Raw genomic sequence first — 144,179 nt, forward strand, 5'->3', positions numbered from 1 at the left:
AACAGTCATCCCTCTGCACAAGGGGGATGATCAACTGACCCAGGGAATTATAAACACATAAGCCTGAATAGCCTCATCAGTAAGACCATGGAAATAATCATTATGGACCTTATCAAAAAGGACATAGGTAATCTCCCGACTCTAGACCCAACACAGTTTGGATTCATTAAGGGTAGTTCATGTCTGATAAATCTCGTTGACTTCAGTGAGAAGGTCACTAACACCATGGATGAGGGAAAGACTGTGCATTCCTCCTAACTTGACCTAGCCAAGGCATTTGACACAATTCCTCACTCAGGAATTATAGAAAAACTCTCTTTCACCTTGGCATAAACTCCTATGGGTAGCCAAATGACTCAACGAGAGGACAAATACTGTCAAAGTGGGTGAATTCCCCCTAGCAAGAGGCCAGTCACCAGGGTTATCTATAGATCTCTCTACTAGGCCCTTTCCTGTTCATTATTTATTTCAGAAAAGTCATTGCAAACACAGATAGTATTTGTCTGAATAAGTTTGCAGCTGACTGCAAATTGGGGTCAATCATGGAATCCATGAACAATATGATATAATGCAGAAAGGACTGACACACACAAATGAATGTTGCCAGAGCCATGGACAGAAAATGAATGCAAAAAAAAAAAAATCATAATTATTCCCTTTTGGAAAGTAAATACCCACCTAATTACAATATAGGCAGCACCCTCTAAGAGTATACTCAGTGGTACATGATGTAGTTACTCAGGTTGACACTAATCAGAACTTTAACCAACCAGTTTCGACGGTGGTGAGAAAGTCCTTCTATGTGGCACAACTCATAAGTAAGGGCATGGCATCCAGATCAAAGGATGTAATTCCATTGTACTTGTCCCTTACCACACCAATAATTGAGTACAGTGCACCCTTTTGCATGTACCTCACCAGACATCTGCAACAGCTGGAGCAAATCCAGAGTTTTCTCACCAGGAAGATACAGGTTATAAAAAACAGTTCCTACTTGGAAAAACTGAAAGCCCTATCACTGTAGTCTGTCTCCTATAAATTGCTAAGGGGTAATCTGTGTCTGGCCTACAGGGCAGTATTCAATCAGATCCTGATGGAAATGTCACACATTTGTAAAACAAACTACATGAGGGTCACTCATTCCAAGGATCTTAACTTAGCCTCTGACATAAATAAATCATGTTGGAGAGGTAGATACATCTCTCAGATGCTAACCCTTCTCTGGAACAAGCTTCCTATTCATGTAAAGCAAAGCCCTTCCCTGACCCTCTTTAAGTGCAATATAGATCAAAGGATGTGTAATTGTAAATTTACTTCTGGGGTGGCACCCATGTCCCTCATGGACAGATGCAGTCAGAATTACATACCATAGCATATGTTCATACCTCTGTGACCTTTGTTCACCTAGCTATTGAAAATTGTTAAACTTGGGTTATATCTGTTTAGGCTTGTGTGGGATCTTGGTCCCTTAACCTAGTACTCTCCTATGAACCTATAAAGTACAGGTGTAGCCTAGGTACAGCTATAGTGTGACTGTACTGTGTCACAGACATACCAGTACATCACATCAATATTACCACATGATAGCTTGCAAGAACACATATGGATGTATGTTAGGATTTCATGGCAGTATAAAATTTTGACTGGCAATATCAGGAGGGTACTGATCATGTGGCACATGTTTTCAGGTTTGACATATGCCTATTGTGAGTGCTCCGTGTATTGTTTTTTACGTGTATGATATTAAAGTGACAGTTTCTTCGATCATTGACACTGGACTATGCACTGCTGTACTTTCTGTGCACATGGCGATAGCTGATGTACTGCCATCATTCTCACATACTGCTGTACCATTCATTATAATGGATCACTTCTAATTCACATGTCAATTGCAGATGCTTCAGTCAATATCCATTGGTATTACATGTGTCAGATGCATGCAATAACCAGCTGTGTGTAGGCAATCTACTCATAATAGTGTGGTGTTTGCATGTATTGCTATCCGTATGGTTAGTACCTACATCAGCCAGGGATGCTTTAGTCAAGTGTATCACATTTGGCACAGTGAGCTCCCACACGTCTGGTAGGCCAATCAGAACTATTCATTGGGATGTATACCCATTAAGGTTTGAGAGTGCAGACTTCCTTTTAAGACGTTCTACTAGATGCTTGTGTGATACGTCTTTCTGTGTTGCACCCAATAAATACACTGTTCATAGATTTCATGGGTTTGATTCCTGCATGTAGCGATTGTGGTTTATGTGTCATGCAGTCCTATCAGCTGGCCATTACTGGCCCTGGTTTTAACTCCATTTTAACACTGTCTCTCTTAAACCCTCTAAAAATTGGTCATTTTTGGGTAAGGGGTGGTGAATTACACTCATAATATATTGTCAATCATAACAGTTGTAGATGTCTGTTCCTGAAGAATATGTATAATAAGTTACACTCTCATATTCTGTCAGTGCCACAGTTTAATGATCTTAATATTGTAAAAGTATCCATGATTGTGCCTGTTTCTGTCTACATTTGTCAAGAAGTCTGTTGCTATGTGCCCCTGATTGGTTATGAGTTATGGTAACGTCAGTCATATTCAAGCAAGTCATTCTGCAGATCTTCAGCATATACACATACCCCTAATTTATATATCATTCTTGTTAAATGTCCTTGCCAGTGAGCATGTCATTGATTTTTATATCGCAAACATTCACCTCCATTGACATGTATCCTTGTGTGACCATCACATCACATATATGCTATCATGTGTGTTTATATCATAATATACTTGTTCAGGAGGTATAAACAGCAATACGTACTGTGCTATCTACATATATGCTTAATGTTATGCTACTGACTTATGCTGGAAGTGTACATATATTTACATATCTTATTTTGGGGACATTGCCATATTTGCCATGCCCTCTTCCTCTTTATTCATTCTTATCATTCATGTCTGTGCCCATTTTCATCGGCACAATTTCTCTGCCCAGTGTACATTTCCTTGTATTTGTCCTTCCCATTTAAACTCCACCCCCCCCCCAATTATTTCATTCTTCAAATCATTTTTTTTTTTACTGTAAATTGCACTGAGAACACTTTTCTTTATTGTGTTATTGCTGCTGGTATTGCAGTATGCTCGCCCCTGGACAGTCATCGTGGCTGTCTGTACAATCTCACCCAGCAAGTATGTCAGTAAGCAAGATGAATGCATTTTCTTTCTGTGCTTGTGCTGCTCTGTACAGTTTCCTCGCCGGTGACACTGTTGCCAACCACAAAACCATTCTTGTATACACGTAAGCACAAGGAGCAGCATGAATATGCGATTAGCGCTGCTGCTCATCGTGCTAACACATCAACTCCGTGTAGGCTTCGCACAAAGTCTACATGAAGATGGAGTTTATTGAATCCCTGGGACTATTTACACCCAGTACTTGTTTCTGTCCTATGCAGTAATGGGCATCTATCAAAAATTAAATGCAGTGCAACACACAATTCATTTACTTGTACTTTGCAAAAATGCATGTTTTAGGAAGAACAGTATAACAAAATGAAATGACTATCTTAACATATTCACTCACCCCCCCCACCCCCCAAAAAAAAAACATATAATGTTTTGCCATATTGTTTTTTTTCTTTTGGAGACTGACAGTATGAATATCAGTTACATTCACTATTATCAGATAAAGCTAATTATTTTATTAAATGGGAGTAATGACTTATATGGAATTGCAAAATGAGTAATTTGCAAAGAAATTTAATTTTACTGCTTCATCTTTTCCTAATGAAAATATATGTACAAATATGTTTCTATCATTATATAAAACAATGTTTTGAGGGGAACTAACCTGCAATATTAAATACACAGTCAGATAAACTAATAAACAGAAACATAAAAGTGACAGTACACTATGGCATCAGTATATATGTAACATGCCACACAAATGCAGAGCAAAACAAGTATATGAATATGAAAGAATGATCATAATTATTTTAAACTATGGTAATACATTCCTCTTCCTTCATTTGTATAGACCACTTCTGCTCCCTACAAATAATGACATCTGCACAACTTCCTTTGCATGTAATCCTGAGAGAAACCATTACATATGTTTGTGTACTCCTGAAGCATCTGTGAAAGAGTATAGGAAGCAAATGCTTAGTTTTGAATTATTCTGTAGCTTATTGTCGAAGCACCTCAGGAGATATTTACTCCCTGAAGAGCATGAATAGAAAAATCAGTGTTTTTCAAACCCTATCAAAGAAGGGATTATTTTATCTGCCTTTATTTTTCATTCAAGTTTATAGAATTTGCATAACCAAGGCACATTAACTACTGGTATGAAATCTCGCATTACAAATTATATTCTATTATTTCTAAAAATAATGAGATCTCAAGGTAGTTGCTCAGTTTTTAGTGCACATGTTGACAAATCATGCATATTTGATTCATAACTAAACCAAATTGAAATATAGTATCTTTGCATTGTTTGCAGAGACACTTGTTCTATGAATACTCCATGTCATATACAGATATATTATTGTTGATGCTGTTATGAATTTGACGTGCAGTTGCACTGGCAGTTCCACTGACAAATCCTGTTTTCTAAAAGAAAATGTTTCTACTTTCTCCCAAGAGTTCAACACTGAAATGCAAAATAAAGAAATCTAACAAGAAGGCAAATCATTTTTTTTATTTTGCCTGTATAGTTTCATCTTCTTCTTCTAAGTACTTTTACTTTGCTTTCACTGGTATGTAAAGTGCTTATTTCAGTTTCTTTATTCTGAAGACATATTTAAACACTTCTGAAGGTAGTACAATGAACACACTGAAGTGCATTTGTCTTCAAACTGAATAGTCATGTATTTCAAATAACAGTATATATGTTTCCCCTTTGGAGACATTGTACTCCCAACTCAAACCATGAAATGCAGTGAGCTATCTTACTGTGCTCAGAAAGTAGCAATCAAATCTGAAACCACCACTGCAGTTCAGAGATAAAAGAAAACTGCACACCATAGCTGTATTTCACTGAAAATGCTGGGGGCAGAAGGAAAATTAGATGGGGTAAAAATGGAAAATAATTTTTCTGCAGAAACATTAAAACATTAACAATGCCCATGGGGGGGGGGGGGGTCAGAGAAACAAGTTATAATTTCAGACAAGCTCTGTACAGAATAGTTGGCTACTTCTAAGCTTCTTAACTTAGCTGAAGAATGGCTTTATGTTTATGTTTGGCCATGCATTTACAAATGGCAAACTTGATGGTCTTACTTTCCAGTCTTAAATCTCTTTTGCAGTGATGAAGGGAAAGAGGTATTTTTATGTATGGCCAGGAGTTTTTTCTTTGTTATAGAATTTGTTTGTGTGGGAGTGTCACAAATTTAGTTTTTATCATTTCATTATGCTTCCAGATGGGTAGACATCAGTGTAACAGGAAATCCAACTCAGAAGAGGATCAGCAGCCTCTACTGCACGACAGAAGAGGATCAGCAGCCTCTACTGCACGATCTGCTAGGGATCTATACTAGTTTTGATTATCAGTAAGATCAGTAAAATTAATAATTGTACTTGGATTGGCTCCCTATTATGCAGGTTGTCGAATGCGTCTTTTTTGAACTTAAAAGCCCAAAAAGGCAAAATAGCGAAGCGGCTTTTCAGCAAATTCTTTCCCTGGGAAAGAATTTGTTTGGCCGCTTTCTCTACTTTGCCTTTCTGGTACTGTAGTGCAATCTCGGAGTTGGAATATTTAAGTAGGGGGGGTGTGGGGGCACAGCCCATCATGTTGGGGGGCACAGCCCCCCACATTGGGGGGGCAAAGCCCCCCACATTATTTAATGTTTTACAGTTTTTTGGGGTTTTTTTTTGTTTCAGAACAGCAATTTTTTTCCCTTGGAAAAAAAAATCGCTGTTCTGAGGTTTCAACGTTGTAAGCGTGGGATCGATTATGTGTTGTTCGCTCTTCTGAGCATGTGATATAATATAGACCCCTTGGATCAATCCCTCAAAGTAGAGGAGTTACTGAGTCCATGAAGCAGACTTTCATTGAGAAAGTCACAGCAAGATGGTCACATTTCACTAGGGAAAGGTTAACAAGAGAGATGGTGAAAATGGAGAAAACATTTGTGTGGCTAGAACTCTGTCACCTCTGTGGGGAGCTGAAAATGTAATCAAATGTATTAGCTATAATATCAAATATATTTGTAAACCTATGTCTGAATAATTGAAGTTGCCCTCAAGTAAGGTATTTGGTTCTATAGTTTCTTTTCCAATTGGTTAAAATGTATTTTGCATGCTCTAAAATGGCTATAGATAAGTTTTGAGTAATGGCTATAATATGATAATTAAGCATAATGGTACTTCAACCAGTTTCAGATTTGCATTATGAGAAATCTGGTGAGAGAACACCGGGTTATGAATAAATACAGATACTCTAAACAGTGGCCACTAGATCTGAATACATGATAAACTCTTAGGAGTAACTATTGACCATAACCTTAACTATGATACTCATATCAACACCACACTAAAATCAGTTAACTGTAAACTAGGCTCCCTCTATAAAATTAAATCCTGCCTTACTCCCATTGCTAGAACTACTACTGCCCACACCCGCCTTATCTCAACTCTCTTTTATGCCTCTTCTATTTACACAAATCTATCTAAAAGCATCCTCAACAAGCTGGCAATCTCCTACAACAACATTACCTGATTTGCTACTGGCTCCCCTTTCAGAACCCACCACTGCCATAATCTGAAACAACTGGGTTGGCTGGAACTGCATAATCAAATTCTATTCCACCAACTGATTATTGCCCATAAAACCCTTCATTACCCAGGTAATACATCAATTCTCATGAATCTAATCAGCCCATATAAAGATCTCACAAACCTACGCTCAGCAAATAAACTACTGGTATCTAGACAAAAACCCAACAATAAAGCAGGAGATTCCCTTTTCTCTAACACTGTGGGAAAAAGCTGGAACCTTCTTCCTATTGAACTCACATCTCTTTCTTCAACTGCACTATTCAAAAAGAAACTCAAATTATACCTTACAACTCGCTGACTATGTCCTTGTACCAACCCTGACTAAGATTTCTTTTCCTGTTATCCTAGGTTATAGCACCAATTTACTACTCACTTTATAGCCACTTTAAGACCACTACCTTCTAAGTTAGACTTATTGTACCCAGGAAATACTGTATGGTAATTTCATTACCGTAAAGATGAGTCACTGCCCTTAACTAATTCTCCCAGCCTTGTTTATAACTATTCTATTCTCCTGTGCCGTACTTATAACTTTGTTTTGGGAATCTCCCACATCCTTCTGAACACTCTTTTCTTCTACTATTTCTTGGTCAACAAAAAAAAAAAAAAAAAAAAAGATTTTCTATTTTATTTTACTATTATCTATCATGAATGCTAAGTTACCATGTAACAACTGTTGTGTCTCACAAGTGAAATGTAACTGAAGTTGTAATGTTCTATTTGTTCTTGTTTTTTATGTGGAGCTTTTCTCCCCGGGCCTCTACTGAAAATGGGCATATATCCAGTTATACTAGCCTGGTCAACAAATGTAAAATAAATAAATAATATGCATTTGAGTCTGGAAAGGTGGAAAATGTATCAATATCATGGAAGTAGGCTTCCATTATTACATAAATTCTGATGTCAGTGAGGCTAAATAAGGCCTCAAGTTCAGATATTGTGTTATTACAGCTTCTAGCATTCAGCAATGCTACCTTGATAATATCTGGATTAGAATTTCCCACATCGGTATATCTATAAGATGAACTGTAAAATAGAAATAACAAAAGTTTTAGTCAGTATAAAAAAAGCGGAATGGGGAGAGGTGCAGGTCATCCTTTGCAAAGTATGAGACCATCCATGGCAAAGCAGAGGGTCTGTTGCTCATCACTTACCAGGCAAACACAGACTGAATCCCTCTAGGATGATAGCAATTTACAAGCCAATTAATAAAGGCAGTTATATTATCACTGAATTCAGGCTTCATTCTTGTAAAGGTAGAATACTGCTCAAGTTCTGGACCTTGACCTTCTTTGAAGACAGGAGTGAAGAGCTTACCAATGTCTCTCTACATGTCCTTCAGGGTGGAACATCTGAAATTTATCATCCCCACTTGGAAAACTACAAGCTTGTAATCATATCTGGGAAAATGCAGGGATATAAGGGCCATAGTGGCATCTATAAATCTAGCACCAGAGGAAAAGCTAAATGCTATCATTTACCATCCTGGTGAGTGTTATTTATGTGCTGCACAATGAAGTCACCAAGAATTAAGAGTTCTAGGCTTTGCAAATGTAAGGCACAACTCTCAGTACAGCTGACCTCCCAGTAGTGGTAGACATGTGTGAGTCTGGATTAGTGTTTTCGTTTTATGGCTCAACTAACCTCATAGCATGTCCAGGAAGCCTAAGAGGCTAAGGCAAGGATTTCATTACTGCATCAGTATATGTACGAGTAATGTTGTGATATTGTGGTAATATAGTGTTGTTGTGGTGCAGTTGATTGACTATGGGTAGATCAGAGAGACTAGCCTCCAGCTTTGATAAATAAAGTCAAGTTATAGCATGGATTAGAGCCAATACATCAAACGCACAGTATAATTCTGAAATCAACGCAAACAGCAGTGGTGGCTGAAGTCACAAAATGTATAACCTGATGAGTCACAATAATAAGATAGACCAACTTTTACTGAGATCTTCTCTGAGGATAATAGGCTACACCTGTAATTATCTGTGGTAATCAGTATTCAGGTTCTGTAGAACAGAACGGTGGGGTAACAATTTATTTAAGGAAAATGCCTTCACAAAATTAGTTTTTCCATTTATTAACAGCTGTCATGCAAACAGGAGTGGGAGGAAATGTTGTGTTCAAATTAATTTAAGTGACAGAAAACTCCTCAGCCACTGGGTTTAAGAACAAGTCAGAATGGGGGAGAGAGGGTTCACTACAAGTTTATTCTGTAGCTGAGGCTGTACAAGTCAGTTTTCTTAGGATAACCTTGAATGTTTTCTTTTCTCTTTAAATAAAAATATTATTGGTCCATCCCACAATTCACAGATAAGCATCATGTTCAAGTTCCTATGACTCATGAAGAGACACAAATGTTGTTTCTCTCTCTCACACTCTTAATGATATAAGGCCTAAATCATAAAAACTCTGCAGAGCATCTCAAATTCTTGTTCCTCTTCTCAGTGTCATATCGGCTACAGACGGAATGAGCTCTGCGTTGTGTACAGACCCCTAAATGACTCTATCATGTCAGACTTACTGCAGATTCGCAAGTCCAGTGGGGACATAAACACATTTTTGCAACATAAATAGAACATGCTGGAAGGGCTGATATGTATCATAGAGAATACCACTTCTTTGGAATCATCTTCCTATCCCCATAAAGCAAAGTACTTCTCTTAAACTATTCAAATGTAATCTGAACGAATGGATGGGTATCCACAAATTCACCCTGGTTTAGCACCCTTGTCCCTTATGTACAGGGGCAAAATGTAAATGCTCTACTCATCTCTGGGTTATTTGTATTTAAACAATAAGGGCTAAAACGTCATGGGAATGTATGGCTTGGCTTCTAAAGATCCTCATGGATCAGTAGGCTGGTAAGTACCTATAAGCATATGAACCTATGAACATATAAACCAGAGCTTTTGCTATTCAGGTAGAATGCAGTAATATACATGGCAATAAATAAAGAAGATAATATGAAGAATATAAAGCAATAAACCTGCTTTACCTACACAGCAGTTTATTCTATTGTACATGCTGTTTCAGTTAGCTTTCTCAGAAAAAAACATTAAATGCTTCTTTTCCCCTTAAATAAAAATATTAGTCTCTAGATCATTCCATGGCTCACAGGTAAGTAACCTCCTTTGTGTTTCTTATGACTCACCAATACATACACTGTCTTTTCTCACCAAAACAGAATTTTTAATATTTAAGGGAATTTTTTTAAGTAGGACACTGTAGTAAAAATATACTTTGTGATTCAGCAAGAAAACAATATGAGAAATACAAAGCAAGGAAAATGCTTTTCCCACTCAGCAGCCTATTCTGAGGTAGCAGATGTTAAATCAGGCGTTCACAGGAAGCCTTGAAATGCTTTCTTTTCATGATAAATAAAAGTACTAGCTTCTGTAGCCTCCATTAATTCAAAAATAATTAATCTCTACTTGTTCATATGACTCACTAAGGGACACAAGTTTTGCTTTCTCTCCTAACAGGAGCAGTTAATATTTAAGGAAAAAGTAATAAAAATACACAGTGCGATAAAATAACAAACCAATGTGAGATACAGTTGCTTCTCTTGGAGAAGCCAAAAACCTGACAAAATCCCAGTCCTTTGCCCCAAAAATTGTCTCATCCATTAAATGTACCCCAGCCTGATAGCTCAGAGGTTAAGGCACACAGTTTCCAAGTAATACACCTGGATTTGAAACCTGGTTGGGGCACTACTGGACAGCAGGTATCTGATGAAAATAAAAAAACTAATAATCTACTTCCATGTTATGCCAGGAGAATTCTCTTTTAAATGTAATAATCACGCAAATAACAGTCTTGAAAATAATGTGCTGAATCCAGCAAATATATACACATCCTGCACATGGTACAAGATATTTTATAATATCAATAGTATGTTTTCATTACTATACTAGATAAACATGAGGTCTAAAATCATACTTAAGATATTTGGGGAAAAAAATAAAGAAGAAATAATATCTATATACTGTTTCCTGCAAATCTGTACTTTACAATTTTCTGGAATCCAGTTTTAGTTTATACATATTAGTTATAGTGAAGACAAAACATATATGTGCCTTTATCATTGAGAACAAAAGGTATAATTGGAGAAAAGCTCACTTATTTTATTTTTATAAAAAAGAAGGCTTAGACTTTGTTGGCATTGTGTACTACTGTTCAAATGTAACATAAAATTCTTTTAATCACTTCACACTTCCCAGAATGTCAGTTAAGACAAGCAAAAATATTTGAGCAATATAGTTTAAAGGCAAAGAAGAAATCCAAGGAGAACAGTAATTAGTCTGGGAAAATATACTTCATAAAAATCTTGGCAATCAGGATGATTCAAATACCATACATGCACTCAAAAAAATTGATTCTCTGACTTTGACCCCAATTTCATAACTTTCAGGGAATATTTCTTGAGAGATGGCAATCCTAATAGCAGGCATATAAACTAAGATATTTGTTTTTTCCATGTAGCAGTCTGTTATATGGCAGTAGATGCTCAATTAAGCTTTACTGATAAATGTCTCCTCTCTCTCTTTTCTCTGCTTCCTGTTTACTGAAAGTCATCTTCCACAATTGGGAAGGATATTTCACTAAATGTGAAATGCTGTATACTTTTAATTAATAATATATAAATATGGGCATTGTGGGAAGATTTGTATCAAGGTCAAATGCGGCCCTAAGGAGGTTAATGGATCAGGCCACCCACAGCCCCAGAGCCATTCCAGTATCCTAATCTATTAAATGGCACAATTCCCTATTCCCCCCACTCCCAGTCAAATGTGGCATACCACAAGGTTCCATACTTGGCCCCCTCTTGTTCAATATCTTTACAAACCACTCAACCTAGCAACCACAAAAGCCAACATTATCCAATACGCAGATGGCACGACTCTCATCTGCTCTGCACCCAACATCCAACTGCTTCAAAGCCAAGCCCAAGAATCCTTCTCTGAAATTGTAAACTGGCTAAACAATTCTCAGCTAATACTCAACCCCCAAAAAACACAGCTAATACTATTCATCCCAGCAAAGACGATAGACACCACCTTCTCCATCCTCCCAGCCAATAACACCCACAAAACTTCTGTCCCCAAAGCCAAACTTCTAGGAATTACAATTCACACCAACTTAAGTACAACAAACACATCACCCTAACCATCTCCAAAGTCCATAAAAAGCTAGGCTGTCTTTATCACAGTAACAAATTTCTAAGCCCAGAATCCAGAACTACCATAGCAAGAACTCACCTCCTATCAAGCTTACTTTATGCATCCTCACTATTAATAAACCTCAATAAGACTGACCTTAACAAACTATCTACATGTTACAACAAAATAGCTAGGTTCGCAACCAATGCTAAATCACGCTTACACCACCGTCAATCCTTCCACAAGCTACACTGGTTAGAATTTCCAAACCTACTTCACTACTACCAACTCAACCTAGCCCATCAGATATCGTGTCATCCAGAAAAAACCCCTGCCCTAACAGGCCTACTAAACTTCCACAGCACCAATAGATAACTTCAATCCAGTAACAAATCCCTAGTAGGTCATTATATGTAAAAACAGCTCAGGGCAATCTCTATTCCCTTATGTAGTTGCAAAATTATAGAACACCATACCCCCACAATTCAGGCTACAGACTCACACTGCTACATTCAAAAAACTCCTCAAATCAAACTTTCAAGAATACCCTCTGTGTAATTGCAATGATCCTCCCTGAACCCACCTCCTAACCCAGCCTACTACCCCAGTCCCCCTCACTAGACATATTTCCACTGTCTTATACTACACTTCTAAACAGATAGAACACAGTGTAAATGCCTAGTACAATCTCATTTCAATTAAGTTGATTGTATATATACTATACCTATACTTAACTATTATGTTTTTGAAAACAATTTTCTGCTAACAACTTGTCAGACTCTTTTGGCATTGTTAATTCTTGAAGGTATTTTTAAGCAGTGTTAAACCTTGTTTTTTACTTTGAATCCTCTGATAACTTCTCAAACGCTCTAAACTATTGCTATTTCTTTAACTATTGTTAGCATTCTCAAACTTTTTTAACTACTGTTACTTTTTAACTATTGTTAATTAATTACTCTGTAATCTGTGAAGCTTTTCTCCCCAGGACTCTGCTGAAAAAGGACACCTGGTGTCCAGTCGGACAATCCTGGTAAATAAATGTCAAATAAAATAAATAAAAATAAATCCCATTACTTGGTTATTTATCTACAGTTGCCATAAACACTGTTCAAAACTGTCAGTGTGCATACTGTTTTTGGTTTACTTCTACAATGATTACAGATATTTGGATTTAATTTAAAACTTTTATTTCAAATTTTATACCACAAACACTGACAGAAATTTGCTAAACAAAGCAATACAGTCTCACAATGAAAACAGACAGCATTAAAACGTCTCTGTCCTTCGAACTCACATTCACTGAAATAGCACTGAAACCTACATTCAAAAAAAATGCATTTGGCCAGTGGCAGATTGTTTACCTTTGGGCTGTTTTCAAATCATAGGCACCCTGCACAAATTTTTAGGACCTTTCAAACATGCAAGAGATCTTTGATTCACCTTCCTAGTAATATTAAATTATATCCCTTGTATAATACAGCGCCACTTGCTAGCACATCTTTTAACTTTATAGTTTTGAAAATTTTTCCAGTAAGCAAGGAAACAAAACATATGATCCAATAATGACAAAATTGCTAAATTCAGAACATTTCAACCATAAAAGGCCATTCAAACGTCTGTCATTACAATACACCAATATCAGTTAATATGCGCAATCTATATAGAAGTAAAAATCACCTGAATAATTCCACATTAAAGAGATCTGTAACTAATGAAGAGGTTGCTCCTAACAAATAACTTTATATTTCAATGTTTCATCTACACATTCAGTGCCTGTTGCCCTTGAAGAATAAATGATTTACCTTTGAATGCCTGAATGGTATTTATCCGATTGGCCATTTCCGTGAACCATAATGCCTGAAACACAGACAACTTTGAAGGATCAAATGTCAAAAATGGTTTGCTGGAAACCATTTCCGACATTTGATCCATGTGTTTGAATGGCAAAAAAGCATTTGCTTATCTGTCATTCAAACACATGGTGAATCGGCATTGTGGTTCTTTGCAGCTGTACTTCTGACGTTTTGCACGTCGCACATACGGCGTTCAACAATATAAAGGTAAACCGAATAAACTGCCTATGTTATATTAAAAAAATGTAAGCTGGTAATATTGCAAATGGATGGCAAACTGAAAACAGGTTCATAATTACTAGGCATCTCATCCAAATGAGAACATATTCAGGACTGAACCCCCCCCCCCCAAAATACAACACAGTATTAGCAATCCATCTACAGGCTGTATGAGTAGAACCTATATCCTTTTGCCTCAAGAGTAAGCATGCTACCTGTTGTTTTGCCAATACTGCTTTTAAATTCTGTACCACAATAGTGATACCATTTGCTAAACAAAACACTTGCACATTATAAGACAGCATGAGCAGCAGTTAACTTCTCTTCTCTTGAAGCTCACCATTCCTTGAAAATGCATTTGAACTCAATTCCTTGAAAAATGCAGTTGAAACTCAGTTCCCTGAAAAATGCAGCTTAGTAGATGGGGTAGAGGATTCATGCTCTTCTTTCCTGAAACTAAGACACACAATTTGAGCCTAAGCAAATTACTAACCACCTGCTATCCCTAACTAGGGCATTTCACTCTCACACACAGACATCTCAACCTCTTAGTGCAAGAAATCTGGACAAAGCTTAAAATAAATAGGGACAGAGTATAAATATTGCTGTCATGAGCTTAGAAAATTGCTAGAATAAGAGGATTTGTTTTAGTATGCATTTGTCTAAAGGATATGAAGCCTGAAACTCAAATGTCTGTCATTATTTAGTAACTTCAGTCTTTTAATAAGGAACAGACCAAAAATATGGACAGTTGAGAGGTATTCTACCTGCCTCCCTCCTACACACACACACACACACACACACACACACACACACACACACACACACACACACATTTGACCAATAGCTCTCAAATATTCAGGGACAAATCTCAACAGAATCATGGACAAATCCAGAAATAACCAGGGACAATCAGACACATACTTCATACATTAGCATTATTAACTTGGGACATTGACAAAATAACAGCATGTGAGTAAATATACATTTTCTAAAGTAAAAGAAATCTGCAACTCTAATTATTGTCATTATTTATTAAGTGTAATTCATTACCTTTTTTTTCCCAAGGTCACCACTTTTAGCCGGGATTAAGAGGGACAGAGCTAAAATTTCACTCAAAATCAGGGATGTCCCTGAAAATCAGGGACAGTTGAGAGGTATGCAACCTACCTACCCCCCTCCCTCCCTCTTACACACACGCACACACACACACACACACACACACACACACACACACACACACACACACACACACACACACACACACACACACACACACACACCTACCTACCTCCATCTTGCACACACACACACACACACTAACACACACACACACACACCTCACTCATACACACACCATACCTCTCAATCTCTTAGCACAAAAAGTCTGGGCAAAGCCAAAAATAATGGGGGAACAAAACCCCGAAATAGGGGTACACTTTAAATATTGCTCTCACAAACTTATAAAATTGTTGGAATAAAAAGGTGTGTTATCATGGATGAAGCACATGAAGTCTGAAACTCAAATGCCTGCCATTACTTAGTGAATTCTGTCCCCAATGATTTGCCACAATAAACCCAGAAAACCACAAATGTTATGAGGAAAAGGCTAAAAATATGAGACAAAAATCTGGACAGTCCATGAATATCTGGACAGTTGAGCAACACCTCCCTCCCTCTGTTGTGCACACACACACACACACACACACACACACACACACACACACACACACACACACACACACACATACACACCTACATCTCACTTGTCCGTTCATGGTCTACATTTTAAACATCTTCTGGAATTCAAATTCAATGCATGTAGAAGATGAAGATGTAAACAACAGATCACATAGACACAGAAGAAGAAGAAAACAGGTCGCACACAGCTGCCGCATCTATGAGATTGGATGCAAAGAAGAATGCCCTTAAAAAAAGTATTATTTTTATTTTAAATTAAATAATAAATCTAGTATTTTTGATAAATCTAACTTGTCCCATCAAATGCCTGTCATTATTTAGTGAATTCTGTCCTCACTGATATGCCACAATAAACCCAGAAAACCAGAACTTTTATGAGGAACAGACTAAAAATTTTGTTTGTGTCTTTTGGCTTTTTCCCAGTCAGGGGTCGCCACAGCGGAACTCCGGTCCGCTAATGATTGGCAGTTGATTTTTACATACCGGCTTGCCAGGCCTGATGCACAACCTTCGACAAAGGTACGCCCATTCATGCATGTCTCCATGCAGAAGACGCTCTAGCTGAGAATCGAACCGGACAGCGTCTTACTGTGAGGTGACAACGCTACTGCAGCACCACCAACGCGGTATAGGAACAGACTAAAAATATGAGGCAAAAATCTGGATATTCTGTGAAAATTTGGACAGTTGAGACACACCTCCCTCCCTCATTTACATACACACACATGCACACACACACAAAACCCTACCTACCTCTTACGACCCCCCCCCCACACATACACACACACACACACACCCCTATCTACCTACCACTTAAACAAACACACACACACACACACACACACACACACACACACCTACATCCCACTTGTCATTTCACAGTCCACATTTCAAATGTCTTCTAGCATTCAAGTTCAGCACATGTGGAAGACTAAGACATAAGGTCGCACAGACACAGATCAAGAAAACAGGTCGCACACAGGTGTCACATCTGTGAGACTGGACACAAAGTGTATTCTTGTTTAAGAAGAATGCCCTTAAAAATAGGTATTATTTTTATTTTAAATTAAAAAATGAATCTCCCAGCCAGCGCTCCCCCTCCCAGACAGCGAGGGCCCTCTTCCAACCAGTGGGTTTTTGGGTCACCTAGTGCTGCTTCCGCCTCTGATTGTAGGTAAACTTATCCTACATAGGGCTGCAGGGAGCTTGCTCAAACAGTAAAAATAAATTGTTGCAACTATTTGTTTCAATCACTGTTTTTTTTTTTTGATGTTTCACCTATGAACAAGAAAGATTAAGTTTATGATTGCAAGTTTGACAATATGAGGTTCAGTTATTTGCTATTTCATTTGCACTTATTAGCTTTCATTTACTTTTTTCTTTTATTTACATTTATTCACACATATACTTGTTTATTTACTTATTTATGTATTTGTTATTGATGAGGCTTGGCCCACCAGGAGAAAATTAGGTGGTATGGGTATAAGCTGGACAATACATGATGGAAATTCCTCTATTTGTAAGTGGCACATATTATTTAACATCCATCTGGGCTATCTTCATCTTATATAGACGGGACCTGAGTATAACATCTCCCGCAAAGGGCAACACTTCAGGGATGATGGACCACACTTATATTGCTCAGCATTATTAGTATTTGAGCATAAATCTAATGACCTGGTGTGAGAACTGCATCCATAGGCTTTGTTGTTGCTAATATCAAAAGCAAATGTTCTGTCTGATGAACCACTAACAATAAGTGGTTTGTTTCAGATGCAGATGTGAATTTTTCCAGAATAAGCCAGCAACATAATATAACTGCAGTCTCTAGAATGAGTGTAGTATAAATGACACCAAAAACAGTTTTCAGAGAATATAGATGTCTGTAATGAGCAGAAACCCTTGTCCTGTGAGTTTATCATACATTTTCTGTAAATAATCAGAAAAGGGAATATACAGTGTGGAGAATATAAGGGGCATTATAAAATACCCATCAGTCAGGCATATTACAGAAACTAGCTTCAGCCAGGTGAAAATGAAGGCACTAACATGCTTGGTGCAGGCATCAGTTTTGTGAACATCTGCATGGAGATAAAGTCATAACCTCCACACTGAAGAAGAACAAAAACCAGTTCCACAGACGTGATAACAATACATACAATGCTCTGTAATTAAACTTCAGATACATGTAGAGCATTTCATAACATACATGCTAGTGATGCAGAAAATGCTCCACAAATAGAGTTTAGGGCATATTAGATACAAAGCACCTAATTAAACACATGATAATGATGTAGTCACTGCACGTTAAACAGAGCTCAAGGCAGGACTGATGTAGAACACGCCACTTCAGGTATGATAATGATTTAGATTATGCACCTTACACAGACGTGAGGGCTGGATAAATGCAGAGCATGTCACTGCAGTACAGCTCTCTGCTGTACAGATTTTCTCAGAATGTCTAGATTTTTGCCTCAGATTGTTGGTCTATTCCTCATAAATTTGTGGCTTTCTGGCAAATAACTGAGGACTGTGGTCACTAAATAATGGCATACATTTGAGTTTTAGACTTCATATCCTTCAGAAAATGCATGCTAACACAAACCTGTTATTCTAGCAACTTTCTATGTTTATAAGAGCAATATTTAAAATCTGTCCCTATTTTGGGGCCATTGCAGCCTTGTTATTTTAGGTTTTGTTCTGATTTTTTGTGCTAAGAGGTTAAGAGGTATGCATTACAGGCATGATAATAATTTATGAAATGAAGTGTTTTTATTAAGCAGACCTCCATGCAGACTACAGATAAAACACCTCATCAGAGACATTATAATGATGCTGACAATGTTCTGTATACAGACCTCAGGGCACATAGGGGTAGAACACCTTATTTTCTACAAGATAACTATGTAGACAGTGCTTCATAAACTGACCCCCATACAGGCTAGAGGTAAAACACCTCATCAGAGAAATGATAACGATACAGATAATGCCCTGCAAACAGAACTCAGTGCAGGTTCAACAGAGAATACCTTATTACAGAAATGATAGTAATGCAGAAAATTCTGTATAAATAGACCTTAGGAGATGGAAGACACAGAATACCTCATTAGAGACAAGATAATGATGCAGGCAATGCTTATTTACAGACTAGAGGCAGATCACCTCACTGCAAGGATGATAATGATACAGACAATGCTACAGAAACAGACCTCCATGCAGGCTAAAGGTAAAACATTTAATCAGAGACATGACTGTGATACAGACAATGATCCGTAAACAGACCTCACTGCAGGTTAGGGGTAGAACACCTCATTCCAGATATGATAATGACGCTGACAGATATTTTTCAACAAACCACACTGCTGGTTAGGGGTAGAACACCTCATTACATGCATGGTAAAGATGCAGACAATACTCCATAAACAGACCTCAGTGCAGGTTACATGTAGAATAGCTTAATAAAGACATAATGTTGATGATGATGATGATGATGATGATGATGGTGCAGACAATGCTCTCTAAACACACCTCAGTAGTGTTTAGAGGAAGAGCACCTCATTATTAGATCACAGTGAACATGACTATTGCCTGACTTAAACTGCCAGCAGCCTCTGGAACTGACCTGAGAAACCTATTGAGACCGGGTATATAAAGCCATCTCCTCTGTTCCAACATAATATTACTTCAGCGTAAGGCAGCTGTACAGATATATATCCCAGCACTAAGCAGAAAATAACACCAGCCTGCTTGTTCATATTAGTAAGGCTTTTACTCCAAAGTAGCCGATGAAGATTACAGAATTTAATTAACTCAGCTTTTGAATTTAATGTAATAACTAAAGCTTTTCAAACAAATCAACAAAATAGTATTTTTGCTAAGTCCAAGTTGTTCGATCTGAATATTATTAATCAAATAAATTCTATGGACTTGAATTCCTCCAAGGTAAATATTGTGAATACCAATATAACAAACGATTCACTGAAAAGTAAAATAAACCACAGAATGAAGTAGATGAAACACCAGGTAAAATTTAATCCTGGTACCTCGGCCTTTCACCTTCAAAGGATAATTCTTTACAAAAAAATAATGCCTTAAATAGCATGTGTAATAAAGTAATTAAATCTTAATCACATCAATAATTCAATTAATTAATTACCATAGCAGTGAATACAATTAATACAACAGAAATCAACATTTAAAATGACAGTATAAATGGAAATACATCATAGGTATGTCAGCAGTAATTAGCAAAATGAACAATGTACATGGTCAAAACAACATTCTGAATGTTAAAAATTCATAGAAACTTCCTGATTTAACCCCCTTAGATATAAAGTACCATAATTGAAAATAAATGTAGTTTCCAGATGATTTAACCTTAAATGAAAATCACCTCTTGACCCTTCAATATTAACCAAAACACTGAAAAATAAAGAAGACCCATCCTCATCATGGACAGATGAAAAGTGTGTAGCAACAGGACTTTCCCTCTTGTATTTCTTATGTCCAAAAGATGCTCCATAACTCTTATTTTAGCCATCCTCTTTGTTGGCCGAGGTACCAGGATTAAATTTTACCTGGTGTTTCACCTACTTTGTTCTGTGTGTTTTATTTTAAATATTGTGAATACTTGGCAGGACTTTGAAAACATTTGTGAAATTCTTTTGCCTGGATGTAAGAAAATAATAATTAACAGATTACTGAGGACTATCCCTCCGTGGTGGAATTTATTTAGTTATTTCTGTTTTTTTTTTCCAGGGTAGAGCAGAGATCTCCATAGACTTTTTCACACTCAGCCAGGAGCAGTGTCTGGTTAAGTAACTTGCTCAGAATCACAGTTAGGCAACGGAGGCTGAGGAAATACTGGTCATACTAAACTTCTGAGAAAAAAAAAAGAGGAAGAAATTTAGACCCTGGAAGAGGTTCAAGAGAAATTATTTAAAACTAGCCTGTAACTTAGTCTCCAGAAGATTAAATGCCTTTTTGACATTAGCAAAAAGCAGCAAAATGTAAATTTGAAGATAATTTAGTGGTAGCCATTTGAAATTTTGGGACCAACTAGTTAGAGTCCAAAAACATGGAGGCTGAATGGCTGAAAGATCACAATGAGTCCAAGAAGCTACTTCTGAGAATATTCCCTTTTCTCTAAGGTATGGTAATCTTTGAGTTGATATATATAAGTTTTGGGGGTTGTGGGGGGGTGAAAAAGTTTAAAAGAAAAGAGTGATGTTTAAGATTTGCTCTTCTTCTGTGTTTCTGTCTTTTTTTTAGTTTTGTTTTTTGGCTTATCGGCACCTGACATTTCAAGTGGCAACATTTCAAATGGGAGCCTAATTTAGTTGGTAGCTTTTTTCAGTACTTATGTATTATTGCAACCAGATTTTTCACGGCAATACCACTTGATTCCCGATCATGAAATATGTTTGTTAATGATTTATAACTGTTATATAGTGTGTTTCCTTTAACAATATAGTTTTTTTTTTCTGGAGTATTTTCAATAAAATATAAAAAAAAAAAACATGCTGTTGTTGCTTTATGCACTTTACTGCCAGCATGTCGCTTATTGAAAGTCCAACCGCTGAATGTTCCTTTTTTTCATAGCAGCAAATGCTGTCGAATAATGCTTATAATTGTATTTGGGTTTCAAGTATCACAGCTGTGTCACTGCTTTCATGAGACTTGTACAACATAGTATTTTGCTTCATTTAAGATGTGTTTCTGGGACTAAAACACACAGAGGGGGATACCTCCTCACCATTTGGAGTCATATTGAATGGAAAACATGTAGCGTGACATGCAGTTTGACAAGGAAAAAACAATGAGCAATCAGCATCGTCACAGCGGTAATGAAATCAATAATCAGTTAACTGCTATCTGGTTTTGTCCGAACATGTCACCACCATCACAAAGCAAAACAAGCTCACTACTGTCAAACTTCATCCTTGAAAAATGAACCCCCCACAGTCAGCTGTCAACATCAACCACCCTCACTTTTTACAAGCATTAGTGTATGGCAACTTTGCATTGCAATGGTTATTTTCAAGTGTGTTTATGCATTCTTAAGAAATATTACTTTACCAATAACATATTTTCTGTGTCTGTGTTTTCCTTCTCTGAAGGCTTCATTCCTCACTGTTCAAATATTCCATTCACCAGTAAGACAGCATCCATGACAATTCTAGTGTGCGTCTGTAATGCACGCAAAACAGGAAGATGATTTTTTTTACATTTTTGTCTGTTTCTGAATGTAGTCCAGACTTTTTCACCAGCAATAAGGAGTTTGAACAACACTTTACAGAGTTTCATGTGCTCGTCTGTAGTCACCCATGCAAATTTCGCAACCGCGAAAATCTGGTTGCGATAATACGTAAGTACCCTTTTTTCTAAAAAAATGTATTCTTATGTTAGATTTATCAGTAATAAGTTTAAATCCATCAGACCAATTTCTGTTGAAGGTGAAGCACTGAACACTGGAGTGTTATTGGTGAACTTCCCAATATGCACTTTCTGGCAGAAGATGCTACACTATTGGACAACATTTCTGATGTTAAAATTTTAATAGAAGACAATTGCATGTGTCCATTTTTCAATCTGGCCCTTGTGCAACTGTCTTTAAGCTATAGTAAACAGGGTACTGGTATGGGGACCTGATTATATTCCAGGCATTTTCTGGGCATATTGCAATAAATATATTTTAGCTACTGTCATTCAATTTTTTAATAACCTGTTGTATTCTGGCATCATTTCTGCTAGTCAGAAGCTTGCAGAAATAATTCTAATTCATAAGAGGAGCACAACGAACAATATAAGCAATTTAAAAACTATCAATCTTAATATCACTGGTGGAGAAGTGTTTAAGAAGTATCTACTTTGCTTTCTTAATCACGACTGTCAGTGATATTTAATAGATCTCACTCAACATAGTTTCATAAAAAAAACTTCTACATTCATTAATTTAATTGAATTTTATGACCCAGTGACAATTTCATTAGATATGGGCATGTCTGTAGTGGTGATTTATTTGGATTTGTCTAAGGCTTTTGACAGTGTCCATCATTCTCCTATCATTGATGCCATGCTCAAATACAAAGTTAATTAATTTATTGTTCCCTGGGTGGCTAACTTGTTTTGTGGTAGATTGCAGAGAGTAAGGATAGGAAATGTCACATCTATCTAGCTTGAAGTGAACAAAGGGGGTCCCCCAGGACTCTGTTCTTGGTCCAGTAGATATATATATATATATATATATATATATATATATATATATATATATATATATATATATAGTTCCCCTTCACAATCTCGAATTACTGAATGCTCGAAAATTCAGTAACTCGAAACTGTAAAGTCGAACCAACAAAAATCCCGAAACCCACAAGCACGAAAACAAAAAACCCCGAACATGCAGAACACATACACCACACAACACGCACACCATACAACCCACATCACGTAAACTACAAGCCCTACACTACATGCACGCAGGGGGGCAAGCCCTCCTGTGACCCCCACACCCCCACTTATATATTCTAACTCCGAGAACGCACTAATACACAAAATAAAAAACACCACACAGACATTTTAAACTGCCTTGCACACACACAGAAATACAGAAACATCCATCACTCACACTCATACTCCCACCTACCCTAACCCAGACACACACAACTTACAAAACACACACATGCACTCACTTACCTTCACTTCCATAAAACATCCCGACTCACACACTTCTCATCCCGTAGCTGCCATGCATAAGCGCGAATTCAATATTTGAATTTGCGCTTATGCAGATTCGGGCTTATGGGTTTTCGACTTTACATTCTCGAGTTACTGAATTTCGAGCATTCAGTAATTTGAGATTGTGAAGGGGAACTATATATATATATATATATATATATATATATATATATATATATATATATATATACATACATAAATATATATATATATATATATATATATATATATATATATATATATGTTTATTTCTAAGATATCTAGTGTTTGGATGGCCAAGTATGCAGATAATATTACCCTATGTTCTGAAATTACATTGACAGAAAATATTGACCCCTTTAACACGTGCATGTGTTTGGTGGTGGAATGGCTAGACTTTATTGGACTAAAAGTGAATAAGGATAAATGTGTTACTTTGCATTTTTTTAAGCCAATGGTTGAATATAAGATAAACTTAGCTCCCTATGAGTTACACAAGTTGACTGAATAAAAGGATTTAGGTTTTATTATATGTAGTCATTTTATTTATTTATTTGTCTAAAATATTTTATAGTGTCATCACATTTACAGCACATATTTTACTCATTACAAATATTTTATAAGGCTGTACAATTAAAATAACAATAACCCAGATTTTGAAAGAAAAAAGAAGCTATTTTCAATATGTACACATTGCCTAAGTCTAGACTAGAAATAAATAACACAAGGTAAGACTAATAAAGTATGTAAAAAATTGACTGTTTTGAAATATAATTTTATAATAAAAAAAATTCAATGAGGGATAAAACTTTCAATCAAGGATTGTTAGTAATCTTTTTAGGAAAAATTCTAACCTTCTTTATCATTATTTCTGTATTAGCAATGTCTTTCAAGGTATTAAGAAAGCCTTCAAACTGCAGTATCGACAATTTCTTCCATGTTTCTTTATATGATTAATTTCTAAATTATAAAATAATACTAACTCCTTTGTTATAGTGAATGGGTCAGACCATGAAGCTGTAAGAAAATCTTCAATCTTTTCCCAGTAGCTATGTAAAAATGGACAATCATCAAAAGCATGTGACCAGTTAGCATGGCAACATTGCTTGCATCTCCAACATTCAATTTTATTTTATTTTTTTTTAATTTAGCAAGTCTATTAGGAGTCATAAAAGCTCTATGTGTAAATTACCATGTAAACATATGCCAATAAAGATACCAAGCTTTGCTTTTTATAGATTTAAGCACTTGTGTTTTATTTTGTTCAGTAGGAGATACTTGGTATTCTTTTGGGATAAAGTTCCATTATTTGGTGTTCAGTTTACTATTATTTTTACTAATATTATATGTGATTTAGAAATCAGATTATTTATTCCTTGATCTTTACTGGCAGTTTCGTTAAAGATTTTAATTAAATCTGGTATTTCTTTATATATTGACTGAGAAAAATGAGAAAGCTTATTATAGTATATAGAATGATTGTAAATGAGTCAAGTCTCTGATATCTAAATTATATTCTAAATTTAAGATTCTGGAGATTTAATATTTATGCCCTCAAAACAGTGACACCAGCAAAATAATTTCATTTTCCCCATACATTGATATCTGAATAGATGTTTTTCAATAAAAATGTTTGTTAGAGTAAATGGAATAAGACAAAAATCAAATTAAAAAAATAAATTACTTTAAAATATTTTGTGGTATCCAAACAGGCCTACACTAAGCTTAAATGCCATTACTTTTAACATGTTTTCATCTTTTTCTGGCACTAACTTACTTATTCTCCATGAAAGTAATTATTTTTAACAAGTATATCAAATGTGTTTGACAAGTTAACAACACCAAAACCTGAGATGCAATTACATATAATATAGTGAAATAGCAGACCATATGTTTTGGGCACACATTTGAACAAAAGAAAGTAGGATATCTATATATGAATCTACAAAATGTGGGCTACATTAATCACTAAGTGCTTTACTACTATAAAAATGGATATACTGCTGCTTAAAGCAGCAACAGAGGAAAATTAATAACACTGTAGAATATGAGTAAAGATAGTACTCAAAATAGTGTGCAACGTAACCTGCTGAATTAAGCAATGAATATATGAAAGTAACCAAGCCAGCTGGAGATGCAAAACTATTAATATTTACAGCTAAAATCCTTTTGTTTGTTATAGAGATTTTCTCCCCGAGCCTGTGTTGAAAAGATGTCTTCTGTGGCCTAGTTGGACAATCCTGATTAAAAAATGCAATAGATAAATGAATGAATGAATGAATGAATAAATAAATAAATAAATATAAATATACACCCATGTATCTTCCCTGTTGTGAACACATAGTCTGTGATTATATGCCACCATGGGCCTTAATTTTCCTTTTGCATTTTTTTACCTCTGCCTGTACCTCCTCCATTTTTCTTCTCAAAACTACAAGATAAAAGCACCTCTTAGTGCTTTGAAAGTATCAGACTACATCATAATCATTGCTTGCTGTCCTTTTTTCTAAAAAGAAGTATGGAATCCCTAATACAGATATCATTGTCCTGTACCTTATCCCAATGTGTGTTGTCCTGTTGATATAAAAGTACAGATATTGTGGCTAGACTGCTACATTTGTAGAGTGCATCTATTAAAAAATCAAAAGGATTAGACTGGACTAACCACAAACTCCCTGACCATTACAGCAGCTAATCTTAAATTCTAAGCCTATACTAGTTAGCCCCAGTGAAAGGCCAATAAGAATCCATACTTAACATGTCTCTTGGGTTCTTTAGGTTTCTCCATACTTGCTGTAATCACAGACTATTCCCAGTGTGTAACTTCAAATCTCAGAACTTCAGTAAATGTCATTTATCTCTTTTGTACTATTACTGTTATTATTATTATTATTATTATTATTATTATTATTATTATGTACAATCATGAGTTTCAGCAAACGTTATTGTGGTTGGAATGGAAATCTCTAAATGTGTGAAGTTAAGTAACATAGAGAATAGTTCTGTGAGTCATACAAAATTGTGTGGTCCACTTCAGCAATAACCACTGTCATCTTCATTCATTCTCTCAGCAAACTAGGTCAGTGAAATTTGCATTCTCCTCTGCCTGTTGACTGAATTAAATAAAGCATTACTAGAAAGAGCTTCAAAATGCACATGCTTTAAGGCTAATGTGAAAATAATGGCTAGACATCATGAATGCCTAACCTTCTTGCTATGAGCACAATGCACAGTGGTGAGCGCACTAATTAGCATTCATTAAATAGCTCTGCATGCTGTGCCCACCTTCAAAACAATGGTAAGTGGCAGAATAAGCTAATGAAGGCATAAGTAAGGGAAATACATGCTAGTGAAGCCATTCAACATGGCAGAGTGTTTCAGGAATGTAGAAAAATTCTGTGTGTACACTGCATACTCCTTCCTGTAAAATTAATTCCAATACCCTTTGGAATACAGCCATGAATGCACACTTAGAAGAAAAATGTAAGGAGTTGCTGCTGCTATTATTAACCTGTATGTGCAACAGCTTTAAAGACAAGGTGCTGCTGCTTCTGCCACAAGACCTCTTCCTAGAAGGAGAACACTCTTCAGACCTCATTTAACATATCATGAACTTTATGATACATAAATTGTGATGTGCTACAGGGTGGACAGGGATACCTTACAGGAGATATGTATCTTCTGCAACCCTCACCTGAGGCCCTGGAAAAATTGAGGAGCACCTACTCCAGTGGAATTGAAAGATATGTATAGCATTATGCATACTGGCTACAGGCACTTTCAGAGACACAAAGGGAATATTTTAGGGGTGTTACAAGCCTCAACCTCCAGAATATAACATCAATTTCTAAATGCAATGCTATATCATGTAAGTGATCACATCTGATTTCCATGTAACCCAGAGGAGAGAGTTACCACCATAAATAAATCTGTAGCACACTTCCTTGAGGTTCTAGGGCCATAGATTATACACATATTTAAATAAAAGTCCCACCTGGGCAACAGGGAAGGAGGTACATCAGTAGGAAAGGATACCACTCTAGCAACTGGGGATCATCTACAGTGCATGTGCAGGTAATCCTGGCAGCTTTTGCAACTCACACATAAGTCAGTCCTATAACCTGTACATAAGGTTTGCTAAGGGTTACTTTACAAAAGGGCATATGGGAGATGCAAGTCAGGTACTGGAACCTTGGCTCAGGATGCTCATAATAAACCCACAGAACCCCACTTAGCAAGGCTACAATGATACCCATGCGAAACCAGGAATATTATCGAGCATGTATTTGGCTTGAGCAAATCAAGGTTCCAATATCTAGACATTTCTGGTGGTGCCCTGCAGTATGACTCAGCCACCTCAGCCAAAATGCTCACAATCTGTTCCATGTTGCACAATGCAATTGTCAGGAAACAGCTGGAAATGCTACTAAAAGGACAAGGAATGCAGTTCCCAGCACCACAGGCAGGACCACCAAAAAACAATGAGGAGTCTGAGAAAGAGCCAGCATCCATGAATGATACTGGCAGACTTCAGCATGTACAATATGCTATGACCATGGCTAAGATGCAGAGGATAGAAAAAGCACTCAATACATAAGTGAAAAGTTAGGAAGCTAAGTATATACAAACAGTAACATTAATGCATTAAAATTAGCAACCTTTACTTACCCATGTAATGGTTGTATTCTATGAGCATCAGACAGAGTCATCTCCAGAAGACATAACTTGTGGCATCAGCATTAACCAAAGTAAGTGATGAACTTGTAATGAAGAGATAGAAATGATTACCCTCATAAGTAAGTATTGTATGTCAGTAAGATAAAACATATCTCAAATGAACAGGGATGTTAGCAGTGACTCATGAGTGATACATGCACAAAAAATACTAATTTGACCAATACTGTTTATCATGCATTGGAGATACCCTCTGCAAGGAGTTGCACTGCAAGTTCCTGCTCTATATGAATACATACATATAATGTATAAGTATAACCCCACCACCACCACAAAACAAAAAAAATGCAATTACAAACCCGGTAAGGCTAAAAAATGTGTAACCTTTTAATAGATAATAGCATTAACAATGAATCAAGTGTAGGAAATGAAAATGTTACCATTTGAGATAAGCTTTGTTGATGTCAGGCATATACACTAGGCTTAGCACGGTTGTTCTAAAATGTAACTTTCACATTGGTACTAGTTATATAAAAATGTTGCCACATGTGTCCACATTCTTAGCAAAGTTTTGCTATAAAGACATGTAACACCAGCTATGGATACCGCACATGAAAACTGTTATATATTCTATACCAACACAAAAGGAAAAACTTTAAACATCACACAATAGTATCTGCAATATAAGCCATTACAAATTTAAAATAATTTATTTGTGCGGAAACATCACATACCTTGACATGACTTGTATGAAAGTTCCAAAAAGTTAATGCAGTTGCATCAGTCAAACAGCACTATCCTAAGCTGGAGAATTTAACAGTCTCCCCTATTACTATACAAGTGCCTTAGCACCAGATTAAGCTTATATTGTGCAGATTAACCCATCTGGACAATGTGAATATGTATATCAGGTGTCAGTGCATTATTATTCATGAATCACACAATCTGCACAAAGTGCAGATCAGGTAAACATGGTTTAAGGACCGACACAATGCTGCGCATATGCCCTAGCAGTACAAGAGTGAGTACTGAAAAGTGGAGCTTGCTAAGAGCTTGCAAGTGACAGTCATTAGCAGTAGTACATAAATAATTGAGTGTTTAACACCCCTGCTGTGTTGATGTTCACTTACAGAAGGTGTGTCAGGGAGAATAAACTTACAAAAGAACTATAAGATTACTTTGAGTTACTTAGAAGAGAAAACATTATAACACATTTCTGAATATGTGCTTAAGAGATAAACCTGCCATATCTAAATACATGCAAAGCATAATGCCATCACTTTGCAAATGTATCAAAATAGAGTCACTGTTCGCAAAATAAAAGGGAGTACACACTCTTGTATTTCATACATTTGTCATCACTGTACCATGACTTGTTATGTTAACTTTTGCAAATATCAAAAGCATGCAGATATCAACTCTGAAATGACAAAGGCAACTTTATAACATGAATCCACGAAAAAAGTAACTCAAGACTGGAACCAGATGAGGTGCTTTAGTTGTTGTTGTGTCTTTCGGCTTTTCCCGGTTAGAGTTTGCCACAGTGGAACTCAGGTCCGCTAATGATTGGCAGTAGATTTTTACGTGCCGAGTTGCCAGCCCTGATGAACAACCTTCAACGAAGGTACGCCCATTCACGCATGTCTCCACACAGAAGACACTCTAGCTAAGAATCGAACAGGACAATGTCTTACTGTGAGGCAACAACACTACCGCAGCACCACCACCGCAGAACAAATTTATTCCAATAATTCACAAATTAAAATCACTGCACACAGACCACATAAATGCAATTCTATACACCAGCGTTTTAGTCTCTCCCATAAAGACTTCATCAGATAACCATTTTAAATCTAGGTAACCCATTTATACTCTCATTAGTAAAGTAAAACCAATCAAATAAAATTAATGCATAACGCAATAATTAACCCCTTCATTTCAATTAATTCTGTCATGAAGCTGCATAATAAAAATGTAAACCATGACATTCTCTGTGTTACACTCATTCAACAAATAAACCATTAAAATAATAAATAAATTATTAAGAAAGCATGATTAGAACATAATGTTTCTTGAATAAATATGAAATTTAAAATACTTATTTAAAATTTATATATGTTTTCATTGCAATCCTTAAAACAGTATTATTGCTTGGTATATATCCAAAAACAAAGTATTATTGCACCATCTAGTGACCATAATAAAAATTACATTACAAGTAATTTTAATTTGGCAGATCTCAATTTAAGTAGTGGTAGGATGGATATATGGTCATTTAGGCCAGGGGGATTCTCTGCATCCAGGGTAACTTGCCACCAAAGTTCCCTGAACTCAATTTTCTCCTCCCATGGCCCCTATCTTATTTCATATTTACCTGTTCCAAAATGAAAAAGGCAAAATCTGCTTTCAGAGAAGTCTTTGTATGTTTATATAAAGCATTAGTTTCCTTTTTAGTAGTAATATCATACTTGTGCTCATAAATCCTTCTCTTTAGCCTACGTTTGGTCTTACCCATGTAGAAGGATCTACACTCTACACACACAGCAAGATATACTACCCTTTAGCTTCACAATTTAAGTAGCCTGAATTGAGCTCTACCAAATTATAATTATTTGCAATGTAATATTTATTATGGTCACTAGATGGTGAGATAATACATTGTTTTGGGATATATATACCAAGCAATAATACTGTTTTAAGGATTATAATGAACAAAAATATAAATTTTAAATAAGTATTTTAAATTTCATATTTATTCATGAAACAATATGTTCAATCATGTGCAGGTTTATTCACATATATGAGAAGGGGCCTTTATTATCTGAAATCAAGGGATGAAGAAGTAAAAGGCATTTTAATTGCAATACTGCTGAGTTATTAATCTTGCCAGCTGGGATGCATGAAATGTATTTTATATTGGCAAGACCGATAAATCTCTTTAGTAAAAGAATTTACCAACATACGTATAGTATAAATCAAAAAGATGACAGAAGTGCAATTGCAAGACACTCATGTGCATGTACTAGATGAAAAAGGTTTTTATTTCTGCTACTTGAGCAGGTAGAAATTCCTGATTGTGAGGATTGGAAAATGTGGATGGAGAAGAAAGAAATTATATGACAGGTATAAATCAACATCACAAACTCACCTGGTTTGAATGATAGCAGTCTATTTCTAATTTATTACAAATAAGAGCATCTAAGCTCTAAGATATAGTTTTAAAACAAATAAGTGCTTTTTAGTTCATATTTAATATGATTACATTATATGTACATGCATTTAGTTTTTATACAAGCAGTTACAAGCTATTAATAAAAGAAGCAATGAATGTAATTATAATTTCAGCCACTCTGAAAGTGAAATATTAAAACTACTTTGTCAGGACAAAAGCATTCGAGTTATGAAACCCAACAAAAGTGGGGGTAGTGGTTATGCAGAACCGGGGGTAGTGGTTATGCAGAACCATAATTATCTTAACAAAATGTTTATTTTTTTAAACAATGAGGATGTGTATGAGGAAACAACTCATAACTACATCCATGTTGCTTATAGAAAAATTGATTTTTTTTCTCCAGAATATATTTAATCAAGTGCAAATTGATGGTAAATTGTTAAGTTATTTAAAAGTGAAATTTCATGTTGTGCCAACTATATTTGGCATTCTGAAGCTTCACATAGATTTAAAAGATCGCCCAGTGGGCACCATTGTTAAGGCTAGTACTTCTAAGGTGCATGCAATGGCGAAATATGAGATTTAAAACTAAATAATTGTCTTAATAGTTACCATCACTTATGCAAAGATTCTGGGATTTTTTTTAAAAATTAAAAAATGTTAAATATTCAGAGAATCTATGCTTTGTAACAATTGACATGGTTAATCTTTTTAATGTTATACCCCACCTGCAAGGTTTAGATTGGTTTAGGGAATTTTTAATTGATATAGGGACATTGTCGCATGATGAAATTAATGTACTGGTGACATTGATGGAAATAATTTTGGATTGCAATTTTGTTTACATCAAGGGCCAATACTTCAAACCAAAAAGAGGAGATGTACTCCCATTTTTAGATGACATTTAATTTAATTGAGCATTTTAATTCTACTACATCTTTTTTAAAATGCACTTATTCCCATAATATAGAGTGTATTAGTTATTGGGATGTGATTATAGCTAAAGACCATACAAAAAAGAACTTAACTACAAATATTTATAGGAAACTGCACTACTCAAATGCAGTCTTGCATTACAAAAGTTGTCATCCTTGGCATGTGAAGAAGGGAGTGATGAAGGGACAGTTTATTCATTTGGCAAAACTGATACCTGAAGATGACATGTTTATGGTCGAAGGTGAAAAATTAACTATGATGTTTTCTGCGAGAGGTTATCCTGCACACTCGGTAGATAGCATAAGAAGGGAAGTTAGTTTAAAAAGAACACAAGGTTTGATTACACCTTTATTTGGAAGTAACATTAACGTGTTTAGATGCTACCTTGGAGACTATGCCCAGTGATAATAACAGCAACAATAACAGCAACAAAACTTTTAAACATGCTTTTATATCAATTTATACTGTGGATAGTGATATTACTGGCAGTTTACTTTTGAAGAACTGGAAGTTTCTTGCTATGCAAGGGGCTTGAGTCCCTAGGTGAAAAACCCTGTATAGGACAGGTAGGACTTTAAAAAAATGTTTAGAAGGGGATGAAATCCCTGTGCAACCCTCCAGTAAGAAATGGGGCACATACAGCTGTAGAACCTGTAACCAAAGTAAGTTCATTTTTGTAAACAATATGATGAATATAGGTACTTGTAAGTTGTTTACCCCATTTCATTGTACTTGTAACTCAAAAGGGTTGATTTAAGTGGCCAAGTGTGTGCAATGCCTTTGTTTTTACATAGGAAAGACCAAACAAAGATTTAAAGAACTAATTTATGAACACAATTTGGACATTAAATATAAGAATGAAAATAATTCTCTATTTAAACATGTTCAGTCCAACCCTAACCATTACTTCATGTTTTTTGGATTAGATTATGTACCTCAAAGTTTTAGAGGGGGGCCATGAGAAGATTTAATTGAATATTGAGAGATGATATGGCAAATAAAGCTAAATGCCAGTGTCTTCCCTGGCCTAAATGAATGTATTTCTTTAAGTAGTGCATTACACTTGAAGTCTTAGAAAGTTTAAGCATTTTATTTTATTGGTTTGTGTTATACATGGGGTTTATAAACATTTTTATAAGAAGGGGTTAAAAGTGTTTTATCGATGGTTAATTAGCCGATTGATATGCTATAATGTGATGTGTATTTTTATTTAAATATTGTAGTTTGTGGTGTGAGAACAGATTCTGATGAAGTCTTAGTTATAAACCAATGAAAGCGCTTAATGAATCTGTTTAGTAAATTATAAAACTTTTTCTGGCTCGCTGGTGTCTTTAGTGTTTTTTGGTTTTGGAAATTGTCTTGTGACATACAGCCACATAAACCATGTCTCTAGTGCTACAATTCCCTTCCTTAAGGTAAACTTTAACTGAGGGGCATCCAACTTCTTTCAGTTTACTCTCTAAGATAAAGCCACATTGGTTACATATCTCACAATGTGTTGTCCCTTACCCATAAATACCAAATGTCATTTTAAGATGTTCAAATAAGAATTTCAGTTTTTTTCCTCTTTTGTAAGTATAGGCTGGGGCCTCACCTTACATATCAATAAAATGTGTAAGTTGCTGCCATAAATCCTCTTTTTCCAAAATGAATAGTATTATTAAAATAATTTCACAGGTGTCTGTGATTCTTATTATTATATCTCCATTGTTACAGGAATGTACATTGCCATTATGACTTCATTATTATTTCCTTCATACACATAAAGCAATAAAATGGTTATAATTCTTTAAAGTATATGTATGTTCTAATACCAGTCATGTATATATAAATTATTTTCTTTGATTATTCACACGGTATATGTCACAATGTCAGTTTAGGTCCATACATCTGTACCACCAGTGTAGCTAGGCATTTTCAATATACTTCTGTGAGTACATATTTTTCTGAACATGTCTCTGAAAATGGATAGTGGAAACAGTACATAATTATTTATAACTGTCTAAACTATTGTATAATGCAACACATGGTTTGCTAAAACAATTTTACCTATAAAATAGCCCTTTTATTGTTACAAATGGCAACAAGTGATAATAAAAAGTAGCTTTTTGAAGTGCAAAGGGCAACAGTTTGAGAGTTGAATACCTTTTTTAAATGATAGGCGGGTGGTGGAGGCAACAGCATAGGTTTGTCACAACGTATAACTTTCTGGGTACACATCTGATATGCAATAACTCCATATTCAATATCCCCTAATGTATCTACTTTCCTTGCTAACTGTTATCTCAGCTCTGAACATTAAATACATTTCTCATGTATCATAATTACTTTTTTTTACACTGTAGCTGTGTCCCTCTCACATCCTTTGATATAATTTCCTTTTATTATGAACATGTCCCTAAGTGGGCAGGATTACTTGCATAGATTAAAATAAATGTAATTACTGTTGTTTGTACGTTAATCTACTTACAGCAAACTACACTTTCCTTGTTTATAGGTTCATAGACTCATAGGAGGTTACTAGGCTAATGGCCCTAGGGCCTTTACAAGCCTAGCCATGTAAAAACCCCAAGTACCCTAGTTGACCATAGTTAGATGGTCATTGTTTGCAGCAAAATACTATGATCAGCACCTAGTGTCCCTGTTTATGAAGGCCATAAGTGCCACCCCCATGGTGAATTTGCAGTTTCCTATCCAATTGTCAAGGCTGGGCTTAAATAACAAGGTCATTAAGGAGCTCTGCTTCAGATAAAGTGGGAGCTTATTCCAAAGGAGAGGCAATCTCTGGGAGACATATCTGTCTCTTGGCCAAATTCTATTAATGTCGCAAGCCAGGCTGAGATCTCTGGAGTGGGTGACTGTTGTCCCATTTGATTTGCAAATGTGCAGCATTTCCATTAGGGCAGGGTCAGAGGCTGCTCTGTAGGCCAGGCACAGGTCGCCTCTCAGCAGCTTGTACAATACAGAGTACAGTGATAGGGCTTTCAGTTTTTCCATGTAGGCCATGTCTTAAAGGACCTAAATTATCTTAGTTAGAAACCTCTGTGGTCTCTCCAGCTGCTGCAGGTGTCTAGTGAGGTACATACAAAAGGGAGCATTGTACTCAATCAGTGGTCCGATAAGGGCCGAGAACAGTGGAGAAATTACCTCCTTGGTCTGATGCTATACCCTTATTTATGAGATGCGCAGCATAGAAGGCTTTTCTTGCTACTGTGGACACATGGTGATCAAGGTTTAGATTATTATCACCCTGCATTCCCAAGTCATGCACCAATGTGTTTGAACTTAGATGGGTTCTGCCTATACCGTAACTAGCAGCGGCTACTTCTCTGCCAAAGAGGATAATGAGACATATTTTACATCTAGTTAGATTTCCTTTGCCTGTTAATTATGCCTTTCAAGTTTCCCTTGCCTTGTATTGTGCTGTCCACATATGCTCACTTACTGGGGTTGCGTGTATATGAAACTTGTTGTTTATATTGTGTGCTCAAGCCTCCATGCACCAGTTTATGGTCACTAGCAGGTGTTCTGGCCACAAATGGTTGGTGCTAAAAGTGTAGGCTAACATGCACAAAGTGTGTAGGCTTAGTGCAAGGTATACATGCATATCAGTGAATCTCCAGGAATGTTTTGCCAAATCACCTTACTATTGTTTTTCCTAATCACCGATTGTAACTGTGGATTTGTACTGTAACATCGCTCTAGTTCTTATAATATACTCTCTATTTTCTGAGCACTGTCATGATTCAATGGGTATTTTAAGGATCAGGCCACATATTTGCTTAAAGAGATAAAAATATATCAGCAAGTAGATTAAAAACTGTCAGGTGCAGTTATGCAAATCCATAACTGCTTAAAAGGATTTGTGAGACACATGCCTCACACAATAAAATAAGTAGCAGAACATGGTTCATGCATCTGATACTGCAGTTAAAGAGGGCATATGCTCTGCCAAAAGATGAGTGCACAACAACGTTTGAATATAAATCACTTACCTCTAATTGTTTGTGTTTGCCTTATATACGCATATTAAGGCACACAGGATGAGCTTTACAAGTCATCTTAGTTTGAAACCATTGCTCATCAATAACCTAATGCCTATACCAACAACTAATTAAATTAAATATTTTAAACCTTTACACATCGACATTTAGCTTTGCAACTAAACATATTATATTTTCTTGTGTAATATATAAACAACAATCTGGTACAGCATTATAATTATAACAAAATTAAAATACGCATAATTTTAAAATATTCAAAAATACAAGTTATGACTGGTATTATGTCTCAGAAAAGGCACCTAATGTATTCTCCTAGCATTATGTAGGTGGGCATCTGGAAGGAGAGGCCAGTGAAGAGCACTTGCTCACCCTGTGAGGCAGGAGAGTTTTAATTTTTTTTCTCCCTGCCATGATGAACATCAGGCTCCCCTCCCTCAGCCTGCTGAACACAGCCCACTCATTCCCATTAGAGGCAAGAGACTGAGGCTCATTTTTTTCTCCAATGGGTGAGAGGTAAACTGCAGAGAGTAAAGGTACCACACATATAAGATCAGGGATTTTTAAGGCCCTAACTCCCTCATGCCTGTCCCAACAGGTGCCCCAGGCACTATTTAAAAATTAATCACATGGGTGAGAATCAGAGCTTTTTTTCCTTCTATGTAATTGAAACTGACATGGACAATGCTTGTACTGCATTCCAGTTGCAGAAAGCATTAAAGACTACTGGAAGATATCTCAACTGCACTGCTTTTGTCAAAATATTTCTTTTTGGTGGTGGGACAGTTAGCAGCATTACTCCTGGAAAAACATCATCATGACAGGTGATGTGACTCAAGCTCCTATGTCGGTTGACTATGAAGCTGAGGACCCAGAAGCAGTGAAAAGGAAAACTCATGAGTGAAAGTGACATTGTCCTGTTCAAGTAAAGTTAAAAAATAGAGTACTTGTGTCTCATTAGACGACACACAGTGACAGAGAGACAGTGCATGAGACAGCTATCCAAGAGAGTTAACTGAGTGGTGCTTATTAAATTGCTACATTCTTCACCATGGATATAGCAGTGTTTAAGGCTACTCCTACTTTGCTTAGCCTGTACTGTGTAACAACAGCTCAAAGTGCATGTGTCAGTTCCCATCCCATTTATGGATTTATTTTATTCTTTAAAATTCCTATCTCAACTTCTTGTTTACAGATAGCACACATAACAATGCACTCATATGTCTTAATTTTTTATTCACTTTTATAGAGATAGGGATGGGGTCAAGTGGCCATAGCAGCAAATAAAAAAACATCACAGTGGTCATTTATTTACTCCACTTTTGGTGATCACACATCATAGATGATCATCAGCAGTGGCTTTATATTTGTGGGCAGCCTATGGATGAAACAATTGGAGAATAAGTTGATCACAACAAGGTAATCATTGCTGTGGCTTCATGGAGAAATAGTGGCAGTGGATAGAGTCTGAGAGCTGCAAGACAAAATATTTTTCTATGATCCTTTATTCTTTCATTTTTTGCACCACCTAACATCAAGGGGCTGTGAAGAACATGGCTACCTTTTCAGAGAGCAGGGAGAGAGAGAAAGGATATGTGAAAACACAGGGCAGTTAAGTGATCTGGAATTTCTACAGGCAATGCATGTGCACATGAACAACAAGTTAAATTTCATTGCTGAGGCTACCATGCCTTTCACATTCTTTACAATCACACAGAAATGTGGGAGAAAAGTGTCTCTTTTTTGGGAGGAGGGGAGATAACTACATATGATAGGACAATATGCAAAGCAAACATTGTTATAACTAGTTCAGTGGAGGGGCTGTGTATACATGTGTATTAAGAAAACATTAAAATAAATTGCTATGGACATGAGGTTAAAATATAACTCTGAAAACTGAAATGAACTGGACAGACAAATTAAACACAGAGTACAACATGAACATGTTTGAAGAAAATATAAATAAAGACATTAAGCATATTAGGAAACAATGTTATAGATACATTAGATGTGATAAGAGCTGAAACATACAAATCAATAAACTGTGTGAACATTTTAAAATTTATTTTCAAACATAACAAATTGTATTTATATATATATATACAAAATCTTAAGCAAAAGGAGGATGATAAATTGAGGTATTAACATCCAAGTTAAATTAGGTTGCATTGAAAAAGAAGTATGCAGACTGGATACACAGAAGTACAGGGAAGAGATGGAATTAGTAATAATGACCTGAAAACACTTCAGCATGAATTTAAATATTGTGGGAATTCCTCAAGATTGATGCACTCACTTCTTAGACTCATCTTTAAGGAAAAGGTAAATAAGGCAAACCCAGGAGTCATATAGATCCATAAGTTTACTTTTTTTGCTGTGGAAAATACTGGACAAGGTTATTTTGTATCAATTATTGTCAGAAGTGTAAAGGTTGGGACTTGAAACCATATATATCAGCATGCAAGTTTTAAAAATAGGTCTATTACTACCTGTATCATAATGTTCCATAATAATATAAAAAACATTATAAATGAAAACGTATGCTGTGATGTAATTTGTATACATTAAATTTCAGTCTTTGATAGGGTCATATACAAAACACTAATTAATAAATTAGATCAACTAGGCATTGATATAATCTTGATAAGATGGATATCTGCATGGCTTACAAATAGGACATGACAAGTATCATACAGCAAATGGACAGATAAATGTGCAGTATAATCAGGGTACTATACAGGGCTCTGTTCTGGGCCCATAATTGTTTAGATTGCCTCTTTCAGATTTATCTTTTTCACTTGAGGTATTCTATAGTCTGTATGCAAATGACTTGAAAATTTGTAAACTGATTACATCTGTTACAAACAGGCCACGCCCACAAAAACTTGACTAAATTGACCATTTGGGCAATGGAGTATAATATGTTGATAAATCTATCAAAAACTAAGCATATTATATTTGGGAGAAAAAGACTGATGGGTGAATGCTTAAAACAGTACACAGTGATTGAAACTGTAGATGCCTTTAAGAACTTGGGCACATTGGATCCAAATTTGAGTTTTTATGATCATAGTTGAAAGTTGTGCATCAGGGCCAGCAACCCAGCACATAAAAATGTACCGCCAATCATTAGCGGACCAGAGTTTCGCTGTGGCGACCCCTCACCGGGAAAAGCTGAAAGACACAACATGATCATATCAACCAATTGGCTAATGATAGTTATAAAACTGTAGGGTGCAGAAAAAGATTTATAAAGTCTAGGAAATCAGAAATCATGAAATAATTGTTTGTAGGTTACATCAGATCCAAATGAGAATATGGAAAATAACTCAAGTGAAACATTAGAAGAAAACTAGCACAAGTAAATTGAGTAAAGGGGAAATATACCAAGGCATCCATGGATGTGAAAATTTAAGTTATTATGAATGATTAAAATATCTGAACTTGTATTGTGCTTAATATACATATTTAACAGGAGATCTTATTCAGTTATATAGGGCATTTAGAGACAACTACCTCTAGGAATGTTTGGCATTATCAAAGACTAGTAGGGAAACATCAGGTGACCTGTGTAAGAGATTATATATACATGAGACATGTACTAATTGGTTCTCTGAGACAGTTCTGATGTACAGAATATACTACCTCATTATAGTAAAGGAAGTGCTAGTTTAGATATTTTAAGAACTACTTAGACACTTATTATGGGGATGATTATTTTGGCATTTTGGCAAGTTATATGGGCATTATTGCCTGTGTTTGAATTATTTGTATGCATGTATGTATGTATGTATGTATCTATGTATAGTCGTTTCTTTCACAGACCTTGCAAACACACATCAGGGTGTATGCTGTAGATAATCATCTTTTTGAAACAAGGTGAGGAGGCACGTAGTTTAAGAGACACAGTGTAGTTGCACGATTACTGATAAATAAAATGATATGGCTTCCTGGAGACAATGCATGTATCTAATAGCAGTAAGAAGACGTACGTTATTGGTTGCTTTTTGTATTTATTCTTCTCAAGCAGATGTCAGAATGTGTCTATCATTTTGGCAGGTAGGCAATGTATGAAAGCAAATGCAGTTATGGAGTAACATCTTAAAGATTATTGATATGTGTTGTTGAGAGGTAGTATCTTTCAAAGAGCAAGATGGCAGTTATATTTATGTCAAGCCTTTTCCCTCAGAAAAGGTGTATCCTCTCAGAAGGGGTATATACCACTGTGTCAGTATAATTGCAAAATGAACTGAAATTAGTAGCAGTATTTTTAGAAACACAGTAAAGACACTACTCCTGTTTTGAGTTTTCTGTCATTACTTAATTTCACAGCCTGAGCAACACAGATGCCTTTAAATCATTTTAAAACAAAAATGGACATTTTTGCTTTTAATACAGGATTCAAATACATAGTATATAAAAGCATAAATACATTTTGCCTTTGTAATATAAGAATGAAAAAAATTTCTTTGTCCATGATACTGATAATTTCTAACATTTCAAATATAACTTCAGAAAAAAGAAAGGGAATACATCATCAATAATTGTGGTGTGGCACTTGGAAATTGAATGTGCAACAGTTATGTTGCTGTTGCAATTAAAAGCACAACTTAACTACAGGATAAATGAATATCCGGATTTGTTGTCCAATGCATTTGTATAGGAAATGTCAAAGTGGTCAGATATATAACTATGATTTTATAGTCTCAACCAGTAGTACTATTTTGCTATTAGACTATGTCATGCTGCAAAGCTGTGTTATATTTAGTAAACATTAGGCACAAGTATTTAGGTGGAAAATGCAGTCTTTATCCAGAAATTGACTTTATTGTTTTCTATAACAAATCATGTAAGAAGAACAATTTACTACATGCTTGGAGTATGCACCCTAAACACTTGAAAAAGAATGTCATGAAGAGCCAGTTCTTTAGGAATGCAAGATTACTTAACAGGGACAGTGAAATACACTCCCATTTTGATGTTCTATCTGATGTGTTTCATCGAGGGGCTATTGTGACTGAAATAATTCAGGCATAAAATGAGGTGTCATCTTCTCAGCAAACAAGAGCTAGACCATTTTTCTGCAATGAAGTCAGTGATTATACTGTTGATAGTGCTGCTAATATTGATCGCATAAGGATGTGTTTGACCTATTCCAACAATGTCCACTATCTATGTGACATTATTAAAAACACTGGAGGATACTTATGTCTGATGCCAAATGAAGAGAAGTCCTTGGTGATGAACCTCGGTTGTCTTATAGAAATTTTATGAGAAAGCTCTGTTATAAACCTCTTGTAGTAGGTATGTATAATGAACCTAGATCAGATCTGAAAGGAACTTTTATGTGGAGAGGATGCAATGTATGTGAATATATTAGAGAAGGTGATTGTTTTATGCATCCAGTTACTGGTCAGAACTATAAATTTTACTTTTATGCCGATTGTGTCACTCAGAACATTGTTTATTTTGCAAGTTGTGAACTCTACCACAGTTATTATGTGGGTATGATGAATTGTTGCCTTAGGGACAGAATTAAGGAGCACCTCCATAGTATGAGTAGAAGTAATATTAAAAATGCATTTGGCAAACACATTGTTAAAGGGGGATGTACACATACTTTAAAATTTTGTGTGCTGAAAGTATACTTATGTAATATAAGAGGTGGTGATGTTAAAACTTACACTGAGAAACTCGAGATTAAATGGATAATGCTGCTTCAAGCAACAAGAGGTAAAGGGTTAAATGAGTATCTCCCTTTAAGACCTGCCCTAAGGTCACCAGGTCTTAGGCAGTAGTTTTTGAAACAGTTAAATTCTGACCTATTAATGTGCCTTTACATCTGATGAATCAAAAGAGCTTGGTGCGAAAGTGCTCATCTTTATTTTTTTTATCGTTTTTATGGTTGTATTTTATTAAATAAGCAATTTTTTACACTTCTCCACATTGCTGGCTCTTCGTTTTGGTTTTGTAGTTACGTTTTCTCCACTGAGGTGGCTGCTTGCACCTCTTCTTGGTTTGTGTTCTAGAATATCTCCTGGAGTTCAGTACTCCTCTGTAAAAATATTTTTGGAACAAATTTGCTTTTGTGAAGTCCTGCAAACATGTAGCAATTGTCCTCACCATCAGTTTGGCTAGCTATATATTTGTCTTTTTATAATGGAGTAGATTATTAATGGATTGCATCTGTGTTAGCCTGTGTTTCAGAGATGCTAATTACAGCATAAGCAGCTGTACTGCATACTAATTAACCAATCTGCTAGAGCTTTTCAACAAGTTATAAAGCAACCATGTAGACTCCATGCTGTTTTTTTTCCTGTGGATTTCAAAAGTAGTGGAGTATAGACACAGAAAGTCTACACAGAAAGTCTACACAGACAGAATGTTAGGAGTTGCTGCTGCTGTTTAACTCGATTTGCATGTGCTACAGGCTACAGACAATGCTGCTGCCAATAGGCCTAGGCCAAGATGGAGAAGAGTTTTCAGGCCACATTTAACTTATCACAACATACAAGACATGGACATTGCAGAGTGCTACAGGGTGGAAAGGGACACAATACAGGAACCCTAAGACCTCTGCCAGCTTCATTTCAGAGCCAGAGTCTCTACCTTCCCATCTATTAGCTGTGTACTGCACTGTGCTGCATCACAGTCATCCCTAAACTAACACTGTGACAACTGCTCCATTTACAAGGTAAGTCATGAACATGTACTGTATTGTATAATAATATTATGTTATGTCCTTGTATTTCATCACTTGGTACAGTAAGCAAGTAAACGGTGGGAGATCTGTACTCAAATTAATGTAACATGTGACAGCAGAGAGATATTTGACTTGTATTTGTCCACCAGCAAGTAGTAGGCCTCAAGCCTCAAGGATTCACACAATCATAACTCTCCAAAGTTGTATGCCCTCAGTTTAGCATTATACATTTGTAATGGGAAATCAGAAGGTGGGTCATCTACAGACCCTGGAAACTACAGACCCATAAAGTCTCACTAGTCTTACATGTAAAGCCATGGAAAGAATTATTATAGAGATGATCAATAGAGATATAGTAAACCATCAGACACTGGACCCAACCCAGTTTGTTTTTTTCAAGGACAGGTCATGCCTACTCAACCTGGTGAACTTCATTGAGAAGGTCACCAAAGTAATAGATGAGGGCAAAATCATTCACACTGCCTACCTTGACCTGTCCAAGGCATCTGAAACGTAAGCATTGTTGACAAACTCAAGAGGTTAGGTACAAACTCATATGTCACCCAGTGGATAGCCAACTGGTTCACAGACAGGACCCAGGAAGTTAAAATTGGGAGTCCACCTCTGCAATGAGGCCAATCAGAAGTGGTGTCCCTCAGGGATCAGTCCTTGGATCACTCCTTTTTGGCACTTACTTCTCAGAAGTCAAGTCCAATGTCACTGGTCTCTGGCTGACTAAATTTGCATATGATTGTAAATTAGAAGCTGTCATTGAATCTCACACTGATACAAATGTTTTCCAGGAGGTACTGACAGAGACAAACAACTGGAGCCATGGACTAAAACTAAATGCCAAAAAATTCATAATAGTATCTTCTGGGAAGTCATCTATCCCTGATAACTATCATATTGACAACACACCCCTTAGAGCTGACCCACTAGTCAGGAATTTAGGGACACACATAGATAGTAATCTAGCATTTGACCATCACATGTCTACAGTGGTGAGGAAATCATTCTATGTTGCGCAACTTATAAACAAAGGTATGGCATCTAAGTCCAAGGAAGTCTTAGTTCCACTGCATTTGGCATTCATCAGACCTATCATTGAGTACAGTGCCCCCTTTGGTATGTACCTAATCAGGCATATTCAACAATTGCAACATCCAGACAGGTTCCTTACTAAAAGAATACAGGGCATAAGTAAAATGTCCTATGCAGACCACCTCAAGGCCCTAGCCCTGTATTCTGTCTCCTACAGGCTTTTGAGTGAAGATCTATGCCTGGCATACAGGGCATTGTCAGACCCCACTCTGATGGACCTCCTGCAGGGCCTATATTACCTTATCCAAAAATGTCTTCACAGAATGCCTCTTCATTGACCAATAAACAAAGAAATCCCAAATCTCTGAACGGCCACTTCAGCAATTTTTTCCAAGGGGAAAAAATGCTTGGCCATTGTCAGGAATTTGCCCTTTTCCCCACTGTAGTGCAATCAGTCACTTCAGCTACTTTAGCTGATGTTTCAGTGAATGTGAGGTCCCCAAGATCACAGGTGGGTGGTGGTATTAACCTTGGGTTTATCACTACTTTTTCATTGAATGCACCCTAATAAGATCCATTTTAATTAAGAAATGGTGCTTCTTACAAGAGGACACGACCATTAGAGACAGAGTGGGGGATGAGCCCAAGGTAGACTTTAGGAAGGGCTGGAATTTGAAAGCAATAGTGGAAGGCTGTATGTCCCTCCACCATTCCCCTCATCCTGGTATGTTTAAATGTGGATGTTGCCATTTTTGTAAACATATTAAAACTGCTAATACCTTTATGGTCCATAACCAACATTATTCTGTGAAAGAAAGGTTTAATTGTGATTCAAAGAGGGTTGTTTACTTGGGTACTTGCCAAAATTGTCCAGCATTTTATATTGGTAGAACAGAGAGACCCCTGAAAAATAGGATCTATGAACATGTGTATAGTATTGGGAAATTGAAATTTAAATAATGCCCTGGCTAGGCATGTGAAAATCAACCCTACCCATGAATTTTTGTTTATGGCTATAGATAAGGTTGGTTTGGATTTTAGGGGGGGGGGACCATATTCATTGAGACTTGATGAGAAAGAATTAGCCTGGCAGCTTAGACTTAACACACATGCCCCCCCCCCCGGGACTCAATGATAGTCTATCCATTAAATGTATTCTCAAGCTGAAATCTTTAGCTAGGTAATATGGGGCCCCCGTTTAATTGGGCCAATCAGTTTACAATTCGGGTTCCCTATTGGATTGATTATAACTTTGTATATTGTTTATTTTATTGTATCGTACTGTGTGAATGTATGTATATTTGTATGGATGGAGTGTGATACACACACACACACACACATATATATATATATATATATATATATATATATATATATATATATATAATTTTGTGCACATATGTGTAAATGTGTGATTATATATTTATTTTTATTTATATATATATATATATATATATATATATAATATATATATATATATATATATATATATATATATATATATATATTTATATATATGTTTACATTATTTAATATACATATATATTTTTCCTATGTTGTTTTTTCAGAGAAATCTTTCATATATGATGGTGCTTTGGCAATGTATTTTGTGTTTTTTTGCATATTATGTTTTTATATATAAATGTATTTACCTTTTTATACAATAGTGGGTATTTAGCTTTAAATGTGGATGGATTGCAGACTCATATTTGATGATGTCATTGATGGTTGCCTATTTAAGTGATTTGTTGTTTTAACTTGTTTGTCTGAAGAAGTTTGCTAAATTAAGTAAATGAAAGCGCTAACTTTACCTCACTTGTGGCTTGGAGTTATTTGTTTTATGCATTTGGAGATTTGTAGACAAGACAAGCGACAGAGACTGTGAAGCACACAAGAGGTGTATGAACCTCATGGGTGAGGAGAGGGTGGTAAATCGAGGTCCCATGCACATGAAGCTGGTTGACAGTGAGAATCTAGTCCTCACCAGTGGAGTGTCATCACTGTCACCTCACTGCACCACTGGCTGCAGTGCTTGATGTCTGCATCTCCTATAGGTATTCTGAACCAGGATGGAGAACAGGCTCTGCATCTGGTGTAGGTGTGCACACACAGTGTGGTGCACAATACTACTCATCATTCCTGGCAGTTCTTCAATGGTGATAAAGTCACCACCACTGCCAATGCTCCCAAGGGGAGCCATAGGCCTGTCCTCTGTTGCAGAACTACCTGAAGGGCCAGGTAGCACAGAGGCAGCAGAGGGAGTGCTGCCAGGTCATGCACCAGATGTGCTGGGCAGCGGTGCTGTAGCTGGTTGAGTGGGAGCAGGAGGATCCTGTGGGACAGGCCTACCCCACTGTGCTGTGAGAAAAAGACAAAACTAAAAAATTAAAAAAGAGAAAGAAAATAAGGGTCAGGGTGAGGAAAAAAAGGGAGAACATTAGTAACTTCATATGTGACATGCAAAGCATTGATACAATTATTTGACTCTATTCTGTTAACTTTACTTTTAACACTAGAGTTTGGAAGTCTAAAAGTCTTAGGTGCTACTACACTTTCCAACACAGTTATTGTCCATTGCACAAAATTCAAACTAAACCTAGAACAGCTACATAGGCAGGCAAATAATGGTACCCAACACAGGCAGAAAAAGAAAATGGTGTCCAATCCATAGTAAAAATTAAATATCTAAAATGTGTATTTGTTGATTCCAAGGCAAGATGGTTAAAATGTAAATGCTTCAATGTTGAGCTCTGCAGTGTCAGCCAAAGAAAACAGGAAAAAGAGATAGAAGTATATCTAAAATGTCCCATTTATCAGAAGAACTTCAATTCAACATAAAAAGAGAATTTTAAACTGTATAAAAAATTTTCCTGACAAGTATTTCCCTCAAAGAGCGACTTGAATTACTTCATAAATTAATTCATCAAAAGCTTAACAAGGAAGAATGTCAGTAAAAAGGACTTTCAGTAGGTATTATCTTAATTATTTCTAGAATGCCAGCATTTTTAATTAAACATGAGGCTTTTACAATTGGGTTTATAAAGAAATAATGGAATATAAGTATTGGTCTGGAATGCCTTAAAAACTTATATATTTGGGAAAGTAATGTAGTGCTTAAAAAAGAAAGTTAAACAATGTAAAAATTAATTGCTAGATGTTCAAAATAAAATACAAAAAGTTAAAAATATTCAGAAAAGAAGTAAAATCTTGCTAGAACAAATAATGTAAATAAATACTAAACTATATTAACATATAAAACGGAACTAGCCTTTGAAAGTATAAAAGTAATTCTTACATGATGCCCACTATGGAGAAGTTATAGCTTAGCAAAAAAAAGAGTTAAAATATAATCAAGAGCTAATCATATTAAGGAAGTAAAGCGTGCTAAAGATGAAAAAAAAAACACGGACATTTGAGAAATATTAACAGAATTTAAGGATTGCTATAATAAACTAAATGAAAATGCAGAAAATATATTCTTCCACTTTCCACCTTATTACTCTCCACTCACCTTTCACTTCACTTTCCCTTTTCTTTTCTCACTAATTCTTCTTCTTCTCTACCAAAATAGCTTCTCATCTATATCCCAAATGATCTCTAAGCCTTCCTATAAAATAGCCATCTTATGTAGATGCTTACCTATGCAGTCTTCTTAAAAATCATTCCTCTCTTCCATTACTATACTCTGTCAGCTGAACTGCAAATAAGTACAACTGTCCTGCTGTATCATCTGACTTCACCGAGAAAGCATCTTGGAAATATAATATGATTCTATTGAACCATGTATCAGGCTGTACTGACACTGCATTTGCAAAAATGTACCAACTGTACGCAATACTACATATAATATCAGCTGTATATATTGTTATATTTAATTGCTACCTATAATAATGCTATACACCATTACTTTTATACATTTCTGAACAACTAGTCTACTATAAGTAATTATTTTCATTAATTATTTTGAACTACTAGTCTGTAAACTATTAAATGATCTTTTTTAAAACTTTTCAGTTACTACTCAACAAGTGTATATATATATATATATATATATATATATATATATATATATATATATATATATATATATCTAGAGTAATGAGAGGGGAAGCATATAGGAACTCAAAATAATAATAATAATTATAATAGACAAATAGTAAAAAGTGAATAAAAGGATTTATACTTGGTGTCAAAATATATATTTTTTTCTTGTAAACTGGAGGATATAGTTAAATATTATTGTTTGTTTTTTTTATGAAGTTGATTTCTTGGAAAATGTACAGCTGAACTTTTCCTATAATAAAGGAAAAAGTTTGAAGGATTTTTTGGTGCATGGAGGGTTTAAAAGTCCAGATGTTACAAGAGATAAAATTCCTATTAGTGGTAGTTGACCATGTGGAAACTGTACAACATGTCAATATGTTGTTAATAATTTTTCAAAAATCAATGGTAAAAAGTTTGATATAAAAGGCACCTATAGTTGGGGTAGTAAAATAATTATATATGGACTTAAATGTCCATGTGAGTTATTTTATATTGGAGAAAGCAAGAGAAGCTTTGCAGCTAGATTAAAAGAACATGTCAGGGATATCAAGAAAAATAAAAACAGTTCAGCCCTGTGGCAGAACATTTTAATAAGTACCATAAACGAGACCCAAATTGATTGCATGCTGCAATTCTGCAACAGATAGATGGTGAATGTAATACTTCTGAGGGTATCAAAGATTGTTTAAGAAGGAAAGAATCTGTTTTAATTTTGAAGTATAATGCATTATATCCCAGGGGACTCAATAGAGAGTTTACCTGGCAATATTTTCTGTAAAATGTATTTAAGAATAGTTGGTTTTAATTAAGTGTTTTATTGGTTAATTGTTTAATGAATACTGTTAGTATATAAGCATGAACAGTAAACAGTATACTCTGTAAAGGCTTTTGTAAGCCGAGGTACTAGAGAAGACTGAATTGTTCTTGGTTTAATAAAAGTATCTGATTCTACTATCCATTGGACTGAATTTCTGTCCTAAGCCGTGTGGTACAACAGGTTTTCTCTTCATTTTTGTGGTTCAGGATTTATGGTCAGTGATTCATTTGTGAGACTGCCAAGGTTATTCTGAGAGGTGGACATTAATACCGCTCAAATGGTCTATATTAGAATGCCAAAACCTCACTTATGTGAATCTCAAAAGGCCAACACATCCACAGCGAACCGCAAGAATACCGAACGTCCTTAAGGGTGAAATTCAAAATATAGAATTGCCATAGTTGGCCAACTCCACCTCCCATTACGTACTGCCTACCCAAACAAAATAAATATGAATGTATTACTATATATGCACTTACCTTAGCCCGCACCCTAACCCTAAGGTCATAACTATTGCACATTTACGTTAGGGAGCTATACTGGATAAGGGAATCTGCTACTGACGTTTCACCTCACTAAACATGGTGTGGACAACTGTGGAGATTCAGTATTTTCAATTTTGTGCTTAAGGATGTTTGGTGTTCATGTGGTTCACTGTTTATGTGTCGGCCTTTCGGGATCCGCGTAAGTGAGGTTATCTTCATTCTAATATAGACCCCTCTCAAAGGACTATTGATTTTTTTGTGTTCCTCTCAATTGAGACAGGGTGAAGGTCTGAATGCCACAGCTAATTCCAATAAAGTTCCTGTTTCTGGCAATGATTTGGTAACCAATCTGTTTGTGCAATGGGAAAAGAACAGACAAAACATTTTTCAAACCCATTTTCATCAGTGGGCAAAGGGACTGGTTTGACTATGACTCCGGAGCTGCAAGATTTCCTTGACCAGGTAGAAAAATTAATATTTAAAGAAACTTCTGTTTTCTTTAACCTACAGAGTCTTCTGAGATATCAGGAGTTCAATATAACACCCAGAGGGTTATGGGCAGTCAAAAATCGCTCTGCTCCTTTCACTCTGCTCCTTTTGATATGAACTGTGACAGTGATAAAATATTTTATGAATGCTGGGTAGCAGCAGTGCATAAGTGTAGTACTCAATGGGTGAATAATCTTGTGGAGAGGGATATGGTTAAAAGGGCAAGATTGAAAGAGGAAATTAAAAAAGACTTGCTCTAATAGTGTTGATAAAGTGAGCCACGAGGATTTTGATAGTTACCTACAGGACATAAATAAAAAATTGGTAACTTATGTAAAAGAACTTGTAGGAAGGGAAAAAAAGGAGCTTATCAGAGATTTGCATGACTATGAGCATAAGCAAGCTTTCATTCTCTCTTCAAGCACCAATAAAAGGTCACGAGTGAGGTTCCAGGAGGTGACTGGGATGTCAGAACAATGTTCATGTTCATATTTGTCAGCAGAGAGTGGGGCATCGTCGACAGAAGAAAAAGGAGAGGATAGGGAAGAATTTCCATGACTCTCTCGAGGTCACAATCCAGAGTACCTCAGCAGAAATTTTCATGAACAACAGCAACAACCACAGGGGAATAAGAAAAGGACATGGCTTGAGCCACAGTTTGGGTTTATCCATAATGCTCAAGCAAACAAACGAGGTAAATGGACATAATGTATTGGGACTTCAAAGTGCTAAAGACTTTGAATATGTTGTTAACTTGTCAGGACATGTTATTAATGATTTAGAAAAGTCAATTTTAGAGAAAGGTTTGAAATTTATCCCCACAGTTCTACTGAGGGTATATGAAATTAAAGGGGAAATTTTCAAACTTATTCGTAAATTGCATTTAATGGGCTTTTATAATGACAAAAAAGTTACAGAAAGTATAACAATGGAAAATGTTGTAAGTAGTGAGGAAAGCTTTATTTCATGCTGCTCTGATATGGAAACAAATGCTTATTGTAATTTTGATAAGGCTGATGTTTTATATAAAAGCAAGTTCATTCCACATTTTAGGTACCAAAAAATAGAACAATTTCATAGTATGTTGAAAGAATGTCATGCATTTTATACTAATAACATTTTGTATAATATGACAAAAAGAATGGTTAGCATTGAAAGTTTTAAGCAAAACAAGGGAGCTTGTGTTTAAGCCAGCTGACAAAGGAGGCAAATTAGTGATACTGCATTATACACAGTACCTAGACATGTGCAACCAACATTTAAGTAATGAAAAGGTATATAGAAAAATAGAATTTAATGATTATCAAAAGGCTATAAGAGATTATGATGATTTGATACATAAGGTGGTTAGGCAGAATTCTTTTACTCAGGAGGATGTCAAATATAAATTTCAAAGTAAGAATAGTACAATGTCGAAATTCTTCTGTATTCCAAAAACATACAAACGTTTGACCACACCTCCCTGCCGCCCTATTTTGTCTGCTTGCAATTATTTTGCTCATAACACTGTTTGTTTTTTACATCATTATTTAATAAAGTCAGTAGTGCAATTACCTTCATATATCAAGGATACCTTTGACCTTTTAGAAAAGGTTAAAACAGTACAATAGGAACAAGGAATGTATTTTATAGTAATCAATGTTGTCAGCTTTATATTATTATTCAGCATAGAGATGGCCTTGAAGCTATGTAATTTTTCTTAGGAGACAATCCTAGTATTCAGTACATTGTAGAGTTGATACTATTTTGTCTTGAAAATAACATGTTTGAATTTGATGGATACTTATTTCAATAGAAATGTGGAAGAGCAATGGGAGCAGCATTTGCCCCCACATATGTTAACTTGCTCGTGGTTTTTTTTGAGAATCTGTATATTTATAGACACATTTTTTTAGTGAATATGTAGTCAACCTCTTTAGATTTCATTGATGATTTAATTTTTATATGTAGGGGAGGTTATAATGAGGTAGAAAAGTTTATTCAAGACCTGCATGCAAACAGATTTGGAATACAATTTGATGGGTTGTAGAAGGGCAATAGTGTAAATTATCTAGATATAACAACAGAGAGGCAAAAGAATGGCAAACTTAAAACCAAAATATTTAGGAAATTAGGACAGAAGCACATGTTGTATGGCACCAGTTGTCATTCCCCCATACTATAACCTCAGTGCCTTATGGGGAGTTGCTCCGAATTAAGTGGTTATGCAGTGATATTCAGCAGTGTGAAAAGGAAATGAATAAAAGTATCCAGATGTTTATACAGTGAGGTTATGGAGAGGAGAATGTATGCAGAGGATATTCTAGAGTAATGAGAGGGGAAGCATATAGAAACTCAAAAAATAATAATATTTATAATAGACAAATAGTAAAAAGTGAAGAAAAGCATTTATACTTTGTGTCAAAATATAAATTTTATTCTAGTAAACTGGAGGATATAGTTAAATATTATTCGTATTTTATCAAGAATGAAGTTGATTTCTTGAAAAATGTACAGCTGAATTTTTCCTATAAGAGAGGAAGAAGTTTGAATGATTTTTTGGTGCATGGAGGGTTTAAAAGTCCAGATGTTACAAGGGATAAAATTCCTATTAGTGGTAGTTGACCATGTGGAAACTGTACAACATGTCAATATGTTGTTAATAATTTTTCAAAAATCAATGGTAAAAAGTTTGATATAAAAGGCACCTATAGTTGTGGTAGTGAAATAATTATATATGGACTTAAATGTCCATGTGAGTTATTTTATATTGGAGAAAGCAAGAGAAGTTTTGCAGCTAGATTAAAAGAACATGTCAGGGATATCAAGAAAAATAAACAGTTCAGCCCTGTGGCAGAACATTTTAATAAGTACAGTAAATGAGATCCAAATGGATTGCAGGCTGCAATTCTGCAACAGACAAATGCTGAATTCAGTACTTCTAAAGGTATCAAAGATTGTTTAAGAAGGAAAGAATATTTTTAATTTTGAAGTATAACACAGTATATCCCAGGGGACTCAGTAGAGAATATACCTGGAGATATTTTGTGAAAAATGTCTTTAAGAATAGTTGGTTTTAATGAAATGTTTTATTGGTTAATTGTTTAATGAATACTGTTAGTATATAATCATGAACAGATTAAGAAAACAGTATACTCTGTAAAAGCTTTTGTAAGCCGAGGTGCTAGAAAAATTGAATTGTTCTTGTTTTAATAAAAGTATCTGATTCTACTATCCATTGGACTGAATTTCTGGCCTAAGGTGTGTGATACAACAGGTTTTGCAGAATGTTATGCCTTTAAATTGTTACGGAAGAACAAGACTGCTCTAACAACATATTTAAGAATAAATTAGATCAACAATATTTCACTAGCAAACATGTTTACTGTTCCATCTCAATGAACACGGATGTGTACTTTATCTCTGATTGGTGGATGATGGCTTCATCTAACCTATATGATTCCTTCCATATCTCTAATTTTTGATTAGTTCTTCAAGCACAGAGAATGACTTGGATTGGTTCATAATCATCCACTTGATGAATCAATTGTTTGACTATGTACAGCTGGTATACACAAAATTGTTTACCTCTGAATTTGTACAGCAAGGGGGTGAGGTGTCTTACATGACATTGTCAGGTTGTAAACTATCCATTTATTGTATATTGGGCTGAGAGCAAGCATGCTTAATCAACTTACAGCATTCATTAAATCAAATGCAGTCAGAGAAAGGGATGCACACCTTGAATTTATTTAGATTAAATGAATCAATTTTTTGACTTTGTGTAGCTGGTATACACAACATTGTTTACCTCTGAATTTATACAGCAAGGATGCAAGGTGTTTCGCATTACACAGTCAGGTTGTAAACTATCCATTTACTGTATATCAAGCATTGAGAGTAAACACGTTGAATCAGCTTATAAACCTATGAACCTATGAACCTATGAACAACATTCATTAAATTGAATGCAGTCTGGGAAAGGGAAGCATATTTTGAACTATTTTATGTTTTCAAAATGCTGTTTTTAAAGGCACTTGGAAATTCATTTTAATTATATTTGCTCTGTCTGCAATGAATATGGACAGATATATTTTTCTTGATTGGTAAACGATAATCCATTTTGATCTGTAAGATTTCACTTGGATTACATCTTCCATTGGCCATTTGACCTTGTAGAGTTATTTGGATTGGTTTAGAATCATCCAAAGAATATTAGATTGATAGCATAACATTTTAGAGGATTACAAAGGAACACGGACTGATTTCTATTACTGATTGGACAGTTGTTGGTTACCTTTTATTTTATTGGTCCTGTTCTATTTCACTATGAACATTCACATTCTGCTTATGTTATACCCCTAATTGGGTACAACATGCTAGAGACTATTTTTGATTTATTTTTTAACATTTTAATCGACCAGTGAAACTCTAGGATACATTGACTGTTTAACATTTTTCCGAATGGTATTAATTAATTCTTCCCACTGATTGGTTGTATTTAGATATGAGTGAGATTTTACATTTTTAATAGATCTGAAGAAGGGTTTTCACCCAAAAGCACTCATCTGTATTGCATTTTGGATTTTTTGTTGTTTGTTTTATTAAAGTATATGCCTTGGAACATGGTAGTTGGACTTATTTTTGTATCGATCAATATTAAAAATAGACACTTGTAGTTGTGAATATGTATTGGTAATTATATTTCAATGCCTTTTTGTTAGCATCTGGGCTAGAATAAATACAGCACAGTACAAAAAAGCAGCACAATGGAGCTACAAAATGGGGCCATGAAAATGTTACTCAGTTATAATGAAACATATACATACTTATAACTTCATGGCAGATCTGTAAAGAATATTGAGACAAACTTCAATGAAGAATGTGTGAAACAACCTTAATTATAATAACCATTGGTGCCAGCATTACTTTTGATTAGTTTAAAAATGTGCTTGCCAACTCTCATTTCATTACTGTCTCTAGAATAAATCCATACATCCATAATGGCATCAGTATATTGCCTGCAGACCTGCTTTACTAAAAGAGATGTATGTCTGAGAAAGCATGTCGTGGGTGACCAAAGTCCATTTAAGGGTATTGGGAGTGAAATAGAAAGAAAATTGAAAAGTCAAAATCAAAGTAGCACAATCAACAATACGGCAGCAAAACTGGAGAAACAATGCCCTTTCAAAACATGCAGACAATAAATGTAACAGGATAATGCAGTATACGTAAATAAACTGAGTGTATGAAATAACACAATGAGGAGGTAGCACCAAATCATGAAGTGGTTGTAGACAGAGTTGGCAAATATTGTACTATTTACAATATGTACAATTAAGCTAAGAGAAAAGGCATGAGAAAAAAAAGAAAGCACCAGAAACTGGGAACATCAGCAGATAGAGATAACTGAAAGAACAGAGGTAGGTTAAAAGGAGGTAGGAGCAGTAAAGATGAGGAAGAGAGATCAGATTTACAGATAGCTAGAAGTTGGCTGGCAAGCTACTAGAAGGGTCCATAGTAGGAGAAATCAGCCATAGGTTTCATGTAACTCATGCCTGGGGATTTTCCCTAAAGGGTGTAATACAAACCATATGGCTCACAATAAAAAGGTTCTGTTCCCACAATACTGTATCTTGTGATTCACAGACATGTTAGCCACGCTGAGGAAAGACCACATTATCAGCTAATTTGCATGTCTCTGAATCAGTTATTGTTGAAATGTGCAGATCATTGCTGTCCTACACTTCAAAGTACTTATCTGCTTTGGCTGCATCATGTAGACATAGGAATCCCCCCTCGGACAGTCTCCCACACACACAAGTACAAATTCAAACACACACACACACACACACACACACACACACACACACACACACACACACACACACACACACACACACACACACACACACACACACACACACACACACACACACACACACACACACACACACACACTCACACACACACATACACACACACACACAGCAGTCAACGTACCTGTCCCTGACTTGCATGCCCTTCCCTTATCTAGTGGTTCCTACAACCCCCAATCCCCTTACTAGTTGAGGTGCCATTAATATACAAGACTTTAGAGTACTCCTTGGTGTCTGGGCTTTTCCCTTTCCCTGATCTCCATAATAGTCTAAGTGCTATTATGGCACAGGTGTAGTATATCTGGTAGTTAGTGTTTCTCCCAGCCCCAAATCCATGTAATCTTTTAAGTGCCTTTACAACATAAGTGCAGTATGCCTAGTTGATAGTGTTTCCCTCTAACCCCCCCAAAACTTCATACTGATGTTGGTGCTGTTAAAGCAAAGGTGTATTGTATTATCTCTGGTGGCTAGTTCCCCTCACCACCACCACCACCAATCCTCAAACTGATGATGGTGCCTTTATGGCACTCATGATTACAGTAATCCTTGGTGGCTAGTGGTTCCCCCTCCCTCCAGTTCCTGTACCATATTCACTTTAGGTAGATGAACATGGCTGAATACAGTGAAGTGGTAGGGTTGGCTGTGCTGATCTACATGTCTGAGTGATTTCCTGAATAGCTCTGCATGCAGATACCTTCCTGGAGACTGTTCCAGGAGAGGAAGGATAAATTAATGTATGCCACTCTCTCTCAGACTGCCTCATTAATCATTTACATACAGCACAGTCACAGAATCAGTCCTATGCAGTATTGCATGTCTTTGGGATAGAGCACAGTGCAGCACCAAGTTATTGCTGTTCCAAAATTCAAAAAAGTTATAGCAATGTGTCTCCCTTGTCTTGAAAAGCAATTTACAGGTTTTTATGAAGTTTATTAATGTGTATAGCAAAAATTGATATAGACATTTATCTAAATATGTATAGATTGTATTATATTAATATGTTTGTTCCTGCAGATAAAAGTTCAATAAATATATTTAAAAACAAAAGAGGCATTTAAGGATAGTTGGCTAAAAGAGTAATTTTTGAAGGTAGAATCAGAATTTTTGTTTTTAGATTTGGTGGTATTGTTTTCCATGGTGTAGCACAAGTACAGAGAAGCAGTGATCCATTTGTGAAGTCTGTTATAAGGGGTCTTCAGTGAGGCAGAGGATTATGAACACAGGTTATAAGTAGTTGTTCTTATGATTTGTGCTATTCATTTATCTGAGATGTACTATAGGCTTTTTCATTACACTTCAGCCTAGGGGGCTGAGTTGATATCATTAAATGGATTACAGCTGCCATCTCCTCCATCTTAAGTAAAGGTTGATTGGGTTGCTTTTAGCATCATTTGTTTTACAGTAATTTAAAAGTGTGAAATGAACAACCCACTTACCTGGTTATTGAACAGTTATAGATAAATGGAGTTAATCTACACATTTACATTTAATAATAAATAAATGGAGTTGTTATCCATTTACATTCAACACTACGTATCTTTTATGATTGTGCAGTTTCATCAGACACTGTAATCCCTTTAAAAAGAGATTGAGCACTAAAATATCTAAAAAGGGTGGCAACTAATAATTACTTATTCCAAAAAGTGCATTTATCTCCATTCAGAACATGTTAAATTTTCTAGTTGGGGTTTCACATGTACTGTCTTCTCATCATATAAAGGCAAAAAGGAGAAAGTAGTGGCAGTATTAGCCTGGAGATGACAAGGAGTCCTTCATAAAATCATAACTTTTCAAGATGACACCAGCACATTAGATGGGCTATCTGGTTCATTTTACACCAAGCTCCAAACTTATTACTTCATTTTTCAGTCCCCTGGCGTGGGGGGGGGGGGTGGTTAGAGAAGTTCATATAGAGTTATCTGTCACTTACTTCATAAGTCTCTTGGTTAAATAAAATAGAGTGCAGGACAGTTTAAAATTAATTTTACCCATTAGACAGTAGTGTTCCGGAGCCTTCCTTAATGTCAGCTTCCACAACTTACATAGATAGCTCCTTTGGATGACACTGGTTGAATAAACTTAGGAAGATGCCCTCACTGAGTTTGCTCATTATTCAGGTAGATATAATACCTCCAGCTGTATTGACAGACATTTTGAAGCACAGCAGCTTTATAATATTCTGTGCTCCTTTAATCCACACTTTACTTTTTTTACACTGGTTCTAGACTCCCAAAATCACTGATGACTACCAACATATTTTATAAGACGGTTTTGACTTTCAAGAAGAAAAGCTAGATACACTCACCAGAGACTTTCTTGGCTATCATGAGGAGAGTAATATTCTACAACAAATGTATGTTATGGGAGATATGAATGTCTTCACTTAAATTTCATGTCTTGAGCAGCAGGACTTTGGAAGGCATAACCTCAGAAGAAGCACCATGTTTAAGACACCCTAATGATTGTCTCCAAGATCTATGTGTTTCGTAGCGCTCAAAAAATGTGATATTCAAATTAGAACTGAAATTTCCCATACATAACATCAGAGATACAATGACTGAGTGGGATTTGCTATTAGATAATGTATGCAGTAGCACTCAATTTCACCTCAAGCTTGCAGGTGTCTTGCAGGACATTATAAGCTCTACACCCAATGTGAGATATCCATATGCTTACCTGACCTTTGGTTTCATCAGCATAGACATAGCAGAGCAGGTATTCTGAAGGCATTTCATGATGATTGCTGAGACTCTCTGCTATCCATTGTGGGATCAGTTGATCCTTTCCCCAGTATTTAATCCACGTAAACATAATGATTGCCCTGGGAAATATAGACTAATTTCTTTACTGACATGTTCTCTACCGTTAACAGACCTTTGTCTATTCTGGGGTACTGTGGCTAGCAAAAATCTTTGGATGGGAAAGAGGGAAAGAGGGAGTGTTATGTTTTGATATACATAAATACCCCCCTGCAATCGATGCTAATTCACAAGGGGAATGAGTTTGAATTTTTGACTATTAAAGCTGTATGGAATTCTTCATCTATAAGGACTGGTCTGTTTTATTGCAGGCACATTCTATCTAAATGGTATTTTTGCATATAAATTTGACTTTATAGCTGGGGATCTTAATGACCTCAGTATAGGATGGAATGACCTCCCCCTCAAACCAGAATCTTGAATGAGTTGGTGTGTCTAAGTAGAACAGACAGATATTCCCAAATAGTTAGAAATCCAATGAGGCTTAACAGTAGTTTAGATGCAGTTTGGGTTAAGGAAAATATCAGGGCTTCTTATTGTTCTGTTGGACCTGGTCTTATTGGTTCAGATAACCTAAGCCTTACTTAGTTAATGTATGTTTTTTTAACCCACTATAATTGCAACTCAAGATATAAGTACATGTGAGCTTATTACAAAGAAGACTTCTCAGAAATTAATGGCTTCTTAAAGGACTGGAAATAGGAAAACTATACGAAACATTTACAGATTTTCAAAAGTTTTAAACTTTTCAATAGGTTCTTAATTGATCTTATATAAAACTTTCCTTGCTACATAATTATAAAGGTATATTAGGGCTTCTATAGTGGTCGACAGGTTTAGACAAACTTGAGAACAGGAAAAACACTTGCTGGCAGAAGTATAAGCACAGTCCTAGTATGTCTAACCATAACATGTATCAAATAGCTATAGCAGTGTTTAAGAAGTGCCAACATCTATCCCACAGAAAGTGTGAGAATGAACTATAAGTTCACACTAGGGATAATAAGAAAGCCTTCTTTAAGCACCTAAGGCAGCAAAAGAGAAACAAAATGGTTACAATATAGTAAATAACAACTGCCTAATTACAGAGTTGAAGCAACTATTCAAACCATTTCAGGAAAAATGTTTGGCCACTATGTCTCTTAACAGAGTTTCTAATATGGAATTTGATTTTGAAGTGAACAAACTCTGTTTGATAATTACACTAAGTAATCTTGAGAGAGCATTGGAATTTATTAAACCCTTCACAGCTGTGAGATAAAGTGGTCTGAATGGTGATTTATTTGACAGACACTGCTGACACAATATCAGGGTGTTTGTTGTATTTATATCAGCAATCTTTAAACAAGTCTTTTGTCTCCAAGAGGTAGAGGGATACAATAATTGTCCCTATTCCAAAGGGTGTTGATCACACCTCCCTTGATAATTACTTGTAAATGCTGTGAGATAGTAGTAAAAGATTTACTGATGGAGAAAAATATCTTCTTATTTAGATCTGTGCCAGTATGGACTTACACCAAATAGGTCTTATATATTAGATCTCTTAAATGTTTGCTAGTATATCTGGAAGACAGTGGATTCAGGTCTTCCCATGGATGTGGTCTACCTGGATTTTGCCAAGCCATTTGATACTGTTCCACATAATGGGATTCTAAGCATTTTGGACAAGTATAAGGTCTATCACCATATCGGGAGGTGGAAAGACAATTAGAATAGCAATTTTTTAATTTCTCTAAGTCTTTTGGGCTTCTAATACCATGACAGGAATTGACCCCATTCCTAATTCAAAGTATGATTAAAGTAAATTAGAATAGCTATAAGAAGTGCATAATTAGAGTGGAGGACACCTGTTCTGATAATGTTGCCATTAATTTGGGTGCTCCCCGGGATCATTATTGAACCCAGTCCCTGTTTTCTGTCTTTATGTCAGATTCTCCTCTTGTTGATAAATATCAGCAAATTTGCTGATGATATTAACATTGGGGTTGCAGTCACTAATGTGGATGATCAATATATTATACAGAATTTGTTGGACATGCTTGATTCATGGACAAGTCTTGTATTATGAATTTTAATACTAATAAATCCAAAGGAGGTTACTTTGGTAAGAAGAAAATTGTGTTATCCATATGCCATTAATGACATCATTTTATCAAGTCCCAGGCCTCAGCTGAAAATGGGTTCTGTTGACCCAGTTGGACTAACCAAGTAAATAAATGTCAAATAAATTACAAGTGTGGAAAAAGTTACAGATCTGGGACTTATTTTCGATAAGTATTTCTCTTTCTGCCCTCAGCTTATTGAGATTATCAGAAAATTTTATGAATTAACATTTATGTGAAGAACTTTCAGTAGTATGGAAGTTGTTGCTTTATTACCAATTAAAAAACTCTAATAAGATCCATTATTGAATATGGAGCCTCCACATGCATTTTTGGCCATTACTCAATTAATAAATTTGAATGAATAAAAAGATCTTTCACAAGTCAAATTCGTTTAGTAAAACACATGGAGTATATGGAAATATTAAAAAGGCTCTGTTTATTTGGTATTAATTATAAGTTGGTGAGGGGGACTTGATCCTCATTTATAAGAGATTGAAAAACATTATGTTTTTTTAATGTGGCTCTGCGGAGGTTTTATTTAGATGTTCTTCTAGGGACACTAGGAACATAAAATGGTTGAAGTAACCAAAGAAAACTCAACTTTTCTTAGTAAGCAATTTCACAACAAAGCTGGAAAATGGTTGAACCTTATTCTCTCTCGATCAATAGGTTTGGGTACTTTAGTGGCTTTTAAATGTGAATTGAATGATCAGTTGGGTGACATGTCATTTGATCCATGAATGAAAGCAGACAGTCTTTAAGAAAGCTTAAATCAGGCTAAGCAACTCTTTTGACCATGCATAATTTAATTGTTGCTCTTATAACCTTAAAACATTGCTAGAATAACAGCTTTCGCATTGGCATGCATTTTCTGAGACATATTAAGTCTGAAATGCAAATGTCTATCATTATTTAATGACTTCATTCCTTGACAATTTACCATCAAACCACAAATGTTATGAGGCACGACTTGAAAACACACAAACCCAGTAAACAACAGAAAAGCGAGCTGGAACACAATGAGAGCAGGCTAAAAACTGAAAATATTTAATAAAATCCAAGTAAAAGTAAGCGCTTTCGGCAGAAACAGTGTTCTGCCTTCATCAGACAAACATGAATCATTCAAATGGCACCTATTTTAAATAAGTTACAAATGATTTAACAAATCAAGAGCAAGTGCATTTTTCAATTAAGAAAAAAACATGGAAACCTTAAAACAGCAATATACTTTACATTGTTAAATACTAGTCATTGTTTTGTAGTAAACATAAAAAACACAGCAAATGAAGTTCGCTAAATGTAATAACCTTCATGCAGTATGTGCAAATAAATTGTGCTGTGCTTAGAAATTAATATCAATGTGTTACCAGCAGCCTAGTTAAAAGAAAAAAATATGTATATATATATATATGTATATATACAAATAAAATATTTATCTCATTGAACAAAATTAAATTGAATAAATCAAGAAATAAAATTACTCTCTATACAAAATTAGGACAATTCATTATTGTACTAATAAATAAATAAATAAATAAATAGTTACATCAGTGAAGCTTAAGCTAATAAAAAACTCCAGTAGATAATTCAACTGCACACAGGGACAGGGAATAACTGGAATGTCACCACATGTGCTGTACCCAAAATTAAGGGACAATACAAACAACTCTAATAGTCACAAGGCAAGAGGTAATAGTAAATGTAGACATAAGCACCAGCGATAGTTAAAAGGAGTTACCTATTATAAGAGAGCCATCTCAAAACACACTTAATGGAAAGGGAGTCATTAATACCAGGGGTAATTTGTGCTCTTGTACGAATCTGCCATAATAGTTCGTCATGAGGAACAGACCAAAAACATGAGTCAAAAATGTAGACATTCTGCAAAATTATGTACAGTTAAAAATTCTGATTATAATTTGTACATATTAGTACACTCACCATTTTGTATGCCTTTATGATCTAAGATAAGATGGTCTTATTGTCTCTAGTTAATAAATAATTTTGACTTTATACTATTGATCATGCCTTAATATAGAATGATACTAAAAAGAACATTTAAAAAACAAGTTTCACAGTACAGTGATTCAAATATACAATGGGTTAATGTTTTAAAATTAAATTACTATATGGAATATGAACTGTCTGAGATTACCTCATTTGTCACACAGAGCACCTGATTTAGTATAGTGAGCATAAAAATCTCCAATAGTTGGGACTGATATGTCATTTATGACTGCAGTGTTCATCTGAGTGTGCCTACATGCATGGCTTCCTTATGGTCTATTAGACATTAGCATTGCTGATATATGTTCCTATAGGAAATAAATAATTGTGTATCCATAACTCAGTGATATGCAAGCAAATAATGTCTGATAGGGTGGGCATAACAGGGGAATATATAAGGATCAAAAGATCATAGGAGATTACTAGGCTATTGACCCTCAGGCCATTTCAAGCCTGGCCATTTCATCCCAATATAATACCATAGATGCTCTAGCCAATACCCAGGATACCCAGGGCTAAAGTTATTAATGACTGCCCATGTCCAGGAGGGTTTTGGATGCTATCCCTGGTAAGAAATTATGGCGCCTCATCCACAAAGAGTGTCATAGAGGTGCTCTGCTTCACATGAATTGTCAGCCTATTCCAAAGACACAGCAGTAACTGGGAGACAAATCTGTCCTTATAGCACATCTATTTATTATTACTCTATACATTACATTATATACATTATATTATACATTATTACTCTATTTTTGTTTTACTTGGCTCACTTGTCTGTGTACTTAATAAAGGATTTTACTTTTTGACTTGAGTTTACGTTCGCTACTTCTACTACTATTTTCTGATCTGATTAATATACAGTGATTAACTAGAAATATATGGACTGAAAATCTTCCACACAGAGAAGTTTATTACACTGTTTTGTCCTTATAGCACATCCTATTCAAGTCACAGGCCATATTTAGGTCCCTGAAATGGGTAGTCCCATTTGACTTATGGATGTGCAGTAAATTCATAAGGTTTGGTTCTGAGATTGCTCTGTAAGCCAGGCATAAGTCTCCCCTAAGAAAACCTTCCTTACTACAGTAGACACATGGTGGTCAAACTTAAGGTTGCAGTCTACTTGTGATCCCATATATCTTACCACTTCATAGCTACATAGGGTACTGTTGTTATAGCGTGAACGGACATTGTTTTTATGAAAGGGAATGATAATGCATTTTTTGCATTCAGTTTGAGACCATGATTAAGACACCAGTCATTGCTCTGCATAAGATCCTCCTGAGGTATGCTGACATCATTTGGAGATTCAATAATTGCACTCAGTTGCAGTCATCAGCAAACTTGGTCAGCCACAACCCCTTAGTTTTGGCCTGAACTTCTAAGAAGTATATACCAAGCAGTAGGGAGCCCAGCACTGACACTTGTGACACCCCACTGGTGACAGGTCTGCTGGTTGATATGGAGTTGCCTACTTTGATAGTGTGTGACTGGTTTGTGAGCCAGTTGGCAACCTATCTTACAACAGAGGGGCTTACATTCAGTTTGCTAAGTTTATCGGTAATGCCTGAGTGTGGGATTGTGTCAAAGGACTTTGCCAAGTGGAGGTATGCTGTGTGCACAGATTTGCTTCGTCAATGGCCCTGGTCACATTTTCAAAGAAATCCACCAGGTTTAACCAGCAGGATCTGCCCTTGGCGAAGCTAAATTGGGTCAAATCCAGGGTTTGGAGGTCACCTATATCTTTATTTATGAGGTCCATGATGATACTTTCTACGGCTTTACAGATTAGGCTGGCCAGACTTGTGTGCCTATAATTCGGTAGGTCTGTTGCTAAGCCACCTTTGTGAAGGGGAACAATTGTTGCTGTTCACCATTCCACAGGAACATAGTCTGTGGTTAGGCTGTGAATGAATAGGGTACTTAATGGTGATGCTAGTTCATGTTTTAGTATGTTTAGAAGACAGCCTGGGATTCTGTCTGGTCCCATAGAGGCTGTGTTTTTTGCCTTAGACAATGCTTTAATGACCTTCTCTTTGGATATGTAGGATAGGGGGAAGTTGGGGGCAAGGTTTGTGATAAGTTTGGAGGGGCTAAGGAGTGAAATTTTTGCCAAATCTATCCACTATCAGGTTTGCCATCTCTACAAGATCAGTGTGTGTGATACCATTAGTCACTAGTTTGGCACATGCTTGGGTCCTACCATTTAAGCTACGTGCATAGCTGTACAAGGCCTTATGATTATCCTTGGCTGTGATTGCTAAGCTTTTCTCAAAGTACCCTTAGAGGATTTGACATGTTGTCTTATTTGCCTATTGAGGCTGAGGAGGGTGCTTATCCATTGCTGCATCCTCACCTTAATTTTCTTAGACAGCAACTTTTTGCATTTGTTGTAAAGTTTGTTGATGCTGGATATCCATCAGAGTGGCTTTTTTTTACTTGAGGCTCTGGCTTTGATTCTGTCTGGAACAGCTGGGTCTATACACTTATATAAGTGATTGTACAGGGCTTTAGTGTAGTTACCACTTCCAGCTAGGAATGGGGCCTGGAATGCATTTATACCTTCTCCTAGGACAGTATAGTTTGCTTTGGTGAAGTTTTTAAGTCTGACTTTGCCCTTTGTGAGTTCTGGCATTAGTGCCAGTTCAAAGCCATCTAATTTGTGGTCAGATTTAACTAATGAGACTCCGACAGTTGCAGTGATGCATCTGTTTGTCATGTCAGTCAGGACCAGATATAGAATGTTTGTTCCTTTGGTTGGGATTTGAACAATTTGTTACAGGGAATTTGTGAACTTTTGCGCTAGTGAGTTAAGCCTAGAATACATTTCCCAGTTGATGGTGAGATAACTGAAATCCCCATGGCCAGAGTGTTTGGCAATATTTGGATTGACTCCAGTTTGGTAAAGTAGGCCTCATGAGCATCATGATTAATGGAGGGGGATCTATAACTAGTTATGACTTGAATGGGGTACTTACGTACAGTAATCTGAGCATGGAGTAACTCCACGGAGTTGTCCAGTCTAAATAGTTGGGAGGTGAACTTATCTCTAATATAGATAGAAACACTCCTGTCTTTGGTTCTTACACAATCATTTTGCAGTCTGAAGGTGAGGAAGGCATTGTAGCAGGTCTCTGTCACTGCACAGACATCTACACCCTCCAATGATAGAAGTGCTTCCAGGGTGTGAAGTTTGTGGTTTAAGCTCCTAGCATTTAGCAGTATAACCCTTGGTTGGCAATTTTCACATCAGCAATTTTGTTTTTTGAGACCTTGCTTAAAAAGGCACTATGGGAGAGGCAAGAGCCTTTGCCAGCAGCCGAAAGCCTAGAGGTGCCAGGTGCAAACCGTCTCTGGCAAAGCAGTGAGGTTTGTCGACCATGTAATTCCAGGTAACAGAAACTGTTTTTGAATGACACCAAAAACTAAGCCAATTATTGAAATCAATCATTTTTTGTTTATATTGTGGCATCATTCTAGGTGAGGGTAATATGCTGATCAAAGCTAGGGACATACCTGCCTGGGACACATACTTGGAGAGCTCAGTCAGGTTTCTCTTCATATAGTCCAGTGAGGTATGTCTCAGGTCATTCACTCCAAAATGAGCTATGATGGAGTCATAATGGTACTTGTTGCCAAAAGACCTGAGTGCATGCTTGATCTGACAAATCCTGGCACTGGACAGACAGCTGACTGTGACTTTCTATTTATCTAGCCTGGTGAGTGGGATATCCATGAGGGAGTCTCCAATGACAAGAAAATTTGTTTTTTGAGTGTTACGTCTTAAGGGCTTTGGAAATAAGACACTGGTGTTGCTATGTGTCTTAGGTGCTGTGGAAACTGTGTAAGTTGTAGAAGTCTTTTGTTTTGGAGGTCTCTGGTGTTTAAGTAAGTTTTTTGAGAGAACCTCTGCATATGTGGATTTATGTGTTGGATGCTTATTATGTGTATGAGTAGTGGTATTATGTGCATGATTAGTGGTGGGTGAGTTATCAACCTTTTCAGTGTTACAATTTTGAGTGCAAGAGAGTAGGGATTCAAGATTCTTGGTGTAGATACATCTCTCCCACTCTGTACTAGAGTGAGTTATCAGTAGAATTGTCAGTGTACAGGAGGCAGTTGCTATACTGCCTCAGGAGACCCAAGTCAGCAAGGCAGGCAGGAGAAACAAGGGTAGTCCAACTGTCCATAATGCTAGGTTTAAAGAACTGTTTTCACAAAGTGGGTACTTTCAGGACTGATTTAGGAGGAGTTCTGCAGATGGGTATTTCTGACTGGGATTTTGGCTGGTGGTTTAATAGGTCACAGCTCACTAGCAATACTTCTTAGACCAGAGATGTACTAAATATGAGGACTGTACTAATGTACTAGAGCTGTAGCTAAGGGAAAAAATTGTCAAAATTATCTGTCCGGCTATGCTGCACAGTTGCACAGTGCTGCACAATATGCAAACAAGCAAAAACCCGCTCAAATGCGGGGCTTAAGTTCCAGAAGCTAAAAACTTAAAAAGCTTTTAAAAAATCAAAAGAACCAATGAGGGTGCTTACTCCAATCCCTAGACCAATCACGCTTCACCAGGCAGGTTCCAGTCAACACACTTCTCTCACAAGGGTGCAGAATGGCCCCTTCCAATCAACAATGGCTTGGAAAATGTGCTCAGAATACAACAGCCACTACAACCCAGATACAGCAAACCTGTATCTGGACTATGCTACAGCTACTAGCTACAATAATTTAGGTGGGAAATGCAAAAAATGTTTTAAACAGCAGAAAAACAGCAGTGAGATACTAAAAAAATGTTTTAAACAGCAGAAAAATGGTAAGGAGGTACTAAAGAATGCTTTAAACAGCAAACAAATTAGTTATTTAAAATGGGAAAACAAAGCAACCTGAACAGGTGCTTTGCAAACACTGAAAAGTAGCAACAATTATTTTGCATATAGTGAAAATAGCAAAAAAAAAAGTTTGCAACAGTGAAAACAGCAACAAAATATGATTTAACAGGCACAGTAAGGCAGACAAATGCATTACAAATAGTGCATTTATGTTTACAGTATTTAAATACAGTATTAAATAAGCAGAACACAAAGTGCAGTAAATAGTATAATCGGGCAAAAAAAAAAACAGGCAACTTATGGTTACTGGGAAGCTCAGAAGCTTCTAGTCATCTGGTATCTCAGCTCAGAGTTGTGGCAGGTAGCCTACCTCAGTTCAGCTTGGCTCAAACAAGCAGAAACCAGCCTAAACACAGGTCTTAAATACCAGAAGCTAAAAGCTTAAAGAAAAAATTTAAAAATCTCAAAAGAACCAATGAGGGTGCTTACTCAAAGCCCTAGACCAATCACCCTTCATCAAACAGGGTCCAATCAGCAAGCCCACTTCTTCCACAAGGGTGGAAAGGGCCCCTTCCAATCAAAGATGGCTTGGAAAATGTGCTCAGAATACAACAGCCACTACAAACAGACCCATTATGCTAGAGCTACTAACTATTAGGTGGGAAATACTAAAATATGATTTAAACAGCTGAAAAACAGCAGTGAGACACTAAAAATGTTTTAAACAGCAGAAAAAAATCAAGGAGATGCTAAAGAATGCTTTAAACAGCAAACAAATCCATTAAGCCTTACCACCGCTGGAAGGACATCATTTCCTTGAAAAGTCCACGCAGAAAGGTATTGTTGCACTTACAGAATGGGATATCTGGTATTTTTTGGCTTATTACTATATACTGTTTTTTTTTTTTACATTTTGATGGCACATAGTTCCTCTGCCTAATGTTTCAGACTTGCTATAACATATGCAGATGTTGTGGGAGGAAGTATTGTACATCCAAAATATAAATTATGTAAAAAATTTAATTTCTCCACACACATATACACACACATACACACACGCACACACACACACACACCCACACACACACATATATATATGCATGCATGCACGCACATACATACACACATACAGAGGCACATGAGTTACAGCCACTTTGTTGAGTGAATATTCCTCAGACGTCTTATGGTAATCACATGAATGAAAAAAAAAATCAGGCAGTGCAAGACATTTCAACCATTATCCCCCTACGCCTCTTAACTCTTCCTGATTTTGCCACGCATTCTGCTCTGTCAGGTTTTATTTCATAGTTTCATCGGTATTTAGTAGGCTAACAACCACAAGGGCCTTTTTAAGTCCAGCCATGCATCCCAAATCTCTGACAAATTCCAATACCTTTGATAAGTGTAAGCATGGGCCTGGGAGATGAACAATTTACAGGTTACCTGTGTCCATTAAAAACATAGGTGCAAAACTAGGGATGAATTTCTAGTTTCCCATCCAATTGTCCAAGTTGTACTTGAATTGGGTCAGGGAGGAACTCTGCTTCACATAGATGGGGAGCCTGTTCCATAGATGGGGTAGTCTCTGGGATACATAGGCTCATAGGTAGGTTCATAGGTAGGTACTAGGCTATCGGCCCTAGAGCCTATACAAGCCTAGCCAAAAAGGTACCCTGGCTTTCGCCACACAAGAAAATTATTTTTCTGTGCCCCTGTCAAGCAGAACCACAGAGGTGATCCGCAGGGTGAATTTCCTATTTCCCATCCAATTATCAAGATTGGTTTTGAAGAGTATTAATGAGGAGCTCTGTTTGTTATAGATAGGTACTTCAAATCACAAAATTGACAAACAACTGCTAAATCCACAAAGCAGGACCTGAAGGAGCCGAAAGGAAATCCAACAAGCTACACCCAATATGATAAAAGTTTAATGTAGTACTTTTGAAGCGCTTTTCATCTGCACAATGTGCAGACTTCTTCAGAAACACAGTTAAAAACTTTAACCACTCTTATAAATGAGAATTCAAATATATTCAATTAACTAATTAGTGAAAGTAGTCAATTTAACAAACAATAAGATGTTTAAACGATAGGTGTCCGAGGATACCACTACCATTAAACATAAATTAACTCCACCTTCTTCCTAAAGTGAGAGTAAATTTCAAGTTTCAAATCCATGAATTTATAAACTTGCAAACTCTCACTTACAACCCCACAAAGTAACGTATTATTCTGTAACTTACTTGATGTTAAATATATAATCAATAAAACTACTCGCAAAATATAATATCACACATTGTCCTAAAAACCGTACATTGCATGTAGAAAACTAATGCATAAATAGCACTAACAAGGAAGTACACAAATAATAAATACATAATTGGTTAGTAAGTACTGATACTACTCAATACACTATAAATATGTATTAAATTCTGATAAAAATTGCATGACTACAGTCAGTACCAAGTGTAATACTGTAGTTTTACTATATTAAAAGTTTTTTTACTATGTTAAACTGTGTTGAACTTTTAGACTCACATCAAGCTCATCTCTGCAAGCTTTTGAGTTTAAGAATACTGCTTATTGAACATGATTCATTTAAACCTGGTAATGTGTACGCGTTTAACCTAATCTGCCATTTAAGTTCTAATTCTTCTAACAACAAGGGTAATGGAGCACCCCTCTTGCTTTCTTGTATTTGATCAATAACTAAGAACTTAAAACAATGTTCCGTGCAACTAGAAATATGCTTGGCCAGTGCATTATCCTGTTTTTTTTCTTAATAATGGCATACTGGTGCTCATAAATTCTTTCTCGTAGTCCCCGCTCTGTCTTACCCATGTAAAACGCGGGGCATCTGTGGCACTTGGCCAAGTATACCACCATTTCTGAGTTGCAACTGGCTCTACATCTCAATTTATATTCCATACTTTGCACTACAAATCTATTATTTTCCACTATGTGCTTGCACTGGTTACAATTTTGACATTTAAACATCCCGGGTATTCTCGAAAAGGTGGCACAAGATTTTTCTAAAATCGCTTTTAGATTTTTACCTTTCCTAAAGGTTACCTCTGGACGCTCACCTACCCTAATGTAAACCATGGGGCTACTTTTAAATAAACCCCAATTTTTACAAATGATGTCAATACAGTATTAACTGTGCATGTTATACATCATAATGAGCCTAGGCCCCAAGTTCTTTATATTGGTTGATATACTAGGTAAACAAGTCAAGCCAGACGTATTTGTAGCATCTGTATTGACTCCACATTCTGGAACAACTGATTTAATATTTATTATAAGTTTGTATACACCATTCAACCTTTTGTTCTTTACTTCATTAATCAAGTTATCTATTAAAATTAACGGATAACCTCTGTCTAGAAACATACTCTTTAATAGTTCACACTCTTGATGAAAATCCTCTTCCTGGCTCACTATATGGGCCGCTCTGACTAGCTGACCTTTGATTACTGAACGTTTTTGATAATTAGGATGGCAGCTAGTGAAATGTAAAAAAGAATTAGAGCATGCATTTTTCCTGTGAACGCAAGCCACATAACTTTTGACCTCAATGTTTTTAGCCAACCATATATCAAGGTAAGCTATAGCTTCATTACTGTAAGTTGAAGTAAAACGTAAAAAGTCAGTAGAAGCGTTAAACAGATCCAATAACATTTTACCCACCATATCGTCAGCTTTAAGTAAAATAAAAATATCGTCCAAATAGCGTGTATAGAACACGATAAAAGACATCAGGGTAGGATTTGTGAAGATGTACTCTCTCTCCCAGTGGGCCATAACCAAATTGGCTATACTGGCCCCACAAGGGGAACCCATGGCGACCCCAACCTTCTGTAAGTAAAAGTTGTCGCCTAACATAAAGTAGTTGTTATCTAATATTATTTCAAGGAGTTCAATCACAAGAGATATTTCTCTGACAGTAGCTCCATTTCTCTTTAACATAAGGCTCACCCATTCTATTCCTGTATCCTGGGGGATACATGTATACAAATCTTTCACGTCTACCATAAGAAAGTTGTAACTAGTATCAAAATCTAACTTGTCTATCCTCTCTAAGAACGACCATGAGTCTTTGCAAATTTGCTGTTCAAATGATAAATATTTTTGCAGAATAGAGTCCACAATTTTAGCACAAGCATAAGTGGGAGAACCCCGTCCATCCACTAATGGTCGCATAGGGGGACACACCAAATCCTTATGGATTTTGGGAATACCAAACAAGTATGGAAACCTAGGGTATGAAGTAGTCATAAAGTTGTAAAATTCTTGGTATATTCTACCCTCAATGAACATGTCCTCTATACTGTTTCTAATGATAGTATATGCCCTATTAACTTCAGATCTCTAACTCAATTCATATGAGGTATTGTCCAAAAGTTTCAACATACGTTCATAGTAATCAGTATTGTCAAATACTACCATGCCCGCACCTTTATCTGGTCTACAAATCCGGATGTTGTGTGTCTTAATATACTCAAGGTGTTCATGCTCTATTCTGCAAGTATGATCGTTACTGTAACTATTATGAGGATGTTCAAATCTCTGTCTTATATCTAGTTCGCACATCTGTTTGAAAATTTGTACTAATGGATGCAAAAGAGGATTAAAAGTACTAGAAACTCTAAATGGGTTAGTATGTGTAGTGTCTAAGCTTCCTCCCAACATCAAGTTAAAGTAAAAAATTTCCATGTATAAACATCTATAATAGCTTTTACAATATCAAACTTTTGTTTAGGAACATATGTATGACCTTTGGATAAAAAATCAGCTATGTCGGTAGAGATTAACACAGAGGAAAAATTATATACTTTAAAGTCACCTATAGAGTTGGTAATAATAACAGGTTTCACGTCCGTACTTGTTGGTAAAACATCATTTTCTCTATTGCTTACATCTGGTTTAGCAATAGAGTCGACGTTAATTTGATTCAGACTCCCGATCAAAAAATTAGTGTCATGTTCAAGGCAGTGTTCAGTCAAACCCACAGCTATGCTACTAAATTCACCAGGAAAATTTATCATGTCCTGCATTTCTTGGACTTTTGCTTGCTCATTTTGTTTGAATAAAAATTGTTCCGTTGTTTGGGGATTGCCCCAGATCGACTGCTGTCCCGAAAATTCTGGAACCTTTAGTTATAATTCTGTTGCCCCTCATTACTGTAGTGTTGGTTATGATTCTGGAATCTTTCGCTCCTCCTAACTTCTGGCTCAGTTTGGACATTGTTATTATCCAAACCTCCATTAGTACTCTGTGCCATATCGCCAGGATTAAGTTGACGCTTAGCATGTGGGTGTAAATTATTAGACAAGGAAGTTCCATTGCTTCCTAAAGACCCTTTCTGGGAAACAAATGGTCCTTGCCAAATTTGTGCTGACGATGGGCTATTTCCACGAAAGTTTGGCACGGAAAGTTGTGCCAAAAGGCTTAAGGCATTATCAGTTTCCTACAGGACTGGTACCCAACTCTGAGTTTCATGCTGAGTTAATTACACTATTTGACCGGCAAGGTTTTGAACTACTGGAAGTAATGGTAAAACATTATTCTGTGTGGGTGAATGACCTTAGTAAACAGGTGTCAGACTTGGATTTGAGCATTAAATTGCATAACGAATTTACTAGATACAGGTACGAATACAGTCGTACTTTTACCAGCATAGACCAATACTTAGAGAAGCTTAAATGCAATAAAGTAAAGAAGCTCGACTGAGACTGTAAAGCTTATGGGGAGGGTACTGCTTACCCTACCCCATTGTCAGCACAAATTTGGCAAGGCTACAAGAAAGAATTTACGAGCACCAGTATGCCATTATTAAGAAAAAACAGGATAACGCACTGGCCAAGCATATTTCTAGTTACACGGAACATTGTTTTAAGTTCTTAGTTATTGATCAAATAAAAGAAAGCAAGAGGGGTGCACCATTACCCTTGTTGTTAGAAGAATTAGAACTTAAATGGAAGATTAGGTTAAATGCGTACACATTACCAGGTTTAAATGAATCATGTTCAATAAGCAGTATTCTTAAACTCAAAAGCTTGCAGAGATGAGCTTGATGTGAGTCTAAAAGTTCAACACAGTTTAACATAGTAAAAAAACTTTTAATATAGTAAAACTACAGTATTGCACTTGGTACTGACTGTAGTCATGCAATTTTTATCAGAATTTAATACATATTTATAGTGTATTGAGTAGTATCAGTACTTACTAACCAATTATGTATTTATTATTTGTGTACTTCCTTGTTAGTAGTACTATTTATGCATTAGTTTTCTATATGCAATGTACGTTTTTTAGGACAATGTGTGATATTATATTTTGCGAGTAGTTTTATTGCTTATATATTTAACATCAAGTAAGTTACAGAATAATATGTTACTTTGTGGGGTTGTAAGTGAGAGTTTACAAGTTTATAAATTCATGGATTTGAAACTTGAAATTTACTCTCACTTTAGGAAGAAGGTGGAGTTAATTTATGTTTAATGGTAGTGGTATCCCCGGATACCTATTGTTTAAACATCTAATTGTTTGTTAAACTGACTACTTTTACTAATTAGTTAATTGAATATGTTTGAATTCTCATTTATAAGAGTGGTTAAAGTTTTTAACTGTGTTTCTGAAGAGGTCTGCACATTATGCAGACGAAAAGTGCTTCAAAAGTACTACATTAAACTTTTATCATATTGGGTGTAGCTTGTTGGATTTCCTTTTGGCTCCTTCAGGTCCTGCTTTGATGATATAGATAGGTAGTTTGTTCCACAGTATGGGAAGTCTCTGGGACAGGAATCTATCCCACCAACATGTTCTGTTTATTGTGGTGACAAGGTTTACATCCCTAGAGCATGTAGCTCGGAGGGATTGGGATTTTTTTAAGTGGAGCATGTCCAACAGCTCTGGGTTTGACATAGCTTTGTATGTTAGGCAGAGATCGCCTCTGAGTAGGCGATATGTGATGGAGTAAAGCTGGAGTTTTTTGAGATGGTCTGCATAGGACATCTGTTTGAGGCCAGTAATTCTCTTTGTGAGGTATTTTATGTGACCTTTCCAGTTGTTGTAGATGTCTTGTGAGGTACATACCAAAAGGGGCATTGTACTCTATAATAGGTCTAATGAGTGATGAGTAGAGAAGAACAATGACCTCTTTTTTCCTGGATGAAAAATCTTTTGTGATGAGGTGTGCCACGTAGAAGGATTTCCGCACTACTGTGGTGATGTGATTGTCAAATGAGAGACTACTGTCAACCTGTGTCCCAAGGTCTCTTATCACACTTTTAGTGTTAAGTAGAATACCACCTATGTGGTAGCTCATGGGTACAGAGTTTTTACCAAAGGGGATGACAATACACTTTTTGGCATTGAGCTTGAAACCATGACTTTGACACCAGACATCTGTCTCAGTGAGGCCATTTTATAGGATGTCCACCTCATTGGGAGTTTCAGTTATGGCTCCTAGTTTGCAGTCATCTGCGAGCTTCATTAGCCAAAGACCTTCTGTGTTAGCCTGTACTTCAGAAAAGTAGATACCAAAGAGGAGAGGACCCAGGACTGAACCCTGTGGTACACCACTTGTCACTGGTCTGAAGTCGGATTTAGAGTCTGCTACTTTCACAGTGTGGGTTCTGTCAGTGAGCCAGCTGGCAACACATCTTGTGATATAGGGATTTATACCTAGTGTAGTGAGTTTATCTATAATTCCAGAGTGGGGGATGGTGTCAAAAGCCTTGGCAAGATCTAGATAGGCTGTGTGAACCACCTTACCCTCATCTACGGCTTTGCTGACTGCTTCAAAGTAGTTAATCAGGTTTAGGAGGCATGATCAGCCTTTTACAAACCTGAACTGAGTGGGGTCCAGAGTCTGGAGATTACCAATGTCTTTGTTTATAATTTCCATGATAATACATTCCATGGCCTTGCAGACCAGGCTTGTTAGGCTAATGGGGAACTAGGTCCCGGGGTCCATGGTGGCTCCCCTTTTGTGGAGTGGGATAACCATTGCTGTGCACCATTCAGTGGGCACAAAGCCTGAGGTGAGGCTATGATTGAACATGGTGCTTAGGTGGGGTGCCATTTCATTCTGTAGTTCATGTAGAATGCAGCCTGGGATGTTACCAGGTCTCATGGATGCTGTGTTCTTGGCTATAGAGAGTATGTTTTTTACCTGTGCAGCCGTGATTACAGGAACTTTGCATTCTTCTGGTATAGGGATGGGCCCTTTATGGGGTGATGGGTGGTAAAGTTAGCAATGAACCTATCTGCCAGGATGTTGGCAATATCAGTTGGTTCTGTATATTTAGTGCCATTGTGCTGTAACTCAGAGATGATCTGAGTGTTGCCATAGAGATTCTTGACATAGCTATAGAATGCTTTGTGGCTGTCTTTAGAATCAGTGGCGATTTTGTTTTCATAACTAGCTTTGGGGGATTTTATGAGGGATCTCAGCTTCTTAATGAGGCTGACCAGGGAGTTCTTCCAATAATGGGATTTTACTCTTTTTTTGCAACAGTTTCTTTCTTCAGTTGTAGAGTTTGTTTATGACAGGGGACCACCAGACTGGCTTCCTTTTTTTGGAGGATAGCATCTTGGTTCTGTTAGGGATAGCATGATCCATGCACTCATGTAAGTGCTTATAAAATGCATTTGTGTAGGATTTAGCAGTTGTACCTCTATTGTCCGTCTGCATGGGTGTTGTGAAGTTTGCCACTTCTGTCTTAAGAAGCGTAAAGTTGGCTTTGGAGACTTTAAATTTGATCTGGGACACCCCTCCCAGTCTGGTGTTCATTCTACTTAATACAGAGAGAACATTTGAGAAGGCCAGCCCACTTAGGTTCCTAACCCCTGCTCCTCCTTCCTCTCTTCCTCTCTCCTTGGACTTCACAAAAAAAAAATTGCACTTTATTTTGCTTTTGCCTCTTCTTAAAAGTACTCAAATGTATTTTTTATTTTGCTGTATTTATTACTGCTTGGTAGTAGCCTGATTAAATTGTAACTTTTATCTAAGCCTTTCAGTTTAAGATCTTGGGCTTCAGACCAGTTGTTTTACATTGAGAAGGTTTGTGATCTACACTGTTGTGGCAAGACAGGTAGATTACATCCTTCAAAATTTTGAATTGCTGATTGAAGGCTCAGTGTTTGTTATTCTAAAAGTGTATTAGTTCTGGTTTAAGCACTTGGACTTCAGGCCAGTTATTTTACATTAAGAAGGTTTGTGGTCTGCACACTTGTGGGAGGAAAGGTTAGATTCTGCCCTTCTGAGCTGGAAATTTCTGGTTAAAGGATTATTGTGGCTGCTTATTTGAACTGTTTCTTTATGAAATTGGTGCACCTTGGTTGTTGTAGCATAGACTAGATTCAGGCATGCTGAATGTAGCTTTGTTTGTATAACTTGAGCACTAATCCAGGCCATCTTTTTTGGAGAAGGTTCCCCTGCACCCTAGTGGCAGGAATGTGCAGTTCGAATTTGTCTGATTAAAGACTGCTGGAACAGGGCTCCATTTTGAACTTTTTTACTGGTCAATTGGGTAATTTGTTTAAATCAGTCTCTTTTTCTGTTGTTATATAAAAATTGCACTTTATTCATCTGCTTTTACTGTATTTGTGTTTCTTCCAACTTTATTGCATTTATTCTGCTGCATTTATTGCTGCTTGTTAGTAGCCTGATTAAATTGTAACTGTTATTCTAAGCCTTTGGTTGAATCACTTAGGCTTCAGACCAGTTGTTTTACATTAAGAAGGTTTGTGGTCTGTCCTGTTGTGGCAGGACAGGTAGCTTACATCCTTCTAAGTTGGGAGTTGCTGATTGAAGGCTTAGTGTCTGTTATTCTAAGAGTGTATTAGTTCTGGTTTAAGTACTTGGGCTTCGGGCTAGTTATTTTACATTAAGAAGGTGTGGTCTGCACTCTTGTGGGAGGAGAGGGTAGATTTGCCCTACTGAGCTGGGAGTTTCTGGTTAAAGACTTAGTGTGCCTGCTTATTTGAACTGTTTCTTTCTGAAATTGATATGCCTTGTTTGCTGTAGCATAAACTAAATTCAGACCTGCTGATTCTAGCTTTGTTTGTATAACTTGAGCAGTAATCCAGACCATCTTTTTTGGAGAAGGTTCCCCTGCACCCTAGTGGCAGGAGTGCGCAGTTAGAACTTGTCTGATTGAAGACTGCTGGAACGAGGCTCAGTTTTTAGCTTTTTATTGGTTAATTTGTTTAAATCAGTTTGCTCATTTGCTACTGTTATATAAAAAATTAAAATAAAAAATACACTTTATGCATCGCCGCTTAGCTAGGGTTAAACTATTCCTGGCACCATAAAGTCTGCTCTTCAAAATTTCCCTTACAACTAGCCAGTTTTTTTTATTTTAGCACTCAAATCTGTTTCTTTGAGCTCAGCACTTGTTCAGAACTCATTGTAAGCACTAAATAAGCTACAAATAACTACAGCACTCAACTTTCCTCACTTGTCTAGAGGAAAACAGTTTTTAGTACTTAATAAATAAGCACCTATCCAGGCATGTCCAAGGGTCAGCTCCCGGTGTTTTCTCCTGTCTACCTGATGAATCTGGACATCCTGGGGCAATGCAGCAATTGCCTCATGTACACAAGACAACCATCTCCTCCTACCACCCAACACTACAGCTTGTGAGAGAGGCACTTATATAGCCAAACTGTAAGCAAAGCTCTCTTCACCCAAGACTGGACTAGACAGTCAAGAGGAGAAGGTAAACACTTGCACCACACCACACTTATCACATAGTCCCTCAAAACGTACACCACCAAAACACACACATAGCAACACAAAGTACACACCTATATTCACGGAGGCTCTCAATACAAATCTGCTCAAGCAACAGAGACCTCCAAAGCAGAAACGCATGCAACCTCCAGCCCCCAACACAACCCAAATGACACATAGCCCACAAACTCAGTGTGCCACTCAACCACAGCCCATAAGGCATAACAACGTACCCAACACTCTAGTCATAGGAGACTCTATAGTTAGGCACAATGATATTCCACTCACCAGGCTAAACAAGGAGAAAGTTACTGTTAGCTGCCTGTCGGGTGCCAGGATCCACCACATAATACATGCACTCAGGTCACTCCACAGCAAGTACAAATATGACTCTGTCATTGTCCATGTTGGTGTGAATGACCTGAGACGTACCTCCCTGGACTACATGAAAAGAGACATGGAGGTGTTCTCTGATCTTGTAGCCCAGGCAGGTATGACCCTAGCCCTGAGTAGCATCCTGCCATCACCCAGAATGATACCACAGTACAAGGACAAAATGATTGACATCAACAATTGGCTAAGCTTCTGGTGTCATTCTAAGGGGATCCAGTATCTGTCTGCCTGGGATGACATGATTGACAGACCATGATACTTTGCCAGAGATGGCCTGCACCTGTCACCCTTGGGATTCCGGATACTTGCTAAGGCTCTTGCCGCCCCTATAGTGCCTTTTTTTAGGCAAGGTTCAAATGACAAATTCACCACTGTAACAGGTACAAGCAAGCAAAATCTGAGGGTAATGCTACTCAGTGCTAGAAGTCTAAACCTTAAAATGCATTCACTCGAGGCACTCCTTAAAATGGAGAACATTGACATCTGTGCATTTGTGATTTAAGGAACTTTGCATTCTTCCAGTATAGAGATGGGCCCTTTAGGGGGTGAGAGGCGGGTAAAGGTAGCACTGAACCTATCTGCCAGGATGTTAGCAATATCAGTTAGTTCTGTATATTTAGTGCCATTGTGCTGTAACTCAGAGCAGATCTGAGTGGTGCCATTGAGATTCTTGACATAGCTATAGAACGCTTTGTGGTTGTCTTTAGAATCAGTGGCAATTTTGTTTTCGTAACTAGCTTTGGAGGATTTTATGAGGGATCTCAGCTTTTTACTGAGGCTGACCAGGGAGTTCCTCCAATCATGGGATTTTACTTTTTTTTGGCAACAGTTTCTTTCTTCTGTTGTAGAGTTTGTTTATGGCAGGGGACCACCAGATTGGCTTCCTTGCTTTGGAGGATAGCATCTTGGCTCTGTTAGGGATTGCATGATCCATGAACTTGTGTAAGTGCTTACAAAGTGCATTTGTGTAGAATTCAGCAGTCATACCTCCATTGTCCGTCTGCATGGGTGTCGTGAAGTTTGCCACTTCTGTCTTAAGAAGCGTGAAGTTGGCTTTGGAGAAATTTTTTACGGTGGTTTCCCTAATGGGGGGTGGGGGCAGGATGTGGATGTCTAGGATTATTAGCTTGTGGACAGATCTGACCAATGAGGAATTGACCTCTGGTGTGGAACACTAGTTGCCCGTGTTGGTAATGACCAGGTCTGGGATATTGCTGCCCCTGGTGGGGGTGTGGATAAGTTGATCCAAGGCGTTGGAATTTATGAATTCTAGAAAACATTGAGCAAAAGAGTTGGTACGTGAGTAGTTTTCCCAGTTAATGGTGGGGTAGTTGAAATCGCCCATTATTAGGGTGTTAGGTTGTACCCTAATATTTTCAAGTGTATCAAGAAATGAAGACTGGGAATCCTGGGGCATGGTGGGGGATCTGTAGCAAGCTACAATTTGGATTGCAATCTTGCTCAGAGTAAGTTGCACTTGGATAATCTTGGATGCATTATGCTGAGCAACTAGCCTGGTGGTGTGGATATCCTTAATGAATATGGACACGCCTCCGCCTTTAGTGTTTCGGTCCAGGTTAGGTGGCCAAAAGGTGTGGTATGAATTATAGCCTGGTAATGCAGGGGTGCTCTCTGGAGCCTTGAACCAGGTCTCTGTCACTGCACAGATGCTGTTGTTCTCCATTTTAAGGAGTGCCTCGAGTGAGTGCATTTTGAGGTTTAGAATTTTAGCACTGAGTAGCATTACCCTCAGATTTTCTTGCTTGTACCTGTTATGGTGGTGAGGTTGTCATTTGAACCTTGCCTAAAAAAGGCACTATGGGGTGGCAAAAGCCTTAGTCACTATCTGGAATCCCAAGGGCAACAGGTGCAGGCCATCTCTGGCAAAGCATCGTGGTCTGTCGATCATGTCATCCCAGGCAGACAGATACAGGATCCCCTTAGAATGACACCAGTAGTTTAGCCAATTGTTGAATTCAAACATTTTGTCCTTGTACTGTGGTATAATTCTGGGTCATGGCAGGATGCTACTCAGGGCTAGGGTCATACCTGACTGGGCTACAAGATCGGACAGCTCCTTCATGTAGTCCAGGGAGATACATCTCAGGTCATTCACACCAACATGGACAATGACAGAGTCATATTTGTACTTGTTGTGGAGTGACCTGAGTGCATGCATTATGTGGTGGATCCTGGCACCCAACTGGCAGCTGACAGTAACTTTCTCCTTGTTTAGTCTGGTGAGTGGAACATCAGTGTGCCTGACTATAGAGTCACCTATGACTAGAGTGCTGGGTACATTGTTATGCCTTATGGGCTGTGGTTGAGTGGCACACTGAGTTTGTGGGCTATGTGTCATTTGGGTTGTGTTGGGGGGTGGAGGTTGCTTGCATTTCTGCTTTGGAGGTCCCTGTTGCTTGGGCAGATTTGTATTGAGAACCTCCATGAATGTAGATGTGGGTTTTGTGTTTCTATGTGTGTGTTTTGGTGGTGTAGGTTTTGAGGGACGATGTGATGAGGGTGGTGTGGTGCAAGTGTTTACCCTCTCCTCCAGACTGTATAGTCCAGTCTTGGGTGAAGAGAGCTTTGCTTCCAGTTTGGCTATATAAGTGCATCTCTCACAGGTTGTAGTGCTGGGTGATAGGAGGAGAAGGTTGTCTGTGTACATGAGGCAATTGCTGCATTGCCCCAAGATGCCCAGATTCATCAGGTAGACAGGAAAAAAACACCGGGAGCTGACCCTTAGACATGCCTGGATAGGTGCTTATTTATTAAGTACTAAAACATGTTTTCCTCTAGACAAGTGAGGAAAGTTGAGTGCTGTAGTAATTTGTAGCTTATTTAGTGCTTACAATGAGTTCTGAAAAAGTGCTGAGCTCAAAGAAACAGATTTGAGTGTTAAAACTAAAAAACTGTCTAGTTCTAAGGGAAAATTTTAAGCGTTTCCTCCCACATCCCCAAAGACATGCTGCAAGTGGATTGGACATGCTAAAATTGGCCCTAGGTGTGTGTGTGTGTGTGTGTGTGTGTGTGTGTGTGTGTGTGTGTGTGTGTGTGTGTGTGTGTGTGTGTGTGTGTGTGTGTGTGCCTTCCATGGAAGGCTGGGCACCGGGCTGGCAACTCAACACCGTAAAACTCCACTGCCAATCATGAGCGGACAAGGTGATCCGCTGTGATGACCTCTAACCGGGAAAAGCCGACAGAGAGAGAGAGAGAGACTTTATAGTGCTGGGAATAGTTTAACCCTAGCTAAGCGGCGGGGGCTGAGAAGCTTACAAACAGTCCTGGATACAGCAAATCTGTATCTAGACTACACTACTTACAGGAAAGGCAGGAAACAAGCTTAGAAAAAAATGTTTTTGTAAAGTGGAAAGGGAGTAAGGAGGAGCAGAAGATAACTCAAGGTTAAGAACTAAGTGGGTTGACCTTCTCAGATGTTCTCCCTGTATTAGGTAGAATGAGGTAAAGAGACTAAACTGGGAGGAGTGTCCCAGATCAATTTTATAGTAGGGGAGGGCAACTGCAAAGCCACCAAGTATAAGAACAGGATACCAATAATGAGGGAAGGTGGGACACAAAAATCAGAACAAACAAACCCAAACAGGTGCTTAACAAATGTAGAAAATTTCCAGTTAATACCTCACACACAGTGAAACTAGCTAGAAAAGTGTTCAGCAGACAATAAAAGTGCTATAAATAACTCGTAAAAATAAGCAAAAAACAGGATACTTAATGTTATATATCACAGATTAGGGTTTGCTCCGTGCCCTTCCTCTGATTAGCTCATTGTGAAATGGCAGAAACACTCACAAGTTAACTTCTTAAGTAACAGAAAGTTGAAACCTGAAACAACTTTAAAAAAAGCTTGAAAGAACCAATGAGGTGCTTACTCCAAGCCATAGTCCAGGTAACCCCAATCAGCCATTGACCATAAAAACTCTCCTCTCACTGAAATACAAGAATGTCTTTGGCTAAACTAAGATGGCCTGGAACATGTGCCCAGACACAGAGCCTCTACAAACAAACAACTAGGCCCAAAACACAAGCCTGAATATGGAGAATGCTACAACTACCCACACTACATTAGATAGAAAAAAAACTGCAGAAATGTTTATCACAGCAGAAAAGCAGCAGTGAGCCTTTAAATGAATGGTGCCTGTTAACCTTAATTTGTAATATCATGCATGACATAAGACAACTGCCAGAGATGTGGCAATATATGCAACTTTTATTTGTAATGTAGTGAAGTGTGAGTGCACAATAAGTGCAGTTTGGCCACATTGAAGACATATGCAAATGTATGCTATGTAAACCGGGCTGATTTTTGGCATATATTAACATATACCAGTAACTTGGGTTCCACATCTACTTAATCAGCCCCTGTAGGATTTCTATATAGCAAGACGTGTAGCCAAGTGAAACACAAAACACAGTATTCATTAATATGCCCATAAATGAAAACTATAGAATAACTGTACTGAGATTATTAATGCTTTTTTTTTTGGGGGGGGGGGTTTACAGCTTTTTTTTTTAAATACAAAATGTGTTTTTACTAAGAATTCTCAGATAATGTACCAGCATAGTCTTAGTATCAATTGATTATTTACATTCACAAAAGAAATACAATAGATCTACTTATAGCTAAAAATGTTTGCCAAAACTATCCAAACAGTAGAGACAATAAGTAACTTAAACAACTTAGATTCAATTCAACTTCAAATATTTATTCTGTAGCAGAACAAGTATATTTGTTACCCTTATCATTTTATCAAAGCTGTGCCTCAGACATTAGAAAAGTTCCAAAAAGATTACTCTATTGCTTCCACTTTATGCTTGCCTGTGCATGGGTCTTAAAGTGACCTGGAGAGTACCTCACAGTCCTTTATCCATAATGGTAATGATTTTTATTATATCTGGTGGGGAGTGTTTCTTCCGGGCACTTGTCATAGCTTTCTTGCTACCAAAAACAGATTATGTAATAACACACATATTTTAGAATGCATAATTTCTCAGGGTCTATAACCTATCAAAATAGCATCAATGTGATCTGTTCAACATTTAGGTATAGTCTTGTGCACAAATTGCTAAAGTTTTTCCAGTATTGTGTGAATGCTGGACAGTTCAAAAAATATGTACCCAGTCCCCAATAGCATCACCACCACATCTCCAATATATAGGGGCATACCAGAAAATACTCAAGAGAGCCCTGCAGGGGAGTAAAAAGTATCTAAACAAACATTGTCATGCAAAAACAAAACCATCTAGATTTCATGGCATAGTGTGGTAGCAAAAATAATCTCTCCCAGTGTGTCTGTGAGATCTGAACACCTTGATCCAGCAAAATATCCAAAAAACAACGTACCAAAAAATCCAAAGGAACAAAAGATTACTGGCCCAGATCTGAACACCTAGACTAGGCCCAGATCTGAACACCTAGACTAGTTCCCAATAATATCCTGTATTTATCTGTAACAATCGGAATATAGGTTAGCAGTAACTTGTAGCATCTGAAAATATGCCCTCTAATACCTTCCTGTCCTCCCTGACTCTTAAGCTAGTAAGCAAAGAAAACCCAAGTGCCAAAAAAACTGAGCAGATATCCTATAGTTTATTCACAGAGAAAACCTCAGTGCTGGTCCTGTTTGGTGTTTTTACCTCCCTGACTCTTATCAGCCTACTAAACCACAATGGTCAATATTTTCTTTTTGTTGCCCCACTTTACACTGTTTCATCCAGTTAACCATTAGATTATACTCTTTCTTTGTTAAGGTTGTTATACCAATGGTCTGTTTAATTTCATCGTAGGTGATGCAAAAAATTACCATCTCTTAAGTGATCCCAAAATAATTGTGTGGTAGGAGATTTAAGCTGTCATAACACACTAAAATGCTTTGGGCCCCAGCAGCTTATCAGTCTTACTGGCTAAATGTCTTCTAGCCATAGCCTTGATATTGTAAAGTCAAAACTTCACTGTACCAATGTAGGAACTCTTGTGCTCTTGTGTATTCCACCTTTAGATCTAAACCTAGGGTGGGACTGTCCTGATATTAATTTCTTAAAACGGGTTAGTTTTCCTATAATCATTTTCTTGAGCAGGAGGCACCATACTGCAGGGGAGGTTGAATCAAATAATCCCTATAATAACTTCAATCATAGCATCACAGGATCATAGAACATTGCTAGGCTATCGACCTAGAGGTCATTTTAAGCCTAGCCACTTCAACCCAATGTAATCCCGTAGAGGTACTAGTCAATGAAAATTGGGTGGCACAGTGGTGCAACAGTTAACATTGTTGCCTCACAGCAAGAGGTTCGCTGGTTTGATTCTTGGATCTGAGTACTCCGGTTTCCTCCCACAGTCCAAAGATATGCGTCTGCAGTATTTCTCATTGGACTTCCACTGAAAATAGGCTCTGTCCTAGTCAGACTTTCCCAGTCACTAAATGTTAAAAAAATAAAAATACCCAAGATTGCATTTAGTGATGCCTCAAAATGTCCAGGAGGGTTGTGGGTGCTATCCCCAGTAAGAATTTATGGTGCCCTATCCACTCATCCAGGTTCCTCTTGAACAGTGTCATAGAGGTGCTCTGTTTCACATGAATTGGTAACCTGTTCCAAAGATGCAGCAGTTTCTGGGAGATAAACCTGTCCATCCAGCATGTCCTACTTAAGTCACAGGCCATATTTAAGTCCCTGGAATGGGTAGCCTTGACCCATTTGATTTACAGATATGCAGTAAGTTTATTAGGTTTTGGTCCAGTTTAATTTTGTTTTTTCCTCTTCCCAGAGAAAATTTGTAGTATTTTTTTACAGCCACCAAAAATCCCTCAGAAGAAGGAAGAAGGAGGATCTGAGAAATGTATAAAACCAGGGATAGAACAAACCAATTTATTCTCTGTACCTACTGTGGAGTATCTAGACTAGTTCCTTTCCAGTTACTTCAGAATCACTTCACCTTTTCTAAATTTTTATCTTGTATAAGGTTTAAACATTTGACTAGTGTGTATGCCATTAATACCCATGGATATCTCATCCTAACCAAACCATTTAAAAATGGAAATCTTTCCCAGAGAGCCCTTGAGGGTGAATAATTAGTATTAAACACATGTTTTTTTTCAGAGTTAGCTGCATATCCAGATAATTCTCCAAAAGAAGACAAAATCTGGAAGACCAATTAGAGGTCCCTCTCAGGATTAGTAAGAGTTAAAAGCAGGTCATCTGCGTATAGTATACCAGGTAGTTCCTACCCTGAAATACTCAGTCAGTGATAGTGAACTGCTGAGCCTAGCTGCCAGAGGTTCAATGTAAATAATGATTAACAATAGAGACAAAGGGCAGCCCTGCAGAGTGCCTCTTGTCAAGTGAAAAATTATTGACAACCATGACCCTATTTTTATTGTAGCTTTTGTGGAACTATACAGGGTCTAGATAAAATAAACTGGCTGAGGAACTGCATGACTTGCAAAACTTCAAATAAAAAAGGCAAGCTACCATTGAAGGCCTTTTCCACATCAAACCTCAACGTTACCTACCTTAAGCCAACCCATTGATTCCTGGACCTCATCATCTGTGATAGGTTTGACCAGCCCCTGATCTTGTTCCTGGGTTAGCTTCAGTAGTTCCAAAGTAGTGATTTTTTTTTATTATGCATAAAATTCTTTGGGGAATGAACCAGTTCCTTATATAAGCATTTATAATAAGCAACAGCATTTTCAAAAATCTCAGTAGCATTTATGATGACCTGCTCTGAAAATGAATCTTTAATTTCAGCTATACAGATCTTTCAAATTGCTGATGTCTCAGTCTTAGGGCTAAGTATTTTTGAGATATGGGAGTAACCTCCAAGTGAGTTTATTTTAAATTATTTAATATCATATCATATCAATTTTACATTGTAGATACTCTAGTAGGTCTCATCTAGCCTGCTTCAACTCATCTACCAAACTTAAACAACTAGATTCTCCTCTTGACTGTGCTAGTACTAGTCTGCACTGTACAGTCCAAAATTCCTACCTCTAGGATTCCAGCTTTAGTTATTGGAATTCCCTTAACTAAGCTATCAACCCTATTTAAGTTCAGTCCACTATAGGGGAAAACTATTAAGGTTATCGTTCTTAATAGATTCTCATAACCCAGCCACTGGGGATGCACAAGCCAGTGCATTTCTTTGTGCCGGTCCCAAGCTCGGATAAATGGAGAGGGTTGCATCAGGAAGGGCATCCGGCATAAAAGTGTTTCACATCACACATGCAGAAAACTGTACAGAAACTCATACCGGATCAATCGAGGCCCAGGTTAACAACGACGCCACCAGTACTGTTGGCCACAGGGTGCTGGCGGAAACTGGGCTACTGTTGGCTGAAGGAGGAGGAGAAGAGGCGGAAGGCATGCCTGAAGGCAGGTAAGGGCTAGGACTGTGATAGTGAGGGTTGGAACTTTGAATGTTGGCAGTATGCCTGGTATAGGGAGGGAGCTAGCTGATATGATGAACTGAAGGACGGTTGGTATATTGTGTGTGCAAGAGACCAGATGGAAGGGGAGCAAGGCAAGGTGTATCGGAGGCGGTTTCAAATTGTTTCATCATGGTGTGGATGGGAGGAGAAATGGCATAGGCATTATCCTGAAGGAAGAGTATGCTAAGAGTGTTTTGGAGGTGAAAAGAGTGTCAGATAGAGTGATTTTATGAAGCTGGAAATTGATGGTGTAATGATGAATGTTGTTAGTGCATATGCTCCACATGTTGGGTGTGCGATATGAGAAAGAAAAATTTTGGAGTGAGTTGGATGAAGTGGTGATGACTGTACCCAAGGGTGAGAGACTGGTAATTGGAGCAGATTTCAATGGGCATGTTGGTGAAGGGAACAGAGGGGACGAGGAAGTGATGGGTAGGTATGGTATTAAGCAAAGGAATGCAGAAGGTCAGATGGTAGTGGATTTTGCAAAAAGGATGGACAAGGCTGTGATGAATACGTATTTTAAAAAGAGGGAGGAGCATAGGGTGACATACAAGAGTGGAGGAAGATGCACACAGGTGGATTATATCTTATGTAGAAGGGCCAAACTGAAGGACATTGGAGACTGTAAAGTGGTGGCAGGGGAAAGTGTAGCTAGGCAGCATAGGATGGTGGTTTGTAGGATGACATTGGTGATCAAGAAGAGGAGGATGAGTGTGAGGGCAGCACCAAGGATCAAATGGCAGAAATTGAAAAAGGGTAATTGTGAGGTGATGTTCAGGGAAGAGTTAAGACAGGCACTGGGTGGCAGTGAAGAGTTACCAAATAGCTGGGTAACTACAGCAGAGCTAGTAAGAGAGATGGCTAGAAGGGTGCTTGGTGTGACATCTGGAAAGTGGAAGGAGGACAAGGAGACCTGGTGGTGGAATGAAGAAGTACAGGAGAGTATACAAAGAAAGAGGTTGGCGAAGAAGAAGTGGGATTGTCAAAGAGATGAAGAAAGTAGACAAGAGTATAAGGAGATGAGGTGCATGGCAAAGAAAGAGGTGGTGAAAGCTAAGGATAAGGTGTATGAAGAGTTGTATAAAAAGTTGGACACTAAGGAGGGAGAAAAGGACCTGTACCAATTGGCTAGTCAGAGGGACCGAGCTAGTAAAGATGTGTAGCAGGTAAGGGTGATAAAGGATAATGAGGAAAATGTACTCACAAGCGAGGGGAGTGTGTTGAGCAGATGGAAAGAGTACTTTGAGGGGTTGATGAATGAAGAGAATGAGAGGGAGAGAAGGTTGGATGATGTGGGGATAGTAAATCATGAAGTGGAGTGGATTAGCAAGGAGGAAGTAAGGATAGCTATGAAGAGGATGAAGAATGGAAAGGCTGTTGGTCCAGATGACATACCTGTGGAAGCATGGAGGTGTTTAGGTGAAATGGCAGTGGAGGTTTTAACTAGATTGTTTAATGAAATCTTGGAATGTGAGAGGATGCCTGAGGAATGGAGAAAAAGTGTTTTGGTACCAATTTTTAAGAATAAGGGTGATGTGCAGATCTATAGTAACTACAGAGGGATTAAACTGATCAGTCACAGCATGTAGTTATGGGAAAGAGTAGTGGAAGCTAGGTTAAGAAGGGAGGTGATGATTAGTGATCAGCAGTGTGGTTTCATGCCAGGAAAGAGCACTACAGATGCAATGTTTGCTCTGAGAGTGTTGATGGAGAAGTACAGAGAAGGTCAGAAGGAGTTGCATTGTGTCTTTGTGGATTTAGAGAAAGCATATGACAGGGTGCCTAGAGAGGAGTTGTGGTATTGTATGAGGAAGTTGGAAGTGTCAGAGAAGTATGTAAGAGTGGTACAAGATATGTACGAGGGTAGTGTGACAGCGGTGAGGTCTGCGGCGGGAGTGACAGATGCATTTAAGGTGGAGGTGGGATTACATCAAGGATTAGCTCTGAGCCCTTCCTTATTTGCAATGGTGATGGACAGGTTGACAGATGAGATCAGACAGGAGTCCCCGTGGACTATGATGTTTGCAGATGACATTGTGATCTGTAGTGAGAGTAGGGAACAAGTGGAGGAGACCCTGGAGAGGTGGAGATATGCTCTAGATAGAAGAGGAATGAAGGTCAGCAGGACTAAGACAGAATATATGTGTGTGAATGAGAGGAAGGATAGAGGAATGGTGAGGATGCAGGGAGTAGAGGTGGCGAAGGTGAATGAGTTTAAGTACTTGGGATCAACAGTTCAGAGTAATGGTGAGTGTGAAAGAGAGGTGAAGAAGAGAGTACAGGCAGGATGGAGTGGGTGGAGAAGAGTGTCAGGAGTAATTTGTGACAGACGTGTACCAGTAAGAGTGAAAGGGAAGGTCTACAAGAGGGTAGTGAGACCAGCTATGTTATACGGGTTGGAGACAGTGGCATTGACAAAAAGGCAGGAGTCAGAGCTTGACATGGCAGAGCTGAAGATGTTAAGATTTGCACTGGGTGTGACGAGGATGGACAGGATTAGGAATAAGTATGTTAGAGGGTCAGCCCAGGTTGGAAGGTTTGGAGACAAAGCCAGAGAGGCAAAATTACGTTGATTTGGACATGTGCTGAAGAGGGATGCAGAGTATATTGGGAAAAAGATGCTAAGGATGAAGCTGCCAGGTAACAGGAAAAGAGGAAGGCCTAAGATAAGGTTTATGGATGTGGTGAGGGAGGATATGCAGGTGATTGGTGTGACAGAGCAAGATGCAGAGGACAGGAGGAAATGGAAACAGTTGATCTGCTGTGGCGACCCCTAATGGGAGCAGCCAAAAGAAGAAGAAGTTCTTAACAGATTCTCATCCTGTACAAAACTGCCCCATCAATTGCTCATAAAGCTACTCCACTGCATATAAAAAGGTTAGCCTTCCAAGGGAGGAAGTCTGTAAACTCCTGTCTCCATTTCAGCAGTATCAAGCCATGATCAGACAAATAACAGGCTGAATTTCCATAAGCTCAATCAAATGACTATGCTAGTGTGTAATCAGCACCTCGTCAATATGTGAAAAAGATGCATAAAGTAGAGAGCAGCAGGTAAAAGCTTCAGGGCTACTTCATCCCTTCTGCTGTAGGATCAAATAGACATCAATAATTCCTACATAGTCTAAGCCACTTTTTACATTTAAGCATATCAATGGGCAAGGAAATAGTCTGGAGCCTGCCTGCGCCTCTGAGTTGGTAAATACCAAATTCCAGACCCCACCCCAGGTCATAACCCCTTCACAAAGACTAATGATTTCCCTCAATAGGTAAAACATTTCAGACTTCCAAGATGACTGCACATTGAGTAATAGCTTAATTCTGGTTCTCCCAGTGTGAAAAGAGAAACTTAGCAGAGTAATCCAGTGGACCTGGATTTCTGAGTAAGTATCATTAACTAAATAGAAAGCGCACTGCCTGGATGCCAGGAAAAAAGAAATACAGAGGACCTGAAAGAAAATCAGCTACAAAAGGTGATGAAAAAACACTGTCTGGGAAAAGTACTGTAGCTGTTCAGCAAAAAGAAGTTCAAGCTCCAAACATAACTTCCGGTACCCTTGAGGAAATTATAAGCAATTGCATACAGACCTCACTAAAATAAATGAAACACTGATGGAGTATATCAACTCAGACAATAAACGTCTGGAAAAAATGGAAGAAGCTTTAAACAAATACTTGGATGAAATGATAAAACTGCATAACTCAGAGGTCAAAATGAAGAAAAGGCTTGCTGATTATGAGACTACACAAGAAGAAATGTTTCAAAAAATAGTAGAATTAGAGGACAGAGCATATAGAGAAAACCTGAGATTTTTTGCTGTACCTGAGAAGTTGGAAGAAACAGACAATATTAATTTCTTGAAAGCACAAATAAGCAATTGGACTGGTATTCCACAACAGTAATTGTTAATTGAAAGGGCACATTGTGTGTATGCTCCAAACATGGCTATGAGAAAACAACCTAGACCTTTAATAGTCAAAATGCAATTTTACCAGCAGAATGAGATGATTTTGACAAAACTGTGGCAGAAGAACAAATTACTAAAAGTGGGAGACAGTTGAGTATTTGTGGAAAATGACTACTCATTGTACACCAGGTAGAAGAGGAATAGATGTATTCCATTATATAGGGAATGCTGAAAAGCAGTCATGAGATTCAAACTGTTGTACCCAGCTATCTTCAAAATATTTTTTCCAGGAGGAACAAAAACATTTTTGGTGAAGTACATGCTAAGGAAGAAATACAAAAGTTTGTCCAACAAAAGGTGAGCTGTGAAAGAGAAGGAGATTCTGCTTTTTGTTCTTCTGGTAATAAAGACCACTCAGAGACTGTGCCAGTGAAACATTCCCCAGTGTTTTAATGGAAAATGCTTGAGAGAGGGAAAAAAGGACAGGAGTTGACTACAATAATTGAGACTGCAGTGGAGATGACGTAAATATGGGATTTGGGAGAAGGAGATAAAGAGGAACAAAAAAAGAAAGTCTGGAAATATTGGACTTTCTTGGACTTTGATAAACTTGTAGGGGACTCTAAAGCATATCCCCTACTTCATGTCATTAATGTTTGAAGACTAAAATCAGTAACATGTAAATTGACAAATGTAGGTTTACAAAGAAATAATTATATTTGTGAAACAGGATAGAAAAGAAAATCTGGAAATATTGTACTTGTTTGGACTTTGTTAAAGTTGTAGGGGACTGCATAATATATGCCCTACTTCATGTCATTAATGTTTGGAAAAATACTCAGGAAAGGAGAAGAACAGGGAGAGAGTTAACTGTAAGTAAACATTTTTTTCTTAACAGTATTACTTTAGTGGTGCATGATTTTCTCTGCATGTTATAAAGTAATTTTTTTTCATTTATTTCTAAGTGTAATATGGATACTAATGCAAACAGGTGCTTCTGTTTATTCTTTTTTGGGTTTTTTCTCCCTTCTTATCTCTTTTTCCTTGTTCAGTTTTAAGAAATGTAGGCACTGCGATATAAAAAAAGGATCTGGTTAAAAGAGCATGATAAAAGGAAAATTAGTGTACTTTTACTCATTCTTGCATAAGGGAATGACTGAGTTAAGGCCATTAGCTTATACCTGCAATACCAGGCTACAACTCTTGCCACACTTTTCAGCCACCAAACCAGGACCGAAGCACTAAAAGTGGAGGAGAGTCCATATTCATCAAGGATATTCACACTTCCAGGCTAGTTGCCTAACACAATGCATCTGAAATTCTACAAGTGTAACTAACACTAGGTAAGACTGCAATCCAAACTGTTGCTTGCTACAGATACCCCACTATGCCCCAATATTCTCACTACACCTTTTTGAACATATTAGATAATATTAAGATACAACCAAACACCCTAATACTTTGTGATTTCAACTACCCTGCCATTAATTGGGAAAAATACTCGGGTAACAACACCTTTGCCCAACGGTTCTTGGAATTCATAAATTCCAATGCCCTGGACCAACTAATCCATAGTCCCACCAGGGGCTCAAATATCCTAGGTCTGGTCACTACCACCATGAGAGATTGATGCTCCACACCAATGGTCACCCCCTCTGTCAAGTCTGACCATAAGCTAATCACTTTTGACATCCACATCCCACCCCCACCCCCAATAGGGAAACCTCTTTAAAAAACTTCTCCAAAGCCAACTTCATGCTACTCAAGTCAGAAGTGACAAACTTCATGACACCCATGCAGATGGGAACTGGAAGGTCAATCGCTGCATCCTACACTAAGGCAATGTATGAGCACATCCACTCGTGCATGAATCATGCCATTCCAAACAGAACCAAGATGGTCTCCTTCAAAAAAAGGAACCCAATCTGGTGGTCCCTTACTATAAACAAACTATACAACAGAAGGAAGAAACTGTTGCAGAAAAGAGGAAAATCCCAGGATGCAAAAAAACTCCCTTACCAGCCTTAGTAAGAAGCTGAGATCCCTCATAAAATCCTCCAAAGCTAGTTATGAAAATAAAATTGCCAAAGATTCCAAAGAGAACCACAAGGCATTCTATAGTTATGTCAAGAATCTAAATGGCAATGCTCAGATCTGCTCTGAGCTACAACAGAATGGCATTAAATATACTTATCCCAATGATATTGCCAATATCCTGGCAGATCAATTCAGTGCAAACTTCACCCCCCTCTCACCCCCTAAAGGGCCCATCTCAATACCAAAAGATTGCCAAATTCTGGTACTCAAGCCCACACTGTTCTTGGTTGTAGTTTAAATTTGGTGGCTTTTGCAGTGTCCGCCCCACTATAGATTTGATCTAGGACACTCCCCCAGTCCCATCTCTTTACCGCATTCTACCTAATAAACTCTTTCTGCACTTGCTTTTAGTCCTTTTTAATTTAATTACATTTTTTCAAACTGTGTGTGGACTAATATTGCTCCATACTCAAGTGTGCCAGCTTGCACTGCATGTGAATTGTTTTTACTACTGTTTTTGCTACTTTTCTGAAAAAAAAAAATATCTGCTTCTACTGTATTTGTGTTTCTTCCTACCTTATTTTGCTTTTGCGTCATCTTAAAAGTACTCAGTTGTATTTATTACTTCTTGGTGTAACTCATTCTAAGCCTTTTAGTTTAAGCACTTGGGCTTCAGACCAGTTGTTTTACATTAAGAAGGTTTGTGGTCTGCACTGTAGTGGCAGGACAGGTAGCTTACATCCTTCTAAGTTGGGAACTGCTGATTGAGGGCTCAGTGTCAGTTATTCTAAAAGTGTATTAATTCTGGTTTAAGCACTTGGGCTTCAGGCCAGTTATTTTACATTAAAAGGGTTCATGGTCTGCACTCTTGTGGGAGGAGAGGCTGGACTCTGCCCTTCTGAGCTGGGAATTTCTGGTTAAAGGCTTATAGTGCCTGCATATTTGAACTTCTTCTTACTGAAATTAGTACACCTTGTTTGGTGTAGCGTAGACTAGATCCAGGCCTGCTGAATCTAGCTTTGTTTGTATAACTTGAGCACTAATCCAGGCATTCTTCAAAGTATTCAATTGTATTTATTACTGCTTGGTAGTAACTTGATTAAAGTGTAGCTATCATTCTAAGTGTTTTGGATTAAGCACTTGGGCTTCAGACCAGTTGTTTTACATTAGGAAGGTTTGTGGCCTGCACTGTGGTGGCAGGACAGGTAGCTTACATCCTTCTAAGTTAGGAACTGCTGATTGAGGGCTCAGTGTCTGTTATTCTAAAAGTGTATTAGTTCTGGTTTAAGCACTTGGGCTTCAGGCCAGTTATTTTACATTAAGAAGGTTCGTGCTCTGCACTCTTGTGGGAGGAGAGGCTGGACTCTGCCCTTCTGAGCTGGGAATTTCTGGTTAAAGGCTTATAGTGCCTGTATATTTCAACTGTTTCTTACTGAAATTGGTACACCTGCTGAATCTAGCTTTGTTTGTATGCTTGTTGTTTATTTGCTTGTTATTTCCCTGAAATGCTAATACCACCTAAAACGCGGCTTTTCAGCACTTCTGTGGATCCCTAGTGATATCTGCATTGCTTACTGTACTTATTTCCTTGTTTCACTTAAAAGAAAGTTACTGTTTGTCATTTTTGCATTTAAGTTACCTGTAACACATTGCATTTAAGTTACCTGGCTCTTGCTCACTAAAGCAATTATATAACTCAGCACTAAAAAATTAAAAGCACTACACCCTCACAAACTCCCATTGAGTACCTTGTTCCCCATTGGCCCTTTTTTCAATTATAAAGGAATTCCCAATACTATTCTAGCATGTCCAAACGTCAGTTGTCAATCTCCTCTCCGGTCCAGCTGGTGAATCTGGGAATCTTGAGGCAATGTTACAACTGCCTCATGTACACAGACAACCCTCTTCTCCTCTCAACAAATTCCAACACATGTGAGAGATGCATCCATATAGCCAAACTGGAGGCTAAGCTCTCTCAACTCAGTACTGGCATAACCAGTGAGGAGGAGAAGGAAACCACACTCACTACAATTCCAGTCTCACATAGACCTACCACGACAACAAACCAAACACATAAACACACAAAAACATACTCGGAGGCTTTAAATAAAAATCTGCCTAAGCAGCAGAGACCTCCAAAGCAGACACCCAAGCAACCGCTACCCCAAAACAAAACACGTGCAACACATAGCTCACAAAGCCAGTGTGACGAACAGTCACAGCCCTTAAGGCTAAACAACACACCTGATACACTTGTAATAGGTGACTCTATTGTCAGGCACACTGACGTCCCGCTCACCAAGCTGAACAAGGAGAAGGTCATGGTGAGCTGCCTGTCGGGCACTAGGATCCGCCACATAACACAAGCACTCAGGTCACGCCAAGGCAAGTACAAATATGACTCAGTCATTGTCCATGCTGGTGTGAATGACCTGAGACGTACCTCCCATGGACTACATGAAAAGAGACATAGAGGAGCTCTCTGAGCATGTGGCCCAGGCTGGTATGACCCTGACCTTGAGTAGCATCTTACCCTCACCAAGAATGATGCCACAATATGAAGACAAGATGATCAATTTCAACAATTGGCTTAAGTATTGGTGTCATTCAAAGGGGATCCAATGCCTGTCAGCCTGGGATGACATGCTCGACAAGCCACGATGCTTCGCTAGGGACGGCTTGCACCTGTCACCCCTGGGCTTTCGGATATTGGCAAAGGCTCTTGCTACCCCCATAGTGCCTTTTTTAGGCAAGGCTCAAAGACAAACCCACCTCCATAGGTATCACAAGGGATAAGAAACTAAGAGTAATGCTACTCAACGCCAGAAGTCTAAACCTCAAGATGCACACACTTGAAACTCTCTTTAGCATGGAGAACATCGATATCTGTGCAGTAACAGAAACCTGGTTCAAGGCTCCCGAGAGCACCCCAGCACTACCAGGTTATACCTCATACCATGCTTTTCGGCCCCAAAACTTGGACCGACCCACAAAAGGAGGGGGAGTATCAATATTCGTCAAAGATACCCACACCTCCAGGTTGGTGGCACAGCACGAAGCATCAGAGTCTACCCATGTGCAACTAACAGTGGGTAAAACTGCCTTCCAGTTTATAGCCTGCTACAGACCACCCTCCCAAACCCAGGAACCTCACACGGCCTTCCTGAGAACACTGGAAAATATGAAGGTCTCTCCAAACATCATTATATTGGGTGACTTCAACTACCCAAACATAGACTTGGAGCATTACTCTAGCTCCAACACCCTAGCCCAAAGGTTCCTAGAATTTATAAACTCAAATGCTATGGAACAACTTGTTACCACTCCCACAAGAGGGCAAAACATACTGGACCTGATCATCACCAACATGGGGACTCTATGCTCCAGACCAGAAGTGTATCCCTCACTGGTAAGATCAGACCATAAACTAATCTCACTGGATATTCACATCCCGACCACACCCCCTGCCCAGAAAACCACAGTGAAAAACTTCTCTAAAGCAAATTTCACACTCCTCAAAACTGAGGTGGAATCCTTCAAAGCCCCCGGGCCTGTGGAAAATACGGCACAGACCACAGAATCCTTTATAAACACATTCTATGAACACCTTCAGGAATGCATGGATCATGTGATCCCAAATAAAACCAAGACCCAATCCTCCAAAGGCAGACGTCCTGTCTGGTGGACCCCAACCATAAACAAACTATACAATAGAAGGAGGAAGCTGCTAAATGATAGAGCAAAATCCCAAAAAGGGAAGGCATCTCTGATCAGTATTAGCAAAAAACTACGGGCACTCATAAAATCATCTAAGGCCAGCTTCGAGAGAAAAATTGCACAGGATATTAAGGATAATCACAAGGCTTTCTTTAGTTATGTTAGGAACCTGGGTGGTAATTCCCAGATATGCTCAGAATTAGTCCAAAATGACAAAAAATACACCAAACCCACAGACATTGCCAACATCCTAGATGACAGGTTCAGCGCAAACTCCCCCCCCCTCCCCACCAAAAGGGCAAATATCTATCCCAGCAGAGTGCTGCCTCCCTGACATCTCAGATGCTCAGGTAAGAGCCGCCCTCTCCAAAGCAAAAAGCACAGCATCAATGGGACCATACGGTGTCCTGGGCTGCGTCCTACATGAACTCCAAGAAGAGCTAAACCCAAATATAAAACTACTGTTCAATCTCAGCCATACTACAGGATATGTACCCAAAGAGTGGTGTACAGCAACAGTGGTCCCTCTCCACAAAGGTGGTGCCTCAATGGATCCTGGAAACTATCGCCCCATAAGCCTGACTAGCTTGGTCTGCAAAGCTATGGAAAGGATCATCATGGACCTCATAAATAAAGATATTGGGGACCTACAGACACTGGATCCTACCCAGTTCGGCTTTGTTAAGGGCAGATCCTGCCTCTTAAACCTGGTTGATTTCTTTGAAACAGTCACCAAGGCCATTGACGAGGGGAAGGTGGTCCACACAGCCTACCTGGACCTCGCAAAAGCCTTTGATACAATACCCCACTCGGGCATTATAGATAAGCTCACCAGCGTAAATATAAACCCCTATGTCACTAGATGGGTTGCAAACTGGCTCAAGGACAGAACCCACATGGTTAGAATTGCTGGAGCCATGTCAGACTCCAAACCAGTTACAAGTGGCGTCCCACAAGGCTCAGTCCTGGGACCTCTCTTGTTCGGTATATATTTCTCGGAGGTACAGGCCAACATGGAAGGACTGTGGCTGACCAAGTTGGCAGATGACTGCAAACTGGGCTCCATAATTGACTCTCCAGCCAACACAAGCATCCTCCAAAAGGGCCTCATAGAAACAGACAACTGGTGCCAGAACCATGGCCTCAAACTAAACGCCAAAAAGTGTATAGTCATCCCCTTTGGCAAAAACAGTGCCCACAAATTACCACATAGGTGGTAATCCATTAAGTACACAAGAAGTAATTAGGGACCTGGGGACTCAAGTTGATAGCAATCTCTCATTTGACAACCACGTGGCCAAAGTAGTTAGAAAAACATTTTATATAGCCCACCTAATCATGAAGGGATTCACATCTAGATCAGGGGAGGTCATCATGCCTCTTTACTCATCCCTCATCAGGCCCATAATTGACTACAATGCCCCTTTTGAGATGTACCTTACCAGACACCTGCAGCAACTGGAAAGACCCCAAAAGTACCTCACCAAGAGGATCAAAGGGCTCAAACATGCCATATGCTGCCCGGTTAAAGAAACTCCAGCTCTACTCAGTGGCATACCGCCTGTTCAGAGGCGATCTTTGCCTGACGTATAAAGCCATGTACAACCCGGAATTAATGGACATGCTGTACCTCAGAAAATCCAAATCCCATCGAGCTACGTGCTCGAGAGACTTGAACCTCAGCACTGAAATAAATAGGACATGCTCGAGGGACAGATTCATAACCCAGAGGCTCCCTTCGCTCTGGAATAAAATCCCAGTCCAGGTTAGGCAGAGTCTTGATGAGTGGATGGGAGTTCGTAGGTTTACCCCTGGTATCACTTCTGTGTCACTATTAGACAGAGGCACAGTATACTAACCTCAAAAAAGGGCATAGCAAAATTAATTTAAAATGGGTGGCGAAAGCCAAACACATTCTGGCTAGGCTTATAAATGCCCTAGGGAAGATAGCCTAGTATGAACCTATGAACCTAAATGCACTCTCCAAAGCTAAGAATACAGCATCTATGGGACCAGATGACATCCCGGGCTGTGTACTACATGAACTACAAAATGAACTGGTACCTCACCTAAGTGTCATGTTTAATCATAGCCTCACCTCAGGCTTTGTGCCCAGTGAGTGGGGCACAGCTACAGTTATCCCACTCCACAAAGGGGATCCACCTTGGATCCTGGGAGCTATCATCCCATCAGTCTGATGAGCCTAATCTGCAAAGCTATGGAATGCATTATCATGGAACTTATAAACAAATACATTGGCAACCTTCAAATACTGGACCCCACACAGTTTGGTTTTGTACAGGGCCGATCTTGTCTCCTCAACCTGAGTGACTTCTTCAAATCAGTCTCCAGAGCCATGAGCGAGGGTAAGGTGGTCCACAAAGCCTATCTGGATCTCACCAAGGCCTTCAACACCATCCCCGACTCTGGAATCATAGATACACTTACTAAGCTGGGCATTAATCCCTATGTCACTCAATGGGTTGCCAACTGGCTTACTGACAGAACCCACACTGTAAAAATAGCTGATTCAAAATCCAGCTCCAGACAAGTGACAAGCGGAGTACCTCAGGGTTTAGTCCTGGGATTACTCTTGTTTGGCATCTACTTCTCTGAAGTATAGGCCAGCACTAAGGTACTCTGGCTAACAAAGTTTGTAGATGACTGCAAACTGGGAGCCATTATTGAATCCCCAAATGATGAGGATATTCTACAAAAGGCCCTTACAGAAACAGATGCTTGGTGCCAGAGCCATGGGCTCAAGCTCAATGCCAAAAAATGTATAGTTATCCCCTTTGGGAAAAACATGTATCCATGAATTACCACATAAGTGGCAGTACACTAAACACTGAAAGTGTGATAAGGGACTTAGGGATACAGGTGGACAGTGGTCTCACTCTTGATAACCACATAGCCACAACAGTTAGGAAATCTTTCTATGTGGCACACCTCATCACTAAGGGCTTTTCATCCAGAAAAAAGGAGGTCATTGTCCCACTGTACTCATCCCTCATTAGACCCATTATAGAGTGCAACTCCCCATTTGGTATGTACCTCACAAGACATCTGCAACAACTGGAAAGTCCACAGAAATACCTCACTAAAAGAATCACAGGCCTAAAGCAGATGCCCTATGCTGACCATCTAAAAAAACTCCAGCTATACTCTGTCGCATATCACCTACTCAGAGATGATTTATGCTTAACATACAAGGCCATGGTCAAACCCAGTGCTGTTGGACATGCTACACTTAAAGAAATCCCAATGCCTCAGAGCTACACGCTCCAGGGATCTAAACCTGGTCATCACAATGAACAAAACATGCTGGAGGGATAGGTTCCTAACCCAGAGACTCCTCATACCCTGGAATAGACTGCCCATACATCTCAAGCTGAGTGTCTCTTTGGCCGTCTTCAAAAGGAGCCTTGATGACTGGATGGGAGATAGGAAATTCACCCTGGGGATCATGTCCCTCACCCTGCTAGACAGGGGACCAGGGAAGTAAATATTATGGGAAGAAATAGCCAGGGAATTGTTATGGCTAGGCTTGTATAGGCCCTAGGGCCAATAGCCTAGTACCAACCTATGAACCTATGAACCTATATAGTAACAAGTGTTAACAGAAAGCAAGTAAATGAAGAAGAATATTGAATATTATAAGGTCTTTTTTTCTAGTAAACAGTCAAATATTTGGTTCTCATGTCAATAGCAGACAATCTGATAGAGAGAAATGGCTTTGAGAAAATGTTTTCAGAAAGCATTCAAGTGTTTTCCCAGCTGAGAGAGCTATAATGGTAAGGCAAAACCAGACATCACTTAATAGAATCACAGGCTCTACCATTCATCTTAGAAAGGATAAGCTTTTTTTCTGTTTAGCTTTAGTCTGTGTATATGGCTGTCAGTTTGGAACTATTAAGGTGTAAAACTTCAGTATTTGAAGATGAACAAAGTTTTGTGCGTTATTTTAAATTTAGTAGGTTTTAGGTGGGTATGGTGTGTGTGTGTGTGTGTGTGTGTGTGTGTGTGTGTGTGTGTGTGTGTGTGTGTGTGTGTGTGTGTTTATTTGAGGGTTTTCAATAAAACAAAAAGCTCTGCAAGATGTGACATAGACTCAAATCGAGATGACAAGGAACAATTGTATAAAAAAATTACCTGCCAAACAGTGCATACATGTAACACAAAAGCTGGAACTATACATTTAACAAAAAAACTGTTATACATAAAAGGTGGGAATAATACTTCCTTAAAATTATGATTCTTTCTATAATGTCGTTAAACACTAATGGTCTCACAGATAAATACAAAAAAGAAAGATTAGTGAATTATATTAAAAAATGTATGGTGCAAATAGCTATGCTACAGGAGGCACACTTGGAAAGAACTGAACATGTTTCAGGATGGTAGTTCAGCAGAATACTGGGGGGAAGAAAGAAAGTAGTACTTATAGTAATTGCAAGAGGAGCTTCAATAATAATAGAAGAGGAAAAAAAAGACAATAAATGTAGATTTGTAGTACTAAGGTACTACTGGCAAAGGAGGAGGATTACACTGACATTTATTTATATTCCACCGAAAACTGGTATAATGGAGTTTAAGAAAATTCTAGGAAAAATAATCAGCTTTCACCAAGGAATATTACTCATAGGTGGGGACTGGAATTTGATTTGTAACAGTGCAGATATGTCTGGGGGGCCCAAAAAGGGAACTATAACAGAGGAGGGTATATTTTTAAAGAAAATTCTGAAAATATTTGTATTGGAAGATGTGAATTCAGTACTAGGAATTTGGAGTGAATTTACTTGCATATTCCCCAAGATACAAAAACTGGGCTAGGCTAGACAGAATTTACATTTCACAGGAACATGTGCATTTAATTGAAGGTCTCGATATGCATCCAATAAATATTTCAGAGCATGCGCCAATAATAACTAAAATAAAACACAGGGTAATGAAATAAAAATGAGACATTGGCACTTTCACACCTATCTGTTGAAAAGAGAGGAATTTAAGGAATGGGTAGCGGAAATTATTCAGGAGCTATTAGAGAAGATAGAAACTTCTTCTAAAAATATAGCTAAGAAGTGGGATAAAATTAAAGTTGAATTTAAAAATAAGGTGGAAATAAAAGAAAGGGAGGGATAGTTAAGAAGTAATAAGAATTATTTAGAGGGACTGACAAATATTAAAGTATTGCAAAATAGAGGGAATCTCATAGAACAAGAACAGGAGCAAATTTAGAATGCTAAACAGAAAATATGGGATTGTATCAATAATATGCATGAGTTTAGAAAGATTGCCATTGAGCAACTGTTTCTTGATAATAATTCTAGAGCACAAAACTTTTAGCACAATGACTCGGCCAACAGAAAGTAGAAAGGGCTGTCACCAAGGAAGATAGCAAGGGATCTGTATAAACCAGAGAAATATGGAAATTAAGAAAAGATAGAAATGAAAATGTTTATGGAAACATTAAATATATAATGTTAGAGGTAGATGAGACTCAATTGCTAACAGTTAGGATAGGAGGAGATGAGATTAAAATGGTGATGTATAACCAATCTATAGGAAGGTTCCCAGGAACAGTTGGTATTCCTGTGGAAGTTTAGAAGCTAGGAGGAAAAGGACTGATACAGATCTGGAAGGTTTTATTTAACACTATTTTAAGAGGAGGAGAAGTACCAACATCCTGGAAGAAATTGGTAGTAGCTGTAGAACCTAAAGAGGGTAAAGATCCATCAGATCCAGGTTCATACTGACCCATCTCAATTCTAAATAATGATTATAAAGTGTTTAATTCTGTAATGGCTAAAAGAATGGCAAAAGTGATGCCAGAATTGATAGATATGGGTCAATGTGGTTTTGTGAAGGAGAGCCAAACATTTGACAACATAAACAGAGCAGTGATGATCTGGAGGGAAGCAGAATATAAGAAAATACCATTGTTGCCAGTGGGTCTTAATCCAGAGAAAGCATTTGACAGATTAAGCTGACATTTTATGAGCAGAGCAATTGAAGCATTTGCATTCTCTGATAAAATTATAAGGCTGATTAGGAGGATATGTGAAGGATTGGAGGTGAAAATTTAAGTGGGTGGGGTCCTCTCTGATCATCTCTGCTTGAGCAGAGGAACCAGGCAGGGGTGTCCTGTCTTCCCTTTTTTATGTGCATTACATTTAGAACCATTGGCAAAGAAAATAAGGGACTCAGAAATTCAAGGATATAATTGGTATGTTAACCAAGAAAAGCTGGCATCATTTGCAGATGACGTTATTTTATACCTGGCAAAACCAGAAAGGGACATTACAGTGCTGTGGAACATACTGAAACAGTTTCAAACCCTTTTGGGATACAAAATTAATGAAGTTAAAACAAAAGCTACAGTGGTAAATAATGCACCCACATACAATTGATTCAGCTATATTCATATTTATGGGGGCATGATAAAATTAAGTATTTAGGAGTATGGATTAAAAATTATTCCAGTGTGGCAGCTAAGGATATGTGGGAAGAGACTACACAAAAGATAATACAAAAACTGAGAAAATGGAAGCTCTGTTATATGGATATCGACAGTAAGATACAAGCAGTTAAAATGTTTTTAGTCCCTTTAGTCTTTTACGCTGGTCAGACATATTTTTTTATCAACCAGAGGAGAAGCTGTGGATAGCAATTAATAAAGAGCTGAAAGGTTTTATTTGGGAGGGGAAGAGAGCTAGTCAGATAAGCTTATTCTTCCAACAGAACAGGGTAGATTTGGATTACCTGAGTTGAAGGGGTACCTCACAGCAACACTGTTAAGGCTCCTATATATAGAACAAGCTGAAAACTAAAATTCATAGTGGAAAGATGAAGGGAGGAAGCTCAGGTAACAGTGTGACTGGGATTTTGGATGCAGACCTTTAAGGAGAACAACAATAATCATACAGAATATTATATTCATAAAGTAGCAAAAGGTCTTCTAAGAAATAAGCCAATGCGGGAATGGTGAAAAGAGATTCTGCCAGTAGGGATGACTGCAATTTAGGGATACAGAAAATAGGCAAGGGGGGATATACTGGAGAAAATTGGCAAAGGAATCAAGGTATTAGGAGCAAATAACTATTGAGGGAAAGCTAAGAGAATGGGAAGTCTCCAAGAACGTATTTGGACTGCAGGCTAGAGATTGCCTTCCATGTCAAGGATTAATATCAGAGTATAGGCAAAGAGAAAGAAATTGGGGGTCCTATACGAAAGACCAGCACTTGTACAGTTTTTATTAGAATCTGGAACAGAAGTGGCCATTAAGAAAGGAATAATTAGTAGAGCATATAAAATGTTGCATGATAACAATAAGAATCAATCAGATTAAGTTAGGAAGGATTGGGAAGAGAGATTAGATAAGCAATTCACAAAGAAACAATGGGGGGTATATGTACGTCTCCCAAACATGCAACAAAATCCAGAGGATTTAGGATCTTTGCCTGGAAGTGTTTACATAGGTATTTTTATATCCCAAGCAGACTTCAAAGAATTTTTCCTCAGGTAGACAGCAAATGTTGGATGTGCGATGGGGAAGAAAGGGGTAACTGGGAATATATTTTCCAGGAGTGTAACAAGTTGGCAGACTTTAAAGATTCCCTGCAAACTGCTCTGTTGGAGATGCTGGGTGAGCAAATTGGAGTAACTAGGGAAATGATTTTTTGAGCTACAATATAGAATTGGAATTGCCTAAACATAGTAAGGCCTTGCCGAGTCTAATTATGATGGCTGCCAAAAAAGTAATTACTAGAAAATGGAATTTAGTCTAAACCAATTTTACTAGAAACAGTGAACATAGTAACAGAGATAACTGGGATTTATAGAAAAGGGTAGGAGCAAATTACATAGGAAAAAAAGGGAAATGTGGGATCAATACATGCAGAGGAGGAATGAGGTTTAAAAGAAGGCAGGATATGTAGTGGTTGACTAACAATGGCTGGATATGTTAAAAGTGATGTATAATGTTTGCAGTTATAGTTATGTCAGCATAGATTGGAATGTACATTGTTTGCAAATTAGATTGTGTCACTTTGGTTTATTTTCATTTTTACAAATGCTACATGGCCTATGTCATACATGATAATTTAATAAAGATGTTTCTTGTTAAAAAAAAAAAACTTGCTACTATAACTTCCCTGTTTAAAATCCCTGACTGAACAACTTTGATAAAGAAAAACAGATGCTAAGACTCTGCTTTTCAAAGGTGAAAAGAGTGATTGAATAAACTAAAGAACAAATAAACTAAAGAACTCTGCACATCATGACTGAAAGACTCACTTTTGTATGTCCAATTTGCAAATGGCAGATCGCATGCTTGAAACCAAATGTATCAAATCAGGGTAAAATTTTCATCAAGGTCAGAATGGAAAGTCAGTATGGATACTGTTGTCTTCACATGAACTTCTCATGGAAAACAAATGTAGTCACAATAATGCCAACTTAGCTGCAAAGCCAGCAGCGGCCTTAGGTCAACTGGTGCCCTAGGCAAAAGGGCTCCATGGCACCCCCCCCCACCACACTACCTGGTGCCCCCATCCTGGTCTAACTACATCAGATAAATATTAGAAAAGTGCCCCTGCTAGACCAGCACCCTAGGCAGCCACCTAGTTGGCCTATACCTAAGGCTGGCTATGTGCAAAGCTACAAGCTACTACATCACATTCTCCTGACGAAGGAGATCTGTGGGTGTACTCTTCAAAAGGTGGGTTTACTGGAGAATTGCACTGCTAGTGCATGTCTGGAGTGCATAGTAAGTGGGCTGTTTCCATAAGAAAAGGCAAGAAAATGCCATAGATATGTGAGATGTAATACTTCACATTGTGCCTTGTACTGCAGTTGCATTATGAATCTGATGACAGCATAAAGTGACACTACAGGCAGTCAGACTGTGTGCTGCAGTGACAAGCAGTGTTAGTAATTCAAATGTTATTATACAGTGCAGACACAACTTCATTCCTGTTATGTTGGCATTTGACCAGTGGGCATGCATAATTTTGTTTCATTGCTTCTAGTGTACTGAGATACAGTTCTGACTCTATATAGCAGATTGTATTGTGAAGTACATAAGTCCAGACATGCAATTTTTACTAACTTATGTTTCATTAATGTAACAACAAAAAACAGTGAGACCTGACAAATATTCATATTCACATATTTAAAAACAGCAGTCACTCTGATCCTGCTATACCTCCTAATTATTTCATGTAGTAGTAATAACACCATATTTCATTAAATTCAAATATCTACACAAGTGGGAAGCATGCTAGTTATTTTCATAGGTTCATAGATTCATAGGGTTGTGCTAGGCTAATGGCCCTGGAGTCTTAACAAGCATAGCCCATAAGAATACCCTGGTATTGTGCCACCCGACCTTAGATCCCAATTGCCTCTGTCGAGTAGAGCCACTAGAGTGATCTCGGGGTGAATTTTCTGTTTACCATCCATTCATCAAGATTTCTCTTGAAGAGGGCCAGTGAGGTACTCTGTTTGATGTGTACTGGAAGTCTATTCCATAATATGGGCAGTCTTTGGGTTATGAATCTGTGCCTCTAGCTTGTTCTGTTGATTGTGGTAATGAGGTTGAGGTCTCTGGAGCATGTGGTGCGGAGGGATTGGGATTTCTTTAGATGTAGTATTTCTATCAGAGCTGGGTCAGACATGGCTTTGTAAGTCAAGCAGAGATCACCTCTAAGTAGGCGATATGAGACAGAGAATAGTTGGAGTTTTTTTTAGTCTGTCCATACAGGACAAGTGTTTAAGGCCTAGGATCCTCTTTGTGAGATACTGTTGTGGCCTTTCCAGTTGTTGCAGGTGTCTAGTGAGGTACATGCCAAATGGGGCATTGTACTCGATGATTGGCATAATGAGGGAAGAGTAGAGGGAGACAATGACCTCTTTCTGCCTGGATGAAAAACCTTTAGTAATGAGATGTGCCACATAGAAGGGCTTTCTGACCACAGTGGCAATGTGGTGGTCAAAACAGAGGTTGCCATCAACCTGTGTTCCCAGATCTCTTTTATAGGTTCATAGGTTCACCTTCTGTGTTCAGTGGACTACTATCAATGTGGTAATTCATGGGAACCAGGTTTTTCCCAGAGGGGATGACGACACATTTTTTGGCATTGAGCTTAAGGCCATGGTTCTGACATCAGTCGTTGGTCTCAGTGATGCCTTTCTGTAGGATGTCAACATTATTTGGGGAGTTAATAATAGCTCCCAACTTGCAATTATCTGTGAACTTTGTCAGCCAGAGTCCCTTCATGTTGGCCTGGACTTCAGAGAAGTAGATACCAAACAGGAGAGGACCCAGGACCGAACCCTGTGGGACTCCACTCATGACTGGTCGGCAGTCTGACTTGGAGTCAGCTACTTTCACACTGTGGGTTCTGTCTGTGAGCCAGTTTGCAATCCACCTAGTGATATAGCGGTTGATGCCTAGCATAGTGAGTTTTTCTAAGATTCATGATAGGGAAATGGTACCAAAGGCTTTGGCCAGATCAAGGTAGGCTGTATGAACCACCTTTGCCATCATACACAGCTCTGGTGACTGATTCACAGAAGTTGACCAGGTTGAGCAGGCATGATCTACCCTTCACAAAGCCAAACTGTGTGGGATCCAGAGTTTGGAGATTCCCTATATCCTTGTTTATTAGGTTCATGATGATGCATTCCATAGATTTGCATATCAGACTCATCAGACTAATGGAGCGATAGTTCCCAGGGTCTGTAGTTGCTCCTTCTTTGTGGAGAGGGATGACTGTAGCAGTGTGACATTCGGTAGGGACAAAACCTGAGGTGCAGCTGTGATTAAACAGAGCCCACAGGTGAGGTGCCAGTTCACTCTGTAGTTCATGTAGAACGCATCCAGGAATATTGTCAGGTCTCATAGAAGCTGTATTCTTGGCCTTGGACAGTGCTGTTTTAGCCTGTACAGTACTAATATTTAGTGCCTGGCAATCTACTGGTATTGTGATTAGTCCTTTGGAGGGGGCGAGAGGGGTAAAGTTGGCACTGAATCTGTCGGCCAGTATATTGGCAATATCTGTTGGCACGGTATAGGAGGTACTATTGTGCAGTAGCTCAGAGCAAATCTGGGTATTGCCATGGTGATTCTTTACATAGCTGTAGAAGGCCTTGTGGCTGTCTTTACTATCTGCTGCAATTCTGTTTTCATAGCCAGCTTTAGAGGATTTGATGAGGGATCTCAACTTTTTGTTAAGGCTGATAAGGGAGTTTTTCCAGTCTTGGGACTTCACCTTATTCTGCATCAGTTTCCTCCTTCTGTTGTAGAGTTTGTTTATGGCAGGGGACCACCATATTGGCTTCCTTTTTTTGGAGGAGAGCGTCTTGGTTCTATTAGGTATGGCGAGATCCATGCATTGTGTATGTGTTCGTACAGTGCACTGGTGTATAATTCGGTGGTCATGCAATTATTCTTCATTTGCATGGGTGCCATGAAGTTATCCACCTCTAGTTTCAGGAGCTCAAAGTTAACTTTGGAGTAGTTTTTCATGGTGGTTATCTTTGCGAGGTGGGTAGAAGGGATGTGGATTTCCAAGGTGATTAGTTTGTGGTCAGTTCTAACCAGGAAGAAGTTTACTAATGGTGTAGAGCAACAGTCGCCCATGTTAGTAATGACCAGGTCAAGGATCTTGCTACCTCTAGTGGGGGTAAGAAAAAGATGGTCCAGGGCACTGTAATTAATGAATTCCAGGAAATGTTGGGCAAGTGTATTGGTACATGAGTAGTTTTCCCAGTTAATGGAGGAGTAGTTAAAGTCGCCCAGTAGGAGAGTGTAAGGTTGGACCCTAATATTCTCCAGGGTGCTTAGGAACATGTAGTGTGAGTCTTGGGACATGGTTGAGGACCTATAGCAAGCTATGACCTGAATTGCTGTCTTACCCAATGTTAGCTGCACCTGAAGTATCTCTGATGCGTTATGTTGTGCTACCAGTCTGGAGGTGTGCGCATCCTTTATGAATATGGAAACACCACCGCCATTGGAGCTTCGGTACAAGTTCTGGGGCCAAAAGATGTGGAATGCGTTATAGCCTGGTAGTGCAGGGGTGCTTTCTGCTGCTTTGAACCAGGTCTCTGTTACAACACAAATGTTGATGTTCTCCATTTTAAGGAGTACTTCGAGCAAGTGCATTTTGAGATTTAGACTTCTAGCGTTGAGCAACATGACCCTCAGATTGCATTTGTTTGTAGCTGTTACAGTGGTAATCTGGTCACTATACGGTAGCAAGAGCCTTGGCCAGTATCTGGAAGCCCAGGAGTGACAGATGCAGGCCATCTCTGGCAAAGCATCGAGGTCTGTCATTCATGCATTCCATGCAGATACTGGATCCCCTTAGAATGACACCAGAAACTTAGCCATTTGTTGAAATCAATCATTTTCTGCTTGTATTGTGGTATCATTCTGGGTGATGGTAGGAGATTGCTCAGGGCTAGGGTCTTACCCACCTGGGCTACATAATCTGAGAACTCCTCCATGTCTCTTTTCATGTAGTCCAGGGAGGTATGTCTCAGGTCATTCACACCTACACGTACAATGATAGAGTCATATTTGTACCTGTTGTTGAGGGACCTGAGTGCATGCATTATGTGGCAGATGCTGGCACCTGACAGGCAGCTGACTGTTACTTTTTCCTTATTCAACCTAGTGAGTGGGCCATCAGTGTGCCTCATTATCGAGTCACCTATGACTCCTGAGTTGGAAATGCTGTTTTGCCTTAGGGGCTTTGGTTGAGTGGCATACTGTTTAGGAGAGTTATGTGTCTCGTGATTAGTGTGTGTTGTGGTGGTTGAGTGCATTTCTGCCTTAGAGGTCTCTGCAGTTTGGGTAGATTTTTATTAAGAACCTCCGCAAAGGTGGGTGTGTGGTTTGTGTTTTTATGTGAAGGCAGTGCTGGTGTATGTTCTGGAGGGCTATGTGTTCCATGTGGTGTGGTGCAAGTGTTGACCTTCTCCTCTTGACCAGCTATCCTGGTTTTGGCTGGAGAATGCGTGGCTACCAATTTGGATATATAAGTGCATCTCTAGCAAGTCTGAGTGTTGGGAGGTAAGTGGAGAGGGTTGTCAGCGTACATGAGGCAGTTGCTACATTGCCTCAGGATGCCCAAGTTCACCAGGTTAATAGAAGAAAGCACAGGGAACTGACATTTAGACATGCCTGGAGGGGTGGGCATTAATAATAAGTATGGGAGCTGTTTCCTTATAGAACATTTAGTGCTGGTAGCACTTTTGTGTGCTACAATAATTGCTACAAGAAGTCTGGTAAAGTGCTAGACTAATAAGCTAGTAAAAGTGCAGGAGAGGAGAGAACTAGCAGATCTAATGGAAAAATTGAAGAGCAAACTTTTTGGCACCACTCAGAAGCTTACAAACAGTCCTGGATGCAGTAAATCTGTATCTGGACTAGACTAGTTACAGGAAAGGCGGGAAACTAGCGCAAATGCGGGCTTTTAAACCAAAAAGTTGAAAGAGATGGAAAAAACTGCCCAAACGGCCAATAACCTACAATTATTGGGCCAAAAACCACTCCTCTTGTGGTAGATAGGCTACCTATTTTCTTCCATCTATGCCTTCTCTCTGATGATAGGACTAGTACAGTGAAACTCCGTTCCTTATAATCTTTTTCATCTCACTGCACTATCCACTCAAGTATTTATCCAGTACCTCATGTACTCACCACTCCCTATATATCATTTTTATACTTTTTTGTAAGCTCCCTCCCCTCCAGAAAATTCGCAAAACACCTTCAGTTGTTCCTACACCCCATGTATCTTACCACCGCCATTGCATATGCATGTTAACACATTCTGTGTAGACCTCATGTAGGGAAAACAGACAAAGATACATCCTCCATTAGGCATCTCCTGACATTCCTTCATTTCCTCAGTTTTTATCAAGATAACATACCGAAAGGAAATGTGTACATTACAGTCTGTCTTCTTTGTTGTTGCAGTTCTTACATTCTTTGTCTCCAACATCTGTCATTTAACAGTTTCCACTACAGCTAATTGACCTATTTGTTCTCTATCAGCAGGACAAGGACTGCCTGGGGGGAAGTTTTCTTCTGTTTCCCCCACTCTGTCTGGCAAAGCATGGGGGTAATGCAGTGGGATGACAGCTGAGGATATACCCTCACTTCTACAAGGGGCATGTCTTCCAGACATCCCTGCCCCACCACCAGGGGATGAGCAGTGAGTTTATTGTTTTCCACCAGGAAGTTAATACTGTTCAGTGTGCCCCTGAGTGTGCACAATTGCTCCACCTCACTCCTAGTGGGCCATGACTCTTCAATCCTTGCCCTTGTCTGGCTTCTACAGTGCCTGGGCTGTTAGTCAAACCCTAGTCACATGGGATGCAGTCTAGAATCCAGCCCCTAAGCCACAGAGCTAGGCTTAATTGGTATGTGTGCAGTCTGCTAACACATGCAAATAGCGCAGAATTATGTACTTTGAGTCATAGATGGGCCCTTAGTGGATCCTTGGCAGTTTTCCAACCATGCCTGATTGTGGTAAAAATAAATAATAATTACAGACAAAATAATGCATTCCAAGTTTGTTTTACACAAACACACAGTAACATAAATATTCAAACTCATTCCACACAAATGCACTCTAGTCTTACAAAGTCAGACAATTTAAACTGATCAAACAAGACACTAAACTACTTCCATTCAGTCAGCTCCCACCTCCTCACTGTTCAGTTATAGCTACTTTACTATAATACCGCTCAACCTCTTAGTGCAAGTATTTAAGCCAACCTCAATAATAATGAGCGGCAAATGCATAAAAATAGGGACAACGTTTAAATATTACTCTTATATATTTAAAAAATTGCTAAAATATCTGGTTTGCTTTAGCATTTATTTTATGAAAGATATGAAATCATCTGAAATTCAAATGTCTGCCATTATTTAATGACAGCAATCCTCAATGATTTATCGTGAAAAAACACCAATGTTATAAGGAACAGATTAAAAATATATATGAGGCAAAATCAGTGGCATTTTGCAAAATTAGAGTTGGTTAAGAAATATGTAATTTTAGCTTTGTTTCATATAAACAAAATCCACAAGCATTCCAACTTATTTTCTACAAGTGTACACTTGTCCTGCAAGACTGGACTTTTTAAATTAAGCAAACCACAAGAGGATATGTTACTTTCATCAATGATAATTACTTATACCACACATCTCTACCTTGCTTGAATATCTTACTTCCTGGAATACAGACATGATTTACACCCGCTCACTGTAAGTAAATGATGCCATTTCCAGTGTACTAACTATAATATTAAAATCCCTCTCTAACCATAAAACTCCATGCCTAACACTAATCCTAAACCTCATTTAATCTAAAAACTATATCCTTAACCCTAAAATTTCTGTCCCCAACCTTAATCCTAAAAACTCCATCCCTAAACCTAACCCTAAACCTACCAACCTTAAATCTCCATTACCATGAAAACTCCCTCCTTAACTGGTATCCTAAAAATCTCTATCAATTTCCCTAATCCTCAACTCCCTACCCTAAAAACTCTACCACTATCCCTAATCAACTGTAACCATAATCCTAAAATTTCCTCCATAACTCTTAAAATTCCTTCCACAACCATAATCCTAAAGCCACTTCCTAATCCTAATACTAAAATAACCTCCCTAAAATGAATTACAGATCCTTATCACTAAATCTAAAAGCATAATCCAACCCCCCAATAAAAAAAAACTTCAACCCATATCACAGTAAAGTGAATCATCTGCTTATAGTATGTATGCATCTACTGTTGATTATGCTATTTCCACTCAGCCTCTGACTGCATACTAAGATAAACATAACCTCCCTGAGGCAATATTCATTGACTAAACTGAGCTGCTTAACTAATCAATCCTATTATCCCCCTTACTATATATATAGGTTCAAGTTCTGAGTCTCCTCAAGCATTGAAAGATTTCCTGACCAACCAAACTTTCACATTTAAAACTGGACCTGCCTTATCAGCTACATCTTTCACTCTTTCACAGGTTCCTCAGGGATCTGTTCTTGCACCAATATAATTCTCTACTTTTAAAAATAAACTGTCTCTTGACCTATCTCATCTTCAGTTCCTCCTTTACATTGATGACGATGTTATATATAAATCCAATCCATCTAACTATATCATATAAAATCAACTTCACACTGACCTTCTACAACTAAACAATTGCATTTTTCTTAAAAAACCTCATGCTGTTTTGTGTAAAGAAAAGGCTCATTAAAGCCGCAAACCCTCTCCATATCAAATATTTAGACAAAGTACAGTTGTGTAAGTTAAACTTACCATAATACTAGATGTTCACATGATCACTGCTGCAGTATAATTAGATATATGGGTTATATCCTACAATGGATATAACAGTCAGCCATCTTCCAAAGTTTTAGAGCACCTTCCAGACACCCAAACTGTCAGGCAGCAGGAGCTAAGCTGACTAAAACACAAGTATGGGCACAAAGATCTTTAGAGATTTCCTGCCAGCAGAGAGAGGGAGGCTGAGCCCCTGGAAGGGCAATATTAGGAACAAAACAATGTACACAGCCTGGCATAAAAAAGCACACCCAAAAACAAAGCTGATGGAAAGTGAAGAAACAGCTACTGCAGCAGTGATCACTCAAAGATCTACTGTTATGGTAAGTTTAATTTATACAACTGTATTATGTTCATCCTACTGATCAATACTGAAATAGCCTTAGCTATATGGGTAGATTGCCTTGGCTAACTACATTTTGAAGATGGAAGGAAAACAGTCCAAGAGCCCTTGGAGGATGGTCCTAGCAGAACTTGATCTGGACCTAGATATGGAATTAAGCTTATAGTGCTTTGTAAAAAATATGAGCAGAGGACCATGAAGCAATTTCTAGAATACTTCTAGAATCCGGACCTTCCTGAAAAGCCATAGACGAAGCCAAGGTCCTGCTAGGGTGAGTCTAGACCCTGCTTGGAATAGCTTTGTTATGGTGAATATAACAAAATGTAATAGCCTTAGACAGCCATTTTTAAATAGTCTGTTTTGACACAGTTTGTGCCTTCTTATTACCTTCACAATACATGAACAATTGATCCAACGATCTGATAGATTTAGTTCTGTCAAGATAGTACCTGAGTTGTCTGTAGACATTCAGGGTTTGGAGTATCTTTTTTCCCATATTTAAAGGCACAGGAAAGAAAGCAGTGAGATGGATAGTTTGGCTTAAAGTAAAGTTAGATAGTACTTTAAGCATAAAAGAAGGATTAGTTCTCAAAAAACCCTGTCTCTATGGGAAAAGATATAGTGTTGACACACCATAAGAGCTTGTAAATCGGATACCCTTCTTGCAGAGGTCAGAGCAATCAGCAAAACTGTTTTACATGTTAAGAACCCCAAGTGAGGGGAAAAAGTGTTAGCTTGTCTAACACAAATTTAAGATAACAAGGAGGGGTCACTGGTTTTCTTGGATGCGTGTTATGCAAAACTCCTTTCAAGAACATTTTGACATGAGAATGCATTGAAAGAGGATCCATGGGCAGGCATGCTAAAATGGCCAATAAATAAACTTTGATAGAGGAATAAGAAAGGCCACAGGTTAGTAAGTCACACAAATATTGTAGAACCAGAGAACAAATAGCTCTGAATAGGTGATGGTTATATTGTTGGCACCAACTAGAAAACATTTTCCACATTGCCAATATATGATTTTCTAGTAGCAGGCTTTCTTGCCTCCATTAATTACCTGGTGAACATTCACAGTAAACAGGTGCCTAAAAGGAAGTAAGACCTTATCATCCAGGCAATTAACTGAAGGTAATTTATGTCAGGATTTATCAAACACACGCTGTTCTTGTGTGAGGAGATCATGTCTGTGACGGAGTTTGGATTAATTATAATGGCCATTTCCAAAATGAGAGAAAACACCTGTTGCCTAGGCCAGAAGGGAGTCACCACAATGATCCTGGGGGATTCCTTCTGAATATTTAGAAGTACCCTGGATAAGCAGAATCTTGCCAGTTGATTGTTCAGAGAGGAGACAAAGAGGTCTGCATGATGAACTCCCCACAGATGGATCAGATCTTGGAAGATCTCGAGATCTAGTTTCCATTCATGGGAGTCTTCCTTTGTACTGCTCAGCTTGACTACCACACAGTTTTGCTATCATGGAATGCAGGATGCCTATAGAGTGAGATTGTGCTATGTAGCTATATCCAAGCTTACTTGGCTGATTCGTAAGGGGATATGACCTGGCTGCCTCTTGCTTGTTGGTGTAGCAGATGATTCAGAGAGTGGAGTGCCTTGATCAAGGAAAACATCTCCTTGATATTTACATTCTTGCATCTGTCCTTGCTGTTCCACAAACCCTGCACTTTTATCCCTCCTGAAACTGTTCCCCAAGCAAAGTTATCTGTGTTTACTGACTGATTTGGAGCAGGGAGTTAGTTGGAGATACCTGGATTTAAGAATATATTTTGTCCCCACCAAAAGATTTCTCTTCTGACAAACACCAGCAATGGGATTTGAAAAGATAAAGGGTGTTGATACTGGGATAAAAAAGATTTCAGATACCACTGTATCTTTCTCATGTGGACTATTGCCAGAGGTATCACGAGAATGATAGATGCCATGAGACCCAAAATCCTGATGTATTCCTTAGCAGTGACTAAAATCTGGGTGGAAAACCTTAGAAGTAGATATACATAAAGAGCTGTTTTTTTTCTGTATAAAAAAAACTCTTTGAATTGAGGTGTCTAGTTGGCATCCCAGGAAGACAATCCTGTGTGAAGGAGTTGAAATAAACTTTTGAATGTTCTCTTGGAATCTCAGCTTGTGTAAAAGATCTCTCACCCAAGACAGAGATTCTTGACACTTTGAAAAAGACTGCAAAGATAAGCAAGTCATCTAAATATGGAAAAATGTGAATATCTTATAGCATGCAATGAGCTATAATTGGTGCTTCACACATTGTGAACATTCTTGGTGTAGTGGATAATCATAGGGGTAAGACAGAGAACTGATAATGAGATACAGACATGCAAAACCTTAAAAAAAATCTGAATTCTGGATAAATAGGGATGTAATTACAAGCATATGGTAAGTCTAGTGTTGCCAGAAAAATTGAAAGAGGAAGAAGAGGTAAGGAATTGTGAAGTGGCATAATCTTGAATTTGGTGATTATCACAAACTGGTTTAGGAAAGAAAGACCCATAACTGGTCTTCAAGCATTTCCTGTTTTGGCACTAGGAACATCCTTGAATAAACCCCCTAGCCCACCTGGGAAGGAAGAAATGGTTCTATCACTTCTTGGGACAGCATGTGATGAAGAACCAGAGGAAATGAAAGAGTGTAATCTGGAGAACGAGGACTGACCCCTTGGAAAGGAGGAATTTCCTCCCACTGTCATCTGTAACCCTGATGAATTATTTTCAGATTCCTTCTGTCTGAAACAATCTGCTGTCAAAAAGAAAAATGGAAATTCAACATTTCTTGAAGAAAAAAGCACCGGTGTGGGAGGAGGTCACAAGATCTCTTGAGTAATCATTCAGAGTTGTTGGACTGTATTAGGTTTTGGGAGATTCAAGACTTCTTTTTGGACTCCCCTTGCCATTTCTTCTTAAACATCTGTTTACCTGTATTCTGTTCAGACTGGTTATTCTGTTTTTGCCAAAATTGGGTGAGGAGATAGAAAATCCCTTGGAAAATTAGAAAAAGGAGGGCTGAAAAACAGCAATTCCCTGGATCACTTCCCCTTTCATCACACTTTTTGATCACCTTTGCAGCACGGGGGGGGGGGGGTCAAATACTAAATCTCTATCCAATATTTAGAACTGGATTAGTAAAATTTAAAATCTCATTTTTACATTATCTGGGAATTTCTGAAAATGTTGCCATGCAAACCTCCTCAAATCAGTACAAGTGGCCATAGCTCTGAAAGAAGTATCAACAGAGTCATGCACACACTGTAAATTAATAAATGAGTATTGACTTGTGCAAAAGAAGGAACTAAGTTATTTAAAGCAGATTTTTCCTCACAAGAAGAAACCACAGATAAAACATTCCTGATATATTTTCATAATTTATCAGAACAAATTTTAGAATGTGAGCCTGACGATTCAAAATTCTGAAAATCAAAGTTGCAGAAGTATTTATAATGAAGCTGGCATTTCAATGATGCGTACACTTGTATCACATTATGAAAAAGAAATCAAGGACATAATGGATAAGATCAGGACTGTAGACTGTGAAATTAAAAATCACAGTAATTTTCCACAACTGACATCCTTGTACAATGGTATCGAGGCTAAGACTAACAGGCTTCGAGCTACCATTATAGCAAGGAAACAAAACAAACTAAGAAGGGATCTATTGGCTTACGAAGTAAAGGAGGCCTACATTTGTTCTTACAACGACGATAAGGGAATGGACAATAATCCTAATAGAGAGACAGTAACTGTTAATAGGTCAGTAACCACAGATTTAGTGACAAACAACAATCAAGGTGTATCTATAAGCATCATGAATACAGACATTCCATCTGAAATTGGGAATAACAAAAATAAAAATGCAAACACTGATAGACAGGTCACAAACAACAATGAGGTTCAAGTTAACAACGAAGTGTTTGCTTCGACCAGCTTTGCTGAGGTGGTAAACTCTACAAATAACAACAGTAGGGGTGTCCCTTTTCACCAACTAAGGACACAACCAAAGAGGACTACGAAGTGGTTCAACACCACCCAGTACAAAGCAAAAGGGAAAAACAAAAAGAAGTGGTGAATGTACCACCTCAGGTCAATGACTTTTGCATCAATGTGGTCAATTTGAGTGATCACACTTTGACTGAAGCTCACATAAATGTTTTAAAGAAAGGTTGTAATTTCATTCCAGCTAACAAGATCAAGATAGGAAGTCTGTTGGTGGACTTTAGATTATACATGCGTAAATTAAATTTAAAGTATATTCTGCATGATGTGGCTGTCAATAATATAGAAAATGACAACAAGTTAAGGAGACCTAGTACCTTCAATCCTGCCTTGGTAAATACGTTACAGGTTTTTCAAAAAACTTGTGAAAGGGAGTTCAGGAGAATGGGCAACAATGACACTGTAGACAACCTTAGTTATTCAGAACGTGAAGCTCTGTATAGTTTATCTTTGGCTTCTGACATCAGAGTTATGAGAGCAGACAAGGGGGGTAAATTAGTGGTGATGAATAGCACAGACTATGTGGAGCACATCATGACTTTGTTGAATGATAGAACAAATTATCAGAGTGTAAACATAGATGTTGTTTTAAACAGTTACAGAAAGATAGACACCTACCTGTTCGATATGTTGTGTCAAGAAGAACTTGACAATTTAGATTATGATTTCTTGTCGGTAGAACATCCAAAATTAGGTAGTTTCTTTGGAATTCCCAAACTACATACTGACAAAGATAAATTAAGCTTCAGACCAATAGTGTCAGCAAAACATTCGAAAACAGAAAGAATTTCAGTGTGGTTAGACAACATTTTAAATAAGGTTGCACAGAAAGCTGAGTTCTATATCAGGGACTCTTGGCACTTATTGGAGAGTCTTGGATGATCTAATTTAGATTGGAATGTGTTAAATTTCGCAAGTTTGGATGTGAAAAGCTTGTATACTTGTATAGACCAGGAGTTAGGATTAGATCACTTGAGAAATTATTTGACACTAAATACTGAATTGAGTAGTACTAAGATCAATACGATCTGTGCACTCATGGAAATAGTGTTAGACAACAATTTTTTCGAATTTAATAAAAATATATACAAACAAATTTCCGGTGTAGCGATGGGGGCCAGGGTCGCTCCGGCCTTTGCCAACATCGTTATGGCGGATTGGGAACAAGAACATCTAAAGAAACATCCCCATTTCAACAAAGCTAAATTTTATGGTAGATACATTGATGATTTGGTTTTTGTATGGGATGGAGAGAAAGTTGAATTTGATAACATGGTAGAAGAATTGAACAAAACTACCAGTTTTTTGGTGTTCAAGCATAGTGGATACGGCAAGCTGATTAATTATTTGGATATCTGCTTGTACATAAATTCTACAAAGAAAGAATTGGAGAGTAAGGTATATAGGAAGCCGTGCTTCACCAATCAATATCTACACAGGGATAGTCTGCATCCCATTCACATGAAAAGAAATGTGATTAAGGGGCAGATGATAAGGCTTAGTCGTTTAACATCTGACGACATCATTTTCAATGAAGAAATTCTACAGTTAAGGAATCTCTTCATGGATAGAGGATATAAGAAAAACATGCTAAAAAAGTTAGAGAATGAAGTAAAAATGCTTCGTCAAGGGGTAGCTGAACCAATTTTGACAATAAAAAGGAATGGTAACACTGATGAAGTAATAATAGGGGTCAATAGAAAGGTTTATAACACGACGGATAACTTTCACAGTGCATTTCCCCTTGCAATTTCTAATGAATTGTGGGATATAAGAAAAATCATAGAAAGGAATTGGTGTATCATAATAGGAAATAGAGAATTAATGTCATGTATAGGTTCAAAACCAAGTTTCACATTCAAAAATGTAACAAACATAAAAAGCATTTTAGAAATGGAACATGACACTAATACAGAATCTATCAGGGCGATTGGTAGAAAAAAGGGAACATTCGCATGTCAAAACTGTAGACAGTGTCGACATATAAGCAACACTTCTTTCGTGACACTTAAACACATTAATAAAACTTTCTGGGCAAATAAGTATTACAATTGTAATAGTGAATACGTAGTCTATTTGGCTACGTGTTCAACTTGTGAAAATTACTATGTAGGGAAGACCAAAAGGATGTTAAAACGCAGGATTTATGAGCACACTCTAGCCATAAGAAACAAAGACAAGAACAATTCACTAGCTAGACACTCATTAGAATGTCCAGATTTCAAAAAATTTGAGTTCTTTGTCTTAGACTATGTAGAGAAAAGTCTACTTAAGGGAGATTTGAACAACAGGTTAGAGCAAAAAGAGTCTTTGTGGCAGTTGTGTCTAGGAGCAGATGTACCACCAGGTCTAAATGACTCCATTAACATGAAGTGTTTTCTGTTATACAAATAGATTCATTCTACAATTTATTCCATCAGTTTAACATCAAGATGGAAATGCACAGCCATAAAAGATTAGTTTTGTGATCATGTGTTTATATGTTTGAAAGGTGTTTTTTCAAATTGGGCCTGTTTCAGGTCTAGATGGAACTTGAACATCTAACTAGGGCACGCACACACACACACATTTGGGATGTCAAAGGAGAGTATCCATAAGCTAAAGACGATCCTTGTCAGGACACACACATGTGGGTGGGTGTGTGTGTGTATGCACATGCATGGGAGTGTATGTATGTGTGTGTATACACACGGACACGCACACACATGCGCACACTTATACATGCATGTGTATGTGTGTGTGTGTATGTGTACTGTAGTGTTCAAACAAAGATTTAGGTACGAGTACATCTACACATTAAGGACACTATGGTCAAAAAACACTACACAATCTCATTAGTTTTTTCCAAGTAACCAGATTTAATTATTTGGATTAGTAGACATCTTTGTATCATTCAAAGACACATCTTTAGCCTGCGTCTGTTAAATCCAGTTGGTTTTTCTGTATTCACAACTATGATCATTTTCATTGAGTGGAACACACACATACACCAATGCTTTTTGGTGACATCTCAAAAGCATAATTGTGATTGTGTCTAACAAGTTTAAACAGTGTCAGTAATAGATGTCCTAAGGGAATGATCAACTCACTATGAGAGGTATCATGTGATTTCTGTTCTGTATTTGGATATTGTTGCAGGAATGTTTACATGATCATAATCCTTATGGTTTAGATCGTGGCAATAATAATTTTTTCATTGTATATAATAGCTAATCATGGTTTCACACACTAGAAATAACAACAAGTGTAGTTTTTATTTTCAATCAGTCCATATGTACATCACAGATACGAGCCAGTTAGGGTAAATTTTAAAAGTTTTGATATCAGGTCACTGAATTTCAGTTTTCATTCCAGGAGTCATTATTTTAACAACGATGTATAATTACATCAAAATATGTATTCAAAACATTTTTTAAGATGTGTGGTTATATATTTGTTTTTAAATATAACATATTATTTAAATACGTCAACATTGTTATCGGGATTTACATCATTTCCTGTATATGTCTTTAAAACCAGGATGTTGGGAGGCATCCTGGTTTTCTGAGGAAGTTCACGTTGATAAATAAAGTGAAAGAAAGCGCTTAAATCCATTTGGCTTCGCAGCATCTTTCTTATTCCAACAGTCGCTAACTTTACAGTGTTTTCAGTGGTTTCAGTATACACTTTTTACACATACCTATCAATAATTTTCCCACCATTAACAGAAAGAGTAGGATTGGAATTAACTAATTGCTTAGCACTGTGGGATCAACTGAAGCTATAGGTGCTGGGTCAGGTGTGGGAGTACTCTATAAAAATTTAAAAGACCGAGGAACTTCATACATCCAATCTACCTTTCTGAGGCCAACTGGCTGACTATCAAGTAAACTGAAGGCAGAAACATACCCATCCTCTAAAGCAGACAGTACAGGAGGAATGGGTGTAGATACTGAAAACTCTTCATTAACAACTTAAGTCTGAGAAACCTCAGTGTTCTCCCACTGAAAACACTGGGACATTCTAGCAATAGTCTCAGAGAAAGAGAACCACCCACAGGAAGAGTGAGAAACTGAGGTCTCCTCTGAGTTTGAATCTAAGGTTTAAGGAAAAATTGCATCTGCCTCTGCATCTTCCTGTTCAGATTCAGAATCTTGAATCTCTTCAGGAAAAGACGAATCCCACTTTCATTTACTAGAAACTATTTTGCAAGAAGGATCAACAGCCTAAATTAAACTCTGAGTCAGATCCTTCTTCTAGTAATCAAAGACAATTGAGGAGTAGTAGATGCATTCTTGGTTTTCTGTTTCTTTTTGACTGGAAAAATGGGGCCAGTCATGTTACTAATGGCAAAAGTAGCTTCTCCAGGGATGGGCACATCATTCTGATACAACAAGGCATCTTTCCCTATTCCCTCTCTCAGGACCAACAGGAGTAGATCTCTCTTGCCCACTGATGGGACCCCAACAGCCAAAGAAGATATGGCTAACCCAATGTCCATAGTGGCTATAGGTTGCCACACCAGAGGGATCCAAGGTAAAAGGTGAATGGCTAGAGGCACAACAAATGGCCACAGCAAGTCATCCACCTACTGCTGAGGCAAAGTGCTAACTTCTGTGGTGGCAAAAGCTGTTTTTGTTTCTTTTTTTTTTTTTTGTCTATGGAAATGACCACCCATGGGACTGGTAGCCTGTTGCATGATCAAGCCAAAAATGTTGCCTTCTAACCTGGAAAGACAAGCAGCAATTGCTGGTAAACATTACTAGTTTATAAAAGTTACTTTTTTGACAGAAAACACAGTAGAAACCATTTAAAACAACTATGCCAAGCCCATAAAATTAAAATAAACACTACTTTTAAAATGACATGTAGCTCCCACTGTATTTCATGTAGAAGTAATAGACTGTAGTTTTCCATTACACCACATGGTTGATCTGGTTTTCAGGCATATAAAAGGCAATTTCGAAAGTGAGAGAGGATTCTGGAAGACTAACTGAAGGATGGAAGACTAAAACACATAGCTGAAGGGAAAAGGGCCTTGCAGCATGACTGGATTTTCTTTTCCAGTGTTTTGGGACAGGGAGTAGCAGATTGTGTCTGTCTCTTGCTGAAATCCTGGATGTGGTATTTTGTGGAATCAGGAGAGAAGACTGAAACTAGTAGTTCCACACCTGCTATGATTCAGCAAGGAAAGGAGCTCCCTTGAGCCTAGTACCAAGAAGCCATCGATGATTACTAGAGTTCTGGTAGGTGATTTTCTACTTTTCTCATCAGAAGAACCATGGTGCCTGGTCACTAGGATATTCTTGACAGAGTGGTGAGAGGCTCTGGCCGTCATTTTATATTTTTATAAGATTGTGGTTCCACCCCTTTAATGCGTTGTGGATTACAAATAACTGGGATCCATATGAGCTCCAACTTGGGCCCCATCATGCCAGCAGCAAGACTGCAAGTAGTCACTGGCCAGTGAACAAGGTATAATAGAGTGTTTCATAGTTGGTCTGTTTAGAATTGATCAAGGGGGTAGAGGGTGTTAGTACTGCTGAATGACATTGCATTCTGTCATATTTGTATTGTGGCACTATAAATCTTTATTGTTCAATGATAATGCATTTTGCCATGTTAGTACTGCTGCCTTAAAGAATCTTTACTGCTCAATGACATTGCATTTTCTCATATTTGTATTGTTGCATTATAAATCCTCACTGTTCAATGACATTGTATTTTTCTCGTGTTAGTACTGCTGCCTTCAAGAATTTTGCTCCTCAATGACATTGCATTTTCTCATATCTGTATTGTTGTATTATGACTCTTTTATTGCTTAATGACATTGCATTTTTTTCCTGTGTTTGTATTGCTGCATTATAAAGCTTTACTGTTCATTGACATTGCCTTCTTTGTGCATGTTTGAATGTCAAGACCCTCTTATCTTCAGTTCTGGGGAAGAGGGTGAATGTATGTTTTCATTGCATGCATATTCTCACCTTGCCTTATTGCTAACTGGTGCACTGTTGAAATAATTTGTTTATGGTTGTGCTATTGTCTTTTTAAACTAGATGTGTCACCTAGAATAAAATCTGTCCCTCTTGCCACCTTGGTGTGTTGGGCCTAATAGGGGTGTCACCAGAGTCAGGTAGGAAGGAATCCATATCTCTTCAGCTACACATGAGGATGCACTACATTTGGGGCTTGTCCAGGATTCCCTGTACTGCCTTGGACTCCACCCTATTCCCCTGTACATGTAGAAAGCAAATCCAGCAGAAACATGAACCCAGAAGTAGCCACTAAGTGGTGCAAAGAGCATTATGCTCAGTCAGAGCATTGCTTAGTTCTGGTGTTGTCAGGGTTCACATGGACTAATATGCAAATACATAAAGTCACAGGATCCTTGCCTGTTGTGGGGCATGGATTTTTGTTAGACACCACTGTGGACCCTACCAAGCAGAGCACATTGGCCTTATTAGAATGGAAAAGTCATTTAGTGTATGAGCACATACCTTTGAGTGTACAAATTTCAGGTGAGAGTGCAGTTCGTGTGGTAATCCCTGAGAAGTGCACTACCTCAGCGAAAGAGAAAATACCTGTGGAAGCTATCCAAGTAGGTCAGAACCTTACACCAGAAGCTGCAGCTTCACTGCCCATAAATACTATAGGGCCTGAAATTTTGAATGCTTTGAGAAGTACTGTAGAAAAATGCTTAAAGCCTACACAGCCATTCACTGGGTTTGGCTACTGCAAATTGCATTTCTTTTCTGGCAAACAACCCACACCTCAGGGAGAGGAAGATTTTGAATTCTGGATGGATCAGGCTTCACAAGCCCTAGAGGAGTGGGATATCCCAGAATCTCAGAAGAAGCAGCGGATAGCTAAAAGTCTAAAGGGATTAGCTGCAGATATCATTTGTAACCTAAGGATGGGTAAGCAAGATTGCATGGCCAAGGACTATTTAGGAGTACTGCAGGATGTGTTTGAAAGGACCAAGAGGGCTGCTAACCTACTGTATCAGTTTGAACATACATACCAAGAAGTTGGTGAGAAACTATCTGATTATATTAAGCGATTAGATAAAATGCTCCACCAGATCATCCTAAAGAAGGGGGTGGATCTGAAAGTAGCTGACCAAGTACGGATCGGACAAATTTTACAGGGAGCTCAAGCTATGGACCCCACCATGTGGAAAATGAGGATAAGAAATAGAGAAGAGACTCTAACTTATTCTCAGTTGGTTAAAGAGGTGAGGGAAGAGGAAGCCCTGTTGGAAGCCAAATCTCAGTGTTCAACAGCAACTAAAGCAGTGAGTGAACACCAGCAGGAGCCTATAGCCATGCTCACTACTCAAACAGGAGTCGTGGCCCAGAGTGCCCACAATATGGAGGTGTCACAGTTGCAGATACAGGTGTTTCGCTGACCGATGCCATAGCTCAATTCACCAAGACAGTTGCAGAATTGCAGAAAGCCATGGTAACTTTAGTTGAAGGGAGGAATACACAGCTAGAACCTCCACAAAAGAACTCAGGGAGGAACCGAATCAGCCACTGCTCAGAGTTCCTACGGGATTTTGTTTTCACTGTGGAGATGCAGGGCATATAAAGCGACAGTGTCCTAATGCAGAGAACTTGAAAAGAGTGAATGAACTATTATTGGCTAGTGCAATGCAGGGAAACTTCAAAGGGCCTCAGTGAAGGAGCCAGTTGAGTGCCCAGTTACAAAGAGCGCCATAAAAATCTAACATCAAAAGACAGCATCCTGGATCTCCTTTCCACACTAACCCTTGTAATAGGGGAGAGAGACTACCTACTATGCACACTTCTAGCTCATCTGAGGTAAACAACCAAATTAGAAATCCATCTCAGCCAAAATCTCAGCATCTCAGACTGCAAAGCATTACAAAGCAAGAGTCTTATCCATTAAAATGGTGAGGTCAACTGGCGGTACCTCAACCACATGTTGACTGCCGTACAGCTGAACAACACCAGAAACAGAAACTAACCGATGGCCTACTGGGATCGTCCCCTGTTGTGTCAGTAAAAATAGAAAGAATGTATGGTAAAGCACTGTTAGATACTGGTGCACAAATCACCATTCTGTACAGGGACTTCTACCAAAAATACTTAAAGCATTTGCCACTTGAAAAGTTAGAAGATTTGGAGATCTTGGCACTAAGTGGAAGGAAGTTCCCTTATGATAGTTATGTCTCACTCAAGTTAGAATTTTCCAATTCAGGTGGGTCAACAGAAGTTTTTGAAACACTCACCTTTGTGTGCCCCAGGCCAAAAGGAAAGGATTCAGCATCTATTTTAGTGGGGACAAATACTGACCTTGTCAGAAGAATGCTAACGCCTCAGTTGACCCAGGAATACTCAACACTACATCCTCTTCTGAGTCCAGTTTTCTGTGTCCTTCAAAGGGAGAAGGATAGTAAGAAAGATGAAATTGGTCATGTGTGGACCCTGTCTGGGAAAGAACATATAATTCATCCTGGTCAGGTCACCTGGTTGAGAGCCAAAGTGAGGATGTGTGGGCAAACAGTTTCCTCTCATCTCATGATGGAAATGGATCCAGAAAGTGGCTTGCCACCAGGGCTGGAACTAGCCCCAGAAGATTGGCCTAAGGACAAGTTAAAGCATCCTCGTGACACTTTGCCTGTGGGGTTGAAAAATAAAGGAAGTATTCCCACTGTCTTGCATTCACAAGTGCATTTGGGAAAATGTTTATGCTGCCACTCCCTTACCTGAGTCTGTGTTGACAAGGAATGAGAGCAGAGCCAACGAGTTGAAGCTGGAAGGTATTGAGATAGGAGGTGGTCTCTTGCCCCCTGAGTGGCTAATCAGAGTTAAAGAGCTACTAATGAAAAAGAAAAATTGTTTTCCTACTAGTGAAGTAGATGTGGGCTGTGCAAAAAGTGCAGAATACCAAATAAGAGTAAAGGAAGACTGGCCCTTCAGGGAACGTTCCAGAAGAGTAGCCTCAGGCGACCTGGAGGACTTAAGAAAACATTTGGAAGACTCAAAGCTGCAGGGATAATTTGAGAGTCAAGAAGTCCATATGCCTCTCCCATTATCATTGTCGGGAAAAAGAATGGGTCAGTTTGCATGTGTGTTGACTATTGTACTCTGAATTAGCGAACCATTCCAGACCAGTATGCAACTCTCTGGATTGAAGATGCTCTAAATTGCCTGGTGGGCAGTAAGTGGTTCAGTGTGCTAGACTTAAGGAGTGATACTATCAAATCCCTATGCACTCATAAGATAAAGAGAAGACTGCTTTCATCACCCCTTTGGGATTTTTTTTAGTTTGATCACTTACCTCAAGGTTTATCAAATGCACCAGCAACTTTTCCGAGAATCATGGAAAGAACAGTTGGAGACATGCATCTCCTGGAAGTCTTAGTATACCTGAATGACATCATTGTCTTTGAGAGGACCCTAGATGAGCATGAAGAAAGACTGATGAAGGTACTGGACAGGAATGAGAAGGAAGGCCTGAAGCTGTCATTGGACAAATGCAAGTTCTTCCAACCTTCAGTGACCTATGTGGGACATGTAGTGTCTACAAATGGAATATCCACAGATCCCAGCAAAGTTTAAGTGGTGACATCTTGGGCCAAACCCAAAACTATCACAGGGCTGTGATCTTTCCTGGGGTTCTGCAGTTACTATAGAAGGTTTGTGGAAGGATTTTCAGTGATAGCAATACCCTTCAACCATTTGCTCCAAAATGATGAGAAAGCAGAAGAAACAGATAAAGATATCCTTGTGAAAAAGCCTAAGGGACTGAGAGGTTCTAAATAACTCATCGAGAGTCGTTGGGCTCCTGAGTGCGAAGAATCATTTGAACAGCTTAAGTATTGCCTCACACATGCCCCTGTGCTGGCATATGCTGACTCTACAAAGCCATACACTTTATATGTGGATGATAACAGGGATGGCTTAGGAGGAGACCTTTACCAGGAGTATGACAAGTAGCTGAGACCTGTGGCTTTTATCAGTTAGAGTTTATCCCCCACAGAAAGAAACTACCCTGCACACAAGTTGGAATTCCATGCCTTAAAGTGGGCGGTAGTGGCCAAGCTGCATGACTATCTCTATGGGGCTGAATTTGAAGTGCAGACTGACAACAATCCTCTGACATACATCTAGACCACTGCAAAGCTAGATGCTACTGGCCACAGGTGGATAGCAGCTCTATGCAACTATAATTTCAGTTTGAAATACTACCCAGGACACAAAAATGGAGATGCTGATGGTCTGTCCAGAAGACCTCAGAGAAATTTACACCCTAATGATGAATGGGTGGAAATTCCAGTGCCAGGGGTGAGAACTATGTGTCAGATTGCAACCTGCTATCAACACACCGAATGTTGAGCCCAGAAGTTGGGTCTGTCTGCAGTAAGCATACCCCAAGCTTACTGTAATCTGGTCACTTTGCAGGCTTCATCACTACCAGCTTTGAGTAACAGTGACCTCAGGGAGATAAAAGAGAAGACCCCTTAGGCCAGCTGGTGGTAGCTGCTTTAGAGAAGAAACAATTTAATATTCTTTGCACAGATATTCATCCCCTGGCAAGACTTTTGGCCAAAGAATGGGACAGACTCCAGATACAGAATGGACTAGTGTATAGGAGATCTCCTAGCGCACTCGGCAGTGAAAAATGGCAACTGTTGCTTCCTCAGAAGTCTAGAGATGTAGTACTCCGGTCATTGCATGATAAACATGGTCATCTTGGTTATGACAGAACTTTGAGTCTGGTATGAGACAGGTTCTACTGGCCATGCATGAAGCAAGATGTTGAGGATTACTGTCGTACATGTCTTTGTTGCATTCAGAAAAAGACTCTGCTGACCAGAGCTGCCTCATTGGGTCAAATGAAAGTAGTGGATCCATGGAACTGGTCTGTATAGATTTTCTGTGCATTGAACCAGATGAAGGCGGGATCAGTAAGGTGCTGGTGGTGACTATACCAGGTATGCTCAAGCATTTCCCACTCATGAACAGACAGCCATTACAGTGGTAAAACTACTAGTTGAGAAGTTCTTTGTGCACTATGGTCTGCCAAAAAGGATACACGCTGATCAAGGATGTGATTTTGAGAGCAAGCTTGTCCATGAACTACTCACTCTGTTGGAAGTCCGAAAAAGCCACACCACTCCTTAGCATCCTCAAGGAGATCCTCAGGCTGAGCATTTCAACAGAACTTTACTAGACATGTTGGGTACACTATCTGCTGAGAAGAAGATTCAGTGGAGTGGACATGTAGCCACACTCGTGTATGCTTACAATAGTACTAAAAATGATGCTACAGGATTCTCACCTTACTTCCTAATGTTTGGAAGAGAAGCTCATCTTCCAGTTGACGTCACCTTTGGAGTCACAGCTGATGATAAACCAGTGCAATCTCATGGCAGTTATGTGGAGAGACTCAAGAAGAACCTCAGATAGGCTTATGAGCTTGCTGAAAAATCAATAGGACAAAGACATCAGCGAAACAAGGCTCACTATGACAAAAAAGTAAAGATGCATGACTTGCAGCCAGGGGACAGAGTTCTTTTGAGAAATTTGGGACTACAAGGAAAGCATAAACTAGCTGACTGCTGGGGATATGATATTTACATAATTTGTTCTCAGCTACCTAATATCCCTGCTACCAAGTTTGCCCCGAGGGGAAAGAAGGACCCATAAAAACCTGACACTGAAACAACTTAATGCCATTGGCAAAATCATTGAGACTCATGAATCCAGAACCCAGAATGGCTCAGTGGAAGCCTAACTCAAAGTGATCCAGAAGGCTAAGGTGGAGAGGAACTATCCTGTCTAATATTCAAGAGCCTATGCTTCCTCCTGCTGAAGGAGATGAGGACAGTGATGATGACTGGGGTTTCAGTGGGCTCTTTATGAGGATGTTTGAGACCCTGTGGGCTGTAATCTCAATATAAATGCACCGGAATTCATTCCTTGTCATTTCAAGCATCCCAGACCTAACAATAGACTAAGTAATGTTTCTGTGCCTCCTGCAGAACCTGATACTGATGGAGGCCCTGCTATTCAAACATCATAAAATAGTGCTGAGGATAGTCATACCATTATGGAAAACAAAAGTGAAGTTATACAAGATGAGATCTTAGACGTAGACAATCAGCCTACTGAAGAACTAGACATTGAATGTGATGTGAGTGACAAACCTTCCAAGCAAAATTCCTTAGCTGTCTCTTCCAAATGAAAACTGCAGAGACTGATTCATCCCCCACAGAGAGTTACCTATAACAGTTTGGGACATAGTACACAGGAATCTGTGACCACAACTCATTGGAGGGTCTGCGCTCATAATCCCTATGTCTCCTATTCCATTGGTGACACTCCATCCCAAGTTAAGCATAAGGCTGATTACCCTTGGTAGAATGTACCTTTAGAATGCAAAAATATTGTTCAGCTGATGGTGCATTAGTGTTTGTAAATATTTTCTGCTGATCTACCTTTGACTTGGGGGGACCCAAGATTTTCAAGTGGGGGAGAATGTAGCTCCCACTGTATTTCATGTAGAAGTAATATACTGTAGTTTTCCATTACACCACAAAGTGGAGCTCCATTTCAGCAATATAAAAGACAATTTTGAACATGAGAGAGGATTCTGGACGACTACCTGAAGGAGGGAAGACTGAAACATGTAGGTGAAGGAAAAAAGAGCCTTGCAGCATGACTGGATTTTCTTTTCTAGTGTTTTGGGACAGGGAAGTGAAGTAGCAGATTGTGTCTGCCTCTTGCTGAAATCCTGGATATGGTATTTTTTGGAAACAGGACAGAAGTTTGAAACTAGTAGTTCCACGCCTGCTATGATTCAGCAAGGAAAGGAGTTCCATTGGGCTTAGTAGATGATTACCAGAGTTCTGGTAGGTGATGTCCTACTTTCTCATCAGAGGAACCACAGCGCCTGGTCACTAGGATATTCTCGGCAGAGTGGTGAGAGGCTCTGGCCGTCATTTTATATTTTTATAGATTGTGGTCCCTCCCTTTAATGCTTTGCAGATTACAAATAACTGGGATCCATATGAGCTCCAACTTGGGCTCCAGCATGCCAGCAGTAAGACTGTAAGTAGTCACTGGCCAGTGAACAAGGTATAATAGAGTGTTTCATAGTTGGTCTGTTTAGAATTAATCAAGGGGGTAGAGGGTGTTAGTACTGCTGAATGACATTGCATTCTCCCATATTTGTATTGTGGCACTATAAATCTTTATTGTTTAATGATAATGCATTTTGCCATGTTAGTACCGCTGCCTTAAAGAATCTTTACAGCTCAATGACATTGCATTTTCTCATGTTTGTATTGTTGCATTATAAATCCTCATTGTTCAATGACATTGCATTTTGCTCATGTTAGTACTGCTGACTTCAAGAATTTTTCTGCTCAATGACATTGCATTTTCTCATATCTGTATTGTTGTATTATGACTCGTTTATTACTTAATGACATTGCATTTTTCCCGCGTTTGTATTGCTGCATTATAAAGCTTTACTGTTCATTGATATTGCCTTCTTTGTGCATGTTTGAATGTCAAGACTTTCTTCTGTTGAGTTCTGGGGAAGAGGGTGAATGTATGTTCTCATTGCATGCATATTCTCACCTTGCCTTATTGCTAACTGGTGCACTGTTGAAATAATTTGTTTATGGTTGTGCTATTGCCTTTTTAAACTAGATGTGTCATCTAGAATAAAATCTGTCCCTCTTGCCACCTTGGTGTGTTGGGCCTAATAGAGGTGTCACCAGAGTCAGGTAGGAAGGAACCCATATATCTTCAGCTACACCTGCTACATACAGAAAAAACAAGGGTTCTATTTGAAAGTACTTTACAATCTCTTGACAGTCGATTAAAATACAACACTGCTAGCTTTAAAATAACTTTCCTGAAAAGAAAAGTAATAAAACATCAATAAAGTTAAGAAAATGTAATTTTTTTTCCCCAAAGAGAACTTATCTTTCCAGCAAAGGAAAGCATAAGCTGATTGTTGATCCTCAAAAGCCTCAGAGGAGCATACTCTTCAGCAAAAGTAAAGCTCTGAAGGGCTTCAAGAAAAAAAATGGCTTTTAGTCAGCTCAGCTCAAGCTGCCTGACAGTTTGGGTGCATGAAAGGTGCCCTGAAGCTTTTGAGGCTGGCCTGCTGTTATTTCTTCATTAGGGTATAACCCATTTAGCTAAATCTACTGCAGCAGTGATCAATATGATGAGCCTCAACCTAAATTAATCCTCCACATCATTTTGATGTCTTAGCATTTGGCTTGATCAAGTCCTCACCTTTCAAGACCACATTCAGAAAGTCAGGTCCAAAGTCAGCTACCTCCTATTCTCGGCCCATAAGATATCTCATTTCCTTTTACAACATGCTGGAGCAGTCTTAGATAAAGTTGTCCAGCTTGCAGAACTAGATTATAGCCTCCACCTATTCGGTGCTATCTTAAAAAAGGGTCTATATCACAAGATCGAAGTTTCAAAACTTCAAATCTGATATGGTCGACACCATATGATTGAAGTCTTAAAACTTTTAATCTTTTAATGGGGATCTCTGTACAGCACGGAAAGGGAAGATTTCCCTTTTCTGCACTTTAGTGCGATCTTGGAGTTGATTTATTTAAGTAGCGGGGGGTGTGGGGGTCACAGCCCCCCATGTGAGGGGTACAGAGGGCTTGCCCCCTTCTTAGAGTGTTTAAATGGTTTGCTTTTGTAGGTTGTTGTGTTTTCTTACATTTTCAATGTTTCTAGACTTTGATTATATGGTGTCGACCATATCAGATTCGATGTTTTGAAACTTCAATAATGTAATATAGACCCTTATGAAAACACTACCAGCTTACAAGCCGTTTCTGATAAAATCTGCCATTGACATGAACATGACTGCTCCACCTTGGAAAAGGTAAACTGGCTACCCTTTCAAGGCTGAGACAGCCTCAACTTTGGCTTCCTTCTCTTCAAACCCCTATGCCAAGACACACTATCCCTATTAAATGTAAGACTAACTACATTCGACTTGCACTACAGTGTAAGAGGCCAATGTTTTAATGCCTCTACTCTCATAACTCCATCCATTAAACATAATTCTACATACAACAGCTTCACTCTTCTTGTCCCTAAACTGTGGCAGTCTTTGCCACCTGATCTTACTGAAAGTTAAGACAGCAAACAGTTCAGATCTGAGTTCAAACAATAACTACTTGAACAATATAAATGCATATATCAAAAAAGAGGCAATGTCACTTAACTCACACTATAACATTCATCCAGAAAACCTTGGCTGCTTAATCTCTTAAACTCTCCGACATATAAACTGCTTTCCCATCTGCCCCACTTATTCCCTACTATATATTTAATATCCATTTGTCCACTTAGTTGAGTTAATGACCACACCACATTGCTTTTACTACCTTGTATTGAATAAATGCCACTGACAACCACTGATGATGCCACAGTAGTTCCCATGTAACATATTAACCAATAACCATTAAGTGAAAAGCCAGTTGGAGTGGCCCAGCCTGTTCTGGCTGACCTCTGCAGGACTGGATGCGTAATCCAAGGTGCCTTGGACCTGTTGACAAAATCCCCTTTAATTCTTCCTTCTAAGCCAAATACCCCTTGATTTGGCCACCAGTCAAACTGGGTCCAAATAGAAGAGAGCCGAGGCCACTGAACAGGAATAGGGGGACAACAAGGAGAGTGAAACCATAAAGCTGCTGCTAACCTGGCATGTGCCATGTTATTCCCCCCAAAAGCCAGCCTTGAAACTGGGTACCCTAGGCCAGGAGAGCATCAAGATAAAACTTGAAGAATTCCTTAACGGTCAGAACAATATTTAAATTAAACAAATTGAAACCAAGATTGTTCAAATGCACATTGTCCTTATCATAAAAATTAGAGTCCAAACTGTCAAGATCTTTGTGATGGATTACATGGAATCCAATCTGATGAGCCACCCATATAACTCTATCATTGATGATTTGCCTAACCCTCTCAATTGCACTCCTTTCCAATAAATTCTCGGTATGATGTTACACCAGAACAAAAAAAGGGTTGAGATAGAGCTGATGTAATCAGTGCATATTAGAAAGTATTCTGGCTAACAGGATTTACTTAGGAGCCAGAGCCAGGTCATTACCCCCTAGGTAGATTACCAAAACTCTGGGTAAGGCTTCCTCAACTGTAATTTGATGCCAGATCTCCCAGAACTGAAATCAGTGGAGGTCATAAAAAACAAATGAATGAACTTCCCATTTAAAAGATCAAAAGAACTCAAATGCCCAGCCAGGCGGACCAAGGTTCGCATTGTAGGTCTCTTAATGAAAGAATGACCTAAAAGCCAAATGACCTTCTTTCCTGAAACAGAAATAAAAATGATTGCCTGATGTAAGATAAAAAGGCATCAGACACCCACCTTCATGTTCTTTGGATGACCTTGAAGAATGCCCCTCTGTTGCCAAGTCTGAGGTATGACCTGTTCTAAAGGAATATGAGGAATAGCTTTGTGGATGAATTCATTGCACTTCCAGGCCATTTCTAAGAAGTAGATTAACCTCCCCCAGACTAAATGGCCTGCCTAAAAGCTATACAAAACCTGGGCCTGACCTACTCCCTTTGGGAGTGATACTACGTAGTAATCTGACCCAATGAACTGAGCAAATGGCCAACCCTTTCACCTTGTCTAGTCAGACCTGATGTCCTTTACCAGAATGATACATCTTAGATTTATTTACCCATATCCATTTAAAATTCTTGTGGATAACAAGGTCTTCCTAATTTGCTAGCATGAAAGGCATCTGCATACAATGACGTGAATAAAGCTGATAATGTAACAAAGTTATGAAAGTCACCTAGAGTCTTAAACAAACCTGAAACAATGAGGGAGAAAAGTTGTCTGCCAATACACTTCCTGGAATCCTGGGAAAGCCCACGAATATTCTCAAGGCCCCTGGGCAACCTGCCAGTCACCAAATGGCCGGACACATTCTAAAGACCCAGAAAAAGCTCCAACCATCCCAAAGCTGCCAAGTGCACCCTGAGAGATTTAGGTGAATTGCCTGCTGATGACCTGGCCACTAGAAATTGAAGGCTCAACTACAGGGCCCATGATCTAAGACTAGAGGGCAAAGACCTATAGAAAACCTTGAAAACCTGAAGGGATGAAAAATATGCCTTCCTGGTATTGCTGGCTCAGGAAATAACCAGAAGTGGTACTGCTATTCTTTTCCAATTAACCACACTCCCACAGGAACTGCTGTGGCATTTAGATCTGCATGCTTGGCTAACTGGAGAAACCTGGTAAACTGAAAACATGAAAGAATGTCAGCTATAAGGTTATGTTGACCAGACACATACACACCAGTGAAAGACAAGTTAATCTCAAAACTCAACAAAACTAAAAGCCTGATAACAAAGTAAACCCACTTGGACCTGGAAAACCTTTATTGAGGCCATGAACCACCAAGGAATTGGCTGAGTTAAAAAATCCTTCTCTTGTGTAACCCGTCCTTCCACATCGAGACTGCTACCTAGATGGGGAATATTTCCAGAAAAGTGATGTCCCTCCTCCTCTCCTCATATCAATTCTCTGGACATCTTTTGGCAAACCAGCTACCTTGGAAGTAATTTCCCATACCAGATCCCCTTGCTGCATCCATGAAGAATTCAAGGTAACTAGAGGAAACCCATGGGGACTGCCAGAACAACACCCTATTAAACTGTTTCAAAAACATGAACCAGAGCCAAAGGTTATCCTTGATCCTTCAGGTCAGCTGTGCAAAGCAATGTTTGGTCTGGTTCCCTTTCAACAAGTAAGAAATGGACCAAAGAAAGCTCCTGCCCAGAGAGATTACCTTGCAAGCAAAATTCAGCATACCATAGAGCTGCATGATTTCCCCCATGTGAGCTTTGTTAAGGCTAAGAGAGGAGTTGCAGTAGCAAAGAGCAAGTCATCAGATGCACTCTACCAACTTCTGGAAAGTGACTCAGTGTATGGCACAAAGAAACCCTATCAGATTGCAAGGCAAAGACAGAAAGATGAAAAAGGCAGCCAGCAGATACCTTTCATAAGGGATGCCAGCAACAACCTGCTCACCAATCCACAAGATATCAAGGCCAGATGAAAGGAGTACTTCCAGCAGTTTCTGAGTGAAGATACCCTCACAGAAACTGCATTGCCCCAGACATACCCTACAGTGAGAGAAGAGCTGGAGCCCACCCTAGAAGAAAGAAGAAAAGCACTAGGGGAAATGAAGCAGGGAAAGCAGCAGGTTCAGATGAGGTCACAGCAGATATGATCAAGATGTTGGGTGAGAGAGGAAAAATGGCTCCTGAGGGTAGTCATAGCAGTATGCAGAGAAAGCCATATACTAGATGATTAGAGAATAAACATACTAGTGCCTGTGTACAAGAACAAAGAGGACATTCACAACTGTGGGAAGTATAGAGGTATCAAAGTCCAATCACACTTCATGAATGTTCTGGAGAGGATGAGGTGACTGATAAATGAATACACAGAGTAGTAGAAAGTAAGATGGGAAATGAGCAGTTTGGATACAGGTCAGGTTGCAGCACAACTTATCTGTAGTGAGACAGATACTTGAGAAGAAGCTAGAAATGAGGAAAGATTCCAACAGGGCATTCCGAGACATGTGGAAAGCATATGACAAGGTGCCAAGAAAGCTGATTTAAGCAGTCCGTCAGTGGTTGAGTCCCAGAAACATTGGTAGAATTAGTGCAGCCTATGTACAAGAACTCAGTGACTCAAGTACAAGCAGTGTTCAGTCTTACAGAGGGGTACCCAGTGGGAGTTAGTATGAACCAGAGTTCAGCTATGAGCCCACTACTGTTCATACTGATGATAGACTACATTAGCAAACAGATCAGAGGGACAGATTAACAAAGTTGCTGTATGCAGACAATGTGGCATTACAGGCAAATTCTGAGCAAGAACTTCAGAAATGGGTAAGGGAATGGAATGCAAACCTGAAGGCACATGGGATAAAATTGAGTACAGATAAGACAGTTGTAATGGCAGCAGATGAGGAAAATCAGAAGAAGTTGAAAATTGAGATAGAAGGAAAAACAGTGGTACATGTTAACAGCTTCAGTTATCTGGGAGGGGTGGTTGAGGAGAAGGGAAGTCTGAATGAAGAAGTCAAAGCTAGAATAAGAGGGGTTGCAGCCAAATGGCACAGTGTGTTAGGGGTAATGTATGATGGAAGAACACCAACAATGCTGAAAAGTAAGGTGTACAGAATAATGGTGCGACCACTGTTTCTTATGGTACAGAAAACTGGACAGTAAAGGCAGAGCATGTGAGGAAGCTACAGATGATGGAGATTAAGTGCCTGAGACTGGTGGTAGGATGCATATTGTGGGAGAGATGAAGAAATGAGAACATAACAGCAGAATCCAAAATAGCTCCAATTGCAGAAAAAGTCAAACAGAACAGATTATGGTGGCTTGGGAACATGTGCAGGAAAGCAGAAGATAATCTTGTGAAGAAAATTTGGGATGAACAGGTAGAAGACAAGAGGAAACCAGGGCGTCCAGCAAAGAGGTGGATGGATTGTGTGAGAGAAGACCCGTGACAGTCAGGCATGAGTATTGAATAAGGCTGGAGACTAGCATTGAATAAAGAGAGATGGCGCCAGTTACAGAAAATGTCAAAGAAAACAAATTACGGTGGTTCAGGCACATGTGTAGGAAAGCAGAAGACATGCTAGAGATAATGATTTGGAGCAGACAGGAAAAAGGCAAGAGGAAATGAGGGTGTCCAGCAAAGAGGTGGATGTATTGTGTGAGGCAATACCTGCTACAGTCAGGCATAAGTGTCAAAGGAGGTAGGAGAGTGACGTGGAATAAGGATAGATGACACCAAGTGAGACAACATCCCGCCCCCATGTAAAAAAATGGAAAAAAGGAGGTTCATGATGATGATAATGATGGTTAAATAGGGATTCCTGAAGACCCGATAAGTCATGTGTCATGCTGTTTAGAAGGCATCCTGGTATATTGTCTGGGCCCATCAATGCAGTGCTCTTGGACTTAAACAGAGAATTGAGGACCTGTTCCCTAGTGATAGTGGTGGAAGTTATATTTGATAGTATTTTCTGAGGGGAGATTGAGGAGGAGAGATGGGTAAAGTTAGAGCTGAATTTGTCTGCCTGTAAGTTTGCTATATTTTCAGGCTCAAAATAGGTGGCTCCATTAACAATGAGCTCTGTACACAATTGTGTATTATCTTTGAGGTTGTGGACATAGCTAAATAATGCTTTGTGGCTGTTCTTAAAGTGGGAAGCCACATTTACCTCAGATTTGGCTTTGGTAGGTTTTATTTTTCCTCTGAGTTGGTTGTTTGGTGGATTTTTATCCTGTTGGGTGCTGCACCTCCTAATTTGTGCATTGATTTTTGCCTTCTGTTATACAGCTGACTGATGTGATTCCACCAGAGTGGCTTGTTTTTCAGTTAGTTTTGGATTTATTTCTTGTGGGCACAGCTGCCTGTATGCAACTGAGCTTGTTAACCTGCCTGTATAGGTTTTTATGAACAATTCCACATAGGCAGCAGTGTTCTCTGGGTTTATGGGGGCTTAAAATTTTGCCAGGTTATCACTTAATAGTAGGAAATTAACCTTAAAGTAGTTTCTGAACATTCCAGGGTAAGCCGGGGTTGCAGGGTTTTATTTTACTTCAAAGGAGACCATTTTGTGATCTGACCTTAGCAGAGAGGGCATTACACCATGAGGTATGCAGCATTCTCCCATACTAGTGAGGACCATACCCAGTATGTCTGTGCCCCTGGTCAGTGTACTGACAATCAAAATCCAGGAGTCTCTGCACCTGCATATTTGGTGTCATATATGATTCCTAGTTAATAGTGGGCTAATTAAAGTCCAAGAATATGAAACTAGGTTGGATGGTAAGTGTTTTCAATAAGCTTACATATTTTATATATTTTTATACATTTTATTGACCTACAACATTTTATTCATTTTATACACTAGCTCACTAATGTTATTTTTTATGTGGAAGGCACTATATCTTTAAGATAGCATCAACTAATTGATTCCTTATCATTTGACATTCAACTAGAATTCAAATGAGGCAGAACACGAGGATCACCATTTGGTTCTGATGAAGTCCTGATGGTATTCAGGACAAAAGTGCATGAGAAAGGAGTGTCCTACCTGGATGTACTAAACTGCATTTTTGTAATAGTAAAGGAGTTTCTTTATGTTCATCTTGGATCCATTATTCAAATGGATGAGCCTCACATAATTGCCCAAGGATGCAGTTTGTTGTTTCAAGTTTTGGTTTGAGCCCCAGGACCTTTTTCATTTTCTTTTAAGCTTAAATATTTGTCATTACCTTCCTGGGTCATAGCGGGGCACCTAGGGCTTGTAAGAAAGTGGTATGGGATTCTGCGTATGGTGAGTTGAATGTGGAGAAGCTCAAATTCATCATCTTGTTTGACCAACTTGAGGTAGATTTATTTCTGATGTAAATCGAGACATTTCCAGCATTAGTCCCTGTCTGTGTAGCAACTGTTCTAAATATGTGGAAGGCATTATAGCCTTGCATTGCAGGTGTACTCTATCTGGCTTTAAACCATGTCTCAGTGACTGCACAGCCATCAGTATTCGCTAGGGTGAGGAGAGCTTTCAAAAATAGTTTCTTTTTTAGGCTGCTAGGTTGAGCAGTATCACCTTTAGGTTTCCTTGGTTATGATCTGCTATGTCAGAAGTACTTTCTTTTTGGCATTGTCTAAAAAAGGTACTATTGGGGAGGCCAATGTTTTAGCTAATATTCAAAAGCCTAGAGGGGAGAGGTGCAGACCATCCCTGGCAAAACAGTGTGGTTTCTTGACCATCTCTTTCTATGCTATCAATATTGCACCCCCTTAGAATGACACTAGAAACTAAGGTAATTATTAAAGTCAGTCTTAATCTATTCATATTGTAACATCATATTTGCAGAAGGAAAAGTGCTTCTCAATGCTAGGCTCATACCAGCCTGTGACACTTATTCTGAGAGTTCCCTGATGTCTCTCTCTTCATATATTCTAGGGTGGTACATCTCAGATCATTTACACCTGCATGGACTATGAATGAGTCATACTGGTGCTTGTGTTCCAGTGATCTGAGTGCACTTGTAATGTTGCAGATCCTGGCCCCTGATAAACAACTGACCATGACTTTCTCCTTACTCAGCCTGGTGAGAGGGACATCACTGTGTCTCACAATGGTGTCTTCCAATGACCAGAATGTTGGATTGGGTGGTGGCTTGCCTTATGGGTTTAGATGTAAAGGCTCTATGAGATGTGGCTGTATATTTTGTTATGGGCATTGTTTAAAAAGAGTGCATTCCGCGCTGCTGAAGGTATTATGTGTACTTCATATAGGAGGTCCTTTGGCTTTAGGAAAGTTTTGTTTAAGTGCCTCACCATATGTGAGTCTATGTGTCTGATTTATACTGTGTGTGATGGGTGCAGTGTGTGTACTACTAACAACTTGATTGACATCAGTAGTGCTTTTATGTGAGCACATAGCCTCCAGTGACATTTTGTAAATACATTTCTTACATACCTTATCAGTTTGTTTGAGAATTATCTGGTTGTCAGTAAACATGAAGCAGTTTCTACCTTGCCTCAGGATAGCCATATCCACCAAGCTGGTAACAGAGATAGTGGAAAAGTTCATATCCATGGCAACAGGCCCTTTTTTGTTGATTAGATGGTTGCAGAGAAAATATAAAGTAATATCAGGGGTATCTGATTTGCAACTCTGAGGACAGTGCTTGACATTGCAAACTAGTTGCCATGCGAACAACTAGGCATTGCTGAAATTTCAAGGGTGCTTTTACAGAAAAATGTCAAATCAAGGAGCCTGCATCTATAAAGGGTACTGACAAACACTTGAGTGGAATATATTGATGAAGAATTTAGGGAGATATTCTGAAATTAGCCTATACAGTAGCTAATTAAGCAGTACTTAGGTTCATAGGTTCATAGGTTCATACTAGGCTATCTGCCCTGGAGCAATTATAAGCCTAGCCCGATTCTGTATGGCTTACGCCACCCCTTGATTTGAGTATACTGTGCCCTTTTTTAAGGTTTAGTTTACTGTGCCTCTGTCTGATAGTGACACGGGAGTAATCCCTGGGACAAACCTACGATCCCCCATCCACTTATCGAGATTCTTCTTGAAGAGATTCAGTGAGGTGCTCTGCCTCACATGAACTGGAATTCTATTCCAGAGCGAAGGGAGCCTCTGGGTTATGAACCTGTCCCTCCAGCAAGTTCTATTTATTTCTGTGCTGAGGTTCAAGTCCCTTGAGCGTGTGGCTCTAAGGGATTTAGATTTACTGAGATGGAGCATGTCCATTAATTCTGGATTTGACATAGCTTTGTATGTCAGGCATAGATCGCCTCGAAGTAGGCGGTATGCAACTGAGTAGAGCTGGAGTTTTTTTAACCGAGCAGCATATGGCATCTGTTTGAGACCCTTGATCCTCTTGGTGAGATACCTTTGGGGTCTTTCTAATTGCTGCAGGTGTCGGGTAAGGTACATCCCAAAAGGGGCATTGTATTCTATGATGGGCCTGATGAGGGATGAATAAAGGGGCACGATTACCTCTCTTGATCTAGATGTGAAACCCTTCGTGATGAGGTGGGCTATGTAGAAGGTCTTTCTAACCACTTTGGCAATGTGGTTTTCAAAGGAGAGATTGCTATCAACTTGGGTCCCCAGGTCCCTAATAACTTTCTCTGTACTTAATGGGTTTCCGCCTATGTGGTAATTTGTGGGCACATTGTTTTTGCCAAAGGGTATGACTATACATTTTTGGCATTTAGCTTTAAACCATGGCACTGGCACCAGTTATCTGTCTCTGTGAGACCTTTTGAAGGATGTTTGTGTCAGCTGGAGAGTTGATTATGGCCCAGTTTGCAGTCGTCTGCAAACTTGGTGAGCCATAGTCCTCCCACGTTGCCTGTACCTCGGAAAAGTATATACCGAACAAGAGTGGTCCCAGGACAGAACCCTGTGGGATGCCACTTGTGACCAGTTTCGAGTCTGACATGGCTCCAGCAACTCTCACTCTGTGGGTTCTGTCTTTGAGCCAGTTTGCGACCCATCTTGTGACATAGGGGTTTATATTTAAGCTGGATAGCTTATCTATGATGCCAGTGGGGTATTGTGTCAAATGCCTTTGCAAGGTCCAGATAGGCTGTGTGGACTACCTTCCCTTCATCTATGGCTTTCGTGACTGTTTCAAAGAAGTCATCCAGGTTCAAAAGGCAGGATCTGCCCTTGACAAAGCCGAACTGGGTAGGATCTAGTGTCTGTAGGTCCCCAATGTCTTTGTTTATGAGCTCCATGATGATCCTCTCCATAGCCTTGCAGACTAAGCTAGTCAGGCTTATGGGGCGATAGTTTCCAGGGTCCGTTGAGGCTCCACCTTTGTGGAGTGGGACCACTGTTGCTGTACGCCATTCTGTGGGCACATATCCTGCAGTGAGGCTGAGATTGTATAGCTGTTTTATTTGAGGGATTAGTTCTTCTTGTAGTTCATGTAGGACGCAACCTGGGACGCCATCTGGTCCCATGGAAGCAGTATTTTTTGCTTTGAAGAGGGCAGCCTTCACCTGAGCATCTGAGATGTTTGGGAGGCAGCCCTCTGTCTGGGGGGGGGGGGGCGGGGGGGGGGGAGTTTGCACTGAACCTGTCTGCCAGGATATTGGTGATGTCAGTGGGTTCAGTGTATTTTATGTCGTTTAGAATCAACTCAGAACAAGTCTGGGAGTTGCATCCCAGGTTTCTAACATAACTGAAAAAAGCCTTATGATTGTCTTTCGAAGCTGGCCTTGGAGGATTTTATAAGGGATCATAATTTTTTGCTAGTACTGATCAGAGATGCCTTCCCTATTAGGGATTTTGCTCTATCATGTAGTAGCTTCCTCCTTCTGTTGTACAGTTTATTTATGGCAGGGGTCCACCAGTCTGGACGCCTGCCTTTGGATGATTGGGTCTTGGTTTTGTTTGGGATAGCATGATCCATGCATTCCTGGAGATATCCGTAGAATGCATTTATATAGGATTCTGCAGTTTGGGCTGTAGTTTCCACTGGCCCTGGGGCCTTGAAGGATTCCACTTCGGTTCTGAGAAGTGAGAAGTTCGCTTCTGAGAAGTTTTTCACTGTGGTTTTCTGGGCTGGGGGTGGGGTTGGGATATGGACATCCAGTGAAATTAATTTATGGTCTGATCTTACCAATGAGGGATATACTTCTGGTGTGGAGCATAGAGTCCCCATGTTGGTAATGATCAGGTCTAGTATGTTGTCTCCTCTTGTGGGAGTGGTGACTAGTTGTTCCATAGCATTTGAGTTTATAATTTCCAGGAATCTTTGGGCTAAGGTGCTGGGGCTTGAGTAGTGCTCCCTGTCAATGTTTGGGTAGTTGAAGTTGCCCAATATAATGGTGTTCGGAGAGATCTTCATGTTCTCCAATGTTTTCAGGAAAGCCGAATGGGATTCCTGACTTTGAGAGGGTGGTCTGTAGGATGCTATAAACTGAAAAGCAGTCTTGCCCACTGTTAGCTGCACATGGATGGTCTCCGATACTTCGTGCAATGCCACTAACCTGGAGGTGTGGATATCCTTGATAAATATGGAAACTCCCCCTCCTTTTGTGGTTCAGTCCGGGTTTTGGGGCCGAAAAGCATGATACGAGGTATAGCCTGGTAGTGTTGGGGTGCTCTCTGGAGCCTTGAACCAGGTTTCTGTCACTGCACAGATATCGATGTTCTCCATACTGAGGAGAGCTTCGAGTGCGTGCATCTTGAGGTTAGGACTTCTGGCGTTTAGCAGCATTACCCTTAGTTTCTTGTTCCTTGTGCTGTCTATGGGGGTGGGTTTGACTTTTGAGCCTTGCCTAAAAAAGGCACTATGGGGGTGGCAAGAGCCTTTGCCAATATCCGAAAGCCCAGTGGTGACAGGTGCAAGCCGTCCCTAAAAGAAAGAATTAGCTTTGTCAAGAGTGATAAAAAGAACGGATTCACCTGATTGGTTTCTGCCTGGCTACTACTAGTCTTGGTTTCACCACAGCTTCACACTGTTGGGACACAATGGCCCTTTCCTTCTCCTCTCACAAGAAGCAAAAGTAGCACTAGTCCCAAAGTGAGATGGCAAACCACTGGTTCTTTGGTGATCAACAGTCTTGCCCCAGGTGATGCAGTGGTTTGTAGGCTTGTTGTGGCCTTTCCCTAGTAGATACCTTGAACAGCAACCAGAAAAATCAGTAAGTCCCACACAGATACTCACTGCTCAAACAGATATAGTCAGAAATCAATGCCCTCTGCTCTGCTCCTTCTCTGACTAGGAGTAAAATATAAGCAGAAATTCCAAGCTGGCACCTATGAAGTAGTTGTCCCGGTCCCCTTCAATAAACGCAACTCACCGAATGACATTTGACGACCTTTATTAAAACTTCCATAGCATAACTTTGATTACCAAAATTTGTTAAATACAACTGGACATAGTGTAGTCAATTCTAAACACAGCATAAACATCTTTGCAATGTTAATCAGGACAGTGTACCTGCTCATCCTGCCCCAGTAAGTAGCAACCATATCTTTGTTCACTTACTTTACTTATAAATATCCTTATAATGTTAACCAGGACAGCATACCTGCTCATCCTGTCCAGTAAGCAGCGTACATAGCAAATATTAATCAGGACAGCATACCTGCTCATCCGACCCCATTAAGCAGCACCCATACCTTTGCTCACTTACTTTACTTATAAACATCCTTATAATGTTAACCAGGACAGCATACCTGCTCATCCTGTCCAGTAAG

Source organism: Protopterus annectens, chromosome 9.part0 (genome assembly GCF_019279795.1).
Source record: "Protopterus annectens isolate FY-2018-M chromosome 9.part0, PAN1.0, whole genome shotgun sequence".
Classification (NCBI taxonomy): Eukaryota; Metazoa; Chordata; order Ceratodontiformes; family Protopteridae; genus Protopterus; species Protopterus annectens.